This window comes from Hyaena hyaena, unplaced genomic scaffold, assembly GCF_003009895.1.
Source record: "Hyaena hyaena isolate Hyena2069 unplaced genomic scaffold, ASM300989v1 scaffold_1173, whole genome shotgun sequence".
Taxonomy (NCBI): domain Eukaryota; kingdom Metazoa; phylum Chordata; class Mammalia; order Carnivora; family Hyaenidae; genus Hyaena; species Hyaena hyaena.
In genome coordinates, this window is record NW_024081802.1 from 131,566 (window position 1) to 275,744 (window position 144,179).

Sequence of the window (144,179 nt, forward strand, 5' to 3'; positions counted from 1 at the left end):
GGTCAGGTAGATATGAATAGTCTTAAGATGTCCCTTGAAAACAGAACTGATTTCATTTGAGTAAATTTTTTTAATTTTTTTAAATATTTATTTATTTTGAGGGAGAGAGAGACAGTGAGCGGGGCGGGGTGGGGTGGGGGCAGAGAGAGAGGGAGGCACAGAATCTGAGGCAGGCTCCAGGCTCTGAGCTGTCAGCACAGAGCCCAATATGGGACTCCAGCTCACAAATCATGAGACCGTGACATGTGCTGAAGTCAGATGCTTAACCAGCTGAGCCATCCAGGCATCTCATTTGAGTGATTTTTTTTAATTTAAATTTAATTTTTAAAAGTGATTCAAATTCACAGAATGTGAAAACACCACCAATTTAAAGGGTTTTATCTAATAATCAGATTATACATAATTAATGATTTAATATGCAATATGAGCACTCTGTCATCTTTGCATTAGAGACCAGCAATCTGTCTTTTAAAACCATATTGTTATAATCTATTGGCAAAGTGAATAGTTTCTAAAATCAAAAGATAACAGAGTCCTCAACACAAGGAAACACAAGGGATAAACAGAAAGATACAACCAGTGTTTTCTGTCACTTGAAAAAGACCATATGGTCAGATAATATCATCAAAGCCAACCTCCCAATGTTGCTGCTAAAGAGGAAACAAAATGATGCTCATTTACAAAATGGAATCAGACTTGGCTTGAAAACAAAACAGTCAGAATCAGTCAACAAGAATAAATGATCTTCCCTGCTTGGTTAGATTTATTACTGGAGCCAAGAAAGGTGACTCAAAATACAAGACACAAAAGAAATACATTTTGGAAACAATCTGTTTAGTTATAGTGGGCAGATCTGGCTGGGAATCTTGACAGTCCTTATACCAATTTAAAAAAATCAGAGGAAAAGTATATTTTTATTTGCAAAGTTCTACAGGGGAATTTATACTTCAAAAAAACTTAGATCTATGAAGGAATGAAAAGAAATGGAACTATGGGCACCTGAGTGGCTCAGTCGGTTAAACAGCTGACTCTTGGTTTAGAGTCATGTCATGATCTCATGGTTTCATGAGATCGAGCTCCGCATCAGGCTCCATGCTGACAGCACTGACACTGCTTGGAATTCTTTCTTGCTCTTTCTATGCCACTTCCTTGTTCGTTCTCTCTCAAAATAAATAAATAAACTTAATTAAAGCAATTAGAAAGCAATGGAATGAGTAAACATATATTCTTTCAATATTAATGTTTATTTTTAAAGGATAGTTCATAGAGGAAAAACAATTCAAAGTGAATTTATAAGCTATTTAAGCAAAATATGACAACACTTACACCAAGAATGGGTAGGGGTAAAAGAAATTATATTTGTTATATAATATGTAAAGTGATATTGTATAATGTGAAGGACAACTTTGAGAAGATTATGGATACATATTGTAATATCTAGAGCTACCACTGTTCATAGCTTCAAAACTCTAGAGATTCAAAAGGAAATCTCAGAAGTATTCAAATTAATCCTATGGAAAATGGGAAACCCAGAACAGCATCAAAAAGAAAATAAGAGAACAATAGAAAATGAATGACGACATGATAGACAAATATTTTTTTAAGATTATATCTGAATGCAGAACATCCTTTCTTTCTGCGAGTGAGATATGTCCTTGGCTTCGTGGTTGCAGGAAAATTCCAGTTTTTTTTCAATTTTGTTTTCTCATGGAAGAATGTATCAATCATTGTCTAAAAAAACTGTCCTTATTTTCTTTCTTTTATACTAGATTTTATTTTCTGACACCAGATTTATATTTTTAAATTAAAATTTGAGGTCAAAAATGATTTCTTTTGTAAATTTAAGAGACTTCATTATTTTCTAGTTTATAATTATACGTATATAAGACTAATGTTCACGTATTACTTCTTCTTTTGTAACCCAACCACTTTTTCTATCTGGATGATGTTACAATCATTTTTTTTAAATATTTAGGATTCTGATAATTTAGCAAAATGTATCTTTCTCTAGGTTAACTCGCTTTGAACTAGTTTGACACTCCCCTGACCTTTTCAAGTTGAAGACTAAGGACTGTGATTTGACTGAGAAAAATGTCTTCTATTACTTTGAATAATTTATTTCTTTGGTTATTTTTTCCTATTTTATAGCACTGGAAATTTTATTATGAATATGTGGAGCAAGTGAACAGATTTTTTTATGGTTATTTTCTCTAATATTACTTTTTTTTGTATATTTTGCTTCACATTGCAGACCTCCTCAGCCTCTTATACTAAACCACTATGTTTTAGCTAGGAAGGTGAATATGATTAGAAAAACCAAGGGAAGGGGCACCTGGGTGTCCTCAGGCACTTCAAGCCCAGCCTTCTGCTCTGCACTGGGTAGGAGGCACACTTAAAGAAAGAGAAAAACCAAGGGGGAACATTTTGGAATGACACTTCACTACTGAACAGTACGGTAAAGACCTAGAGAAAAAGTAGTGTTTATTAGCACCTTACATATTTGAAAGAAGCCAAAGTAAGAGATTTCTTTTACTTTCCCAATTATCCTTTTGTGATTTTCCTGAAGACAGATGCATTTTAAAGGATTACAGTGGATTATCGTAAACTGAATAGGGCCATGATTCCAGTTGCAACTGATGTTTCAGATATAGACTCTTTGATGGGACAAAGAGATAAATCAATACACTCTTGGTATCTATTTAATAACCGAAGACTTTGTAAATGCAAAAAAAAAAAAAAAAAGCCAAAAAAAACAAAACCAAAACCAAAACAAAACTTGAAAACAGAAGTGCTTTGCATTCCCATGACAAGGACAACAGAATGCTTTCATTCAAAGTTGTAACCATTTTGGGCGCCCCTGGGTGGCTCAGTTGGTTAAACACTGACTTCAGCTCAGATCATGGTCTCATAGCTTGTGGGCTCAAGCCCTGCATCAGGTCCTGTGCTGACAGCTCAGAGCCTGGAGCTTGTTTTGGATTCTGTGTCTCCCTCTCTGTCGTTGCCCTGATGATGCTCTGTCTCTCTCTGTCTCTCAAAAATAAATAAATGCTAAAAAAAAATTTTAAAGTTATAACAATTTTTTGCTCGGGGCTCAACACTCCCTTTCTGCTCATAATTAGTATTCATGGACCTTCATTACTTCGGCCCATATCACTCATGAAAATTTGAAGATCTCCTCTGGCTCCTGAGATGTCTGTGTTGCAAGGCTGGGGGCATGTTAGTATAGCTTCTTCAAAGTGAATAAGAAATAGCTTTGCCTTGAGATGTGAACTACTTAAAAAATAGTACAAATTGAGTCTCTTTGGGCTTTGGAGACAACATGCACCACATTTGAGTACACTTCTTCATTCATACAATGACCACTAACACTCTCAACAAAAAGAGGTCCTAAGCAAGGAAAGATTCTCCAGCTGTTCTAGAGTGCAGTGGAAACATATTTTTCATTCTGGTTCAGATCTATCTGTTCCTAAAGTATCTATCGCAGGTAAGTATGCTCCACGTATTCTATAGCAGACATTAATAGGAGGAACATGAAATAGACCCTGGTCATTTTGAAACAAAGCAATAACTCCTTAGAAAATCAGGTGGTAACTTCAGATAATTGAGAATAGGTCTTAGAAGTTAAGCCTAGGCCCATATTTCCAGCTATTCCAAAATTACCCCAATTTTAAGACTCCTAATGCTTACACATATCTTTGCCCACTTAAATTATCAATTTCTGTTATATGCTCTAAAATCCAAGCCAGTAAACCATATCTTTATGATGCAGCTCAGATTCTAAGTACTACACAGGGCACACTTAGAGTGTCTTAGCTGGAAATAATATTTCACGTTTCAGCTCTACCATAGTATTTAAATTTCAACTTTTAAAAATATTTATCACACTGTCCTTTTATGTGTTACCCTTTTTATTAAGATGATGACTACTATTCTTAATGGGATCTTGCCTACTATCATAATACTATTCAGTTCAACATACTTATTATCAAAAAACCTTCTAATTTCATTTATTTGAATTTCAATTTTAGTAAGTAATGTTAACAACGTTAATTAGATGATCATATATTGTTTAGGATGGAGAGAAAGAGGAATTCCAATATTCTCCTTCCAAATGCCTATTTCATCAATACAATTGGAAATGGTGAGCCAATTATTAATGCTAAGCATTATAAATTATATACTTCTTAATTAGTAAAGGTAAAGGGATGTGTAAACATTATATCATATATATATTTTCCCAGAAAGCCTTTACTGATGTTGAGATATGTTACTGAAGTGTGATCTACTCTGAAAAACTAACATGCTTAGCTAAATATTTTATGTTTGTCTGTGAGACATTTTTACCAGTAAATATTAGAAATAATGAAAGAGAATTTTGTGTGATACTCAATCCTGAATTTTTGAATATTCATCTTAACTCTATTTTTGTGGTGTACACACACTCATTGTAGAGAAAAAAGAGTGGAGCTGAGGACTACTGTGCCAGTTTTCTGAGTGAAGATGATAAAATGGAACATGGAAAGGCAAAAGGCTTAGACATTACAGTTGTGTTCCTTCATTTGCAACTCATTCTACTCAGGAATCACCTCTAATAAATTATGAAAATTTACTTCAGGGAAAATATGAATCCACCCTATAAGGATTTTTTTTTGTTCTGTTCTTGATCTGTCTTCTACTACCTCCCATTATTCTCTAAGCTTTAAACAGGTCCATCAACTTATTTATGGCAAGGATATATTATATCTTATTTTATTTCTTTTTTGGGAAAAATAAGAAATTCTAACATCAAATAAATCATTTATTCATATTAACTTCCACAAATAATTTTCAAAGGTTCATGGGGTATTGATGACATCCTTCTACTAAAAGGCTTTTGTGTTTCAAAGATTGGGATTTACTTGTCTTCAGTGTGAGGTACTAACTTCAATGATTGACCAATCAACTCATTTCCCATAAAGTTGGGTGAAAATGCCAATTCAAAATAGCAAAATAAAATTTTATGTTGTGAAAATTCAAGAGTATACATTCTGAGCTAATAACTGGTAGCATTTTGTGCACCATTGCCTAAAGGACACTATAAGAAACATTTTGTAAAGATGGGGTAAGCTAAAATAAACACTGGAAGATTTATGAGAACTGATGAGAGAAACATGTTCCTAGATTTCATAACAGAAATAATAGTTCCTATATCATCTTCCAATCACCATAGTGGTTTATAGGAAACTTAAAACCTACCACTGAAAAGCGTATAAAAAATGATTGTACTCATTCTGTGTATTAAACTCTCCTAGCTTCATTTGGTATCTGTACATACATTTTACCTTTGAAATTCTCTTTCATGTATTCATTATAAATAATTAGGTTTAATATATCTTTGGGAACTTCTTCTTCATGTTTTGGACTATCATACATTGATTTATATAGTTACCTAGTCAATAAATAGTAATTAGTGGTCACTACAGGGTATAAAGTTTGAAAATATGAAACTGGTCAAAAAAGTATGTCAATATCACATATATAAACTAATAGCACCTTTATTCAGGTACATAATGTATCTCTCATCTTGCGCCCTGGTGCTTTTCTGTTTCCCCTGTATTAAATGCTTTCTTGAAATAAATCAGACATTTTGACAGATATGTAAACCTGGAAGTAGAGAGGGTTAATATCCCATGTGGAGAACACATACCTTAAGCTTTTGCATAATTATAATTTATTTTAAATTAAATTAAAGCCAATTCATATCCCAAACTTTTGACTTATCCTTTTTTAATTATTTATTTTGAGAGAGAGAGTGCAGGATAGGGGCAGAAGAGAGGGAGAGAGAGAATGACAAGCAGACATCCTTAACTCATTCTTAAATTATCACATTTATTGTCATTGAAGTCATAGTAAATCTAATTTTCTTGTTATTGTATCTCCACCAGACCTTATATGGAAATAAACATAAAATGGCAAAAATTAGTCTTCTTTGTTAATTTTTACCTCTTTATTGCAGAGAAAGTCTTGTCATATAGAGTATTCAATAAAAACTTTGTTGCATTACTTAATCAATAGAATAATAGTGAAATAGAGAAGCAAGAGGAGCAAGTCTGTGAATGTGAGGAAGAATGAAGAAATATGTAAGATGAAAATAGAGTTTTATTTTTTTTTAATGTTTTATTTATTTCTGAGAGAGAGGGAAAGAGAGAGACAGCATGAGCAGGGGAGGGTCAGAGAGAGAGGGAGATACAGAAGCTGAAGCAGACTCCAGGCTCTGAGCTACCTGTCAGCAAAGAGCCTGACCCAGGGCTCAAACCCATGAACCATGAGATCATGACCTGAGCTGAAGTTGGACGCTTAACACACTAAGCCACCCAGGCACCCCAAAAAATTGAGTTTTAGACATGATATAAAATGTGAGTGGGCAGATGATTTTGGATATGAGCAGTCATATCTAAATCTGAACCACTGTTTAGGAGAAAACCAGCAGAGAAATGCCCATAACTTCTCTCTAGAGGAGAATAATGCTGTGTTATAAAACCTAATGTAAGAAGAAATTTTTAAACTGGATCAAAAGCTCATGCATCAATGCTATTTGTTAAGAAAAGTACAACTTCAAAAGTCATATATTTTGGAGAGCATTCTGGAGCTGAGATTTGTCTGGTATTTTTCTTAAGATTAGATGTGGCTTATGGGTTTGGGAGGAATACTACAGAGGTCAAGTATCACTATTATATCAAGAGTACCACTTGTCAACATGACTTATCACTGTTGATGTTAACCTCGGTCACCTAGCTGAAATAGTGTTTGTTAGGTTTCTTTACTGTGAAGTTATGCTTTTTGTTTCCTACTTCATAGTGTGGTCTTTGGAAGAAAGTCCCTCAGTGTAGCCTATACTGAAGTAGTGAGGAGTTATACATTATCTCCTCAAAGATAAAATATCCTCAAAAATTGTTTGGAATTCTTCACGAATGATATATATTCTGCTCCATGTATTTATTTTTTCTCATTTATTTATGTAAATATAGATGTATGAATACTTACTATATACTTTTGGTATAATCTAATATTCTGAATTTATTTTGTTTGCTCAAATTTTCTTAGCTTCTTCTATTGGTAAATTTTTTTCAATTAGCTTTTATATCCCTTTGACATAAACTCATTATTATGTATTGTTGTTTCTGAGCACATCCCTGTTTCCTGGCATGACAAGATGCTCCAGGTTCATGTTATATGTTTGCTTCCCCAGTCCTATAATCAGCCATGTGTCCAAGCTCCCACCCTCTGCCATTCATTTACTTAATTGTTCAGTTCTAGTATACACATGCAGTGTGTGTGTATGTTTCAGAGTTTTTAACCAAAATCCCATGGAAAACTATTTTATCATTAAAGTAAGGTTTTTATGTTCAGTTCTTTTTGACTTTATTCTTACAGAATCCACTTGTTTCCAAAGCTACTTCGGTCAGCATCTCTTCCATCACTACCTCATGTAATGATGTTATTTCAGATATTTGTAATACAGCTAGATTGCTGTATTGGATGCTTCATTCTGATACCTTCCAACCTCCTAAATAAATTTTTAAATCTGCATATAATAAGGTTCATTTTGTGTAGTATGGATCTAAATATATATCATTTATTCACAATACTGTAGCAAACAAAATATTTCCACCACAGTAACCAATCCTGTCCTTCACCTATTAGTCCTTTTAACCCTAAATAGCTTAATACTGATCTATCTACCATCTTCACAGTCTTTACGTTAAAAAAAAAACAAAAAACAAAAAACAATGTTTATTTATTTTTGAGAGAGAGAGAGAAAGAGAGACAGAGACAGGGCATGAGTGGGGGAAGGGCAGAGAGAGAGGGAAATAGTAGAGTCCGAAGCAGGCTCCAGGCTCTCAGCTGTCAGCACAGAGCCCAGCACGAGGCTTGAACTCACAAACTGTGAGATCATTATTTGAGCCAAGGTTGGAATGTAACCAACTGAGGCACCCAGGCGCCTCTCTATAGTCCCTACATTTTAAAAAATAAAATCATGTTTTCATATTTTTATCTTGTTATTCTTTAATAATACAAATAATATCAAAAATTGGCAAAACTAGTGGCCAAACTGTGATTTCTGAGAGATATTTGATAGAATATCCTTTGATGACGTGTTTTCCATAAACGTAATATATATTTAACACAAATCAAGCAATTTTGCAAATGAAAAATATCCAGCTTACTAAATCATGCACAGACCCTTTAATAGACCCCTAAACTGAAACTTACAAGTCACCAGGAATACAGGTTAAAACACTGAGAAAAACTAGGTATGAAATATACTTATAATATATCATAGTAAAAATTGAAAAAAAAATTTAAAGCTTGTACTAAGTGGAGTGTAATATTCTAAACAGAAGAATTGGGCTCCATGCAAGAGTCACAGAATATGATCCAAATACAAAATATGAAATACTCAAACACAGATATAAATTGGTATAAGCAAGGAAGAGTTTGAACAATAGAGGATCTTGGCACATTTGAAATGTGAGACCTCGGAAGCAAATTTGAATAATAAGCACAATCAAGAACATTATGTCTGGCAAATAAGGCTTGTGGATATGGCATAGTCTTTGTTAATGAAGGCACCACTCCTTAAGCAGGGCAATTATAGTGTTTGGAAGTAGAGAAAAGATGGAAGAATTAATAAAGCTTTGCAGGTGTTTCCTAGTGCTAAAGCATGATAATCCACTATCTTCTTTCCAGGTTCTTAATTGTTCTTAGGAGAAATCTCAAGATCCTTGAGTCAAATAGAATTCCCATGATGGTTCTCCAGACAATAAAAAAAAATCTTTGGTAGACATGGGGTGAAGAAGAGAGAGCTCCAGTCATGCATATACAAAAATTTATTGAGTGTCAAAACAGTGTCATAAATTCTGCAAGGCACAATGCAGAAGTAAAAAGACATATTTTCTGTCTTTTAGAAATCAGTAGCAATTGTTATTATAGAAAAGTAAACAAGCAGTTATAAAATAATATAATAAATGGTATACTAAAGTACTATGAGATTGCTTATCTCAGTCGGAAGATTTTCTAGTTAGGCCAGATACCTTTTTATCTAAATTTGATATGTTTCACATTACAGACTATCCATGGTTTAAATTTGTGTGATACATTGGGTTTACCAGTAAGCACCAAAGCTACCTCAGCCAGATTTCATGCTTCCAAAATTAAGTGAAGCTGTTAGGACATTTTCTGAGTAAAAATAAGATCAGGCTGTCTTATTATTGAATTAAGTGATAAGAATTGGTGATTAACCGTATGGCCAGTATGTAAGGGGTTAGAGAGAATGAAAGCATACGAATATTAATTAGCTCATAGTTATTCTGAGGATAAAATGAGGCAATTTATATGAAAGTAATTTGAAATATGATAAGAGAAAAGTTGACATTTATTGGGTTTCCCACAAAATTTCACAATCTAACACTTTAAGGGAGTGGACATAAGTCTAAGTAAATAATTAAAAATTACCAAAATTAATTGTGGTAACTCAAGTATTCTGCCTGGTATATTTTTACAACTTCTACTTCTTATGACCTACAGAGATATTAAAAATGTAATAAATTGTTTGTGTATACTCTCATTAACTGCAATAATTCTGGCCTAAAACAAAAGCAAACAAAACCCACCTTGTAAGGAACCTGCAAGGACATAAAAAATATCTCATGACCCACCTCACCTTGATTATCTCTACTATGAATATATCAGTTGAATAATTTAACAATGCTGGATTCCAACACTCATGTTGGCAGATGGCTAAATTGGACTGTTTTTACTAACTATATTCACAAATGGGCCATGCAATATTTCCACACATATTCTGATTTTGCTCCACATTCTACTGGGGATTCTTTTGTTGGCCTGTTCTATAAGGAGACCAAAAATAATATGGTAGCCCCAATTGCAAATGTATTAGTGACCTTGACAGTTATAAAATATCTCTGTGCTCTTGTGCCAAGTGCAAGCTCAGTTTTATACATTTAACACAACAAAAATAGCGCTCGAGTAAAATTGCAGAGAAAGGTGTAATTTGTTATACTCCTGGTGGACGTTAATGATGTGCTAGCAAATAATAGCACTTTTACTCATGGCAGTTGAAGATACCAGTCTAAGATTTCCAGTGGGAAGAAAGCATGATTAAAAAAAGTCTATTTCAAAAGAAAATATCCAGATTAGAAATCCTTTCAATGATATGTAAAGCTGGTGGTGTAACAGGAGATAATAGTTTTTTTTTTGTCTTTTTTCTTTTTCTTTTCCCCTTTTTCTCCTTAAAAGTTAGGAGACTCAATAACTGAAGGAGCGTTGATAAGATTTGGAAAGTTTTGAGGGTTGTTGACTTATCAGAGAACCACAGCTTATCATGTAAATGTAATGCATGCAAATCTGTAAAGATAAGTGGCAGGCACTTGGATAGTCTTACTGAAAGAGATACTTGCTAGGTAAGATGAGAGTACCTTGAAACTTGATTCTATTTATTGACTCACAGTGGTTATAAAGAATATAAATAAATTTCACTTGGAAATGAGCAAATAAATAGAAACTGAAGATTTTTCAATAGTGTAGGAAGGAAAAATCACTTCCGATATAAGGAAGGATATTCTAAAAGGTGTAGAAAAAGAGAAAAAATGAGAAACTAGATGTTATATGAGTTTAGGCCCTTTTCCATCAAGCACAAAATTTTATTTTTATTTTTTTATCATTAGCAATATATTTGTTTGTTTGTTTTTTACAAATAGTTTATTGTCAGGTTGGTTTCCACATAACACTCAGTGCTCATCCCCACAAGTGCCCCCCTCCATGCCCATCTCCCCTCTCCCCCCACCACACCCATCAGTCCTTAGTTTCTTCTCAGCATTCAAGAGTCTCTCATGGTTTGCCTCTCTCCCTCTTCCCCACTATTTCCCCCCTTTTTCTCCCCCATGGTCCTCTGTTAGGTTCCTCCTAATCCTCCTATATGTGGAAACATATGATATTAAGGACAAAATTTTAAATAAATTAGTCATGCAGAAGTTAAACTGTGGCCCTTACTGACTTTCTCAGTTTTGAATATTGCCCCTGCTAGGTATTCTTAAAACTGTTTTCTGAAATGAGCATCCTTTAATTCAGCAAACTTCATCTCCATTTCCACCACTGATTCTCCAGGATACAATCTAGACAGTGTTATCAATATAACTGTTTTACTACTAAAATGTAGACCCCAGTACTTCTCCGAACATATCCTTTGGATATCCTTGCATATCTCCATTTCACTATTTCTATTCTCATCTATTACTGTATTCTTCCAGTTCCTTAACTGTTTTTTCCTTTTCTTTCTGTCATATTTCTAATTTCCTCTATTCTTCCCTTTCTTTCCTACCTAGCCTGTATACTGTATACATTGGTACATCACTTTGACCAGGATCTTCAGTTCTGACAATCTAAACTTACCCTCTACTCTCTTTCTTCCCCCATCCCCTTAAATGTTTTTATTTGTTTTTGAGAGAGAGAGAGCACAGGGTAAAGGCAGAGAGAGAGAGGGAGACAGAGAATCGGAAGCCGGGTCCAGGCTCTGAGCTATCAGCAAAGAACTAGACGTGGGACTCAAACCCATAAGCAGTGAGATCATGACCTGAGCAGAAGTCAGACGCTTAACCAACTGAGCCCCCAGGTGCCCCTTCACTTCTCCATTTATAAGATATTCCAAATAGCATTCTTCTTTTACCACCAAACCTACTCTAAAAATTTACATTGGCAAAATAGAGATCATCTGTCATGAAACTAATCAATTACCTTTATTTCCAGTATTAAGTTGCTTTACATCTTTGTTCATCATTATCTCACTTTTTCCTTAGGCAGAAGGACTAATCTTAATTCCTTTCCAGAAACAACTTTCCAGACCTGTCTTGGATAGGCCTATATATCAAACTGCCTACTGGATATCTCGATTGGAAACTAAGAGACTTCTCAAAATTTCTATGTTCAACAATGCACTTCTGATTTTCCCCACACCCAAAACCCGCTCCACCCATAGGCTTTCCATTTTCATTCATGTCAACTCTATCTCTCCATCTGTTTAGAGCAAATACATTACAGTCATCCTTGACTCCTCTCTTTTTCTTATAAACAGTTTTAATAGGGAAGAAATCTTGTTGATTCCACCTCTAAAATATATGCAGATATAAAAATAGTACAGTATCAAAGTGAATTTCATAACTTTGATTATTCAACTCTGGTTAATGGAAATGTCTTGTTTTTAAAAAGAAGCATGGAAAATAAAAAGTTAAAAAATATATTATTCTAAAGGAAAAAGTATGTATGTCCAGAATCCACATTTTTCTCATTTCTATCCACTGCTACTCCCCATATGAGCCACCATCACCTTCACTTAGGCCTGAACAGCCTTCTCTCCAGTTTCCTTAGATCCTCCTTATTACTTCTCCATGGTTCCCACAACTTACTGTTAATAACTGCCATCATGTTCTTTCAAATTTATAATTTAGAGCATGACAATCCTCTGCAATAAACCACAATGGTTTCTCGTGTCACTCAGGGTAAAATCGAAAGTCTTAACATGACTTAAAATATCTGGAATATTTTCATCACTTATCATTTTTTAATCTCAGGTCTTTCTATCCCCTGCCTCCCTCAGTCCATGCCAGAGACGGGTAAGAGTGGGGAGTAGGGGAGGGGAGACTGTGCATAGAAGTGGGTCATTTGGTTAGCACATAGCTATGTAACATCTAAAAATCACTTTACATATCCTCATTCTAGTCACACTTTTGGAAAAGATACCTAAAACTGTTGGATAGGTGGATATTCAAGATTTATATGGCAAAATAAAGTGATATATACTTGGATACCTGTCTTTTCCAAATCATATATCCTTTATCACACTTTGGGGATTTTTAAATAATTGATCAAATCTGCTCTTAAGTTTTAAGCTCCTTAATGCCATGGACTAGGCAAGTACTGTACACTGCAAGGTTCATAATTTTAGCTTAGTCAATATCCCACTGATTTATATCAAGATTCTTTCTTGCCTAAACATCTTCAGATTAGTGAATACTTTGGAAACTCTTTGGATTTTGACTGTTCAAATATGTATGACTACACTGTTCAGTGCCTGTTTACTATAGCTTGAAGGCAAACACTAACCTCTTTTCCTTTACCTGAAATAATAGTACCATGCATGCTACAATCAAATTTAATTTACTTCTTCAGTCCTAAGTGATTTAGAAAAAAACGATTATAACCATTTGTTTGAGTTCTATATAAAAATATCCAACTGTATCAATATATATCTGGATGTATAAAATTAAAAATGGTGTGATAGGATGAGGGAGATGAGATAAAGATTTTTGAGCAATGTTTAGAATTTTGGATATTGTTTAAAAGAGAGAAGTTATGTAATGAGGTATTAGTTAGATTTCCCTTATTTTCCAAGAACGCTCTAAGTGCAATGCAGAAAACATATTTCTAGAAATCAAGTTTTCATGAGGAAGTTAAAATGCAATATTCACACAAGAAATGATTCTGGCCTGAGCCAGGCTGATGGGACAAGGAAGGAGATTAAATATATATGAGAGACTTTGTATATAGAGTTGAGAGATTGTCATGATTATTAGGCATTAAATGGAGGAAGAAGTCAGTGATACATTCCAGATTTCTACCTCTGTATATGTTCATGTTTAACCAATAAGTGAAGATAGAAAGAATAGCAGGGATATTTTTGGTTGAGTGATGATCTCAGTTTTTATTATTTTTAATATTAGGTTCCTGAAAGTGGTATCTAAAAGGCAATTGTAAAAATAGCTCTGAAGCTCAAAATATGTTCTATGTACAGTTTATTAGATTTTGAAGTTCCAACACACACATGGCAGCCAAAGAAGTGAGAATGAATGAGATGTCTTGGGGAAAAGTGTAAATTGCAGTTCACAAAGCCAAATACCGACCTGGCTGTTTGGATAACAAAAACAAGTAAAGCTTTCCAAATGTAAGAGTAGTAGAGAAGGTTTTGAGCTGGAGACCACACGCTTAAACTAATACAGCCAGTTGGTCTTCAACACAAGGGAATCGTCAGATCATCTAATTTGGAAGGGAAGCCAAATGTCTACATTTTGAATACACTGTCCTTTGTATAGTGTATTTGGCAAGCAAAGAAATGGTCTCTGAACGTCAGAAGTTAAAAGGTGCACCTTTTGTATGTTTATTTATTTACTTTGAGTGGGAGAGAGAGTACACCCATGAGCATGAGTTGGGGAGGGGCAGAGAGAGGGACAGAAAGAGAGCATAGCAAGCAGGCTCTAGGCCCAGCATGGAGCTCAACATGGGGATGGATCCATGTCTATGAGATCATGATCTGAGCTGAAATCAAGAATCAGCTGCCTAACTAACTGAGCCATCCAGGCTCCCCAATAGGTGCATTTTTATCATGATATTTATCTTCACATAACTGGTGGGATACTACAGAGTGTTTTAGGCTTACAAAGCAGGCAGGAATCAAGGAGTCTTAGTGAGCTTGGCATATGAGCAATCTGTCTAAAACATCTCCAACATAATAACCACCGAACATTAACTCAGATCCATTTCTACTTTTCTAACTCTAGCTTTAAAGCGTTGAAAGGGAATGTCTGAGGAGGAAATCCAAGGGCAAAAACCTCTTTGTCAATAGTAAGCGAGTACAAAGTGGATTCACCCACTTTACTTTCCTAGATAGTAAGGCCACTGAATTCTGTCATCACTAAATATTAGGGGATATTCCTCTAAGAGGGGTGGAGAATCCATGTGGGAGAGTTAAATAACTTCTCCACAAAAGTAATGAATGCTTTATTTAAAACACTATGTGCTGAACACAAATATCCAGCCCAATTTTGGCTCAAAAGCAACATTTTGCACCAGCATGTAAAGATCAAGCAAGCAAGCAAGGGAGACTGGTTTGGACTGATAGAGCAAGCAAGCAAGGGAGATTGGTTTGAACTAATAAGTACTAAATTTAAGGAATGACTATAGTGAACAGGTATCAGGTCAAACTAATATACCCTGGAAAGTTTCAAGAAAAATATCTGATGTCATTAAGACCAATGGTTTTTTTTAATTGGGCAGGATATATAGTAATACGCATAATGGTTTAGTGCCTCAGACTAAAATGCATCCTTTGGATTTTGTAACGTGGAGATTACGATCATAGTTCTGGAGTAGAAACCAGATTTTAGAAAGTGAACAATAACGATTTCATAAAGATGTTTAGACAATTATAGACAACTTGTTGAAAAATTTGGCTATGAAGTTAAAGAGTGAGGTAAGGCAAAAAACTATATAGGATCTCTCTGAAGACTTCAAAAGGGAGAGATTTGAACATGTTTTAATGATAGGGTGGCATATATAGAATAGGAGAGACTAATTATCTGGAAGTAAGTAGATAATCATTAAAATTGAAAGATAAACAGAGAAATGACCCCAAAATGTAGGTAGAAGGATTAGAGCTAGATAGAATCAGTGAACACCTCTTCCTGAGTAGTAAGTGAGGCTGAGGAGAATCCTGAAAAAAAGAGGTTTGTGAACTGATAGTGGGAGCTGAGAATGTTACTTTCAACTAATTGACAAACTGAAATGGAAGAAAATATGAGAATGGGGGATGATAATTAAATCTTGAGCTTTGAGGTGATTCAGGATGTTTTAAATAATGAAAGAATTGGGGAATTCTCTTTATTATTTAATTCAATTGTCCTAGTTGTCAACAAGACTTTGGAATCTTGTTCATGATCATAATTTTCTCCATCATTCTCCAATTTACATGCCTTTAGTTTCTAAATTCTGTCAATGCCGCCAGTCCAATATCTCCCAAATCTATCTCTTCTAAATCATAATATTATAACTTCACAGTGGCTTTTCATCTAGGCTTTTCCAATATTCAGCTAACTGAAACTTTTCCCATTCCTTTACTTTTGCAGTCACTTTTTCATAATGTTTTCAGTTATCTGCTGAAAAAAAATTTTAGCTGATCGTCTCATATGATAAAGCTGAAAGCTGTTACAAAGTCATGATAGTCTGTTGCTGAACTTGATTCTATTCTATATCTTCCCCACACTCAAACATTATGCACACATTTGATGTTATCAAAATTTCCCTAAAGTCAAGATGCTCATTTGTTTATTTTTATTTATTGAATTATTTATTTACTTGCTTATGTTTTATAATGTCCTCGTCTATCCTTCTTAAGGAATCTTTACCCTTTAAGGTCTTGATCAAATATCTTCTAGTAAATATAATGCTTTCTTAATTTCTTACATTTCCAAAGATTTCATACATGTGAATATAGTGCTTATTCTACTAAATGTTACTAAAAACATTAATGTCTATCATATCCACTCCAGTGTCTGCTACTTGAAGAGATGATGCCTTCTGAATGAGTATTCTACTTTTCAGTGAATATTCTGCCATTTTCTTTTATTTTATGAAATATGTAATGCCATTATTTTAATATTTATTTATTTATTTATAATTAGGAAGCAACATAACCTCAAACTTACTCTATCCATAGCCAAGATAAAAAAAATATTTTAGGGGCGCCTGGGTGGCTCAGTTGGTTAAGTGTCTGACCTCAGCTCAGGTCATGATCTCATGGTTTGTGGGTTCAAGCTCCATGTTGGGCTCTGGGCTGACAGGTCAGAGCCTAGAGCCTGCTTCTGATTCTGTGTCTCCCTTTCTCTCTGTCCCTCCCCGCTTCAAGCTTTATCTCTCTCTATCTCAAAAATAAATAAACATTTTAAAAAATATTTTAAATTGGTAATAATGTTCTTTTCTGAAAAGTTGATGCCAGGCTAGAAGAACCAAATCCACTGCAGGTCAGCATACAGTATATATAGTTTTCCTGCAAATGTTTTTGCCCAAAATATTTAGATATTTGAACAGCCTTAGGGTATATTTATTCTGGTGGAATAATTATTTCTAAAATTCCATTCAAAGAAATACTTACAGACTCTGAGAAACATGTAGAAAAGTGTCAGTGTCATCAGTGGGATTAGCTGTCAGGTACATTTTGAAAATACTTTAAATGGGGACTAAAGTTCTTGAGAACAGGAAAAAATAAATGCTTTCTTATTTGCTCTTATTAGAGTTAGTTCTCATGGGGTAAGTATTAGTTGAGAGAGCCTGAGAAATTTTTAAGTCACTGTGGATGAATGATAAATGGATTATTTTATACAGATAAATGGAAGTTATAAATCAATGTGTACTATTCATGGTTACCAAATGTTTCAGAACTTAAAAAAAATAGCAATTTATTGTTTAGCATGTTTTGCAAATAAGTTATAAAAATTATGTCTTTATTGAAGAGTTCAAAGATGGTAAATTACTGTGTATCTGCTATTAAGGCTCAGTTATAAGTAATCTTATCAGTATTAGAAATAATTTAAGGGTATAACTTAAATTAATATTCATTATTTACCCAAACTTACACTGCCTGAATAGAGCTATCGATTTGGCATGCAATAGCTAATTGATAAGTCCACATAGGTATGTCACAGTGCATTAAACAAATAATCACATGTGGTACCTTACCTTTACTTCAAGTGCCCCTATGAATTAGCTCTCAGATACTTGGTGTTGTGATCAAATCTAGGCCGAATCTAACAATGCTTTCAGCTCCTTTCGGTAATAAAAAGTCCTGTCATCTTTTTCAGTCACAAGAATATTTCCATGTAATCAATACATCGAGACCATGGTAATGACCAATTTCCAAGCTTTAAGTGAAATCTTCTCACCTGGTCTAGCTCAAGTCTGGTGCCAGGTTTTCTGGAAGGAGAAGTCACTGTGTGGCTTCATCTCTCTTTACCTGTCTAGTTCTATTTCCCTTTCTTCATTAACTAGACTGCCGCTGGTGACTCTGGAGTTGAAAAGATGGTAAAGCAGGAGAGGTAAGGGGCAAAAAGGTCCCCTTTTTCTGGCATTTGTGTGATTAGGCTTTGTTACCTCTGGTCTTAGCAGTCACCAAGCTGACACATTCTTGGCCTGGCAGATAATGAAAGCAAGCTGCTCTTTTGGAGGTTATTTGTGAGTTTTTTAGAAATACCCTCCAGGGATATTTGACTAGACTTCTTTGATGTGTACAATTTTTATTCCTGGTGATCACTAACATTTCTTCTCTCAACACTAAAAACTTTGCCATTTTGGCCACCTTATTTTTTTAAAGGGTAATGGAGAATCCTCTCTCTAAACAACCTTATGGGAATGATTTAAAATGCATACAGTCTCATTGTCTGCTATGTGGTGTATATTTGGTAGCCACACTTCTCCCCCCAGGAAAAGAAAAAGAAAAACAAACAAGAAAATGAAACAGTGAGAACATAAAAAAGACAATAAACAAAACTTATGCATCCTTTCCTCTGCAATCAGTGAAGATATAAGCCAGTAGGTGTCCACTATAACTCCTAATTTAAATGTGTAACCTTTGTTCCAAAAGAAGGACAAAAGTACTGTTGAAAAATAAAATTCAAAATAAATGTGAGGATCTAATTACCTTTACTAAGCAATTTATGAATTGGATAGTATCCTATCTAGCAAGCAGAAGGGAGCTCTGAGTTGTACAAAATGGCAGGTTTTATGAAAGGAAGTAGGATGGCAGAGGAAAGTTACAACAAAAGAAAAGAAAGAATTGTTTTAGGCAAGATCACCTTCCCTCACAGGAATAATAGAAGATCCTGTTAGGTGAATTACCTCATGGTCCTCTGGGGGATAGAAAGAGTTCATGTGACAGATTCCCTCATTCACGCTGACCAGAAAACTTCTGATTAGCCTTTTAAGATGATGTTTCTGTGGAAGGCTGAAATTTCAATTAAGTTAGGTTTTAAGTACTGGTTCCATGACTTGGTCTAGCATAAGTGACTCCATCTTGGGCCTACAGCTTTTCTTTGTAATAGTACTACCTAACTAATTAACTAAGTAACTAAATAACTAGAAAGATTGACAAATCTGCATCTATCTATCTATCTGTCTGCCTATCTATCTATCTATCACCTATCTATCTATCTATCTATCTATCTATCTACTATTTAAATTCTTTCTCCCACAGTCTTTCTATCCAGTCATCATAATATTTTTCAAGTCTCCAAGTCTCTCCCCTTCAAGTCTCCAGCTGAAGGTGCTGTGGTGCTGACAGCCCAGAGCAGAAGGTCCATGGCATACCTCACCCCAAAATGCCACAGGACATATGCAAAAAATCTTGTCCACCTTCATGACTGTGATCAGGTCCCCATTTGGGGAAGACAACAGTGGCAGAACACAGGGGTCTCTATGCCAGTATGACCTGGAGGCCACTCTAGGCAGAAGGTGGTAGTGGAAGCTGGGCAGGGTCAATCTTTGTACAGGGTCAATCACTTTTACAATCATTGTAAAAGTCTGTTTAGGTGGTTTGAACCTCATGTTACAATGAATTAAGAGCAGTTAGCATCTATTCTCTGGGGCTGCCCAATATTTTTAATCCTGTTTTAATTAGGATTAATTTTAATTAATTTAATTAAAATTAAAATTAATTAATTAGATTAATAAAATTACATTAATTAAAATTAATTAATTTGAATCCCAATATCCTGTTAAATGTGGACATGTGTGTACATATGAAGTAAATATAGATATGTGCAGAGTGTGTGTTAGGCTACCATAGGCTGAATTGTGCCCTTTAAACGGTAATCTCTTATGGATAAACCACTCAATTTTGCACACAGACTGTTGAAGATTGAAATAGTTATGATTAGGATATACTCAGAAAAACTAACGAACACACACCTTTGCCCAATGTGCTTCCAAATAATCAATTCAAATGACAAACATTTCAGTGTGTACATTTTATTCTGTTTATTGTGCCAGTGTCAGAAGTTATGAGATATTTGTTTAGCCTATTTTAAATGGAGTGGTTGAAATGGGTAAGAGATGAATCAATGGGTTTTACTCTTGAAGCCAAGACTACACTGTATGTTAACTAACTTGAATTTAGAATAAAAAATCAAAAAAAGAGGAAAATTAAAAATAAAAAATAATGTGAAGTGAGTTGTTTCAACTTATCTTGATTTCACAGATCAACATTTCAGAATTTTCATATATATTCAACTATTTTACTGTCTCACATATGCCTAGTCTACCTCCCTATATCTCACACTTTATTAAAATTTGTCTACTTTTAACAATTCAGCTTAAATTTCTTACTTTTCCTAAAATCTGTTTTCCTTTCTGTTCATTCCATAGTATTGTTTTCCATAAAATCTAAAGATCTCAATATTCAAACTGCTTAGTAATTATTTAAAAGTACATCATAAATCTTCTTGAGTTATTTTATTAATTTAATTTTATTCTTCAGAAAATGCACTGTAAAGATTTTTTTCTCATTACTGATCAGAATGTCTTTGATGATAAGTGTTATATGCAATTATATTGTGGAGGAAGGCAAATGAATCTAAGGAATGTAAATAATATAAAAAAAACGAATTGATAAATGACTAAGTAAATTATTTGAGAGGTTTTGCATGAGGTGTATTGATAATTTGGCATAAACTAAAGACTTCAGATTTAGTCTTCAAACTTCAGGATGTAGTTTGAAAGTAAGTAAAGTATATGCAAAGGCAATAAAATTTAGATATACTTTTATTTATTTATTTACTACTTTTCAAAAACTAGAAGGAGGAATACTAAAGGTATTTAATTACTTTAAATTTTTTTTCTTATTTTTAAGACTCTAAGCCTACAAGTTCAAAGTGGAGCAATGTTTAGGATTTATCTTTTTTTTTTTTCTGTGTTTGTTTAAGAAATGTATTTTTAGGTCTCTCCCTTTCTGGCTTGAAGATGGAACACTCGCAGCACAATTCTTACCCAAAGATAGATTAAAGCTACCAGAGGATTAAGAGATAAAATAATAAACCAAATATTATGTATGGGACAGGAGCTGTGACAAGTGCTCTTGACGCAAAGCAAATATAATATGCCATGCCCAAGGAATGTTGGGTCGAGGGGAATATCGATACAGTAAAGTAGGTTCTTGCAAAATAATAATGCATTGCAATCAATAAAGATAAAGAAGTTGCCAAGAATCTCTTTGTCTACTAGTGCCTGTATAACATATATATTTGACTATTGAATAAATAAATTCAGGGCTTCATACAATTCCTTTTAAGGTTGAGTAGATGATTTTCTATTTTACTACTTTAAATCTAGTGCTTCACATATATTAGGTGTTCAATAAATATGTGTTGATTAACTAGGTCAAAATTTTCCCAGATAATGAGATTTTGAATATATTAATCAAACTAAGTAGTAGTTTAGGTTTGTAATTAGAGATGACTTAATGCAATATATAATTTTTATTATGCATAATAGAACTCTAAGATAAAAATAAAGATCTACCCCATATTTGTGATTGCCTGAAAAGACCTCATGGAACATCTGTCTTTAATCTTCACATGAGGAGGACTTTAAATATTTAAGCAGCTATATCTAGCCACTTCTTATTTCAGAGATCTTTCCCTTTTGGAAGATGGTTTTTTTTTTTTTTTTTAATTTTATACAAATTGGTCACTTTTTCTCTATATATCATAAAGAAATAAAACTATAAAAATTCTTCTATTCTGGGGCAGAGATGAGAAAGTTTTCTAAATGGAGCTCATATAGCTCTAGAGATGCAATATAGATAAAAGTAATTCCCAGGGGGGAAAAATGGCAGCCATAGCAAATATACAGAACATACTGAAGGAGAGCACGTATCCTTGAAGATCAATGTTGTTCAAATTAAGCAGTATCTAGAAGGTCAAGAAATATAATTTAGTAAAACTCAACCCTTCATATTTGAATTAAAAAAAAAATGACCATAATTAGATTAAACAATCTTGACACCAGAAGAAATTATTGTTACATGTTGTTCAAAGCTGTATAAGATTATTTTAAAATTATATAAGAAAAACCACAGAGTCTGGACATACACATATAATTGAAAATGATAAAGGAAGATACATTTAGACAGGATTTGAGGCCAGTTTTAGAGAGAGAAGAGATAGTATTTCAAAATGATGAACATATTTGGGGCATCTGGGTGGCTCACTGGACTTCAGCCCAGGTCATGATTGTGCGCTCTGAGGATTCGGGCTCTGTGTTGACATCTCAGAGCCTGGAGCCGGCTTCAGATTCTGTGTCTCCCTCTATCTCTGCCCTCCCCTGCTTGTGCTCTCTCTCTCTCTCTCTCTCTCTCTTTCTGTCTGTCTGTATTTCTCTCTGTCAAACATAAATAAACATTCAAAAAATGTAAAAATGATGAAAATATTATACAGTATTTGTAAATTTAGATGCATACTTCAATTAAAATTATAACAGGAAAAGGATGGCACACTCAAAATGGGCAATGTGAGTAATACTTAATTACAATTTTAATGTTTATAAAAGTGTAATTTTAGGGAAACCACAGGGATACTGTAGTGACCTGAGGCTGGTAGCAGGAATCTATTACCATCCCTAATCCAAAGGGGAAAGAAGGGAGCAAATTTTATCAAAAGTCATACACAGTAGCCTATCAGAGATATATAGTAGGAGTCAGAAGTACAAAACATTGGATAGACTCAGTAGTACTTTTTTAATGTTTTTTTTTTTTCAATTTATTTTTGAGAGAGAGAGAGAGAAAGAGAGAAAGAGAGACAGCAGGCTCCAGGCTCTGAGCTGTCGGCACAGAGCCTGACGCGGGGCTTAAACTCCTGAGTTGTGAGATCATGACCTGAGATGAAGTCGGACACTTAACTGACTGAGCCATCCAAGTACCCCAAGGATCAGCAGTCTTAAGATCAATGTGATTTTGGTCAGGAATTGAAGTTAACACCTAAAGAAATTTCATAGGAAGCTTACCAAAGGAATAAATACTCTTATCTTCTTGCTCCCTGTGATCTCCTAATGAGGCTTCCCATTGTCCGTAAACAACTGAAATACAGAAGCAGGAGTCCTGTTGATGAAATAATGCAGGTGAACTTTCTGGGCCATAGGGACAGACAGAAGCAGATGATGAGAGACAGAGGAGAGAGAGCTGGAACAAGCACCCATGCTTCGATTGTTTAGTTACTCTTCACAAACTTCACTGCATTACATGTGCTTCATTATTCCTTTTACTTATATGACTTTAATAACTGAAGCATACTTAGAGACCACTGGAATACGTGATATTACTCTCTGAACAAGAACAGACTTGTATTGTTTGGATTTTTGAAATGGAAGTAAAAAGAGGCAAGGTGGTTTTTAGGTTCTCTTTCTGTATAAAACTATCCCCATAGCCTCTTTTGTTACCTAGCACTCCCTCCACATCCTTCACCCTACTCTCCACACACACACACACACACACACACACACACACTCACACACACACACACTCACACACACACACTCACACACACACAAACTGCCATTCCACAAATTTCCAATTTATTTTGCTACTATGAACTGAGAAGCCGGATAACAAATTGTAAATTGAAAGGAAAAATGACAGATTCTGTGCTTATGTATTTTGGGGGCTGGGGAAATGATGTTAGATCTTTTGGAATAAGGAGTGAGAACTGAAAAAAAAAAAAAAAAAAAAAAAACCAAAAAAACTGATTATGTCCGCAGGTTCTCTTGTTCTATCAGAGTGGGCAAGTGTTACTGCCAGGAGATGTGTCTAATGACACATGGAAAACACACTCAATATTTGAATTTCATAATTTCAGTTTTGGAAGATTAACAACTTTTTTTTTAACCTTTGTTCTTTCAAAGACGTTAGAATTGAAGTTTCCATTTATAAATCGGCATGTTAAATATATCTTTTGCAACATATTGAAGAATTTGCTCAATTTGGAAATTTTGGGAAAAAAAAGTCATGAAGAAAAATGGGCTGCCAGTGGGTGCTCTGGTACTCAGTGCTCTGCATCACAGGGTCCACCCCCTCAGCATGGCTGAGCTGTGGTCAGGGGAGCTCAAGTGTCCTACGCAGGCCAGGACTGCTGAGAAATTCCAGAGCACCTTTGCAGAAAGTGTGGATATTTCTCAAAGAGGCCCCATCTGAGCTTTAACCTTCTGAGGTTTCCTATGGGAGAATAAGTGTGAAAGTGAAAACAGACATTGTGGGAAAGAAATAGGTTTCTCTGCCCAAACTGGGAGATGGTTCTGACTCTGTTGGCTATTTAGAAACTCTACAAAATCTGTTGATATTTTAAAGAAAATAAGAGATGATTTATGATGATACCAACGTTGCCCAAGCAGATCATGGGAGAGGAAAACGGCTTCTACACAGAGCATATTGCAATAAAGCAACAGCAGGGCACTGGGGGGCACCATCAAGTGAAATGACTTCACTCATTAGCCTTAACTACTCCCCATCACCATCCCAACCAAAGGCCTTGGTACCTTCTAGGGCTTGGTGTAAAGGGATGCAGAAGGCCTGAGCCTTCTCTGTCTCCCACCTCCCTCCCACTCTGCCTCTTTCTGATGACTGTGATTGAATCTGGCCTTGGTTTTAGATTTCTGTTGGTTAAGGTGGGTGTGCAGGTATTGTACTGGTTGCTTGTGTGTGTGTGTCTGGATGTGTGTGGGGGTGTGCCACCTCTGTGTGTTTAAGTGGTGGCAATGGAGGAAATAGTGCAATGAGGGGAGGCAGTGAGTTTTTGGGAAACAAAAAATGTAATAGAGGTGAAGCAGGAGTGATCCTAATCTTATCTCCTCCTATGAATACACCTAGATGACACCCACATTAGTGTAAATAACCCAGAAAATGACTTGAAGACTTGCAGAACAGACTCTCCACAGTTAAATGTAGGAAAAAGGACACATTGAAGAAGATAAGAAGGGCAGAGATATAATTGGGAGCCAAACTGGCCCACGAGACTGTCAAAGGGAGGCAGGGATGCCACAAGCATGGAGTAGAGAGAAGAGCAGATCCCACACCAGGTACCTCATGCACGGGAGACCTGTACTGGGGAGATGAATCTCCATAACATTTGGCTTTGAAAACCAGAGAGGCTTAATTTCTCAAGTTCTTAAAGTCAGTGAGGCTTAACACCTGGTACTTTAAAAATCAGCAGGCTTAGGGGCACCTGGCTGGCTCAGTCGGTTAAGCGCTCGACTTCGGCTCAGGTCATGATCTCACAGTTCGTGGGTTCGAGCCACATGCCGGGCTCTGTGCTGACAGCCAGCTCAGAGCCTGGAGACTGCTTCAGATTCTGTGTCTTGTTCTCTCTCTGACCCTCCCCTGCTCACGCTGTCTCTCTCTCAGAAATAAATAAATAAAACATTAAAAAAATTAAAAAAAAATATCAGCAGGCTTGGCTCTGGTGAAGCCAGAGGACGACAGCATAACAAAAAACCAGCACTAAGATACAGCACAGAAATAGCAGTAAGAAAGATGCCTGGGGTGAATGGGAGGGACATTTGTTTGCTAACCTCAGGGTCTGTGTTACAGGGTCAGGGATCTTTGGGAGACTTCTCCAAGAATAAAGGACTTGGCAGGCGCCATTTCCCTATCCAGTCAGTCCCCCAGCCTGGATACACAGGTGCCTGAGGGAACCAATGATCAACATCAGTTACCATCAGGGAATGCAGATCAAAACTACATTGATACATCATCTCAAAACTTTCAGAAAGACTAAGATCAAAACCACTAGAAACAGCAAGTGTTGGTAAGGATATGGATTGAAAGGAACCCTCATGTTGGGCGCCTGGGTGGCTTAGTCGGTTAGGCGTCCGACTTTCGCTTAGGTCATGATCTCGCGGTTCGTGGGTTCGAGGCCCGCGTCGGGCTCTGTGCTGACTGCCAGCTCAGGGCCTGGAGCCTGTTTCAGAGTCTGTGTCTCCCTCTCTCTCTGACCCTTCCCTGTTCACGCTGTCTATCTCTCTCTCTCTCCTAGAAATAAATAAACAAATTAAAAAAAAAAAAAAAAAAGAAAGGAACCCTCATGCATCATTAGTGGGAATGCAAACTGGTGCAGCCACTGAGGAAACAGATTGGAGTTTCCTCAAAGAAAAATATAAATATAATTACTATAAGATCCAGAAAACTCCACTTTTGGGTATTTAGCCAAAGGATATGAAAACACTAATTTGAAAAGATATATATGCACCCCTATGATTACTGCAACATTATTTACAATATCCAAAGTATGAGAGCAAACCAAGTGTCCACTGATAGTTGAATGTATAAAAAAGTGATATATATATATATAAATCCATTTACAATAGAATATTACTTAACTATTAAAAACTGAAATCTTTCTATTTGCAACAGTATGGTTGGATCTAGAGGATATAATGGGAAATGAAACAAGGTGGTCAGAAAAAGACAAATACCATATGCTGAGGAGCCTGAAATTAAGTCCTCCATTAAGAGCAACCTCAGGCTGCAGGTAGCCTCAGTTCCAGGGAAAGCTTCAGCTGAAGTCACCCTCAGATCAGCCAATCAAAAGAAATGTGTAACATTCCTGTGGTCTGAGTCAGGGCTGGAAACTGCAGGTAGTTACTCTGTACAAACCAATCACTCACCGCTTGCCTAAACCCCACGTAGGCCCTTTGGGCTCACCTCATAATTGGTCGTTTTCAAAGGATTCTCAAAGGTCATGATTGGGTCCCACCAAAAGTAACAGACGCCTCACAGACACTGAATGGTCACAACTGTTACCATAGATACTGTACAATTATGACTGGTGCTTATGTGATGATGCTATACGTACAACATGTGCACTGTAACACCCCCGTCCCTTACCTCATAAAAACCCTGCTCACTATTGTTCGGGGCTTCACCCTGCTGCCGCTGAGCCGGTTAACAGGTGAGCCCCTGCTCTAGCTTGTAATAAAGACCCTTTTGTACTTGCATTGGTGCTGGCTCCTTGGAGGTCTCTGGGGACTCGCAATTTGGGCATAACAGTGCTTTCACTCATATGTCGAATTTAAGAAACAAAACAAAGAAAAAAAAAAGACAAATGAAAAAACATACTCTTAAATATGGAGAACTGGTGGTCACCGAAGGGAAGGTAGGTGAGGGTGCAGATGAGTTAAATAGATGAAGGGTTTAAGGGTACACTTATCATGATAAGCATTGAGTAATATATAGAATTGTTGAATCACTATATTGTACACCTAAAACTAATGTAACACTGTATGCTAATTATACTGGAAATATTTAAAACAGGTAAATACATAAATTAACTGAAATTCTGCTTGCTTGATAAGGCTACTGTAAATATTCCTTTTAAATAGTTTTATAGGCTCAGGTATGACACACACATAATATATGCACATAATCATACATATAGATTGGTGTGTGTGTGTACATTATCATTTAATATACATAAACATATGCATGTATTATGTATATGTATATTAGTGCTCCATATTATCTAAGATTTGGATAGTCTGCCTTATTCATTTAAAACTAAACTGTGCTATAGTTTTATTATAACTATAACAATTCTTTCCTTAAAAAGAAGACCACAGCCCAAGTATGGGGCCCCAAATTTTAATTATTCACATAGGATAGATTCTTGAAGGAGAACCACTTAGCCATAGGGTATATATTTTTGCTACTTGTTTTTCAGACAGCTTTATATCTATTCTATTGAGCAGAGGATGAGACTGACTATTTCATTGCAGCTTTCCAGCACTGAATATGTTTGGGGTTTTTTTCCTAATATTTGCCTATTTTATACACACAGGGAAGAAAGATATGTATCAATTTTAATTGCTCATATGTTATTTCTTGAACATTTGAACCTGGTTTTATTTATTAGCAATTTGTATTTCTTCATTTAAGTCCTTTGACTACTTTTCTATTAGTAAGATATATTAGATATTAGATATAAGATATTAGTAAGATATTACTACTCATCATTACTCTTCATGTAATAAGGACAATAATATATTAAGGCTATTCCACATATTTATTGCATGTATGTTTTTACAAATATTCTATGCTGTGAAACTTTATAAATAGTCACTAATAGTTTTTCTTATGGGTCAAAAAGCTTAAAACATCTGCTAACAGTCTTGAGAAGTGCTGTAGTGCTCTGTGACCTCCAGCAAGCAGTTCAGCAGTTAACTTATCATTCATATTCACTTGAACTCTGTATATTCTGAATCTACAGTTTCCAGGACCACTTCAGGAGCTTGTTCCAGGCCCACTTAATTTCCTACTGCATGGATCTGCCTACTTTCTTCTTTGAAAAGCCCGAAGGAAAGTCAGGGTCAGACCAATGAAACAAAATGTTGGACCTAGCAGAAGTTGGGAAGTTTGGTTTGTTGATGACAAAATAGATTGTTTCGTCCTTTAATGAATACAAGTAATGGCAAGAACTTTAATGAATCCACATCCTACCAGGAAAAGTCATGAAAGTTGCCTTAGGGAGGTCAATTATTTTTTATGTCTTTTTAGTGTACGTTTTATGGCTCTGTATGGCTGGATTAATTAGCACAAGGACTATATAGGAAAATGACATGAAAACAAGCTGTTTTACCTAATGTGAGTAAGCATGACAAAAAATAATTAAAATGTAGTCACTTCTTGAATGTTTTCAAATATTATTCTATTTTAAACAAAACTACAACTGCAAATTGCATGATATCATTAACATACATTATTGAACCTTTATATGTCCCATTTATTTCTCATGGCTCAGAATTAAACTTTCATTTGTCCTCTGTTTCCTGCCTATTTATGACTGTACAAGGATGTCTTATGATTTCTTTTATCTTTCATTGAGATTGTATATAATTAATCTCCCACTACTTGGTATGATTACAACCTCAGAACTATAGAATTATATATATGTATGTATATGCATATGCACATACACATATATTCATATTAAGTGGCATGTAATTTTTCTTAATGGCAACAATTATATGGCCAAATAAGACACATTTTTTATGGAACTTCTAATCACTTCTATGTGCATTTTGAGCATTCAAATCCACATACAGAGATTTTGAGGTGCTAGCACCAATAACCAAAATCCAGTAGGCATACATGATGTATCTCATAGAATCACAAGATATCTGACAGATATAAAGTGCAAAGTTAGGGCCATCTTGAACAGCCTTTTAAAAAATGAAAGGTTTCATATGTCCACTGAGTAAATCCTATGAACTATTTGCTCTTCTTTATAAGAAAACAATAATTAACATTCAGTGACCACTTTCTGCATCAGAGGGTTTTCTTATTTGTAAGCACTTTAAGCAGCTCTTGCTGGGGTAAGCAGAAAGGGAGTTTATTAAGAGATGTTAGGCATTTCACAGAATCATTAGGAAGGCTGGGAACTAGACCAGATGCTAAACAGAGGAAAAGTGCCCCAAACCTTATTTTAATGACCAGTGCTAACATACTGGTATATATTGCCTAACACCAGGCTTTCCCGTAATAATCCCCAAAGTGCTTTTGGTACGGGATCTGCTCCTTTGTTCCAGCTCTTCCCACCAACTCTTGAAAAACAGCTTTCCTTTTTTTTCTTTCAAGTTTTGACTGCCAGCAGCTCATAAGCCCTTGTTGGCATGATCCCGCCCATCACTGGAGCCCGAGTCACCAGTTGTATACTGTTTCCTATGGAGGCTTCAGAAGCAAGCAACTAGTTTTGTAAACTCCAATGGTGGGAGACAGTTTGCGGCCCATTAATAATCACAACATACAGAAGGCCCAAAACACAAAATGTAGGCCTGATTTGTCAAAAGCAATAAAGTCACACATCCATCAAAATGTCCATGTGTCAAGCACTGTGGTAAAAGCTTTGTGAAAAAGACCCAATTTTCTGTTCTATATGTGGGAAAATGGAGACAGAAACTACGTAATTTGTCCAGGGTCACAAGGCTAATAAATAGTACTATCAATACTCAAACCAAGACTTCCTAAAGCATTATAAAATCTTTACAAAGGATTAGAAAATCTTTCCTTAGCTATGTCCTTCAGAAACAAAGACATCATTAAGTGTCATGTAATTTTCCTTAATAGTAGCATTTATTATATGACAAAATTATTCATATTTTTATTGAACTTCTTCTAGTCACTCCCAAATGCATTTTGAGCATTTGAATATACATACAGAGATTGTGAAGGCAACATTTAATTCAAAGTGATTAAGTTCATGGTAAGAAATAATTTTTGTTTTTCTCTTAATGAGTCACGTGGATAGATTTATGATTTTTAAGAAATGAAGTATTTATTTTAGTTAAAGGTAAGAAAATTTATACTTGTAAAATAAATCATGTGTTTATAGAAGAAATGCCCTAAGTTAACTATGCTAAGTGATTCCCTTACTAATTACCATTGAACCCTAAAAGGAAGTTCATCAAATATTCATACACATTTGCCCCTTTTCCAAAATTGTAATAAAATCATAAGATATCTCAGAAACTATCATAACACTGTGATTAAATGCCCATTTTTATTTTAATGATAATGTATTAGATCTGCAAATAGAAAATAAAGGTTAAACATGATGCAATATTGACTTTTAATAAAATGTAGTGATTCTAATGGTAAACAAAGCATTGGTCTATATTTGATTGAAACCATTCTCTGTAACTACATAATCTCCCCTCCCCTTATTATGAGAAGCATTACAAGTGACTATGCAGGAGATGAAAAACGAAAATCTATGGTAAAGGTAATGATCTTTGAAAATTTTCTCTAATGAGTAATTTGTGGCTCAGTGGATTTCAAGAGATTATTGGTTTTGGAAATGGATTCTATCAACTAAGGAGATAATGAAAATCATTAGGGCTGAATAAAATCAAACAGCAAATTTGTAAAGCACACTAGCATTTTCCAAGTCTCTAGTTTGCACACAAGTTGAAAACCTTGTTTAAAAACACAATTACAAAAGTTATTTTACATAGGCCAGTATATTTATTGTTATATAGTGAGTTTACATTTATAGCGAGGAATAATATTACATCGAATGCTATCTTTGAACATACATTTTTTAAAACCAGAAATTTAGGACATTATTATATAACACTAAAGAGCATGTCATCTCCATGTACTTGATGCCAAGTAATTATAATTCATATATAGATTATATGAAAATAGATTGACTCAGGGAATTTATGTATCATAGATTCAATACAGAAATAGCTCCCGGTATCATTTCAGGATAATTTGCTTGACATTCTAGACCAAAAATTCTTAACCTTTATTTTTCCTCGCACACTCCTGTCTGTTCTACTTGTATCCTCAGGCCTTAGATCAGTGCCATGTACACAAGAGAAAGGCAACTGAAATGTGTTGAAGAATTATCTGAATGAAAAAATATATATATGTATACATACACATATACTTAAATTACAGAAGCTTGAATTGTATCAGATTTAAATTGTTACCATCACAAACTCCTTAAAATAAAAAAATGTATTTATATTAATGCATTACATAAAGAATGGATTATACTAAACAAGATAATAGTTTTAAAAGCTTAGTTTGATCATTTTTAACAATTAAGTGAAAACCGGTTAGTAATGAGATTCTTTGTATTTTAAAGTTTATTTATTTTGAGAGGGAGAGAGCACAGGAAGGGCAGAGAGAGGAGAATTCAGAAAGAGATCTGCACAGTGAGCACAGAGCCCGACACACGGCTGAAGCTCACAATCTGTGAGGTCATAACCTTGGCCCAAATCAGGAGTCTGGCACCCAACCAAACTGAGCCAGCAGGTGCCCCTTTTCCTTTCTTATTAATGTGTAATCAATATACAATGTTATATTAGTTTCTGGTATGCAACGTATTCATTCAACTGTTCTATACATTACTCAGTACTAACCATGATAAGTGCAATCACTATACAACATTATTACAATATTATTGACTCTATTCCCTATGTGGTACTTTTCATCTCTGTGACTTATTTTATAATTGGAAGTTTGTACCTCTTAGTCCCCTATACAGTTTTTCATAATCATTTATACTAGAGGATTCTTTTTTTTAAATGTCTATTTATTTTTAAGGCGGGGGCAGAGAGAGAGGGAGACACAGAATCCAAAGCAGGCTCCAGGCTCTGAGCTGTCAGCACAGAGCCTGACATAGGGCACGGACTCACAAACCGTGAGATCATGACCCGATCCGGAGCCAGACGGTCAACCAACTGAGCCACCCAGGTGCCCTATAATAGAAGAATCTTAAACAGGCCATCGTGAAAATGAAAAAACTGTGGGCACATGGGTGGCTCAGTCGGTTAAGCCTCCGACTTCTGCTCAGGTCACGATCTCACGGTGTGTAGGTTCAAGTCCCACATTGGGCTTGCGCTGACAGCTCAGAGCCTGGAGCCTGTTTCAGATTCTGTGTCTCCCTCTCTTTCTGACCCTCCCCTGCTCACGCTCTGTCTCTCTCTGTCTCTCAAAAGTAAACATAAATGTTGAAAAATTAAAAAAAAAAGAAAATGATAAAACTGTATGTGTGAATCATTATATGAAACAACTCTAGTCAAACCAGTGCTAAGAAACAATAAGATTTTAAGTGAAAGCAAGTTTTGAATATTCTAACTTTAAAAATAACACAAAGGGGTAAGACAAAGAAAAAATGTGATAGAATAAGAAAAGTACAAATTATGAGTATATGGATACATGTGGCAACTTACTGGTATATATTCTGTCATGAGTCCCATAATTATCTTTATAGATCTTCTTGCTGATTGATGGCCATCAAAAAAAGAAAGAAACCAAAACTGTTTCTTATTGTCTTTATTAAAAGAAAAATGTTCATTTAAAACAGTGGACCACCAGTGATTAGAAAAATACTACTACGGTTTTATAGAATTAGCCTTGAGATATTTTGATAGTAAGAATTAAAGAAAAAAGACATTATTTACTGACATTACATTAGAGAGTGTAATGTACTATGAAATATTATGTTTAATTTTGTAAACAAAGAAACCATAGCACAAAGTGCTTAACAAGGATGTCCAGATTCTCACAAGTCACAAATAGTGATGTAGGTTTTTTTTTTTAAGTTTATTTATAAGACCTAAGATGTATAAGACTTAAGAGAGGGAGACACGGAGAGCATGTGCAAGAGGGGCAGAGGGACGGAGAGAGAGAATCTCTGTCAGCACAGAGCCTGATGCAGGGCTACCATTGATGAACCATGAGAACATGACCTGAGCTGAAATCAAGGGTCAGACACATAACTGAGTCACCCAAGTGCCCAAAAAGAGTAGTTTTAACTCTAGATCTATATTCAAAGTCTGTTCCCCTAAAAAGAGAAATTCAAAGATCTAGCACAAATTTCAAGGGTGATTTATATTTATATTTATATATATATATTCTTGAAGTAGATTCAGAATTTTGTTTTGTTGTTGTTGTTGTTGTTGTGTGGGTGTGTCTGTGTTTATTGTTGCTGTTTTTATTCAACTACAGATTCAGTGATACTTTGAAAGAACATTTTAATCTAGGTCTAGTCTTAATTTGCAAATATGTGAAAGGTGTTCAAAATCTGAGCAGCATATACTAGGGAATAATGACCAAGTCCTAAAGACCTGATTTTCCTCCCATTTTAGCCTATTTAATTTTTATTCATTTTGTGCTATTTTTCATAATTCAGTCACTTCATATATCGATTCTCTCATTTAGGATCTATTTGCAAATATCTATTATTAACATGGATACTGTGTTAGACTCTGGGAATACAACAGTAAAAACAAAATGAAACAAAACAAAGCACTTTCGCCTGCAAGGACAAGCAAAATGGGAAAATAATAAAAGTAAATGGAAAACTATACTGTAGCCTGAGAATTGTAAAGATAGATTTATAAAGGGTGTGTCCGGAATCCATAGTAGGACTATCTTAGCTAGTTAGAAAGAGCAGGGAACTGTCTTTGAGAAAAGTAGTATCTGGCAGATGAGTCACATCTATCAAGACAAATTAAGCGGGAACAAGAGTTGGAAAGTGGGAGTAAGTTATAGGCTGAGGAATGATACATGCAAAAAGCCCTGGCTAGTGAAGAGAGGTGAAACTAACTATTTATCTAAATTTGAGATCACAGAAATCCTCAGGGCTTGATAGGAGATGAGATATGAATATAATCATAAAGGTAATTTTAAATTAAGCCAAATTTATAAATTTGGACTTTATCCTGAGGAAAAAAAAATAACTTTGGTCAGGCAAACTACTTGCAGATTGAAGTCAAGAATAACGAGATTATAGATAAGAAGGTTAGTTAGGAAATTCTTTACAGAAAACTGGATAAAAATCAATGGTAGCTTGAATTAAAGTAGCTAAAGATAGCAAATCCTTTTGTTCCCAATCAAGTTACCAACTTGTACCTATGTTTGTATTCCTTTTAAAAGTTCACTTCAAGGGCACCTGGGTGGCTCAGTTGGTTAAGTTTCTGACTTCAGCTCAGGTCATGATCTCATGGTTTGTGGGTTTGAGCCCTGCATCGGGCTCTGTGCTGAATGCTTGCTCAGAGCCTGGAGGCTGTTTTAGATTCTGTCTTCTCTCTCTGCTGCTCGCCTGCTCACGTTCTGTCTCACTTTGTCTCTCAAAAATCAGTAAATGTAAAAAAAAAAAAAAAAAGAATAAAAGTTCACTCAGACCTAATCTCTTATATAGAACATATTAGGACATATTTTTTTCTTTAGTTATGTTAATACAAAACATTTTACAATCCTTAAGAAGAACATGAAGGATATGATGGGTATTAATGATATAGCACATACCTTACACTATTAGCCCAGTGCTACTTAAAGTTTGAAGACTAGCACTAATTAGCATCAATTGAGATACTGTTAAAAATGTAAATTAATACATTTAATATGTACCCCAAAACTACCAAGAATTTCTAGAGGTGGGCCTATGATAAAGATAGGATAAAACAGGTAGAGAGGGAAAGATTAGGACCTGAGGTCTCTGGGTGGGGAAAAACACATATTTTGCACTAATGCTAGGAGAGTCTGATCATAACAAACATCCTCAGGTATAATCTTCTACTTAAGAATGTAACAGACATCACCTCTCAGCCTCAAGTTTCACTCAGGAATTTGACAAAAGATCTGACTAAAAATAAGCAGACCATAAAATGTTATGACCACAAGGAAAGGTATGGTGATAGACCACCCCTCATACAATGGAAATGAGCCAATCACGAATGGACAACCCAGCACATAAAGCTATCAAGCCAATAAGGGTAGAACCCAAGAAGGAACAAGGGGGAAGGGAAGGGGATGTATAACCAGAACCTTATCTAAAAAGGCCCTTGCCTCTAGTCCGCTGGCATTCACTTTTGAATGTCCCCTTTCTGTAAAGACAGCTTTCCTAGTATTCTTACTTTCTAATCTTATTCTCTAATAAACTTTTGCCTGCTATTAATTTTGTGTCCACCTCTTCATTTTTCAAAGCGGTGAGACAACAAATCCCAGGTATTGAGGTAAAAAATCCTGAAACAGACTCAAGTTCTCCATGTTATTGTAATGATTACTAACATATAGATTAACTAGTCAATGATGTAATATACTTAAAAACAATATTATTTATGGATAGAAGTAATGTATGTCCTTATGTTCAAAAACTAAACAGAAATAATAACAATGGTAAATGTCAAACATTCCAGCCTTACGTTGAGTACATACGATTATTGGTGTGTTTTTGTTTTATTGTTATAAAAATAGTTTTATATCTCAAATTGTAGAACAATCTTGTTAACCCATCTAAAATATGAAAATTTATTTTGTATAGTACAGGTACTCTGTTGTCTATGGTGACTTTATGTAGAAATAGGAGAGGTTAAAATACCAGATATAAGTATTTGATAAATTATCAAAGTTTCTAGAAGAAACGTTCTAGATTAAGTTTCTAAAACTGCTATAGGTTGACATAAAAGAGACTTCAGATGTTATAGAATTCATAGAAATTGAACATTTCCTCCCATATTATTTTTTTACTTGAAATTATTTTTGTCAGTGAAGAGTACCTATGACAACTTAGGAAGACATAAAGAAGACCAAAATAGTAATTGTGATATATTCATTACAAACTTATATGCAAAGATAAATCTTCATTAACTATCATAATTGTTTCCTGAATTTATAAATGTAAACATACATAAACCACTTTTTTGTTAATGGGCATAGTACTGCGTAGTCTCCAGGCTCTGAGCTGTGAGCACAGAGACTGATGAGGGGCTCAAACTCATGAACTGTGAGATCATGACCTGAGCTCAAGTCATATGCTTAACTGACTGAGCTACCAAGCTATCCCAGCAGCAGCTTCAAAAAGTTTGCAAATATATATAGACTTTAGGGGCCACAAACATAGACTCCACTAGCTACCAGAGATAGGTGATTGGAGGTGTCTCCTGGGCAGAAGTTACATAAATTAGGGCTCCAGATGAATGTATAAGCTCCTTTCTGGAAGATACTGTGAGCTGGAGAAAGGAGGGAGAGCTCCAAGATGATATCCAGTCTATGTTCCTTGAGAGCAGCTTGGTAGACCACTAAATGCATCCTAAACCTTGAGCTTTCCCCTCAGTTTGAATCTCTAGGATGAACAAAGTGGCCTCCTTCACAGAAAAAGTGGAGAGTGTGCCTCAGTCAGCTGTCCGTGCAGTGTTATGGGGGTTGTAGCCTTCCGAGAATCATCTTGGATCGCCAATGTCCTGTGGGAAGAGGAAAACAGGGAATCTTCCAGGATGTGTGTAAAGCACCCCTTCAGGAGAGACTGGTGCCCTGTAGCACAGCAGAAAGTGAGTGTGATGATAATACTCACTCTCCAAAGTCTCTGGAAAAGATTATAGTCACTGCCTCTGGCCAGTCATGATAATTAGCTGATAGACTTCTTTCACGGAAAAACAGAGTTCCTTTGTCCATTGTCTATTACTGTGGCCACTTACTCTGTTGGTTACAGTCCTGTGGGATCCACAAGCTTAAGCTCCACTGCCCACCACAGCCTAGCAATGCAGAGGTCACAAAAATTGGGGGTTCAGAGAGGGACAGGAACTCTTTTTTGGTGACACTGATTATTACAGTCCCATCACCAGGAGTGCAAGTTCCCCTGGCCTCCAGAGCCAGGCAATCAAGAGGCATCCCCTGTGCGGCAGCTGCAAAAGTCAAGCCAACAGAAGTTTTAAAGGTTCCCTTCTGGGAGATACTGGTGTTCTGAACCATGGCAAAGGGGGTCCACTGAAAACACTTTAAAATTATTAAAGCCTTGTAAAGATTGCTTATTAATATTAAAAGTTGATGGAAATAAAACCAAAGAAGAAGGAAAAAGGGAGTAAAAATTATAATAGTAGATTCAAAATACCAATTGCTCTATTTAAAAAATAAAACTGGGGTGCTTGTGTGGCTCGGTCAGTTAAGCATCTGACTTTGGCTCATGTCATGATCTTGAAGTCAGTGAGTTCAAGCCCTGCATCAGGCTCTGTGCTGACAGCTCAGAGCCTGGAGCCTGCTTCGGATTTTGTGTCTCCCTCTCTCTGACTCTCCCTTACTCATATTCTGTCTCTGTCTCTCTGTCTCTCAAAAAATAAACATTAAAAATAAAAATAAATAAGTAAAACTATTGAATGATTAAAGACAAAAGCCGCAGCATAGATGGTGTGTGGTACTGGTACTACTAAATATCTGATCAGGTTAAACAGATCATTATTTTTTAATGTTTTATTTATTTCTGAGAGAGAGAAAGAGAGAGACAGCATGAGCAGGGGAGGGTCAGAGAGAGCGGGGGATACAGAATCTGAAACAGGCTCCAGGCTCTGAGCTGGCTATCAGCACAGAGCCTGACATGGGGCTCGAATCCATAAACCATGAGATCATGACCTAGGCCGACTTAACCGACTGAGCCACCCAGGTGCCCCTAAACAGATAATTATAAAATCTTCATGTAAACATGTAAATCATAATTACAGCACTTGTGCTAACCTACCCTAAATGTATGTTAAAATATTTGGCTTAACATATTTATTAGTTATGAAGAATCTTTTGCTGGACAAATAAATAAAATTCCCAACTCTATAAAAACATCCCATTAAAAATCAGAAATTTATTCACTGGATGATAGTTACTGAATAAACTGCGTAATTAAAATTACATAATTATAAACTGTCACGCATCCCATGAGAAAGGAAATTTCTCAATGTGATAAAGTGCTTCCACGAAAAGCCTATAGTTGATGCTATACTGAATAGTGATATATTAATATTTTTTCTGTAAGATCAGAAAAAAAAGGATACCCAACCTCATCTGTTCTTGTCACCATTTTACTGGAAGTCCTAAAAATTGCAATAAAGAAAGCCAAAGAAAATAAAAAGTTTTAAGACTGCAAATTAAGATAAAGTTCAAGAATTAAATATTGCAAATTGAGACAGGAAACCATGAACAGAGAAACAAAAAGTAGATTGCAAAAATTAAAAATAAATATTGAAATAATACATCTAAATTCAGCCATAACAACAATTATAATTCACAATTTTTAAATATTGGAAAGAGTTTAAACAATTTAACATATCATTAAATAAATTATGATGTGTCCTTATACTAGTTCCACTCAGCTGTGTAGTGTTATATTGTCCACACACTTCACCATCTTATCTTTCAATGGCCACGTTGAACATTTTGGAAAATGGTAGAGAAAAAGCTCTGGGTGAGTCTTTAACGTTAATACCGAACATCCTAGAGGATTTTTCACCAACTAGTATAAACTGATTTTTAGGACGTTCATTATTCAAAAGAGTGTTATTTTCAAATGTGTTTACATCATAAAATTCATTGTTTATGTAGAATTGTTTTAATTCAGAATGTAATGAGATCATGTTTTCTTGGTATTGGCAATTTAATTTAAAAAACTAAAACAGGAAAAGAAATAAAATATCTGCTATTCTAATGTCTTTTTAAGAGATAGGATTTACTATTCCTTTTTTAAACAGGGGCCCCTTTCTAGTTTACAATTGCTAGTTTTTTCTAGTGAGATGACACACCCTCCATGAGTCTCCCTACTCTTAAAGAGAAAATAGAATTTACAAATATTACAATAACAGAGAAGCATTATATATTTTTTAAAAAAATGTTTATTTATTTTGAGTGGAAGGAAGAGCGAGTGTGCATGGGTAAAAGCAGAAGAGGGGCAAAGAGAGGAAGAGAATTCCAAACATGCTCCTTGCTGTCAGCACAGAGCCCTACATGGAGCTTGATCTCATAAACCGTGAGATCATGACCTGAGCTGAAATCAAGGGTCAGACGCTCAACAAACTGAGGCACCCAGGCACCCTACATTTTTTAAATGACCATATCATCTTAATTATTTCAGCAGAAAAAATTCCAAAACATTATAGTAGCTCTCAAATCAGATAACTATATATTTGGCAGGATTCCTACAAGATCTTCACATATTGTTCTAATTAAAATGTGCTCACTTGTATACCTTATATTATTATCTAGAAAGCCTAAAAGTAAGGATAAAGATTTGAGTTCTTTTCCATTCACAGCAGTTTAGAATAGTTCCCTATGTTATCTCAACTATCAGTAATTTGTGTTTTAAGATCTTACAGCACACATCAATATTTTGCCTTTTCATCATAACATCCTCTTCAATCTAATCTCTGACTTCAAATTGTGGAATTATGTTAATAAGTTCCTTTCTTGAGCCTTCCCAAAAAAGCAGAAATTTCCATATAATGGTAGAAAACCTTTGTTTAATAAAGGAGAAATTTTACATTTTGAGACTTTTTAATGTTTGTCCTTAGAATATACATTTCTCAGTAGATAAATGTATTTTGTATATTCTCTTTATTTAGGGAAATAGATTAAAGCCTCACATTTTTGTACATTTAGTGAGTTCTTTATGTCGATGTGGCATAAGCTGGATATTTTTATAACCTAAAATTGTTCAAATGAATACTGTGTTCATATGTAGACATTCACACCTTAGCCTGAAAAGATGCCTGTCTATTCTCACCCCTTCCCCCTTGTGATCACAGCATTTTAATTGTCACCAAAGAACCAAAAGAGTTCTGTGTGCAGAGACACTGACAGCCCCATAATGAAGATATGTGAATAGTAAAATGGCAAGACTTTTAGGGCCGTATCTATTATGAAAAGGTTAATGAGTATTGCTACCCACAGAGTATAATTTAGCTGACTTTGAAATTTTATTGATGAGAAAACTTTTGATTTTCTTTTCTGAGGACTATGTTCTTGATGATACTTATTAGCTTCACAAAAGAAAGTACACATTTATGCCTTGTTAATTGAAATGATTTTTAAGCTGTGGGAATATGGAATGCCATTTGGAAATATTTATGTTTCTGAGTGGCTAGCTTATTGCTTGTCGGATATACAAGTAGTACAGATGGCTGTTTTCCCTTTTATGTTTTTTTGTTGCCTCTCCCTAGATGTAGGATGAAAATAATTATTATAAAAATGTTAATAATTATAGCAATGACATTAGCTGTTCTTGAGTATAAGCAATAGAAAGTGATTCTGGCTGTTTTTTTTTTTTAAAATTTTAAAAAATTAATTAATTAATTAAATATTTTTTTAATAATTTTTTTTAATGTTTTATTTGTTTCTAGGAGAGAGAGAGAGACACTGTGAGCAGGGGAGGGTCAGAGAGAGAGGGAGTGACAGACTCTGAAACAGGCTCCAGGCTCTGAGCTGGCTGTCAGCACAGAGCCCGACGCGGGGCTCAAACCCATGAACCGTGAGATCATGACCTAAGTGAAAGTCGGATGCTTAACCAACTAAGCCACCCAGGCGCCCCAGTGTTTATTTATTTTTGAGACACAGAGAGAGCACAAGTAGTGTAGGGACAGAGAGAGAGAGGGAGACACAGAATCTGAAACAGGCTCCAGGATTTGAGCTGTCAGCACAGAACCCAATGCAAGGCTCAAACCAATGAACTGAAAGATCATGACCTGAACCAAAGTCAAATGCTTAACCAACTGAGCCACCCAGGCGCCCATTAAGTACTATACTGATCACAGGTTGTAGAACCTAGGCTAAGGAACTGTGCAAAAATTAGACAGTTAGAGCACTTGGCAACAGAAACATCTGGCTAGACATTTGCTGGTGGAAATTGTTCCACTGCCAGTGTAAGCAGTTTCAAATTTTCCTTTATTTTCCATCCGAATCTCTAGGTTCACACTTCCATATTTGAGAATCTGATTGGCTAAACTTCACTGTAGGCTTCTGATTCAGTAATTTAGTCACTGTCTCTCACAGAGTGAGATTGGCCCCACTGAAGAAGGGGCTAGTTGAATCTGAACAGCAAAAATGACACTAGTCACTATTTTTCACCATTTTGGTTACTGAAAGTCTAAAATTCTCTTTTGCCCATTTTCATATCTGTAAGTAAAATCATAAGGCACTAGTCCCTTAGTAGAGATTCACTCTCTTACCTGAAGGGAGAGAACCCCACATATTGTCAAGTACCGATCTAGCTCCATATAACAGGATCTTTGAATAAAATCCTTAATATTCACTTAAAAACACAATAGACTTACTTGTAAGCAGTTTTGTATTTACAGAACAATAAATGTTAAATACAGAGTTCCCATAAATATCCCCTCACTGCTCCCCTCTTCCTCCACTTTGTTTCTGTTATTAACATCTTGCATTAATGTGGTACATTTTGCTGCAATTCCTGAATATTGGTACATTATTATCAACTAAAGTGCACTGTTCACCTTTGAGTTAATTCTTTGTGGTGTACATTTTCTTGGTTCTAATGTGGTGTACATTATCTTGTTCAAGATACAAATATATCATGACATATATCCATATATATCCTTATATCATATGGAGTAGTTTCATGGTCTTAAAAAAATAAATATTCATACATCCATATTGGTATTTATTAACTCTCTTCTCCACTATCCGTTATTGCCTTTGACTTATACCTCAGACAGGTGTCTTTTCCCCAAGTCAAGAACCCTTTATTAGAGATTTTGTTTTTTAACTATTCTGCCTTTAGAAAGTCATGATTCATTTTTCATTGTGATTTTTAGAACTAAAAATGGAAAGATAAGAAAGAAAACAAGGAGTTCCTAGTTTTACCCACAGTTCATCCAGTCTCCAAAAAGTGACAAGAGCTTTATTTCTTAAAGATACACTGGATGTACTAACCAAGCCAAATTCTTGAAACCACTTTTTGCTTATTCTTCCTGGGATTCATCTACTCAACTTCATAACTGGCAGGAGCCCTCAAAATAACTTGGAAGCAGTCAGTTTTATTTTGGATCCACTGCTTTCGTTCTGGTAAAGCAGTCCTTTGTGTCATGAAACTGATTCCAGAAAACCAGGAGAGCCCAGAGCTCCAGTGCAGAAGACAAACTTTTGTTTAACAGATCATTCAATGGAACCATTAGGAATCCCTCTCATATACACACGTCCACAGTCCTCTATGGTGCCCAGAAACATATGTGCTGTTTGTTTCAGAGCTTGCACCAGCTCTTTGAAGATGTGTCCCAAATGGGAACCATAGAGAACAACAATAATGAATTTCCATGAGAAGAGTGATTGGCAAAAAAGTGTAGATTCCTGAGAAACATAACTTTTAATTGAACATTCCTCAGAGTTGTTCTAAAAATACCTACAACTATCTCACCAAGGTAGGCCTCCCTTCCCTCACTGGATCTTTTATAAATCAATCTACTCTGTCAAAATGTAATGTCAAAAATTTTCAAATTTTGTTGGAAAGCCACGTGTCTATAGCAAAACGTTAAGGTAGTTAGAAAACAAAAAGGCATCAATTTTAATGTTTGGGGTATATTGAGATATTCAATGGCAGATTTATTCTGTATTACAGAGAGAGAGAACTGGGGGGAAGTGAGAGAAAGATTGATACATATGGTTGGTGAGAGTGATAAAATCATTTTGCAATGTTTTCTTAACACAAACAGAAGAGATTAAAAAAATATATTGCTAAAGGCATTTATTTTCTTGATATTTTAGGATTAAAACATATTTTACCCACAGAATTTATTCATTCTATGGCCTCCCTTCATTTCAAGGATAAGCTTTAAATGCCTTAGGATAACAAAGAAAGGCTTTCATGATCCAGTCCCAGTACCCAGACAATAAATTTGTCTTAACTGAATTCTAGTTCCAACATTCAACCTACACCCCAACTGCCTTCAGGCTTTTCTTCAATCTAAGTAGTCTCGGCTCCAGAAACTTTAAAGCAATCATAGACCTTCGATTATCACATTTCCTTTCCCATCCCTGTCAGTGCCCTATCTTCCATCTAGAAAGCTCTTTGTTATACTCTCTTAATTCCTATTAAACAGATATTTATGCTTCAGAACATGTTTCAAATGTTACTTCCTCTATAAATTCCTCCTTAACTTTTCCTGGCAAAATTAATCATTTCCTCTATTGTATTCCAGGACATTTTGAACATACAATATTTGCTTTGAAAGTATGGATTTACCCATCCTCTGTACCTTCTAGATGGTGAGAGTAGAGATTATGTCATAGTTATCCTTATGACTATGTTATCAAATGATAAGAAAAATAGGTATTCATTGGTTAAGCGTTGAACATTTGAGATTTTCAGCCACTTTTGGAAGCAGTTATTTATATGAACAGTATCTCTAATAGAACTCTTACCCTGGAAATGAATGCATATTCAGTATGTTGGTTATTTTTTACAAATATTTATTCAGGAATTCAAAATATATCATCTGCTTAATTATATATATGTTTATATATATATATATGTATTTATATATATATATAAACATATATATATAAAGGCTAATCAAAACAGATTAATTTCAGCACTCAAAATATTAAAATATAAGTTAAGAAAGTTTTCTTTTTAAAATGTGAAGAAAAGGGCACCTGGGTGGCTCAGTTAGGCAAGTGTATGACTCTTAATTTCAGCTCAGGTCATGATCCCACAGTTGGTGAATTCAAGCACTGTGTTGGGCCCATTGTGTTGGGCTCTGCACTATAGGTGCAGAGCCTGCTTGGAATTCTCTCTCTCCCTCTCTCTGTACAACCCCACCCCCCAGAATAAATAAAACTAAAACTAAAAAAAAAAAAAATAAGTTGACAATAAGAAAGTAGAAATTTTAACATGAAATTTTGGGCATGGTTTTCAGAATTGTGATTTTGAAAATAACACGGACTTTACTAATTTGCTCAAAACAAAAACAAATTGTATTGATAAATAAATGAATGAATAAATAATTAAGATTGAACATATGGTCTCTGAGATAGCTAATATTATTAGAAACACTTAGAAAAGCTATGCAACTTATTATTATTGCTAACAACTAAATCTAGGCTTTACCTATAAGGCTTAGAACTAAAATTAATAAAAATTTTTAATGATATTTTAGAATTGACAGTATGGTGGCATGTGAGTATTTTGGACAGTTAAAATATATCCCAAATCTAAGAGAGTTAAAAATGAGCAGTCTCTGTTTTAACAATGCAATTTTGAAACTCTATTTCCAGTTAGCCCCAGGGAAACATGTTAAATACCTATAAAATGATGGCAAATGTAAAAATCTCTAATGCAACTAAATAGACAAATCTTCCCAAGTTAGGCCAAGACAATATAAAGCAGGTTTCAGTCAACACATCCTGATGTATGCCTAATGTGCTTTGTAACACCTGAAAGAAAAACTAGAAAATAAAACAAGACAACTTGCCGGCTTAAGAGATATTTACACCCCAGATCTCAAAAGACAGCAGCAACGATGAGTAACTAATATGTTGGAATAACAAGTTATTGAGAATTGTCATTGTGAGAAATCATTTACAAAATTTGTCTCATTTATTTTCTTAGACTGCTCAGGCTATCAGAGCAAAATACCATAGACCGAATGGCTTAAACAGCAGAAATTTATCTTCTTACAGTTCTGGAGCCTGGGAAAACCAAGATCCAGATTCCAGAAGAGTCTGTTCCTAGTAAGGGCCTCTCTCCTGGCTGTGTCCTCCCATGGTCGTTCCTCGGTATGTGTGTATAGAGACAGTGAGTAGGACCTATGATGTCTCTTCTTACAAGAACACAAATCCCATTATCACCCAGTCTTATGACTTCCTCCAAGGTCATTATTACCCAGTCTTATGACCTCCTCCAAGGTCCTCCCAACTGCCACATCTCCATATACCATTACATTAAAGATTAGCATTTTACCATATAAATTTTGAGGGGATACAAGTATTCAGTCCATAACATTTATTTTGTCCAGTTACCTATGGCCAATGGCAAAAACATCTATTATATATATTTAGAAAAAATAGCACTTGTTTAGGAAAACTTTTAAAAAAGATTGTGGTCATTGAAGAGAAATGAGAACCCAAAATACAATCCAAGGACTGCCATGAAGTTGTATGGTCTTTGTATTTGAATCTTGAAAATGAGAGAGAGAGAGAGACGATAACACTGTTGGTAGCAAATGGAACTTTAAGTAAACAGAAAACAGTTTCTCCCTGGCAAGCTTCTGTCTTTCATCATTGTTGTTAGGATGCTTAAAAGATGAAGTAATCAAGTTTCAGATTCATGAAGTAATTCAAATAAATTCATACAACAGAAAGTATCGAATTCAGTAACTTTTATTCAGAGCAGTTTGAAATTTAAAATCTATATTCATAACAACTGGGATATACAGTCCAAACAACCTCCCTGCACCTTTATATTGAAGACAGAATTAATAAAATACAAGTTGTAGAATAATTTGAAAACTAGTTTATTAAAACACCAATCACATAGTAATTGTTATGGACTGAATGATTGTGTCCCCTTTGAAATTCATATGTTAAGGGGGTGCCTGGGTGACTCAGTAGGTTAAGTGTCTGACTTTGGTTCATTTTACCATTTCTCCGTTTCATGAGTTAGAGCCTTTCACTGGGCTTACTGTTGTCAGCCCAGAGCCCACTTTGATCCTCTGTTCCCCTCTCGCTTTGCCCCTCTCTCGCTCACGAGTGCTCTCTCTCAAAAGTAAATAAACATTAAAAAATATTCATTTGTTAAAACTCTAGCCTCCAGTATGAGAGTACTATGAGGTGGAACTTTTGGGAGGTGACTAAATTATGAAGATAGAGTCCTTGTGAGTGGAATTAGTGCCTTATAAAGGAGACCCCTGAGAGCTCTCTCACTCTTTCTTCCTGGTGAAAACACAGTGAGGAGACAGCCATCTTCAAGTCAGGAAGAAGGCTGTCACCAGACACCAAATCTGCTGGTATCTTGATCTTGGTTCATAGTTTCCAGAACTATGAGAGATAAATCTTTGTTATTCAAACCACCCAATCTATGGTATTTTTGTTATAGCAGACTGAAAATACTAAGAGAGTAATTATAAAAATAGTTTAGTTTATTATTCTCATTTCGTTTTTGTAGAAACATTTCAAATATTTATAATTAAATAAAAATATTATTATTATTATTCTTTATTTTTTATTTGACTTAATGATCTCAGAACTCAGCATGAAATAGACAATCCAATTATACATTTCAAAACATATTTAAAAAAATAAAAATACACTATTATGTTATTATGTGGAGATAGGATTAAATCCTCAAAGTCATTGCTGTTCAGTGATTTATAATCATTTTTCATGTTGCTGCTTCATTTTTTTCAAATTAGCCAGGTACCATTGAACTAAAGAAAACTGACTTGTGTTTTTGGAAGTGTTCATTGGAACCTACTCAGTAATGATTTAGTTGGAAAAGTTTAGACTATTTACTTTGAACCTAGACAATTTTTGTCGCCCTTGTGCAAGGACAAAGGTAGTGGAGAAGTACTGGTCTCAAAGCGCCATACAAGCAGAAAAACATATGCTCTGTTCATCTCTCTTTTCCAGTTATAGCACTGAGTGGGCCTCCCTGGGGTTCCACACCAGTCTCACCCTTACTCATCATGGTAAAAACACCAAAAATAAAGCTGTTCCTCTCAGACATATCATGTTGCATTAGAAACAATGGTTTTTCACTCTTTACCTGTTAGTTTAATTTCTCATATCAAGTTATCATAAACTAGCCATTCTAGTTATTGGTGACCTAGCTGTCTTACTATCTTTTCTTCTAAGGACAATATTTACTAACTCGACTGTCTTTCCTCTACAGATAAAGTTTAACACATATATCTTTATATATAAAGACATATAACATGCATATATATACAAATATACACTGGCCATCATGACATAAACAACTAATAGTGTAAAAAATGTGTAAATCACCGTGTGTGTGTGTGTGTGTGTGTGTGTGTGTGGTGTTTTTTGTTTTTTGTTTTAGCTTTAGGTAACAACCTTCAAAATTCCTACTTAAGGAATAAAAATTTATGGATCAAAGTGTGTGATCATATCAGCTCTCCCTGTGGTGCACTACACCGTGAGCTTGCATCTAATCAGAGTGTGACAGTAACACTGAGTTGAGGAAATAGTTGTCAGTGATAGGGGCCGTTAAAGTGACTGGACTTTATGAAGCAGGTCACCAGAGAAGAGTCAGCTTGCCTAGGGGTGTGAAAAGCAATCTGAGTCTAAATTCTCTAAGTTACCTTAATATAGGACTGGGTAGAACACATCTACAAAATGTTAACCAGATAGCAGCTGCTACAGATTGAGAGCACGACAGATAACAGGTTAAATGGTGCTGGGGACCAGTTAGGGTCTGGTTCACCCAAGTGGTGAAAACTTGTTAATATCTTCCTGTCACCTCCATGCTGAAACTGAGACAAGGACTACAGCTCTGCCTGCTCCAGACCTACCCTAACAAAGCCTAAGCCAAATCCATGAGAAAAACTTATGGGTACACAATTTGGAAGGTGATAGTCTTACCAAGTTCTAGGAACTATGGTAATATCATGAGTTTTAAACAGATCTGTTTTAACGAAATACAAAACCAAGCCTAATAAAGTTCAAGTTGATCAGAAGTAGTTAATGCACTAGCTAGGAAAACAAAATCAATAATCTCTAGAGGAAGAATGGAGTACACCATCTCTCCAATTTATCCTCCACATGTCCAATATACAAGCAATAATCCCATTCATTTAAATAAATAAGAAAATGTGAATCAGAATTAAAAAAAAAAGCAGTCAATAAAAATCTGTCCCCAAGATGGCTGAGGAAGTTGCCTTTAGAAGACAAAAATGTTAAAAGTTACTATAAATATATTCAAAGAATTAAAGGAAATATGTCTTATTGCATGAATGTATATACTCTTAGCAAAGAGATAGAAAGAGAAAGTGATGGAAAAATAAGTGATCTAAAAAATGAATCAATAGATGTTATCCCATTGGAAGAGCAGAGGTAAAAACATATAGAAAAGACTGAAGAAAAATTAACAGAGGTTTAGGAAGTCTGGGCACACATGCAATAGTCTAACATACATGTAATAAGAGCCTCAGAAGAAGAAGAGAGAGAATATGGAAAAAGAAAGGAAGGAAGGAAGGAAGGAAGGAAAGAAAGAAGAAATTGTTGAAAAATGCCAAATTTGATCAAAACACCCAATTACAGATTTAATAAACTCAAGCAAATCAAATAAAGTAATTTGACACAGCATAATCAAACAAGTAAATATCAGGAGAAAATCTTCAAAACATGTACAGAAAAATGGCATAGTGCATACAGTATATCAAAGATAAGAGGGTAGAAACAATTATCAGAAAAAATTGAGGCCAGAAGATAATGAAGGAGATAATAGAATCACAGCTTTAAACAGCTAACCACAATGACAAAAAAAAAAAAAAAATCACCTTTCATGCAGTAATTCAGTATTCAGAAAGAATACCCTTTAAAACTTAAGATTAAAATAAATACATTTTTAGGTAACTGAAAGCTTAGGAAATTTGACACCAGACCAAAACTCTAAGAAATGTTAACATGTTCTTTAAGCTGAAGAACTAAATAAAATGTTGAATCTACAGAAGGAAAAAAATGAATACTGAAAATGATAAATAAATTAGTAAGTAATATAGTCCTAATATATTTCAGGAAAAGTAATTCAGGGGATATAGGTAAAAGAGAATAGTGTAATGGGTTTTTATGTTATAAACAATTGTTAAAGAATGTCTTACTGCTAAGAGACATTTCATTATAGATACAAAGAAAGTGGACGAGTCAGCCATGATGATGTCTAAGAGAGGAACTTTTTAGGTGAACAATAAATTAAAGATCCTGAGGAAAAGCTGTGTTTGGGGAATTCAAAGGTCAAGAAGGAATTCTGTGTAGCTGGTATGGATGGGAGGAGAAGGGTGTAAGTATTAGAAGATAAGGACCAGATCAAGTCCCAAGTCATGTTGAGTATTTGGCTTTGCTCTAAGTGTGACAGTGGGCTCCTGAGAGGTTTTGAATGAGGTGACATAGTAGGTCTTTAATTTTAAAAGGATCCTTCAGGTTGCTGCAATAAATAGAGATGTGGATTGCTGGAGATGCAGAGTGGGTGCAAAGCAACTGAAATCTAAATATATTCTCTGGGAGAAGCCAATAGGATTTAAGGATGGATTTAATATAGAGAGTAAGAGAGACAGAGAAAAAATAGGGATGTTTTTAAAAGTTATAGCCTTAACAATTGTTAAATACACTTGCTACTGAGAAGTTGATGTTATGACTTTTGGTGATGTTTCAGTAAGCATTCACCAAAAACAAAAACAAAAAACAAAAAACAGATGACATACTGAAATTGGGCAATTTGAAAAGAGTTTAATAAGGAAGAAACTATTTAAAAGGTTGGTCTGGGAAAATCCAGAAGGGCTTGTATGGTACTTTCGGGACTAATAACTGATGAGAGAGTGGTTGATATTATATTCCCTAAGTCTAAAGGAAGGAGCAGCTACCACAAAACATAGGGAAGACTTTCGGAAATGCAATTGTGTTAAGAAAGCTCTGTCCTTTAGTAAACTGTTGCAGACAGCATATGGTGATCTTAGTGAAAGGTATCCAGGGCCATAAATATCCCAATATTACTCTCTTCTTGCTCTCTAGACTTCATTCTGGGGTCTCTCATAATGAAAGCCAACTGGAAGTAAGAACATAGGAGAGATTCTTGATCCAGTTCATATGGTTTAACCTCAGCATGGTAGAAAGCAAAGTGGGAAAATATGAATCATGGAACCGAGGCAGTTATTTGAAGATACATAACACAGGTAGAATGCCAAGAATCAATCATTAGAAGGCAAAGAAGAAATGTCCAGTAGCCTGGAGTTCAAGGAAAAGATAAGCATTAAGTAATAAAACTTAGAGAATACCAGCATATATCTGATATATAAAAGCATTAGCTGGATGTATAGTTTCTAATAAAAAAGATGTAAAAAGTCTCATATCTAGGGATATCTAGAATTAGGCAGTAAATGAAAGAAATCAGCAAATCAGGCTGAGAAGGTTTGTCTGGTGAAGTAGTAGAACTATGAAAGAGTTCTGGATTACAGCCAAATGAAGACTGACTCAAGAAGAAGGGAGGCCAGAAAATTGTCAAAAATTGCTTATATGTCCTATAGGATAAGACCTAAGAAATGGTTACTATTTTTGGTGTTACAAAAGTGATTTTACTAAACAGTAGCCAGACCTACATCTCACAAAACACCGAAATATTTGTCTGTTCCGGGAGCCCCGAACTTCCTCTGGCCTTGGTGTTCACTCCACTTTGAGAGCCATTAAATCGACTTGACAATATCAAATTGTCAATAAGTAAATTAGACATCTTAAAGTCAAACTTCCCAAAGATTCTCTAGCACCAACTTAAATTTAGAAAGGTCTTTAAATCTCTATAATGATTGTTGTAAGGCCAACTGAATACATATATTGTAATTTATTAGATTGGCTTCATTTACACATTTATCCTCCTGCTAATGAGTGTTACCTTGTGGAAGGTACTAAACCATGCTCTATGATGACATATTACTCTATTGGTCCTCTGTCTCTCTCAGTAGGCTCCTGCATACAGGGTATGTAAATATATGGCATGACAAATGTCAGTGAATAGTCTTCTATGCATCTACCAACTTACCTCCCTGAAAAATATTATCTTTGTTCCTTAAAGGTAAAGAAGAATGGAAAGAAAATTTACTTTCTAGCAGGACCTAGCCCTAAGAAGCATATATGATATTATTTTGACCACTCAATTATATATTCACCTTCACTCTGATCTGGATATAATTTTGTGTTTCATGGTGTATGAAGGTCAGTTACCAATATTATACATGTCTCTGAACTACGATTATTTATAACAAGAGTTTCCATGAGTTTTTCAGTTCATCAGTTATTTTATATTTATGAATAACTACCATATATTCAGTTTACTCTTTATGACACTGAAAAATCATTTCAGGGACATTGGTGCCTTTCCTTCCTGCAAAATCTGCAAAGGCCTGAAATCTTTATTAAAAGTTTCAAGTCACTTTCACACAATCTGTATATGTTTAGCAAAGAAATGCAGTGTCCCTCCTGATATTGGATATTTGGTTTTAGGTCCTCATGAGAATTCTTAGTCATAAATTCAGTAACAATTTTCCTTGTAACTTCCAGAATTGGAAATCCTCCCTTAACATTCAGTGTTGTCTTTTCAAAAAACTTGAATTGCTGTTCTTGAACAACTACAGGAGAAGAATATTACTTCTCCTTGCCTTTCTCGTTCATATAATTGCTTTCCTATTGATTCATATTTGGATTTCTTTCCACTGTATTATGGATCCCATCAGAAAAAGAGCAAGGAAAACTTGTATGTTTGTTAACATTCATCACATGGCACATTTCAGTGTGTACCGCAAAGTAGCAATCTTTAAAAATAGGGTAAATGCATACATTAAACCCATCTAGTCAATCAGGATTTATTTATTCATTACATGAGACAGAAAGTATGTTTCTTCTTTACGTGTGTTTACATGTTATTAAACACATATCTGTTTCTTCTTTTTTGACTATGTAATAGTCAAATAGGTAGAGATCAGAATAATGTTTTATACTATGAATCCCTGGCTCTTGTCAGAACATCTGGTGCCGAGTAGACAATTGGCGCTAGATGAACTCAATTGAATTGCCATAAAATTGGGCTGAAATTCTATCTGATTGCCGTATCCTCCTATAATTCAGAAAAAAAGCAATGGGAGAAATATTTCTTATATGTCTCATAAATATTTAAGTACATGTTATATATAAAATGCTAATATAGTACTCAAAAGCTTCTACTTTTTTTTTTTAATGTTTATTTTTTAGAGAGAGAGAGATAGAGAGACAGAGTGTGAGCAGGGGAGGGGCAGATAGAGAGGGAGACACAGAATCCAAAGCAGGCTCCAGGCTCTGAGCTGTCAACACATATCCTGACGCGGGGTTTGAACTCACAAATTGTGAGATAATGACCTGAGCCAAAGTCAGACACTTAACCAAGTGAGCTACCATGGTGCCCCCCAAAGCTTCTACTCTTAAGTGGAAAAGGTTCAAAGGAATGACTAATATTTATTACCATAAAGATTAAAGGTTTCTTAAATCACCAATATTTTAGAGAATATGACAAAAATCTAAAGGTCATCTCCTTTGAATCACCCACATACCTTCATGCAAAGTTTGATTCTAAAGGGCTCACACACCGTAATTTTTAATATCCAAGAGCCATAGACAAAAGCACAGATTTATAGCAATCCATATGAAAACATCCCAATATATCATTTCAATCCATGACTGAGGAACCCATGTTTCAGTTATACATCTCCAATAATCTTAAAACATAATCATAATAATATTGATAAAATAGTGAAATAATATCTATAGTAGCACACAAAGGAAACAATAATGAGTTTGGGATTAGGTATCCTACATTCAGTTCTATAATACTGTTAAAAATTTTTATTCTTCTTTGACTCATAATATCAGCTTACATATTGCACATTGCCGAGCAACTATTGTAGGCACTCAGTATATATGTGTAATCTGAATATTAATTATTTTCCCATCTTCTGTCTGTGGTGGGTAAGCTGAAAACCCTGAGCTCTAATAATTTATCCCCTAATAATCTTCTATTAGTTCACTATGTGTAAACATTTTCTATTAGTTCACTATGTGAAATTTAATTTTAAATTCTTTTTAAAATGGGTTTTAATCTGATATTTAACCTTATATTTACTATATCCTTTAGTAAGATGCATAGCTGGTATTAATAATTTAAATAAACAATGTCAAGAAACACTTCTAGATATGTTTACTTCTCCCTCCCATTTTCTACTCTGGAAGCTAACCCTATAAAAAACATCAAGGTAGTACAATTTGAGGCACACGGTACTTGTTTTACTGTATAATTTCATTGACACTTACCATCATTATATTTTTTTCTTCTATCCTTATAGTAAGTAAACATTTCCAAGATGTATGAATTCACACATATTCTTAATTTTTAACTTTTTTCTTCTTCAAAATTGAAATTTAAACAATATTAAAATTTCAAGATACATCAGTATGATCTTGCATTTCTTTAATAAAGTAAAAAAAAAACTTCACATTTCTAAAAAAAGTAATTTATAACATTATTTTTTAATGAAAACCAATGACACTTATTTTAGACAGCAGGAAAATTTAGATCTTAACAGCCAAATTTCACATGTACTGTATTTCTAATCTTCATCTGAATGATGTTGACATGTTCATCCAATGAAATTTTAACCATGAACGATTATGACTCAACTGTAGCTGCACAAATTTTAAAAATATAATTTTAAGTTGTAAAAAATTAGTGAAATTTATATTAAGATCTGATTTATATTAAATTCAAATTACACACACTTTATATACATATACAATGAGGTGATCTATAAGATCTATAACATATACTACTCAAAATATCTGTGCTAAGATTGTGAACAATATTAGTAACACTCTCACACTGGCCTGTGTGAGTACACAGATGTTTATTGCATTATTCTTTATATTCCATTTTATGCATTAAGTATATTCTTTGGTGTGTAAGAAACATATCAGTAAAACAAAATAAAAATATGTAAAAGACTGAATTCCAAACTGAATGAAAATACATCAGACTTTAAAACCCTGTCTATATGCAAAGCAGTGTATTTCGAAATTCATCCTACTTTTTTCATAATTTTTTTTTAAAATTTTTTTTATGATTTATTTATTTCTGAGAGAGAGAGGCAGCATGAGCAGGGGAGGGTCAGAGAGAGAGGGAGATACAGCATCCGAAGCAGGCTCCAGGCTCTGAGCTGTCAGCACAGAGCCCGATGCGGGGCTCGAACCCACAAACCGTGAGCTCAAGTCGGACGCTTAACCGACTGAGCCACCCAGGCACCCCACTTTTTTCATAATTTTTAAAAGTATTTCTACATCTGTGAAACTAAATAAGATGAACAGTTTGGTAAACTTCCAAAAATGTTTTTGTGAATGACAGCTTTTAATCATTCAACTAATTGCCTCTTCAAAATTCCTGAAACCTCTAATTCATATCTTTGGCCAAAAACTTTCTCTACTCAGGAAATGGATATTTTCTCAATATTATTATCTTAGTTAAATATCTACCTACATGTTATTATAATTAAAAACACATTTTAATAGTTCATTTCTTTAAAGAGAAAGGTGTATAAAAACTATTATTGAATTTCAGAAAAGAAGGCTCTCTCTTTTTTAAATGTTATTTGTACAGGTAATTTGTATCATTTAAAATAGCCTTTAAAAGAGTTTGAAGACTACTTAAACATATTAACATATAAACATTTAAGACTACTTAAAGCTGTATTAATTTTATTTATTTATTTTTAAATATTTATTTATTTTTGAGACAGAGAGAAACAGAGCATGAGCACGGGAGGGGCAGAGAGAGAGGGAGACACAGGATCCGAAACAGGCTCTGAGCTGTCAGCACAGATGCCAATGCGGGGCTTGAACCCACGAACCGTGAGATCATGACCTGAGCCGAAGTCGGACGCCTAACCAACTGAGCCACCCAGGAGCCCCTAAAGCTGTATTAATTTTAAATTTTCTACAGTTAGAATAGATCCTTTTCATCTATGTGATTACATAGATGACTAGTTAGTTCTTTAACCACAATAAAATTGGAGAAAATCTTAACATATTTTAGAAAAGTATTTTTTGTTTTCTTTTCCCTTTAAAACATAATATCATATAGAGATTTTCTATGTTAATTTAAAATTTTGTTTGAGAACTAGTAATGTCTCACAAAATATGGTTTGTTTGAAGAGAACTTAGAGCTCTGTTAACTTTAAATTTACTACAACTTAAAAAATCCTTTCTATCTATGGAAGCACACAGTTGGTGAGTCTAGGTAAATGACAAGATTGTGCACAATATTTAACAATGCACCCTACTGCAAACAAAAAAGCAGGTTTTCAATCATGTAATCATCAAAATCTAATTAAAAAACAAAAGTCAGCATTTTGACAATTCTGTACGCATGTCATTCAAGAAGGTATGGCAGGTAGATTAAAAAAATTATCTCTCGAAAGACAAAATATTCAATATAAACTTCAAGTGACATAAAATGAACCAGTTCTGTTTGTCATTCATTCTTGTTTTTTTTCTCCTTTGGCTGCACAGTTTGCACACTAGTGCTTAATTCAAACCTTTTAGCATTGTCCTTAAAAGCCCACTTTGAGCCATTTTTGATAGCACGAAACTTGTTTTGTTGTGTACCTATGGGCTCAAAGCAAAATCTGATTCATGCTTACTCAATTTCCCTTTTCTCTGCCTCATTATTTTTCAGATACCCTCTATCCACCTCATAATTTTCTGAGCCTTTTCTAGCCTTTTCTAGCCGAATTCTTCTGCATTTAAAAAAAAATCACTTCTTCTATCATTTTACCTTGTATGTTCTTTATTAAATAATTATCTGTTTCATTCATCTTGCTCTTTCTCTTTGCTTACTCTTTCAGTCCAGGCAAAAACACAATGAAGACCCATCATGTCTACAGTATCTTGACATTTACATGTGTGCAAAATGTCATCTCTATGAAATTTTTCATCTCTTCCTGAGACCATTACAAGCTATTTTTTGTCCTTATTCTGGTGCTAAAATTGCTTTCTCAGGGTATTAACTTCTGCTAAAGTGTAAGAAATAAAAAAGAAAAGGGAGCATATATGGATGGTAAAATGGGGACCCAAGGTAATAAAAATATGTTTGTGTAATTAATGTATTAACAAAACATGGATTCAGAACTTGATATCTATGATTTCTTGCTGGGTAAATTTATACAAATTGTAAAACTAACCTAACCACAATTTTCTTTTTGGAAAAAAATAAATTAATGTTATCTTTGTTTTTTGCTGAATTGTTGTTAAATAAAATAATGTGTTAAGTTTTTATGCAAGGGACTGTCAATGATAAGCACAAGCCAAATATTGTGTGTGTGTTTCTAATATTCATAATAATCTTTTGGTATTATCTAACCAAAAACTCTTTTAGTATTACCTAACTAAGGAGAGAGTTAATTGAATTTGAAATGAAACCACAGCATTTGATGTCTATAGAATGAATAAACATATTTATAAGCATATCTTTTGATACTGATATGAAATCCATTATTTCCACTTATAAAGACTATTACTTATCATTGACAAAATCTATAATATCTATTTACATGACTATCTAATAAACTTAAATTATATCATATAATGGGATTCTAAGAATGGTAAATCCTGCAGATTAAATATAATTAAACTTCTTTCAAAATTGACTCATGCTATTATATTTTATTGAAAGCAGTTTTAGTAATAAAAAAGATAACTGAATAAATGACCATTTGTATTAAAATAAATAAGTAGATATAGGTTAATTTTCTAATTTTTAAAATACAGGTGATATACATATATTTTTTAATCATTAAGGAGAATATGTCTACATGACTAGAATTTTCCCCTCATATTAGATCACAGAAGTAAAAATACGTTTCTATACAAGTCAGTGGACTAATTTCAGATATTACCAAGATCACAACCTGGTATTTCTAACACAGGACTCAGAGTATAAAGTCTCAAGGAGTCCATCTTAGATTCAAGGTATCATATTTTCCAAGTTCTTAATATTATCAATTCCATAAGTATGTCATAATTTAGACATATAATTTCTAATATGATAGTGTGGAAGAATATGCAAATCAAATTCTATGAATCCATATAAATAACTTATTTAATCTGAGACTGTCATATGAGTCGAATGATTAATGTCTTGGTGCCATGCCTCTTAGCATTCATTCCAAAGAATTAACTATATCAGAAGAAACAAAGAAATTAAGAATTGATAAAATAATCTATTGAGTCTTTAAAATTTGGGGGCTTAAGAAATGGTGTATAATATGGGGCGCCTGGGTGGCTTAGTCGGTTAAGCGTCCGACTTTCGCTTAGGTCATGATCTCGCGGTTCGTGGGTTCGAGCCCCGCGTCGGACTCTGTGCTGACAGCCAGCTCGGAGCCTGGAGCCTGTTTCAGTCTGTGACTCCCTCTCTCTCTGACCCTCCCCTGCTCATGCTGTGTCTCTCTCTCTCTCTCCAAAAAAAAAAAAAAAACAAAAAAAAAAAAAAAAGAAATGGTGTATCGTAAAAGCTGTCAATAACTTTTGAATAAAAATACAGATATATACAAGGAAAAAAAAACTTTTCCAGAAGTCCTAGACCTGCCTTAGCAAAAGTAAAAAGAAAGAACACACACACACACACACACACACACACACACACCCCTCAATGAGATCAGCTTTAAAGATTCTCAGAGTCATATGCAACTTTCCCCATCTCTAGTCATATCAGCACAAACACTCAGGTTCCTGTTCATGAGTGTTGATCCATATCCATAGCTTTTTGATAAATTCTTCACTCTTCCTTCCCTTCCAGATGTGTACAGATCTCCAAACCACCAAAACAAGATATAAACAAGATCACTCTCCCCAAGGAGGTATGATCTTGTTGTTATTGTTTGCATAATATAAAATTAATATTCTGAGTACATATGGGCAGTAACAGTCTCTCAAAAGTCTTTGAAGACTGGCTGATTAATTTGTTAATTGATTGACCTCATTGGAAATACATTCAAGTGAACTCATTCTAAGAATTTTGCTTTACTAAATCCTATGTTACTAAGCCAAAGTTTAGTGTTTGTAATTGTTTTGATTGAGGAAATCTGATTTTCTGGTGCTCCCCATAGGCCTTGCTTGCATTGGTAATATTAGTTTTCATTTCTAAGGTCCTCAATTTGATGACCTGATGCCCCTCAATAAGATACAATCTAATTTGGGGGGAAGATTTTATAGATGAGGGTGGAAGCTCTTACTTCAAGTAGATGCAATATAAGAGAAGGTACTTTTGTTTAAATTAAAAATTTGAATTTCATTTTGTACTTCAGCAAAAACCAATCAATCTTCATGGGAAACAAAGAGTGTGAAGCGTATATGATGGAATCAGCATTTAAATGTGATGCAGTTTTATAGAGCACTTGTTATAAGAGCTCCGAAAGACTGAATTAACTAAAAGTGCTTTATGTTAATGTATTTTAGTTTCAGTAATTTTTACATGGGCTACAATTTAAGTATTATATGTGTTTAAGAAAGCAAATTTGCAAAGATATAAGAAACGACATTGTAGAATGCATATTTCTTTGTGATAGGATATAATGGGAGATATCAGAAATTATAACTTATTATTCCAAGGCAAAATGGAAATTTCAAAAAATCATTCCAAACTACAAAGTGGAAAAATTGATTTTTCCCTCTATAAAATATAGACAGTCTCAACTTATAATGGTTTGCTTACAATTTTTCAAATTTACAATGGCACAAAAACAATATGCATTCAGAAGAAACTGTACTTTGAATTTTAATCTTTTCTTGGGCAGTCATATGAAGTATCATACTCTACCATGATGCTAGGCAATGGTATTGAGCCACAACTCCCTGTCAGCCACACACAATCATGAGGGTAAGGAACCGATAAACTTACAACCATCCTGTACCTATACAATCCTTCTCTTTTTCATTTCAGTACAGTATTCAATAAATTATATGAGATAGTCAAAAGTTTATTACAAGGCCACCTCAGTGGTTGAGTCAGTTAAATGTCTGATTCTTAATTTCAGCTCAGATCATGATCTGATGGTTACTGGGATTGGGCCCTGCAGTGGGCTCTGTGCTGACAGCATGGAGCCTGCTTGGGACTATCTCTCTCCTCTTTCTCTGCCTGTCCCCCTGCTTGTCCATGCAAACTCTCTCTCTCCCTCTCCCTCTCTCTCTCCCCCCAAAAAAATAAATAAACTTAAAAGAATTATTATAAAGAGGCTTTGTGTTATAAAGAGGCTTTGATTTTGTCCAACTGTAACTAACATTAGTATTCTGAGCATGTTTAATGTTGGCTAGGATAAGCTATGATCTTCCACAGGTTAAGTATAAATGGACATGGCAAAAATGAAACCAAATTAGAGAAAGGTATTTCTAAAAGAGAAGTCCTATGTCGTGAAAGATCAATAAAGGAAAACTGTCACAACATGACAAATCATCCTAATTGGGATGATATGTTAATAGTAACTATTTTTAAAAATCTCTGGATGATATATTTCAGGTAGGTTTTTTTTTAATATTTATCAGTCTTTTCTAATTTATATATAGATTTATATAATTTATATAATTTACATATAGATCCCATGCTGACCAAAAATAATAAACAGAATCTTTGTGAATCACTGAAAAGAATAGGAAGCATGAAGCCTAACCAAAAGGATATATAAATCAACTTAAGCAAATAGAAATGAGAGAATGAAAATATGTGAGTACATATACAATTATATATAATAACATAACACTGTTAGGAGAAGTTAATACAGTGGGCATTAGAGTCTGCAGTTAGTAAAAAAAAAATTTTTTTGAAAAAATATGTTTCTGGGGCGCCTGGGTGGCTTAGTCGGTTAAGCGTCCGACTTTCGCTTTGGTCATGGTCTCGCGGTTCGTGGGTTCGAGCCCCGCATCGGGCTCTGTGCTGACTGCCAGCTCGGAGCCTGGAGCTTGTTTCAGTCTGTGACTCCCTCTCTCTCTGACCCTCCCCTGCTCACGCTGTCTCTCTCTCTCTCTCCTAGAAATAAATAAAACATTAAAAAAAAAAATATGTTTCTGAGAAAAAACAATTTCCAATGAAACAAACTTAGAAAAATACCCCTGGATAAATGCTCCCTTGGCTAAGTTTAATTCCTTCACTGCCACTGCAGATAGACTTCCTGCCATTTTTATCTTAGCAGCAATGGAGTCCAATGGCAGTTCAGTAATGGAGTGAGGGAGCGATAGAGGGGAAATATCTACCGAGGAGAAGAAAGAGCAGTTACTGAGAGCTGGAGAGAAAGGAGAGCCACCAACACTGGACTGGCACCAGTGACTAATGGAGTTGGTGAATGCTTAGGGTCAGTAAGGAACCAGAATACATGAGGACATGAGTAAGGCTGCATGGTAGCTACATATACCCTTGACTTCAAACCCTGTGTGGAAAGTGACTCTTTGCTTCTGGACAAAGTTCTTGGAAATGAATGCAGAGAGAGAAAATACAGTTTTGGTAGTAAAGTGAACTTTAACAGAAAATGTTCCCTACCGGTGGCAAGATTAAGCTTTTCTTCACCATTGTCAGGACTTGCTGTTGCTAAAGTTTCAATTAGTTATTGAAATCAAGGAGTTCTAGTGTCTTGACCAATAATAATTTGTGTAACAATGCAGTCACTAAAAGGTGTATATACCTACCATATAAGATTAAAATTATTTTCATTTTTAAAAATTTATTTGGAGGAACCAAGAGGGAAGAACAGCACATAATTTTTTTTTCTGTTTCGTGTACATGAACTACAGCCAGATCAACACTAAGCCATCCTGCACACCTAGAAAACTGATTGGAGGATTAATACAACAATCTACACAACCTGAACTAAAGGTACACAGTGCAGAGAGGTGAAGTGGGAGGGAGAGAAGCCATGGAAGGCATGGAGCTGTTTTTGTTTGTGGAGAGGGGATGGAGATGGGAGGGGGGGGATACGGGAGAAGCACCCCACATAAAAGAAGCTGGAGAGAAAGTGGAAAAGTGGAAACAGCTGCAGGAACTGAACTAAAAATGGAGAAAGCAGAAAGGAGAGGGTTTAAATTCCATTAAGACTATAAACAGAGAGAGCGTAGAATCTGAAACTCATAAGTTCAATACCTGGCCATGCTCTGGTAGGAAGGGCAAATTGCAAGGAGCAGGGTGGAGTCTGGGAGGAGCAGTTCCACTGCTGTAAGGACATTTGGTAGAAGCTGTGTGGCCACCTGGTCCCAGCAGACCCCAGAGAACAACTACATTTGTTGGTGCTGAAACAAGGTCATTACGGGTGAAATCTGGTGCCAGATGTGTGTTGTGATTTTCCATAATCCCTGAAATACTGCTGCCACACAATCATCTGAACATTTTCTGGAGCAAGCTGGCACCCAGCTACAGCCTCTGGGCATTGGCAGCACCAAAGTCCTGCAAACATTCCTAGGTGCAGCCGGCACCAGGCCATTGCTCAGTGAGACCCTCTCCAGAGGATCAGAACAGGTCAAAGCCTCAGTCTCTCTGAAGTAAGGGGTTGGGAAACAGCCACATCTGAGATAAAACTCATGAAGGAGGTACTGCCGGGCAACCTGATGGCTTGGTCATGAACAGTGTAAAAGTGGAGAGTGGATGGAAGCCAGAGACAAAGGATGGTGAGCAATTGTTGGTAGGGAAGAGCACAGATTTCCAATACTAGAGACTGGGTAGCTGGGTACACCATGTTGACCCTGCCTGTGCATGCACATACACACCTTCAGGCACCACACCAATCTATCCCAGTAAGCTAAGCAGTACCATCTAGTGGAGAATGGAACCGGTATACTAAGCTCCACCTAACTGGGCAAACCTTGCTCTTCAGGAACACCACAGATCTCTCCACTGGCTTACTGTATGGACTATAAAGTGTTTCATAGCTTGACTTCTGGGGAAAATGATGTGATATCAATCATATTTCAGACTGTTCATTGGCCCATCTATTCAATTTTCTTTTGTTTTCTTTCTTTTTCATTTATTTTTTTACTTGAATACAGAAAGAGAAAAAGTACTTTCAAAAATTTTATTAAAATATTTTTATTTTTTCTACTAATTTTTTCACTTTTTTTGTAATTTTTTTCAAATTCTATTGTACTTCCATCATTTCAGTTTATTCTATTTCTTTGTATTCATTTTCTCAAATTTTCAAACATTTTCCATTTTTATTTTCCTTTTTTTACCTTTTTCTCTAGTAAGAGAAAATAATAAAATAAAATAAAAGCAATAAGAGAATATTATGAGCAAATATACACCAATAAAATGGGCAGTCAGGAGGAAATGGACAAATTCCTAAAAAGGTATAAATTACCAAAACTGAAACAGGAAGAAATAGAAAATTTGAACAGACCCATAACCAGTAAAGAAACAGAATTAGTAATAAAAAATCTCCCCAAAATCAAGAGTTCAGTTGCAGATGACTTTCCAGGGGAATTCGACCAAACATTTAAGGAATAGTTAACACCTATTCTCTTGAAGCTGTATCAAAAAATATAAATGGAAGGAAAACTTCTCAATTCTTTCTATGAAGCCAGCATTACCTTGATTCCAAAACCAAAGACTCCACTAAAAAGGAGAACTCAATACCAATTTCCCTGATGAACATGGATGCAAGAATCCTCAACAAGATATTAGGCAACCAGATCCAACAATACATTAAAAAACATTATTATTCACCATTATTCATCATTATTCATCCCAGAATTTATACTTGAGATGCAGGACTAGTTCAATATCCACAAAACAATCAATGTGATCATCACATCAATTAAAGAAAGGATAAGAATCACATGGTATTCTCAATAGATGCAGAGAAAGCATTTGACAAATTACAGCACCACTTTTTGATAAAAATCCTGAAGTAGGGATAGAAGGATCATACCTCAAGATCATAAAAGACATGTACGAAAGACCCAACACTAATATCATCATCAATGGGTAAACGCTGAGAGATTTCCCCTAAGGTCAGGAACAAAACAGGGGTGTCCACTCTCTCCACTATTACTCAACATAGTATTGGAAGTCTTAGCCTTAGCATTCAGACAACACAAAGAAATAAAAGGTATCCAAACTGGCCAGGAGGAGGTCAAACTTTCACTCTTAGCAAATGATATGCTACTCTATATGGAAAACCCAAAAGATTTCACCAAAAATCTGCTAGAACTGATTCATGAATTCAGCAAAGTGGCAGGATATAAAGTCAATGCACAGAAATTGGTTGTATTCTTATACACCAATAATAAAGCAACAGAAAAAGAAATCAAGGAATCGATCCCACTTACAATTGCACCAAAACCATAAAATACCTAGGAATAATCCTAACCAAAGGGGTGAAAGATCTATACACTGAAAAGTATAGAATGCTTATGAAAGAAGTTGAAGAAAACAGAAAAAAAATGAAAAAAAAATTTCATACTCCTGGTAGGAAGAACAAATATTGTTAAAATATCAATAATACCCAAAGCAATCTACATATTCAACACAATCTCTGTCAAAATAACACCAGCATTCTTCACAGAGCTAAAACAAACAATCCTAAAATTTGTATGGAGCCAGAAAAGACCCCTAATAGCCAAAGCAATCTTGAAAAAAAAAAAAAAAACCCAGAGCAGGAGGCATCACAAACCTGGACTTCAAGCTGTTTTACAAAGCTCTAATCATCAAGACAGTATGGTACTGGCACAAAAACAGACACTTAGATCAATGGAACAGAATAGAGAACCAAGAAATGGACCCACAAACATATGGCCAACTAATCTTTGACAAAGCAGGAAAGAATATTCAATGAATAAAGACAGTGTCTTCAGCAAGTGGTGCTGTGAAAACTGGACAGTGACAAGCAGAAAAATGAACGTGGGCCACTTTCTTACGCCATATACAAAGATAATTCAAAATGGATGAAAGATCTAAATATAAGACAGGAAGCCATCAAAATCCTCTAGGAGAAAGCAGGCAAGAACTTCTTTTACCTTGGCCATAGCAACTTCTTACTCAACACGTCTCTGGAGGCAAGGGAAACAAAAGCAAAATTAACCATTGGGACCTCATCAAAATAAAAAGCTTCTGCACAGTGAGGAAACAATCAACAAATCTAAAATGGAACAGATGGAATGGGAGAAGATATTTGCAAAAGACATATCAGATTATTGGTTAGTATCCAAAATCTACAGAGAACTTTTCAAACTCAACACCTAAAAAACAAATAACCCAGTGAAGAAATGGGCTAAAGACACAAACTAATATTTCTCCAAAGAAGACATCCAGATAGTCAATAGATACATGAAATGATGCTTAACATGACCCATCATCAGGGGAATACAAATCAAAACCATATTGTGATACCACCTCACACCTGTCAGAATGGCTAACATTAACATCTCAGGCAACAACAGATGTTGGCGAGGATGTAGAGAAAGAGGACCTCTTTTGCACAGCTGGTGGAAATGCAAACTGGTGCAGCCACTATGGAAAAGAGTATGGAGGGGGCGCCTGGGTGGCTCAGTCAGCTGAGCGTCAGACTTTGGCTCAGGTCATGGTCTCACGGTTCGTGGGTTCGAGCCCCGCATCAGGCTCTGTGCTGACAGCTCAGAGCCTGGAGGCTGTTTCAGATTCTGTGCCTCCTTCTCTCTCTGATCCTCCCCTGCTCATGCTGTCTCTATCTCTCTCTCAAAAATAAATTAAAAAAAAAAAAAAGAGTATGGAGGTTCCTCAAAAAATTAAGAATAGAATTACCCTATGACCCAGCAATGCACTGCTAGGTATTTATCCAAGGGATTACAGGTATGCTGTTTCAAAGGGACACATGCACCCCAATGTTTATAGCAACAATATCAACAATAGTCAAAGCATGAGAAGAGCCCAAATGTCCATCGATGGATGAATGGATAAAGAAGATGTGGTATATATATACAATGGAGTATTACTCAGCAATCAAAAAGAATGAAATCTTGACTTTGCAACTATGTGGATGGAAGCAGAAGGAATTATGCTAAGCAAAATTAGTCAGAGAAAGACAAATATCATATGACTTCACTCATATGAGGACTTGAAGATACAAAACAGATGAACATAAGGGAAGGGAAGCAAAAATGATATAAAAACAGGAAGGGGGCAAAACATTAGACTCTTAACTATGGAGAACAAACAGAAGATTACTGGAGGGTTGTTGGAAGGGGGATAGGCCAAATGGGTAAGGGGCATTAAGGAGTATACTCTTGGAATCATTGTTGCACTATATGCTAACTAACTTGGATGTAAATTTAAAAAATAAATTAAATAAAAATTATTTGATCGAAGCAATCCATACACATTTTGAAGCTAATATTTACCATTAATTATTATTAAAGTTTAAAATAGCCGTTTTCTGACTTAAGTGCATGCCATATATGCTGAATTTTAAGCATGATGTTTGCAGAAAATAAGGCAGAATCAGACATTTGAAGATTTTTTCTTTATTTCTGATGACTACTTTTTAAAAATGGTTAGGGGAAAATTACATTCATCTGAGCTCACTGCTCACCACTACAATGGAATAATCCTAATAGTAATAATGTCAATAATTATACAATTTAAAAAAATAATGGAATGTTATGAGGTCTTCTGTAATCAGTATAACAAACTCTTCTTCAATTTGAGTAACTCTTCTTCTGTGAATCTTGGAGGAAGACAGGGGCCAACCTTCTACTAAAGAAGTCAGGGTGACCTGCTATATTTTCCACATTTCTACAATTTAGAGTATATGCACGTGCTTTAGGTTTGGCCCCCACAAGTTCACACTTAGGACTTGGAATACTGAGCAATGTCTCAAAGACAAATGAGCAGGTGAAAAACTTCTCACAGTGGCAAGGGTGGTAACAAGAAACTAGGGGAAGAGTGATGGGTGGTCTTCACAGCATAGCTGTGACAGTGCTATAAATAGCTCATGGGATGGCGATCCATTATTAATGTCTGTATATTCTGTGACTGGCAAAATACCTTGTCTATTCATCAGTTATCTGATATCCTTTAAAAAAATTCTTTTGCCAAAGATCTTGCAGTCAATTTCTGTTGTTTGCAACTAAGGACTATAATTCACACCAACTGGTATTCATGGTGTAAACACGAAGATGAAAAACATGAAACTCTGTAACACTTCAGCATAATGATTTCATGGAAAAGATATTTTTAGTTTAAACACGTTGAAACCTTTCTAACCTCTTGTTATCTTCAGCAGAGTGTCCCCCCTCCATTAATAAGGAACAATGTTTTAGTTTTCTATTGTCACCCTAACAAATTGCCACAGACTTGGTGGCTTAAAACAACACAGATTATTATTTTATATTTCTGAAGGTCAGAAATCCAAAATGGGTCTAAGTGGACGAAAACCAAAGTGTCAGCACAGCTGCATTCCTTTCTGGAGGGGTGAATCCATCTCCTTGTCCTTTACAATGTCTAGAAGTCACTCATTCCTTGGATCATTAACCTTCATCCACCTTCAAAATCAATTACAGAAGGTCAAGTTATTCTCACCTTACATCACCTTAACTTCCTCTTCTACTTCCCTTTCCACATTTAAGGACCTTTATGATTATATTCACCCCATCCCAATAATTCAGGATAAACTCATTTTAAATTGACTAACAATCTTAATTCTATCTGCTATTTTAACACGCTTTTACCATGTAACATAACACATTCACTGTTTCAGAGATTAGGATGTGGATACCTTTAGGGGGACATTTATTCACCTCCTGTAAAGAACATTCCAATAACTGATTTGTGCACATGTGATAAAAACTACATTAACAGATACAGAGATAATGAAGGATTTACGGTGGATTACACTATTAAGCATCTACTTAATCTGCATCAAATAATTTTAACCCATTCCAAATAGTTTATTCAACAGGAAAACCATTTTGAGTACAAGACATTTTTTTTAAAACTGATTTTTGATTTTGAAATCTGTAAAGTATTTCTGAAAGTAATCGAAAAGACAACAATTAACTTCATAGCTATTGTAACCAAAAGGAGTTGTAGAAAAGGTGGGTTCTTAGAAACTGTGTCTCTAGATAATTCTTTTATTTAATAACAACGACAATAGAAACAGAAATTTAGAAGGATAAGAAGGCATTTGCTACAAATTGACAACCAACGAAAAGCTGTCTTAGGGTCAAAAAAGTTGAAATCCATTGAAATACATGTATATGAGGTTAATGAAGATCTAACTATCAAATCTGTCTTCCATTGCAAACAGGAAGCATATTATGAAATATGGAAGAAAACACAAAATTGGAACCATGAAATAGATTTTGGGTTATCAAATAGGAGACTCTGAATATATTTAGGTAAAAATAAATCACAATAGAGAATCACTGAATCAAATATAATTTTGTAATGTCTTTTTAAGCAATTCATCTTAAGTCTTTCCTAATTACATTTCATGTTTTCCCTTCTGTCCTTAAAGTTTTGTCTAGGGTTCACAAGAAAATTACTATGCCTCTTTTGTCTGTTTTCCCTACATGAACTATATTTGAGTGTTACCAAATATAAATGATATGGGGAAGTAATTCTTTATTTCAAAAATTCCAGTTAACAAATGTAAATAATATAAGAGTAAAGTTAATATATGCATTCATGGGAATGGCAATGGCAGATGACATCTGAACCCACTGAGCAATTTTAGCATTTGTAAATCGAGGACAATCTTCCCTTATTTCTGTTTTGGAGCTAGGTTTTGATAATAATCAAAACTCTACCCATATCAAAGAGAAGGAAAAGAAAGTATATCTGGAGCAACACTAACCTATCTGATGTAGACCTGAAAGTAATAAGGTATTGTATGTCAATTATACTTCAATTTAAAAAAAAACTGAGCCAACATAATAATATATGGTATCAATATCTAAAGTATCTGAAAACTTGCCAGATATTCCTCACAATTGCCTAAGAAGCCTCCATCCTCCTCTTTTTAAAATGCTTTTGTCAGAGCGCCTGGGTGGCTCAGTTGGTTAAGCATTCGACTTTGGCTCAGGTCATGATCTCACGGTTTGTGGGTTTGAGCCCCACATTGGGCTCTGTGCTGACAGCTCAGAGCCTGAAGCCTGCTTTGGATTCTGTATCTCTTTCTCTGACCCTTCCCTGCTCAAGCAGTCTCTCTCTCTCTCTCTCTCAGAAATAAATAAAAACATTAAAAAATTTTTAAAATGCTCTCACGCAGCAATGGCAATAAATTGAAAATGTTATATTTACCTTGTTTTTTTGTATGACAGTTTCACTAATACCATTTCTAATATAATCATTGATTATTAATATATTATGGCTCCATTAGGATTCAAATGTACTCATGTAATTGGGCTAAGAACCTAATATTTTAACATTTAACTTTTTTAAGATCTTAAAATAACCATTCTTAACAGTATTTACTTTGGGATATTATCCATATATTGAAAATAACAACTATACCACTAACTATTGAAAAACAACTAATTTGTTACTTAGGAGTGATTATGGCTCTTGTGCTTCCCTTTTTTGCTCCATTTATGTTTTAAACATCTTAATATTTATAATCAACAATTTTCATATTATCATTATATAGCAATATTTCACAACTGGCCTGTTTCTTACATTTGAAAATACAAAATCCTATAGCAGTAAATGATATAAACAATATTATGTAATGAAAAAAATTACAGTTCAAATGAAATTAATCTCTTGGAAATTACAATAAAATGGAAGTCATAGGATGAGATTATGTGAATTGCAGGTTCAATTTTTATGAACACGTATACAGGTTTCACTGGAGGGTTTTTTCCTCTCTCCAGAGCTCTAGAGTCTGCACACCAGGTTAAATCAACTGACCTCCTCATCCTAGTTTCCTCTGGGCTATTTCATTTTCTACACTGTTCTATTTAACCCCTAATGTATTTTTCAGGAACTCTTTAACCTTCTCCAATAAATGCACAAGCCTTCAGGGATGTTTAGAGTTTGTGACTATTTGTTTTTAATTGATCAGAGTTTTCTTATAAAAACAAAATAAAATAAAATCAGCTGGTAGGGGCACTTTTACATAGTACATTCAGTGGCCAGTTAAAGTTAATTCTACAGTGTTTTATACTAACCAAATTATTTTAAGCTAAACTAACGAAATTTGTTGATAGAACTCAAAGTCCTATTATCAACTGAGAAGAAGAAATCAGAACATTAGACTGAAGTAATAATGAACCATAAGGGGGAGGAAGAACACAGAACTTTTGGTTGCAATTCTAAAGAGAGGATAAGAAGCATGAAGATGAGAGCATATACAGAATAGCTTGCTAAATGGGAGAAATAAATAGTTATTTTTTTCTTTGAAATACAAATGTCACAATTACTACCACTACCAATCTTTCCTTCTACTGTACCATAGGAAATATTCAAATAATTTTCAAATTTATGTGAAATGAGTTATCATAATCAGATAATCAGAACTCATTTTCAAGAGACCTAATGTTTAGGTCTAAGCCTTAGGTTTTATTTGTCTTTCAGTATTCTACCAAGAAAGAGAACATTATACCATCTGCCAGTTGCTGCCAAATAGGCAAATGTATAGTAGAATGCATTCCCTAAAGTAAATTCCATAAAGAGGAGTCTACATGAATAAGGAAATGACCACAATAAAATAACCCCAACCTATCTGCTGTTATTATTGTACAATTCACATAAATATTGCAGTCTTTAATAACAAGACTTAACTTTAAGAGACTATGATCAACATAAGAAAGCTCCTTGATCAAAGGAGCTATTGTTTAGTGAGTCTCATTATTTAGTGTGCCTGAGGTACAGTAGGATCAAAATAAATGTGCGCCAAATGAATTTACTGCACAACTGTTGTTGTCATAGCAGTGAAATGGAATAGCTTAATAATAAATATTTTTATTTTTATTTGACACTACCTGAGCTTGAGGTTTTGTTTTGTTTTGTTTCTGCTACAGTGCTTTGGAAGATAAAATATTTTTAAGAAACCAAGCATATTATAAAATTTCCATATTGTGTCACCATAACTAAAATTCATGTGTTAGAACAAATTATAGTTGGTTAAATATAGTCTTTTGATATACATATCCAATATATATCCAATAATATCCAATATACATATGATACATATAACCTAATTGGAATATTTCCTTATGTTATATTTAGAAAAAAAGTTGCTTTTCAAAATAGATCAGTCTCTTGGAAGTTACAGTAATATATATGTGTATAGTACATTTTAGAAAGTTAATATTTTCTAAAAGATAACATTTTTTCTGAATATTAAAATCCATGTTGATGAAATAATTCTACAATATCTATTAACTAGAAAATAAGTGATGTGTTTGGTCCTGACTAAATAATTTAATGCATTAAAAGTATGTTGAACTGTGCCTACCTTGTATAAAGTACACAATGATTTGTAGTTCTTTGCTCCACCTCATTAACTTTTTCAAATTTTGAGTTAAACTTAATAGGCTTAAATTTTCAAAGGAATTTACTATTTTATAAGGTTTATTTTTTTATTTTTATTTTTTAATGTTTTATTTATCTCTGAAAGAGAGAGAAAGGGAGAGAGAGAGAGAGGCAGCATGAGCAGGGGAGGGTCAGGGGGGGGGGGAGACACAGAATCTGAAGCAGCCTCCAGGCTCTGAGCTAGCTGTCAGCACAGAGCCCGACGTGGGGCTCGAACCCAAGAACCATGAGATCATGACCTGAGCCGAAGTCAGACACTTAACTGACTGAGCCAACCAGGCACCCCTTTTTTAAGTTTTTTTTGAATGTTTATTCATTTTTGAGATACAGAGACAGAGCGAGAGGGGTAGGGGCAGAGAGAGGGGGAGACACAGAATCTGAAGCGGCTCCAGGCTCTGAGCTGTCAGCACAGAGCCTGATGCGGGGCTTAAACCATGAACCATGAGATCATGACCTGAGCCGAAGTCAGACTTAACTGACTGAGCCACCCAAGTGCTCCAATTATAAGGTTTATTTTGAATAATAAATAAGGTGAAGCTTAAAAGATTAAATGAAATTGAATGCAATTCTGATAGTGCAACCTTATATACTGCTTAAAGTTGGGATAAATTGTAGTGTCAAATAAAAAATATGTTCTGTTAGTTAAGAGAATTTTTCAGAACATTTCTAAAATACAAAGCATAGACAAGTGTTCCAAATTGCTATCAACTTATTTCTAGGAAGAAAAGTTATGGAATTATCAGTATTGCCGTTAATGCCTAATACGAAATCACTTAAAATGCATATGATACTATAGTTTTTAAATAAAATTTTAGTTGCATTATTTTCATTAACATTCATGCCCTGACATGTGACAGAGGCTATATGACATAACTAGTGTCATTACTAATTCAGTTTTTATGCATTCAATGATAAAAATTATGTTACAAAATATATTTAAAACTGTAACTGAAAGTTTTTTTAGGATTAGAAATCATTGTGGAGGAGCAAGGAATGATGAAAGAGCATAGTAGTGATGTAGGGTGTCTCAGGTGTCAGAAATATTCTACTACTTGTACTAGACAGTGGTTGCTTGGCTATGTGATCTTTGTAAAAATTCACCAAACCACACACTTATGAATTCCTGTACATTTCTCTCCTTATACTGACATGGGAGTTTCTCAGGATCAGCTCTGCCAGACTACACTTGAGTGAAGCCAGCCATCAGCCCTCTGCATATTTATAACTTCCAATCAGCTTTCAGCTTCACTAACATGTGTATACAGACAAGGAGCTCAAAATATTTGAGAAAGTTCTATAATATGAAAAAGACCAAAGCAAAACAAATAAGCAGCAGGAAGACACTTTGAAACAATGACCAAACGAGAAAAGCTTCGAAAATACATATTAATATGTCCAGAAATAAAAGAAATCTAATAGCATCAAGGAACATAAAACAGGATCCTCTATGAAATAAGATTATTCAAAGAACACAAACATGGCGCTGATAATAAAAAACTCTAGGGGCACCTGGGTGGCTCAGTCGGTTAAGCATCCAACTTTGGCTCAGGTCATGATCTCATCGTTCGTGGGTTCGAGCCCCGTGTCAGGCTCTGTGCTGACAGCTCAAAGACTGGAACCTGCTTTGGATTCTGTGTCTCCCTCTCTCTCTGCCCCTCCCCTCTTGCTCTCTCAGAAATAAAGAAAGAAAGAAAAACTCTATAAAAAATTTGAAGATCCAAGTGAAGACATCTCCCTAAAAGGCAAGCAAAAGAGAAATATATGAAAAATAGGAATGAAAAGATAAGAAAATTGATGGAAATTGGTGCATCAGTCTAAGAGCTCCATTACCTAATAAGATTTCTATAAAGAAAGAACAAAGAAAATGAACTGGAGGAAATTAAGAAATAATGCAAAACAATTTTACAGAACTTAAGAACCTGAGTTTTTGGTAAAAAACTGGGTAGCTCAGTCACTTAAGCATCCTACTCTTGATTTCTGATTGAAATCAGAAATATAAGAAATGAATGAATGAAAACAGAAATATAAGAAACTGGGTAGAAAAGAACATCCTAAATATATTTAGGACCAAGGGTATAATGAGAAAGAGGGGGGGGGTTCATATAAAATATCAAAATATCAAGTGATCCTGGAAGTCAGCAGACAGAGCAGCAACATCTCACACATCAAGAAAAACTATTATCCATCATGAATTTCACATGCCATCAAAAGAGCACTTAAGTGTAAGGGTAAAATAAAGATAATTTCATATACTTAATGTCTCCAAGAATTTAACTCCAAGCACCCACTCTCAGAAAATTACTAGACAAAGTGTTCAACCACATTAGGGAATCAGGCAAGAGATGTGGGATCCAGTAAAAAGGACTTCAAACAAAAGAAATATGTGAGTGGAATTATTGAAATGATGGCAGTGGTAGCCTCTGGACCATAGATGTGTCACAGGGCTGGTGACAAAACAAGGTACTCTTGTAAGTTTGGAAGGCTTTTGGGACAGACTTGTTTGTAAGGGTGACACACACACACACACACGCACACAAGCACCACATGCAGGCACATGTGCGTGCATGCGTGTACACACACACACACAGATACATATATCTGAGAGCATTTGATGATAAATTAGGGATAAGTTAACAGAAGATTTGTTAACAGAAAACTTAACAAATGGGACAAAAAGATTATTTTCTTAAGAAAAAAATGTTTCTCAGAGGACAGTATATTTCATGTCCAATTGTCAATGTAGTGTGAGAAGGTATCAAGATAACGAATCTCACTTTTTCACAGTGAAGAGTCAATAATCTATTGGTAAGAGTACTGTCTATGTTCCTTCTTTAAAAAAATATAAGTACATTATTCCAAGATACAGAGACAAATACAGGAATAACTTAAAGAAAATGGAAATGATAACCTCTGAAGAAAGGCAAAAAGGGACTTCTGTTTACTGGTAAAAAAAAAAAAAAAGGTTTGTAGATTTTTTATACTCTTACATGCAGAAATTTGACAAATTTTAAAAATAATAATACCTAAACATACTAATATCCACGGAACTGCTCAGATCAGTTTCTTCACTTATCAGAGGAGAAAGATGATGCCAAAATAGCTCAATCTGGGTCAAAAATACAATGGCTAAGCTAAATTCATGATAGAAGCTTTTAGAAGCCCCTGGTACCTCAGTCACTTAAGCATCCTACTCTTGATTTCTGCTCAGGTCATTATCTCACAGCTCAGAGACAATGACAGCGCAGAGCCTTCTTGGAATTCTCTCTTCCTCTGCTCTTCCCCTGCTCACGCACATGTGTTCTCTCTCTCTCTCTCTCTCTCTCTCTCTCTCACTCTTTCACTCTTTCTCCCTCTCAAAATAAATAAATAAACATTTTAAAAAAACATTAAAAAGGCCTTTGGACTACCAGGCAGGTGGTCTTTTCCTAAAGAAAGTGTAAAGTGGTCCCTTTCTTAAGAAAACCACTCAGGGAGGCGGCTGGGGTAGCTCAGTCTGTTGGGCTTCCAACTTCAGCTCAGGTCTCATCTCACAGATCCCGAGGTCCAGCCCCACATTGGGCTCTGTGCTGCCAGCTCAGAGCCTGAAGCCTGCTTCAGATTCTGTGTCTCCCTCTCTCTGTCTCTCCTCCATTCACACTCTATCTCTGTCTTCTTTTAAAAATAAATAAACATTAAACAAATTGGGGGAAAAAAACCCAAAACCATTCAGGAATAAGTTTCCAGATATGTTTGTGATTACTAGACCTTTTCATTCCATTATGACATGAAATATGAGCCACTCAATATTACTACATGATATTTTCCAAATGTATTTTGCTTTAACCTTAAAAATAATAAGATAGGGGTGCCTGGGTGGCTTAGTCAGTTAGTTAAGCATCTGACTTTGGTTCAGGTCATGATCTCATGGTTTGTGGGTCTGAGCCCCCCATCGGGCTCTGTGCTGATAGCTGGGAGCCTGGAGTCTGCTTTGGACTCTGTGTCTCCCTCTCTCTCTGCCCATCTCATGCTCATATTGTTTCTCTCAAAAATAAACAAACATTAAAAAATGTAAAGAAATAAAGTAACAGCCACAAGGATAGGCCTATCTCATGTAGAAAACTGTCCCTTGTAGAATTAATGAGAATGAACTCATGAATTGGCTCAAGTTGGCTCTTTAACACAGGGTTTGTAAGTTTTCTAATTTTTAGTTAGTTATGCCAAGTGAGTAAGGAGCAAGTTCTGGAAAGATGCACATATGTACATGTACATAGAACTTCTATTACATTCTTCCTTAGAGTTTTATTCTCACCTTTACTCTGAGCTTGATGTTTCCAAGGTAGCATAATCTCTGCTTTCCTGGATAACAAAATCCTTCAGGGGATACAGCCTAATCTTATACTTGCAGTTCACTTTTACAGGGAATTCTCAACTGAGGACTGGCAAACCACAGACCTGTGGGTATGTCTGGATTCACTGAAAAATAAACACTAAAATTAAATATCGTTTCATTTGTACCTGCTTACTTTGAATATCATAACTCCCAATGTAATGAATGGAACAGATGCAATCATAATTTAACATTTTTGAGGCAGCTTTCTGGGCTAGCCCCAGGGATGTAGAGTTTTTTTGTTTTTTTGTTTTTTGTTTTGTTTTGTTTTTTTTTTAATTTGGCTTATATCAGCAATGAGAAGCTCCAATTTAGGAAAAAATAAAACTTGGAAACTGTAGCCTCCCATGCTTTCCTCAATATTAAATAAAAAAAATCAAAATCCCTTGCTTTGACATAGGACAAATTATCAATGATATACACAGGAAAGACAAGGGGAAAAGAGGGGGAAAGAGAAAGCTAAGAATACAGGTTTATTAAAAGAATCTATAATAAATCATCTAAACCATCTAAACAATTATTCAACCTGCTGATATTTTTTATTGCCTCTAGAAACAAGTTACAAATGATAGCCAGTAAAATGTTTAAATGAAATGGATACAAGGAGACATGGAACTTTATTTAGGGAAAAAATGGTAAGGAGAAAAAGTGTGCATATCTAAAGCATTATTAATTTGGAAAAATAAATAATTGTTTCCTTTAAATTTATTTACTTTGTTAATGATTTTCCATTTATAAAAATACACTTTTCAGGGCCCCTGGGGTGGCTCAGTTGGTTAAGCAACAAGCGATGGACTCTTGATTTCGGCTCAGGTCATGATCTCACGGTCATGAGATGGAACCCTACAGCAGGTGTGGAGCCTGCTTAAGACTTTCTCTCTGTCTCCCTCTGCCCCGCTCCAACTCACCTTCTCTAAGAAAAAATAAATCCACTATGTCATCCAGAAATAATTGCAGCATATTTTTTTTAAGTTTATTCATTTATGTTGAGAGAGATGAAGAGAGGGAGGGAGTAAGAGAATCACAAGCAGGTTCTATGCTGTCAGCACAGCACCCAAAGTGGGGCTTGGTCCTACAAACCGTGCGTTCATGACATGAGCCGAAATAAAAAGTCAGAGGCTTAGCCAACTGAGTCACCCAGGCATCCCAGACAGCAGCATTCCTTTGCCAGAATTTATCCTAGATAGTGTTTGTTTGTGTGCATGTTTTTTTATTTTTAATGTTTAGTTATTTTTGAGAGACAGAGAGACAGACCATGAGCAGGGGAGGGAGAGAGGGAGAGGGAGACACAGAATGCAAAGCAGGCTCCAGGCTCTGAGTTGTCAGCACAGAGCCTGATGCAGGGCTCCAACCCACAAATCTTGATATCATGACTTGAGCCAAAGTCAGACGCTTAACTGACTCAGCCACACAGGCACCTCAATAGTGTTTGTTTCAAATCTAGGAATTAATTGTATTTTGTGTGCCACCTAGAGCATAGAGGTCCACTTTACAGAAAATCACCTCATTAAATAAATAGGCTGCTATTATTTTGTCCTTAGGAAGATTTTTGGCTATGACCCTGCTAGCTAGAGGAATGTGTGCATTTCTAACAAACAATATTCTATTTCTTTCCTACAAATCATGACCCTCAAATGTCATAACCTGCCAGTGAGTAAAGAATTTGTCTCCATTACATACATGTTGTGATGGCAACAACAAGTTATAATATCTTTTCTTGAGAGTCACAGATATTAACATATTCACCAATTATGGCTCATAACAAAAAGAAAATTTCACTCTGGTACTTGAGACCAGGCTTCTTTATTAGTGTATGATCTACTCAGGATACACTAAAATAGGTTTTCCTCTAATGACTTCTATAGCCAATTCTTTAACAACTTAAAGCCTTCTGGGCACTATATTTCTTCCTAAATAAAAGCTCTATTCTCAGTAGGAACCCAGGCCAGTAAATATGTGGAAATCATTCAGAAAATAGACTGATTTTAAATAGATTTTTAAGCAGGTCACTTCAATGCTGATGATGTTTGAACTATCACTGTTTGTAAATTCAACATGTATTCCACCTTTTAGAATTTTAATTAACATTGGCATAGAAAGTCAAAAAGTAAGATTGTTCCTGCTTATATTGTTCTACTTATAAGGTCTAATCCCCTTTTTTATACTTGTTGGTCAAAGTCAAATACAATAATATGCATGTTACCGTGAAATAGGCATATTACTCATGTGCTAAACTTGCCTGTATCTGATAGATATTTTGGCGTAGAATTTGTTATAGTTGAATCTCTTTTGGTTTTAAGTAAAGAAACCCACTTGACTGTCTTTGAAAAACGAATAGAAGGTAATTAATCCACAGGAAAATATTACAGATCTTAGTTTTAGACAGAAGTTAGATTAAGTTATTGGATAAAACAACCAGAGATCTTTGCATATTTTGTGTCCTCTGTATATCGGCTTCATTTCCTTTTCTTTCTGTTGACACATTTCTGAGTAAAACCCTCAAGGCAGAATACAGATAGTTCAAATTTTCATAGTTTATATGTCAAAGTTTTTACATTTACAAACACACAGAACAAAAACAAAATAAAAAAACAAAATCAAAAATAAGTCCATGAATCACCTCACATTTTCAGGAAATAAATTCTGATTGGCTTAACTTATGTCAACTTGCTTTCATTACGAAGCCAACTGTAGTCATAGGATAAGTTTATATAATGAAACATGAGTCTTGGGGGTTCGGACCTTTGAGTAATAGTCATTTTCCAGGAGAAAAAAGATACATTATAAGCTAGGCAGACATTCTAATAGATTTGTAGCATTGTATTGTTTCCATGATTTTGATATTTCACCACCATAAATTATAGTATATATTACAATAATTGACCAAATACAGTATATAAATGAAGTATAAAATTTATTTAGCAGTTTGATATAGCAACATATTATCAAAAATCTGCAATTTGCCAAGAATTGGCTTTAATTAGGAGAATGTTTAGAGAACAAATATAATGTCTACTTTCATTTGGTGAATTCTTCTGGAGGCAAACAGATGGTCAAGACACATTTAAACTTTATGAATATCAGAAATAAATAGGGATCAAGCATGCATTCAGGAAGAGGTGAAAGGTGTATGATCCTTTTCATCCCAAATTCTAGTCACAGCCATATTTGGTAAAACATACCAAGGATGATCACTGAAGCAACATAAATATTAAAATAAAAAGTTTGAAATATGAATGGCAATTCTGACCTGCCTGGTAAAACCATTTAGAAATGTATAACTGAAAAAATTGTGTGCACTTTTATATACCAAAGACTAATACGCATTTGGATAAACTTTACTTACAAGCTTTATACAATTTATTTTTTTTAAATTCCATTTTGTTTTGCTCCTTTTGATACATAAAAAGGATAGTCTTAATGACCAGAGCATGATTCCATTTGGCGTAGACTATAGCAGAACTTAATTTGAGACAGATACTAACAAGCTGTTTACCCATTTAGTGTCCTTATTCTAGACACAAAGAAAGATTATCTTTCTCAGTCTTGCTTATAATTATGCTGGGGTCATGAACTGGATTCTGGTCAAATGTAAGGCTAGAAATGTTGTGTGTGAGTCCAAGCCTTTTTATAAAACAGTTTATAGAATCTCCCACAACTCTGTCTTTGAACACTAGCTGGAAGAATGGAAAAGCTCTAGAAGAAGACTCTTTGGGGTCCCTAGAAGAGGGTCGAGCAGCAAGATTTAAGAAGTCTCTTTTCCTCAGTTGTCACTGAAGAGATCTCTCCAGTGCAGTTATCCACTGTCATCTGCTTCTGACTTGAATAAGAAATAAAGATTTATTGCATTAAATCTCTAAGATTTTAATTTTAAGTTTTTTCCTTCCTTCCTTCCTTCCTTCCTTCCTTCCTTCCTTCCTTCCTTCCTTCCTTCCTTCTTTCTTTCTTTCAGCACTCTCTGTACCCAAGGTGAGAGTCTAACTCACAACCCTGAGATTAAGATTTTAAACTGTTTATATACCAGCTATCATTTATGGCCCTGGCTTAAATGATAGTGTAATTGTGATTTTTATTTATAAGAGAGCAACAATATCTTATAATTCTCCAACATTTTGAGGTCGGTGTTCACTCTTACTGCTTGTAGTTTGAAGTTTGTTAATGATTACCTTTTCTTGAAAGGAAACAAACAAAACAAAGCAAGAAACCAAATTGTTCCAAATTATTCCTAAAATCAAGTTGGAAGGCATCCTTTTAAAACAATTTTAGACTGACATGCTTCCACCACTGAAGAGTAAACACTATATGAAAGAAAAGAAGTGTATTGTCAGGAGAATTGAACTTTTAGAAGATATACTTTCATTTTTAGTTCTACCATCTACTAGCTGTAGGGCCTAAGGCAAGCAATTTTAAGTATCTGGGTTTCAATTTCCTCATATGTAACATGAAAGAGTTAGAGCAGACCCCCAAGGTCCCATCCAATTCCAAGATTTAATGATCTAGGAATAGCCATGACTTGGAAAGGAAGAAAAGTTGTAGAAATAATGGAAAGAAGAAGGATATGAAGGTTACAGATTGAAGAAAATAAATGTTAAAATAGAGGTGTGGCGCAGATTACAGAGAGAAAACAAAACTGTAGAATGATCACATTTACTACAGTTGTAGAAGTTCTATGTACAGAAATCTTGATGTACAGAAAGTCATTTTAAAGAGATTAGTCTGTGAAATCGAAACTGATTTCAAAGCCTGGGTCTGCAATATATACTCGGAAATGTATCTAAATCTATTTGCACTTGAGTTCTCCACTCCATAAATTAAATAATGATAACTTTTTCTTAAGTGAAAATTAATTAAGTTGAGTACTTGTAAAGAACATAAAGTGACATAAAATGTATGAAATGTATTCCAAAAATAGGATGAGTTTATTTAATAATTTATTATTTTAATCCTTCCATTCCCAAGTCAAATTAAGTTTTCACATTTCTGTATGAGTTATCAATTTCCCTCTAATTTACTGTGTAAACTTGTCAAATCACTTTCTGTCTCTGTGTCTCAATTTTCTAATCTATGAAAAAGACCATCAAACTGAAATATTTTGAATTCTCTTCAAATACTAACATTTTATTATATCAATTTCCTCTACATTGATAAAAAGCATCTAGAATTGGCAAAATACAGAAATTAGATAAAGAGTAGAAAATTATGACTATATTTTCCCTTTATAGACATTGCAAGCACCTGAGAAAACATCATAATCATAATCATAATCATAGCTTTTTAAAAAGTCAAACATCATAATTTTCTAAAAACTTTTTATATTACTTAAAGGATTTGAGTTAAACAATGAGATGAACAGTAATAGGCTTGAATAGTAATGGCACCAAAAATATTTGTGAATATTAAATAATTGAAATTTCATAAATTTCTTATTCTTTATACTATTAAAAGAGAGGCCCTAAGAGATAAAGCTACACATGCAAAAAATCCTAAGTAAATCCATAATTTTAAAATTAAACTCACTTTACATATTAACTATTTTGGTTGTTGATTTGATTTTCATGCACATAAAAGCAAAAGTAGTGGAATTACTTCCAAGTGGTAGTTATGTTAATACAAAAATTAAAAGAAAGTTTTTTTTCTAATGCTTATATTTTAACAGCTGTTATAACTGAATCACCATTTTCTCCTGACTTTATTATCGATGGATACATGCTGTTAGAGGGGAGCTTGAGTAGTTGTTATACTAACTTTTTTTGTACAAGTACTTCAAATCAAAAGTTTAAGCCTTGGGGTGACTGAGTGGCTCAGTCAGTTGAGTGGGTCTGACTACTGATTTTCGCTCAGGTCATGATCCCAGGTTCTTGGAATCAAGCTCCGTGATGAGCTTCGCACGTGGAACTTCCTTAAGATCTTCTCCTTCCGTCTCTTTCCCCCCCCCCCCACCCCACCCCCACTCACAGTCTATAAATAAATAAATGAATAAATGAATAAATGAATAAATAAATAAAGTTGAAGCCTTAATTCAATGTTTTAACTTTCTTCTTTGAGGATGACAGGAGTCATTTAGGATTTGACTTCAGATGTCTTGAATCTTAAAATGGCATCATACATGAAAAACAAAAGGAAATGCTGGTAGTCAACAGAATTCTGAGAAATGGAAACATATATAGGGGAAGAAATTTAGGAAACAACTCTAAAGTCTTTAGGGTTAATACCACCAAAATTTCATGTTAATTGGCCAAAAAAAGATAAATAATGTGAAATTTAACTCAATGTGTAGTCTGAAAAACTATGTTGGAAATTTTACAGTCCTCCACCTGTCCTTTAAATATAACTAATGAGATTTTTAAGATTCTGTTCTATATTTTATCTTCAATTTATTCTTTTTTTTTAATTTTTTAAATTTATTTCTAGGAGGGAGAGAGAGAGAGACAGCGTGAGCAGGGGAGGGTCAGAGAGAGAGGGAGTGACAGACTCAGACACAGTAAGCACAGAGCCTGAAGCGGGGCTCGAACCGACGAACCGCTAGATCATGACCCAAGCGAAAGTTGGATGCTTAACCGACTAAGCCACCCAGGCACCCATCTTCAATTTATTCTTGAACTATATCAAAAGTGTGTGAAAAATGAAAGGATTAAAATGTCAAAGGTCACATAGACCCCAACTTAAATATGCTTATCCAGAAAGTCTATTAGTCTGTTAATTTGCTTCCCTGTATAATTATGGGGGCTTTGATTTCCTGCAAAATGTTCAGGTAGTGAAACATGATTCGTCTGTATATCGGAACCAAGCACTACACATGGTGCTGAATCAATGAACAAGATGAACAAGGATTAAAGGAACAAGTTTTAAACACAAAACTAGTATGGAAATTAAAATGAACTATGAGCCAAGGAGCATAAATGTGTCTATACTACCTAAGAAATGTAAAACTAAGATGAATCTACTCATCTTGTATATTTTTATTACAAGTCTGTGGGCACCTTGTATATTTAGATTTCTTTCAGAGAATCATCAGCCTAAATCTATACACAGATATGGAGTGTCACAGTGATTTTCAATAATGAGAAAAAAAAATTCTCTAACAAATCCTTAATTATCTAAATAACTATCTAAATAAATGGGAGAAAGACAAATATTTATCATGCTGAACATTTTTAATGAAAATCCTGTCCCTTTAATTTGCTCTTTAATGATTTTGTATTTTAACCAGAGAAAAAAAGACGTTATATACTTCCTTATCATCTCTATTAGTTACTATCTTACGATACTTTCATAATTCTATCCAAACAAGATATTCTAAAAAATATGACATTTTTGAAATGAATACATTGTAATACCTTCACTAATTAAAGTGTCCATATATCCCAATACATCCTTTGATTCAAATATCAACATACAGGGTATAAAGCCTTATGACATAGTCTGTTTTTTTAAAAAAAATTTTAAATGTTTATTTACTATTGAGAGACAGAGAGAGACACAGCATGAGCAGGGGAGGGGCAGAGTGAGGGAGAGATACAGAATCTGAAGCAGGCTTCAGGCTCTGAGCTATCAGCACAGAGTCCCACACAGGGCTCAAACTCACAAACTGTGAGATGGTGAGCTGAGCTGAAGTCGGACGCTTAACCAACTGAGCCACACAGGTGCCCCGAATGTAGTCTGTTTTTAACACTTGTTAGTTCTACTGTTTTCAATATTTGCCCTTCCTAATATGTTTTGGGGAAAAAAAAATTGTCTCCTGTCCGTATCTGAGCCATCCACCTCATAACATACTCCTAGCTACAATTCCTAACACCACGGTGGATTACAACTCTCCACTCTGCTGTAATTTCCTGGTCGATGGACTTGTTTGGCAGAATGTGAATTTTCTTATGTTGTTTTTATAGGTATGAATATCCCTTTAGTGCCTCACTATTCTATTCCCCAGGACTCTATGTTTTATCAGATTGGATTGAAAAATTGGAGTAACTCAAAGAAATTACAGTGCAGGAGGCATGGAAGCTCTTCTTACATAACTTTCCTAGCAGTGCCAGGGAAAATGATCATCACTAATGCACTGTAGCTCCTAACTTCTTCTCTGTCCTCAGACCTGGACATCTCTTAGAGCAAATCGCCTATAAACTGCCACGCTAGAAATGTGTACTGCCAGAGGGCAATCCGCCTTCCACCTAGAGAGATTGTCCAGGCCTCAGAATATATTTTCCTTCCTTTCTCACATGTATTTTCACTCGAGCACAGGAATGCTGCCATTTCCCACAGTTCAACCTCAGCATCTGAGTCATTCAGACTAAAATATCAAAGGTAGAAGAATTGAGAAAGATGATGTATTTATAGAATAATCAGGGATCCACTTTGGATCGGGCATTACAAATCTGTCAAAGTTATCCAGAATGGGCTTGGTCTCAACAAGTTCAATTTCCTTTTAAGTTTCCTGGATATGGTGAAGTGAAGCAGATATGTGTCACCTTTTTATGTAGCTGAACCTTTAATCATAACTTGCAGACATTCACGGATTACCTGGGTGGCTCAGTCAGTTAAGCATCCGACTTTAGCTCAGGTCATGATCTCACAGTCTGTGAGTTCAAGCCCCTTATCGAGCTCTGTGCTGACAGCTCAGAGACTGGAGCCTAAGATTTTATGTTTCCCTCTCTCTCTGCCCCTCTCCCACTCATGCTCTCAAAAATGAATAAATGTTAAAAAATTTTAAAAATAATTTGTAGACATTCACTCATAAAACAATTATTTATTATGTCCCCACTTGTGTCTATATTTGCATGTGTTCTTTGTATCCTAAAGTTTAAGAAATTTTGATCTAACAATGAACAAAACTGTCAAGAATCAGACCCTTACGAAGCTTGCATATTTTTAAATGTTTATTAATTTATTTTGAGAGAGAAAGAGAGCACAAGCAGGGGGAAGGGAAGAGAGAGGAGAGAGAGAATCTCAAGCCGGCTCCACACTGTCAGTGCAGAGCTCGACGTAGGGCTTGATCCCACATATCTTAAGATCACGGCCTGAGATGAAATCAAGAGTCTGACACTTAACCTATTGAGTTGTACAGATGCCCCTGAAGCTTGCATTCTTTGGAGACAAGAGAGAAAACAAATAAGAAAAAATTTGTGTGATAGAAGATAATATGTACTAAGTGAAAAATCAAGAGAGGCAGTGTTGAGAATGGCTTGCATTTCTAAATAGGAGTCTGGGAAGCCTCACAGAGAATGGGACACTGTGAACAAAGGGCAAGAAAAAAGGGGGGGGATGTTTTAGATAGGGGCTAATAAAGGTACAAACACTAAGAATTCTTAGTGAATTCTTGAATTCCTGCAGAATTCTCATCGCACTTGAGGCAAATGAAGGAAAGCAGTGTGGCTAAATTAGACTACGGTAGCATAAGAATTTATCTCAGATGGTGGAGAACTTTTTAGAGCATGCTACATGCTTTGGCTTTTGTTGTGTATAAAAGGGAAAGTACTGGAAGATTTACAGCAGAGCAGTAATGTGATCTGACCTAGGTTTGGCATAATCATGCTGACTGGAGCACTCAGAAGAAATTGAAGAGGAGCAACGATGGAAAAAAAGTAGAGCACTTAGGAGGCTGCTGCAATAATCAGGGGCTTCTGCAATAACCAGGAGCTACAAGAATACAGTGATGAGAAGCTGTTGCAATAATTAGAGACCACTGCAGTAATCATGGGCTGCTCTAACAACCAAGAAGCTACTTTGATGAATGATCACTGCAGTGACAAGGAGGCTACTGCAATAATCAAGCTTGAGATGATAGTACCTGGGTGGGGTGTTACAATGAAGAGCTAGAGCAATGAACAGACCCGGGATTTATTTTGAAAACTGACCCTACAGGATTTCTGGACAGATGCCACATGTAGTGCGAGAGAAAGAGAAAGATTTGAAAAAAATAAGAATAATGCCAACATGTATGTTTGTTTGTTTACTTGCTTTTGCTAAGGAAGTAGAAGATGAAGTTGCCGCTGATTGAGATGGAAAAGATTGTGGGTGAAGCCGCTCTGGAGAAGTTGGATTGGAATTTCAATACTGGACATGGAAAATCTTGGGCAAGTTCTTTTCCAAAGCGTGTTCTGAAGGTTACTAGGTACATGAGATTCTTCAGAAAATGTCACATTTTTATTTTTAGAAATATCTCTATTTTTATATCTTAAAACATATAGAAGCTTTTTAAAAGTCCCACTGTCAATAAAATGCGTCATCTTTATTTCACCTTCTTCAAATTCATGGGTAGATATGAATGAACATGGGTTTTGGTTTGTTTTGAGATCTATATTTACTGTAAATATACAGTAGAAATATGGTTCTGTAGTACAAAAAATATGGCAGGCATATACAAAAGAATATTGTTCCAGAATCTTTGTTGAATAACTACTAAGTGCCAGGAAATGCACAAAGTTCTTTATAAATATCATTTTTCCTACTCCTTAAAAAGCATGCAAAAAGATCATTAATATTTCAAATTTTCAAATGATGAAGTTTGCTTGCATAAAGAGATTATCAGTAAGTGTATCCTTCCAACCCCTGTCCCCAGAAAGAGATTATACATTTTTAGAGTATGTATTCTACTTACTGAAAAGTAAAAGCCTCCTCTATGAAATGTCTCCTCAAATTGACCAAAATTGTTTTATGCTAATACCTAAGAGGCCCTGTTTTTTCCTATCTAGGTAACAGCATTTGTTGACTATTAAGGTGATGGCCGGAAGAAAAAAAACACACTTAGAAATGTGTACTCAAGTAAGAATTTCTCTAACTCTTGGATTTTAGAGACAAGCATACAATAAATACTTCTATGTAAACTTTGAAGGAAAGCATTTTGAAAATTGAGGATTAGTTTTATTAATATTCATAGTTATCATTCAATATTCTTTACATTCTAGCTAAATCATATTAGACCTTACTGAGAAAAATACAACATATATATTCAAAATTTTGTGATAAGAATATCCGATAAATATTAAAGTAGGAGAAGACAGTTGTCTGTAGTTTTAGTGTCCATTGTTCCTTTAAATACAATGCAAGTAACATCAAAAGAAGAAAAGATTAATACTTCATTTTTTTCTGGAAAAAATCATCACATAATTATTTAATTTGAAATTTTCATTTAATTAATTTATTTTTTTCACTTCATTTCATTTCAGTTTTTGTGTTTTATCCCAACAAGTTTAAGGTCAATGAACGATGAATTAGAGCGGGAGTTGCTTGCTACCACGGGTTGATTAAGTCAGACATAAATATTTGTAAGTATCTTCAAAAATAGAGTATGAAGTGTTGGGAACGCTGTGCTTTCAACCATTTCTACCACTTTGTTTAGACAAAAACAGGATTCTCACTGAGACAAATTCTGCTTTAGTGAGTGCTACGAAAGCTTATTCCATGGACCTGCTGCTTTTCTTGGTGATACAAAACAAATCCTGTGGTTATAAGAGTGTTAAGGAGAAATACGCAAGTTAGGAGACATTTCATGCAGTTTTATTCCCAAAGACATTAATAAATTGTCAAATGTGGTTTAAAAATAGATCTGCTCCATTTTCTTTCCTGTAGTTTAGATGCTTCTCTTTATAGTTGTATATATTTTCATTTTGCCTCTTATGCATTTATGTAGAATATAAACAGTTATAGCTGACATAAGTATGAGAGTTACACTTTTCTAGAATGTTTTACTCACTAAAAGACAGGGGTTACTCCTTTTCTTCTTGGTGTGAATTCTTTATAAGATTTTTCCACATTATTTATTATGACATTAAAGTTTATTAAACTTCTATTTAAGGACTTAGGGGAATTTTAAAAACTGAGACATAATTGGCAAATTCCATTGTGTAAATTTGAGGTGCACAACATGCTGATTTGATGCTTATATTCCTTACAATATGATTACCACCAAAGCATTAGCTAAAATCTCCATCATATCACATAATTATCACCACTTTTTTTGTGGTGAGAACTTTTTAGATCTAGTCTCTTAATAATTCTGAAGTTGACAGTGCATTATTGTTAACTATAAACACAATGGTGTGCATTAGCTCCACAGACTTATCCTCTTGTAACTGTTGGTTTGTACACTTGGCCAACATCTCCCCCATTTCCCTACCCTCCAATGCCCGGCAACCACCATTCTACTATTTGTTTCTGACTTTGGCTCTTTTAGATTTGCATAGTAGTAATATCATACAGTATTTCTTTCTCTGTTCAATTTATCTTACTTAGCTTAATGCCCTCAAGGTCCATCAATGTTGTCCCAAATAGCAAGAATTCTTTCTTTTTGTGGTTGAATAATATTCCATTGGATGTATATGCCCCATCTCCTTTATCCATTCCTCTGTTGAGAGACATTTAGTTTGTTTCCCATATCCTGGCTATCGTGAATAATGCTGCAATAAAAATGGGAATGAAGATATCTTTTCAAGATCTTTTTTTCATTTCCTTTGGATAAATAACCCAGAAGTGAGATTGCTGGATTATATGTGTTATAATCACCATGAAATTACAACAATATAGTTTTTCACACCAAAATAATTCAGCATCATATAATAGTCGTTTTCTGGCCAGAATAATTTCACAATTATTTGCTGTAGGAAAATAGAAGTGTAAATATTTCATAATTGAACAATCTCCCCAGTCTGAGTTCAGTAGTAATAAACCCCCTTCATTTTTGATGTTAGAAATTTGTCTTCTTTTGTTATTTTTCTTACTTAGCCAGCCTAGACATTCTTAATTTTATTGATCTTTCAAAAAACAAATGTAGGTTTTGTCGGTTTTTCTTTATTGATTTCTTGTTTTCAATTTCATTGATTTCTGCCCTAAGTTTTATTATTTTATTTTTGCTTCCTTAGGTTTATGTTGTTCATTTTTATCTATTCTCTTAAGGCAGAAGCCTAGATTATTGATGTTTGATCTTTTCATTTTTTAATGTATGCACTCAATGCTATAAATTTTTCCTAAGCATTTTTGCTACATTCAACATATTTTCATAATTGTATTTTCATTTAGTTTAAAATATCTTAAAACTTCTCTTGAGACATTTTCTATAACTCCTGTGGTAGAAGTGTGTTGATTATCCTCCAAATATTTCCAAATTTTCCTGTTATCTGCTATTGTAATCTACTTAATTTCTAAAGCAATTTTTCTCTATTCCTCATTATAAGAACCTTATGTTGCTCTTGTAGGTAAAACTCATGCAAGTGTGGCATTTTCCTTGGGATTGGGCCCACTAGAGTTTTTAGCTCTCTAGATAGTCTACACTCAGCCTCCTACAATCCAGCAATTATCATATAAGTGTTCCCACTTTCCAGTTATTGTCTCACACATCTTCTGATTCAGTCTGCTGATGTCAGCTGTGAATTTCTCTCTTTTCTCCTGACTCTTCAATTTGAACATGATGGCCTGCCCTGTGTCCTCATTTCTATGATGGGCCTAAATAAAGTTTTTGATTTTCAGTTCATTTCAACTATTCTCTTTATGTGAGTATGGGAGTAATTACCTCTAAGCTCCTTACAAACAGGAGCTTAAGCCAGAATCATCATTATTGTATTTTTAATTTTTCAACATTGTTTGCGAAGCATTTGGGTTTATTTTGTGAATAATATATCTTCTCTGTTGACATTAACTATAATTGTTGAAGTTGTTTTTTCCAATTGTTTTTTCTGTTGCCTTCATTTCTGTGAGTCACTGATTTTTTAGACAGTATTGCTATCTGCCTTTCATGTTAAAGTCTTTCTTTTAAAGTTAGTGACATGCAGCTGTTCATTCATAATTAAGTTGGGGGTACTTAAACATTATTAAGGGATATTACAATGTTAGTGGCAGAAGACTTGGAATTTCCTGCTCATAAACATTTAAATACATAGGTAGCCATTATTTCTATTTTAACATATAATTCTTTTTGGTATATAATTATAAATAATCCTTAGATCATTTTTTTTCAGATGTTTTAAAAGCCCTTGCAGGCCAAAGTAAGATTCTGCAAAAACTCCATCTCAAAATAGTGTTTTATGCCCAGAAGTCCTTGAAAAACAACAGATAATTTCTAGTAACTACTGAAGTCCTGGTTGGTTTTACGAAAAGTAAGAGAAGTTGGGGAGGGGGCCTTAGTACTACTGTCCCATGTATTGAGTCTCTCTGTCACTCTATACCCTTCATTTCCAACTCATGCATGTATTTTACCCAAAGAAAAAGTGGTGAATGGGCAAATATTACCCTGAAAATTGACAATCTTACGTAGGGCTTCAAGTGTGGGAAAGTTTACCAATGATTTCCCTTTCTTTATTCTTTATATACGATGCTTTACAAATAAATGAGTAATGGAAGATTATAATCAGCATTCTTTCTCACAAATTTACTTAGCAATGGAGGTAAACATCTTAATATATATGGTAGGGGACATTGTAGAAGCTACAATGACTGAGATTGTTAGTACAATTGTTTACATATTTAATGAAACCAATTTTCCTGATTAACTCTCTCTTCTTTATCTGTCCTTTCTTGCTACTCCATTATATGCAAGCTTAATGAGAGTACATGATTTTGTTGTTTTTATAAATGCCTGATGTGTTCACTGATTCTTCTAAAGCAAATAGAGAATAGTCCTTGCCTTACAGGAAGATAACAGTAATATTTGTGAATTAGAATTGTTTTTAATTCAAAATATATTATGCTGATGAATTAACAAACATTTAATTATTAGGCAAAAACATATAAGAAAATTATTTTTAAAGACTTTCACAGACAGGAACATAATTATATTTTATTATTTTACAAGTAGAAAACATTAAAATTTCTCTATTTTGTTATTTAAAATGAAAATAGAACATGTCATAATTTTAGTAGTAGTAGTAGTAGTAGTAGTAGTAGTAGTATATGATACTTATAACAGAAAACATAAAGTGGAAAGCAAAAATGAAAGCCAGCCATTCTCTTTTGCCTGGGGCCTTAGCTCTTTTTTACATTCTTTCCCCAAAAGGTAAACAAAGAATCTTAGCTAGATTGTCTTACAGAGTTTTCAAATAACAGTGAAAAACTATTGCAATTTAAAAGAAAATATCTTAAAACAAAGTCCCTCACCACAGCTGGGCTCCCCACTCCTTCCATCTTAACTTTTCAACATGCTCCCCAAATTGTTTCAAGTAATCTCCTTTCTTCTACACCCAATTCAATTTTTATAATCCCTGTTTTTAGAAATGAAAAATCTAAACATTAACACTTATTGAAAATATGGTAGGTTTCTTTTGTCTAATTTATTTTCTAGTCTGACTCTGAAACTTCCTCTCCCAAGCAACATATACTTTAGTATGTTTTAATTTCTTTTCTATTGCTGCATAACAAATTAACAGAAGAGTACATGTTTATTATATTACTTTTTTAATGTAATGGGGCCAATGGTCAGGAATCTGGACACAGTTCAGCGGATCCTCAGCTCAGGGTCTCAAAATGCTGCAATCAAGGTACAGGCTAAGCCTGAATTTGCATCTGGAGTCTTCATTGGGAAAGAATTTACTTCCAAACTCACTGAGGTTTTTGGCAGAATTCATTGACTTGTAACTGTTGGAATAAGATTCCAAGCTTCTTGCTGGCTGTCAGCTGGAGACTGCACTCAGCCTGTGGAATCCTCCTACAGTTCTTAGAAACTGCTCACAATTCCGGGAGGCTGCCTGCAATTCCTTATTTTGAGGGCTTTCCCAGTATGAACACTTACTTCATCAAACAGGCAGGAAAGTGTCTAGATCAAGACTGATTTGCAAATCAATCAACATATTATACCATATTAATGAAAGATAAGAACCATATGATCATTTCAAAAGATGCAGAAGAAGCATTTGACAAAGTACACGATCCATTCACGATAAAAGCCCTAACAGAGTAAGTTTAGAGAGAGCATATGTCAACAAAATAAAGGTCATATATGAAAAATCCACAGCTAATATCATCCTCAACAGGGAAAAACTGAGAGTTTTCCCTCCTACCATCAGAAACAAGACAGGGATATCCACTCTCACCAGTTATTTAATGTAGTAAAGGAAGTCTTAGCCTCATGCAATTAGACAACAAAAATAAATGAACGGCATCCCAATCAGCAAGGAAGAAGTCAAACTTTCACTATTTGCAGATGATATGAACTCACCAAAAAACTGCTACAACTAACGCATGATTCAGTAAAGCAGATGGAGGTAGAGATATTAACCTAAGCAAAATAAGTTAGTCGGAGAAAGACAAATACCATATGATTTCACCTTATATGGAATTTAAGAAACAAAACAAATGAACAAAGGGAAAAGAAGAGAGAGAATGGCAAAGCAAAAAACCAGACTTTTAACTATAGAGGACAAACTGATAGTAACCAGAGGGGAGGTGGGTGGCAGAATGGGTAAAATAAGTGATGGGGTGTACACCTGAAACTAATACTACACTACAAATAACTTGAATTTAAATAAAAACTTTAAAAATAAATAAATAAAATAAGTAATTTTTAAAATTTAGAAAAAGAAAAAAATGTAATGAAATAACTTAGCAAAAAAAGACTGATAAAAAGACAGAATTTTATATAACATAAGCTGGCATTCCCCATTTCCATGTTCTACTGGCTAGAAGTAAATTACAGATCATACCCACATTTGGACAGGTAACATACAAAGTACAAATACCAAAGTTAAAAAGCATGAGTGGTATCTGAGAACATGTCTGCCACAATAAGTTTCTACAAATAAAAAGCAATTCTGGTAAGGAACCCTGCTGCTCTTACAGACTGCATAAGTAGTGGTATTAAAACCATTTTCATTGGAAAACAATAGTAGTTGTTATTTGATAGGTATGTAACTGTTTTTAGTAGGACTCTATTCTTTTTTTTTTTTTTAATTTTAATGTTTATTTCCTTTTGAGACAGAGACAGAACATGAGTAGGGGAGGTGCAGCGAGAGAGGGAGACACAGAATCCTAAGCAGGCTCCAGCCTCTGAGCTGTCAGCAACCCACGAACTGTGAGATCATGACCTGAGCTGAAGTCAGACGCTCAACCGACTGAGCCAACCAGGTGCCCTGGAACTCAATTTTAAATAATGTTTTACAGCATTTTATTTCATTCAACTGTGTGTATATGCATGTGTCTCATACCAAAGATTATAAATACACTTTATGACTTTCAGGAGCTGCAAAGTGTTATCTTTTACCAATGTACATAATGTATTTAAACATTTCTTTGTTGATGGGCAAGTGTTTTGCTGCTCTTTTCTCACTCTTAGCTGCACTGATAAGCACCATTTTATATATTTCTTTGCAAAACTGTTAAATTATTTCATCATGCAACATATCTTGATATAGAGTTCCTGAGTCATCTAAAAGCATGCACATTTAAATTTTGATACTGAATGCCCCTTAGAAATTTGGACTTAACGTTCTCACTTAGAGAGTATGAATGAGGTTTGAATCCATGACCTGGACTCAAACTATGTAAACTATTAAAACACCTAAGCCTTTAATGCACAAACCAAAGTGCACAGACACAAAATTTCCTGAATTACTTGAAAGTAGATATTTTCTCTTACTTTTTGGAATATTCAAAATCAATGAAACCCAAAGTACTTGGAGACCTTTGAGCTATTTCCAACGTGCTCTTCATTATACTTGTAAGAATAACATGATGTAAAACTTTTACCATTAATGGCTTCTGGTCTATGAATTATTCATTAATATGTATGCATGTATTTGACATTATCACTGTCTCTTTATTTCAAGATAAAAAAATAAAATAGCCAGTGAATATAATTTCCCATGGATGAACTTTTAATGAAATGTAAATATAAATAAATTATTTAATATTAAAGCATATTATTCTTCTGAATTATAGTAATATACACTTAAAATTTTAAATGTTGAAGAGAACTTTTATGTTTGAGCTCATTGTTTTGATGATACAGATGATATGCTGAACATGCACTTATGCACATTAAGCAGGGTTTCAAAATTCACATAGGCAAACTGGTTTTGAACATTTGCTACTTTTAAAAAACTTCTCTGGCACTCATGATACAAATATAGATAAAATATAATACATGGAGAGTGAAATACTAAATATCCTTTTAAATTATATGTCACATACTCTATTAGAAGTAATAGAAAAACAGACAATGATTCTTTTTTTAAAAAGGGCGATATTCCAAATGGTACTTGAGAAGGATGGCTCCTGGCTAAAAACCCAAGTATCATTTTCAGGCCAAATTATGGACTACAATAAAGGCTTTTTACCTGGCAGGCCCCATGGGGGAAAGCTGGCTTACTCACATTGAGACCTGGTGCAAAGCCTATGCATTGCAGTCTCTGAAGGGAGCCAAGGACTCAGGTCTCCATCACTTTCAGCGTACATTTCCAATGTGAAGACATGACACATGACATTTTAATATCTGACTTGTGTTCAGTTATTCACTCCTTAGAAATACTTTGACTATCATATATGCTCTCTATATGCTTACATATAGCTGTACACTATAGCTATAAAATAACTTACAGTTCCCTAACCATACATTCTATTATGTATGACGTTCATTCTACCTAAAATGCTCTCTGTTCTCCTGCTTCTCAGTCTTCAAGATTTGGCTCACTTAACAATTTTTTTGTAATAATTCTGGCTGTTTTCTCCGTTAGGTTCTCATATTGCCCAATACACTCCAGTTATAGAACACATGACTTTATTTTCAATGTTGTTTTTAATTTGTTCTCTCTTTTCTGACCAAAAAGAAGCTTTCATTTTCATTATTTATTTATTTATTATTTAAAGAGAGAGAGAGAGGAGAGAGAGAGAGAGAGAGAGAGATGGAGGAGACATCGTGAGTGGGGGAGGGGCAAAGGGAGAGGGAAAGCGAATCCCAAGCAGGCTCCACACACAGAGCTCCACAAAGGGTTCAATCTCATGAGTGTGAGATCATGACCTGAGCAAAATCAAGAGTCAGACATATATATATCTCACAATTTCTTTATCCAGTTAGTCATCAATGAACACTTAGGTTGTTTCCACATCTTATAACTAATACTGCAATAATTACATGTATGCAGGTATATTTTCAAGTTAGTGCTTGCATTTTCTTAGGATAAATACCCAGAAGTGAAATTGCTGCATCATATCATATAATATCATACCATTTTAATTTTTTGAGGAACCATGATGCAGTTTTCTATAGTGGCTGCATTCATTTACATTTCCACAAACAGTGCACAAATGTTTGAGTACTCTTTTTTTTTTTTTTTTTTTTTTTTGGTGAATCTAACTAAAAGTTTGTTAATTAATTAGATTTAAGCTGGAAGACAACGGATAGAAAGGGGCATGTTTGGGGCTTCTTTCCTTCTTTTTTACTCTCTCATCCTGAGCTAGTTTCCCAAGGCTTTAGCACTCCAGGACAAGTTCATGGGGAAAGAGAAAGGTAAAGAGGCAGTAACCATTTGGTATGAACTGGCTTTTTACTTGTTTGCCTTGCAGATGATCAAGCTACTTCTTTTCTCTGGTGAGGCCCTTTGATGAACTCTATGAAGCTTCCCTGATGACTTCTCTCTCCTGCATTTCGCCTTGCCACCAAGATTCCAAAGGATGAATTTCTATTCCTGCAGATATCTAGCAACTTCATCATTATCCTCGAAGTGTCCAAATCTAACTTCTTTTTGGATCTTTTCCTTTCTTAATTAGACAAAATAAAAAATAAACCTGTGGTGTTTTTCTTTCAGTTTTCTTTCTGAATATCATCTCAAAAACAAAAAATATATACATATCCTTTCCTTTAACAAAATCTGGAAGTGCAAATAGATCTGAATATTCTCTAAGGAGAAATGCATCAAAGAATATTCTTGCCCCTTGATCAAACTCTGCCCTTATACTGGGACAAATCTCATCTGTGAAAGATACTAATTCACAATGATCTTTTTGGTTTCTTTGAGTTCCTGAAGATACATGACACCTAGATATATGAATTAATAAAGTTATAGATATTTTTAATGAACGAATATTGCTATATTGACCAGAAGACTAGTCTCTTAGGCAAGAGACTTTCAGCTATAGCATTTTAAAATCTCTAATTTTCAACACAGAAGAGTTAGTTAATAAACATAAAGTATTATTGAAAATGATAGATGCTTAGAAGTTCATACTGATATATTTAGTAGATTGATGAATTTATACATAATTAGTAAATAGTTCTTGATTTCATTGTATAATGTATAGTATGTTAAATAAGTTTATTCAGTGTGTATGGTGAGTTTATACATCTTTGAATCCTGGAATATATATCAGATTTCCTTATATGCTCCAAAAATCTGTAAATCCGTAACTTTTCTGTGTGTGTGTGTGTGTGTGTGTGTGTGTTTGCAGAAAGCTTTTCTTTTTAAAATAAAAAAGTCAAATTGAACCAAATTTTGGCATATTCCTGAAAGATGCATTTTGGTGAAAAATTCTTAGTAAACATGTAATATATTTTTATTGTCCATCAAATTCTGTGATGAACAAAATGGTGGTATTTGAAGACTAATGTTGAAATTTCCATCAAATTCTGTGATAGACAAAACAGTGGTACTTGAAGACTAATGTTGAAGTTTCCAGTAGATCAATGAAGAAGAAAAGATATGGGAGATGTTTGAAAAACAGAAGAAACCAATATGGACATTTTCTGAGGATACAAATCCATTTTCAAGCAAACTTTGCTTTACAGTTACACACGTATAAGTATGACACAGTTCCAAAGAACCCTATATCATTCTATTTCTTTCTAAAAAATTCATCAACCTACTACATTGCATTGAGTGCTTTTTAAAAAAAACATAATGTGTATTTATTTTTGAGACACAGAGAGAGACAAAGAAGGAGCATGGAGAGTCAGAGTGAGAAGGAGACACTGTATCTGAAGCAGGCTCCAGGCTCTGGGTTGTCAGCAAAGACCTGGCGTGGGGCTCAAAGTCACGAACCGTGAAATCATGACCTGAGCCAAAGTGAGACCCTTAACCTACTTAGCCACCCAGTCCCCCTCCCGGCCCCGCCAAGTGCTTTTTTTTTCAAATAGTAAAAGTGATTTAATTTCCTCTTTTATATTAAAAGTGTTCCATTCAAAATATTCTTCAATAGGAAAGGGAAAGTCACTGGGTCTTAATTGCTTGGGTTTTCTATGACTCGCACCTCCGCAAACAGGAGGCTTATTTATTTATTTATTTATTTATTTATTTATTTCTAGGAGAGAGAGAGAGCGTGAGCAGGGGAGCGTCAGAGAGAGAGGGAGTCACAGACTCTGAAACAGGCTCCAGGCTCTGGGCTGGCAGGCAGCACAGAGCCCGACGCAGGGCTCGAACCCACGAACCGCGAGATCATGACCTAAGTGAAAGTCAGACGCTTAACCGACTAAGCCACCCAGGCGTCCCAAACAGGAGGCTTTCTAATAATCACTCAGCTGTTTACTTCAAAAAATCCTTTAAACAAAGAGAAGATATTAAACTGAAAAGAAATATTTTGCAATGTGTAAATTCAGTTAGTGCATATAATTCGTGAAGATATACCGCTACCCTATACTGCATTGTTGCTTTTGACTTGTTATCACTGAAATTAAGGCCAGCCATGTTCAAAGACCACTGGGGACTCCAGTACAATCAAAGAAGATGATTCTTTTCACAAGCACCACATCTTAAGAAATAACTTAAATGCAAACTTACAGTACATTACATGTGTGGGCTAATTCTAATGAATGAGGGCATCTTTTGAACTTTCTAGTATCATTGCTATGTTTGGTATATTAGTTAATGACTTGTCTTTTATGTTTCTTGCTATGGCAATTGATACAAAGATATCAATCTAGAAAAAAAACAATTCTTTATTAAATACAAAATCAGATAGTTGCTTAATGAAGCTTTATTTTCTATTTGATAACTCATATTAAATATGTGATATGTCCAATGGTTCATTTGATAGATTTACAGAAAGTTAAATCTAACTTTGGTCTTACATTAGCAGTAAGACTTTGCGGGCTGGAGTGTTCTGCTTTTTTAATTATTTAGTAACTCAGTAGCAAGGCTGCCTCCACAAAGCCAACTGTTCACGTGTAGTAACAAATGAAACACCATAATCTTAACAAGATTATCATAATAAAGAGTCATCAGAGAAATTAGAATTATCTTCTTTAATTACGAGATTATAACCCCATTAACTCCTCTGCATGAAAAGTGGGAATTAGGGAATAAGAAAGGAGAATCCATAGTTGGCAATTAAAACCCCAGAGCAAATTAAAGGGAGGGTAGAGAAAAACATCCTACATGGATTTAGATATTTCAGGTAATTTATTTGGGAGCATATGTTTGTCGTAGATTGCAACTTCCAAACTATAACCACAGGAAGCATGCTATTTTGGTTTTGAATTTTGTTTTTTCAGATTGCCTAAATGAGCAGCACTGAAAGCAGCAAACTTAAAAGAAGACCCTTATTTAAATATGCCTAGAGCTGTGAATTAATTATGGCCTAAATAAGTTATTAGAACAATATTGTCACTGATGCATTATTTATGGATAGTTGTTGAAAAGTTTGTAATCGCAAAAGTACTGAAGTGACATTTCCAAAGACATTAACATGAAAATGAGGAGAATTTGAAGAGAAAAAATTATTCAATGTGCAACCTCTTACTAAGATAGTCTTCAATAATGTATACAGCAACTACATTTTTTTACTTCTAATATACACATGTAATATTCATAGGCCTGCTATAAAGCTTTTTCAAATTAAGTTTGCAAGTCTAAATGAAAAAATAGACACCCAGTGACAGTAAAATTTATATGATAACAAAATTATATCCAGTCATTGTTACCACAAGCACAATAAATACACTAAGAACAAAATATCCTTCAAAGTTGTTATAGACCATGCAAGTTTTAAAATAAATACTTATCCACTTTCTTACTATAATATTAATATTTATATTTTAGATATTCCAATATAATTATATTAAATTGTAGGTGATCTGTACCTTTTGGAGATTAAATAAAACAGAAAAACAAGTGAATGCATTGTATTCAGTGAAGCATGTTATTAAATTTCAGTATGGCAGCAATTTCAGTTGTTTATATTATAAAAAAAGGATAACATGTTATTGTGTAAAAAAGATTTTACTGAAATTAGCTCTGACAAAAGACTGTACAGAAATAATTCTTGAAACAATTCAGAAAAAGCAGAAGCGACTGCTACAGTCATTGAAAGACACACAGAGGTAAGATGCGCTCACAGGACATTTATTATGTATTCAATTTCAAATCTTAAATGGTCAAGCTACAGGCTTTGCATGATGCATTATGTATACTGTGTATATTAAGGAATAAAATCCAATCAGAGTTCTGCAGGGTCATGCATAGCTCAAGCACCTATGAAGAACAATTTTAGCTTTTGTTAACATACACGGTAGCATGGTTTATTTACTTCACAATTTTGTGTGCTTTCCCCTTACATCAGGGAATGGGCACACTAAAATCAAGAAAGCAGCAGGTTTTATTTCTATTTCATACTTTCAGAATCTTGGACTTCATTTGTTGATTAACATTTCCAGAAAGGCCACGTATGATTTTCTTTTATGGTGTTTGATTTCCTAGCTTTGGGAAATACCCCTGGGGAATCGGGAAGGTTTTTTTCTTTCTGGATTTAGTTTGAGTTGTTTCTTAGATTGTTCTTATCATATGATAATTTTGTTTCTAGTAACACAATAAACAGTTAAACAACATTGCTGCTTTGCCATTTATCTTCCATTCTGCTTTTCAAATTGGCTAAGGGAACCACAACTGTAGTCAGTCACCCTTTATGCCTGCACAGAATTCAGAAGCAAAGTGAATTCCTCCATTGCCACATCGGGAGTAACTCCTGATTCATCTGAGTCAGTATCTCATCGAATTCTTGTGATCAATGATCAGTTCAATGACTAGCTTTGCTCATGCACATGTGAAGTCAGGTATAGTGGCTCAGACCTAGGAACCATTTCTTTGGTCATAGGTGTTGGAGGTGATGCTACTGGAAGATATGATTTGCAACAAAGTGAATGCAGTAAGGTGGCCAAAAGAAAGCATGAAAAGATCTTGTATCCTTGAGGGCATTAGTGTACTACATTGATCCTTACCTGCAACTTCTTGTAATATAAGCTATCTATTCTCTAAGAAAATATGGGTCAGATCATTAGTATGGGTATAGTAATATTACAAATATTAATAAAATAATGCACTCCAATGGTAACTGCAACCTCTCAGAAACTAGATAGCTATCTAATAGTTTTGAATTATGCTATTTACAAAAAATCACTTCTTTTTTTAAAAAAAATTAATGTTTTATTTATTTTTGAGAGAGAGAGATAGAGACAGCATGAGCAGGGGAGGGTCAGAGAGAGAGGCAGACAGAGGATCTGAAACAGGCTCCAGGCTCTGAGTTAGCTGTCAGCACAGAGCCCAAAGCGGGGCTCGAACCCATGACCCGTGAGATCATGACCTGAGCCAAAGTCAGACACTTAAATGACTGAGCCACCCAGGAGCACCTAAAAAAAAGAAATGTTCTTAAAAGAAAATGATGACATTTTATTTTAGGTCTGTGACATTCTTTTGCCTTCTATTAGCTAGAACTATACAAAATTGATTATTTTTTAAATATTTTAGAAGATATTAATCCTCTTGGAGTTTATCATTTCTTTTATTCACTGTAACACTGTTGCTATTTTACCTTACCAAATACATCTGCAAGGGCAAAGACTGTCAAATGAGCTCCACCCCTGCGTTCACCATTATTGTTGGAGAATGACAATTATTCCTAGTGAAATAATTAATCCAAGTGGCAATTTTTTTAAGTGATCATTTAAGAAATAGACCTATAAATCTCTGAAGATGTATCTAGATAAGAGGAAGCATAGCAAATGGAAATTTAATATGCTTTATTTGAAAAGAACTAAAATAAATGTAACTTCATTTATAAAGAGATATATAAGAGCTTATTTGAATTTCTAATTATGTAAGAGTCTTTTTCCAGTTGTCACCCTAAAAAATGATTATCATTAATCTAAGCCTACATTTAAAGTGCTTAAAGAAGGTGCCATTCAATTCCTTTTCACTCAATCCACATAATTAGTTTTAACAGCAATAGTTTTAAATAGACATATAAGTAATTAACTTTTGAAGCTAAGATTTGGCCCCCAAATGTGAAAGGTCACTTTGAAGAGAATACTTATATGCTGTACTTCAATCTTGGATTGTGTAAGATTGATAATAAATTCACGGTAATTTCCTTAGTAACCATCCCGCGGGGGAGGGTGGGATCTCTTTCTAGTCTTGCTGCCCTTTACCTCTGTTACTAGCATCTGGACTCCAAGCAATTATTGATGTCAGTTATGTGTCAGACACTAGTTTAAAATCAAATGCCAAAAATTAAAAGACCCAGATGTTGTCTCTTCTAGTGGACACATTATCATTCTGTATGACTTTATAATATTTAAACATGGGACCAACACAAAAGCAAAAAGTAGCTTTAAGGAGTGACCAGAAAAGGTTTCATAGAGGAGGTAATTCTCAAGCTAGATGAGCTGATGATAATGATTTAAAAAGAGGTGCTGGGGCACCCGGATGGATCAGTTGGTTGAGTGTCTGATTCTTGATTTTGGCTTAGGTCATGATCCCACGGTCATTGGATCAAGCCCCAAGTTCAGCTCTGTGCTGTGGGTGGAGCTTGCTTGAGATTCTCTCTCTCTCTCTCTCTCTCTCTGTGCCCCTCTCTTGCCCACTCAGCCTCTCTGTCTCTCTCTCGAAAAAAAAGGAAAAAAAAAAAAGAAAAAGGAGGTGCTGAAATGAACATAGAGAAGGACCAATCCAAAATCCAAGTATAGAAAGTAACATGGTCGTACTTATAAATTATATTTCAAGGACTCCTGGCTGACTCAGTTGGAAAAGTAGGCAATTCTTAATCTTGGGCCTGTGGTTTGAGACTCACATTAGGTGCAGAGATTACTAAAAAAGTACATAAACTTTAAAAAATACACCTATTACATTAACATATTTTTTAAAAAAGAATATTTGATAAACCTTTGGAAGAACTATAAGCATAAAGCAAAATAAAGCCTTTAGCAACAGGCTAAATGAGTAAGATTCATTCTTGTCATATTACTATTTAAAAACATTTTAAAGGGAGTAGGTGAGTAGATTTCAAGCAATACTTTTCATATCTTCTAGCATACCAATAAACAAGGTCAATTTTTACCATTTTGAAATGAACACATGGTTTAGTGGATCACAAATATTTTCTTTCGATGTTGACCAATACACTATTTGAGGGAAAAATATATCAGACTAGGGAATAGAGTCAGAGCTACCACAAACAAGGAACTCATATATATTTATACTTTGTAAGCATAGCTTAGTGAACACAAAGGAATATAAGACTACATGAGAAATATTTTAGCTTCTTTCCTCATATTAATATTTTCTTTTTGCTTTGTTTCAGGCTTTTATCCATTTTGTAGTTTGGGATAAATACTCTTAAACTGCATTATCATATGTAGTAAATTGTGAGCTTCTTGCACAGAAGGATTACTTATATTTATGTCTTCTGCAGCAAGTTATCACACTACTTCATATATAATCTGTGTACAACAAACGTTTATCGAATTGAGCTTTTTGCTTTTCTAGTGTATTACATAGTCTGTTCTTTTGTCTATCCAGAAAACTGTTAAATCAATGTATATAACTATTATAAGATAATCTAAAGCTCTGAAATAAAATATAACAGCACTTTGATAAAAGATGAATTTAATAGCTTTATACTGTTGTGTGCATTAGAACATGGTGTGTATGTGTATATGTGTGTGTGCACACATAATATTTCTTTAAATTAAGAAAAGAAAACCTATTTCAGAGGTTAAAAGGGAAACAAGATCAAAAGCATTTATATTTTTATCAGTTAAATCCTACTATAATAATTAAAAATTAATTTTTCATTTTCTAATATTTGATATGTAATACTAACTGTAATTCACTGTAATTTTATATTTCATGCTTATATGTGCTAATATTACTTACGTAATTATGTTTGTACTTGGTTTATATGTCCACTTATATAGTCCTCTTTTCTGTCATTAAGATCAAACATCAATAGGGACATTATTTTAATTATTACCCCATATTTACCCTATATAGCTGGATAAAAGTCATTCATCTATCCCTGTTCCTAACCCATATAGTCTCAAAAAAGCAAACAGTTTAAATTTACTCTTACAATTAAAAATAAAATAAATCATTACATTACATTAAGTCAATTCCCTTTTCCCTTAGAAAATTCAAAGCCATCAAGGGGAAAAAAGAATTTAAAAATTTTTATTTAAATTCTAATTAGTTAACATTCAGTTAATATTAGTTTCAGGTGTACAAAACAGTGACTCAACACTTACATGTATCAGTCCACGCTCACCATTACTGTCTTCATTAGTTCCTGTCACCTACTGAACCCATCCGTACCATCCCCAACCCCCACCAACTCCTTTTTGGTAACCAGTGTGTTTTCTATAGTTAAGAGTCTGTTTCTTGGTTTTGCCTCTCTCTCTTTTTCCTTGGCTGAACTGCTGAATTCCACATATGAGTGAAATAATATGGTATTTGTCTTTATCTGACTGACTTATATCCATCCATGTCCTTGCAAATGCCAAGATTTCATTCTTTATGGAGAAAAAAATCTTTTTGTCTTACAAAAAATTTTTAAGTATCATGATATATTAGAATATATTTTCTCTCTCATACTTAATATTGCACTCTGCTTGGGCTTCAGTCTATGGTCAAATTCATTTGCCTGTGTAGAGCCAAATACTTTTATCTGCAGCTGAATCAGGATTATGTCTACATGAACAGGTAAAATTTTCTCATTTCCTCTGAGGTTAAAAAATATAAAATTCATTAAATACCCCACCTTTTCAAAATCCCAAGAAATTACCAAAACATATAAGGCCATTATAACACTATGCCAAGCAGAGCTAGAAAATACAAAGACACCTCATAACCAAATTAGACCTTTGCATAGAATTTTTATATGAAATATCATGCTCCCCAAATGTTACAATATTGATTCAGATTGTTGTAAAATCCATGAATTTCACCTAAAAATTGGTGTTGGCAAAAATGAGTGCATTCAGAACACTGAGAAGAATAACTTTCTTAAAATTCAGCTAATTCATGCCAATTGTTAAGACTACCACACATAAAATTAATTAGTCAGTAGAGCTAAAGCATCAGATAATAGTTTATTAAGCCAACATTCCCATATCATGTATAATATATACACACACACAAATATATATTGTATAAGAAATGGGAATAAGATGGGAAAAAATATATATGTATATATGTTCCATTCACTTTAATATTTATAAAAATCAAATTACATATAAAATATGAGCTATTTTCACCATGTCATTTTCTCTTTCACACATAGAAGTAAATTCATTCTCCAAAATAAATTAGTTCTTCTCATAAAACATTTTCCTTGAAGAGCATGATCAATAACAAATGTTTTTCTCATCCTTTCCAGATTACCATGACTTGATTTATTTAGGATATTAACATGAAAAGAAAAGCTGGTCTAAGAGTTTGAGGATCCTGACAACCTCTATTAGCCCATTGGAATTCAATCCTGTTTAAATAAGTATCTGCTGCCAGATCCTTTCTTATCGCAAGGACGGTGTATATATATATTTTTTCACCAAAATCCATGTATAAATCAAGCAGTTTATGGGGCAGCTAGGTGGCTCAGTTGGTTATACATCCATCTGACTTGGGCTTTGGTTGCAATCTCACCGCTCTTGGGTTGGAGCCCTGCTTCAGATTCTGTGTCCCCTTCTCTCTCTGCTCCTCCACTGCTTGTTCTCTCTCTCTGTCTCTCAACACACACAAACACATTAAAATTAAAAAAAATATATATATATAAAATATATATTTATATATATATAAAACAAGAACTTGCTCTCATATTTTAAGGTGCATGGTAAGACTATATCCCAAAATGGACAAATGCACAATTGGCTGCTAAGTTACAATGATTTTTTTTTTTTTTGTGATCCATTGCAGAGGTATAAAGATTTGGCCAAATCTCATCGCCCTTATCATACACTTCTGGTGGGATGTGGAAGTGAACGTATTAGTTAACACCAGTTTCAAGGAATTTCATATCCTAAGCTGAGACGGATTTCATGCATGTCAAGGAATCTAAAGTACACAACAGTGAAAATTTTCACCTGCAGCCATGATGCCAGAGAGTCCTCCTCTGAATCTCTTCTGATACAGGAAGGAAGGTAAGTGTGACTTCAGTGTGTCTGATATTAAATATGAAATGAGTGATAATTTCACTATAATGAGGAGACTAATGTGGGAACAAAACAATAGACCTTATGTCATAGAATGAAAGAACAAAGTTGGAAACAGTTTGTTGATAATTACTTCTCAAAGTTATATCTTTGTTTACCTGTATTTGTGATAAATTCATATCCCACATGTACATGGTTTAAATTAAAATTTTTCCTTTTATTTATCTTTATCTTTCACATCCATACTGGAAGGGATCATGCAGGATACCAGTAAGTGTTTGTAGAAGGAAGGAATCTAGGAAGTTAGAAAGAATGAAAAGATGGAAGGAAGGGAGAAAAGTAGGGAGGAAGGAAGGAAGGAAGGAGGAAGGAAGGAAGGGAGGCAGGCAAGCAGGGAAGAAAGGAAACAACATATACTGATTAAACTTATACAAAAAGTGAATATTTCTGAGGAAGAAAGAGAAATACTATAGTCACTAAAAAAAGTCACTCAGTACTTTGATATCAGATATTATCTAAACATGTAGTGAGAGTGGTTTGGATCTATGATTAGTAACAACTAATGTGTTCCTGCTCATATAAAATAGCCATGTGGAGGATGAAAACCTAACATTTCATGGGCAGAAATTTTAATGCAAAGATAATGCTCTAGTGAAACAAAAATTTTACTTACATTCCAGAAACAAACAAAACTTCAGTTTTTCCTAACTTCAATTCTGCCTATGTATTTTATTTCCAAATTTGCCACTGGAGTTCAGGGCATGGATGACACAGATAAACAAAAACTACAAGCACACATACCCTCCTTACATAGATATGAAATCAATTCAGAACACATTTCTGAATGTGACTGGATGTGTGCTTTGATCTATCTCTTGTATGCATTGTCTTTTATTTTCTCATCATTTTATTGAGATGCCTCATGATAGCTATGCTATGTTTCTTGCTCAAAGTAAACACAATATCCCATTGTCTTTGCTGTCTTTATCACACCTTTACTTTGTTTGTTTATTTATTTATTTATTTATTTATTTATTTATTTATATTTGCATTTATTCTTTTTCTTGAGAGATTATCTTACTAATTTATCTGCTGTATCATATATAAGTACCTATATTACTTTGCATTTCAATTGCCCTTTCCTTTTTATTCTCATAATGAAACTTCTTAATTTGGAAGAAACAGATTAAAATCTATCATTGCCACAAGGCAAGCTTTGGTTTGTGGGTCCTAAGTGGAAAGTAGTTCTCTTCACATTAAAGAAGCCTTAGCTACTACGTGAAGCAAGGATTAAGTAGACACATCAGAAAGACGCGTCTACAGATTCAAATTTCCGAGATTTTAAAAGCAGTAAAATAGGTTCATTCTCTCTGAGTTTCCCGGGGCTACAAGTATGTGGGAAGGGCTGCACTGGCATATGTACAAAATGAGTGCTTATATCAGTTTTTGCTTATTAGTAAAGAAATTTGGGACAAAATTTTAGCCCTAAATACACAAGGAAAAACAATTCTAAAATGCGTGTTGTAATAATCATGAAAAAGCTTTCTGCTTTTGTATTTCATGAAAAGGGTAATTTTAAAATGCAACCACTTCTAGCAACCAATCATACATATAAATAGGGACACTACTCCATGACATTTGAGGAGTGTAAGATAAATTTGAATGAGCTTTATATTATGTTTTACTTTACAATTGAAGCATTGCCTTTAAAGTTCGTAATAATGTTCATCAGAGGCCTTTATAATGTATTTGTTCATTTTAAATTATCTCTCCAGAGTTATTGTACACTGCTTATAAGTTAGATCCTCTGTTATAATTTGTAAATAAAGAGATGAAAATAATATCCCCTGTTATCAAAAAGGTCCCGTGGTCAGAAATAACAGAAAAATGTTATCTCAAAACACAAGCTGCTAAGTATATTTGAATATGATGTATTTAGCATACTGATGATTAGATTGCTTAATAAGTTAGTAGTGAAAATGGAGGCTGGCCAGAAGGGGTTGCGATAAAATAAACTAAGCGTATAAGATTTAGAACATAAAGTAAGAATCACATTAACGCATTATGTTTGGTTTTAGATTCAAAGAAAGTATAAAGTGAGAGAAACAATTACTGGAAAATGTACCCTTTATTTTCCAAGTACTTTCTTATTTTCACATTATGTCAAGACTATTATCATGTAAACCTTATGCAAAGCTAGACATAAAATGCAACGGGATATAGCATATGTGATGATTTTCAGTATAAGCAAATATTATGCATGACAGAAATAAGAATCAAAATAATGTAAATAATGAAATAGCAACTGTGTATATATATATATATACATATATGTGTACAACTTTGAAATATTTATTGAAATGACATGGTATGGTTTCAATTTTTATTGATTCCCAAATCAATCATTCTATAAACAATGAAAGTTAATAATATTCTATCTTAATAGTGTTGGCATAAATTTACCTCTTCCTACTGCATATAGGTTTAACATGACAAGATTTAAACTCAGTGTAAATGGCATTTTTCTCAAGTTTTACATATCAATATGTGGTAAACCCAAGAAGCCAGGCTAATTCAACACGAACAAAGTTAATTAGAGAAAAAACAAGAGAAAAAATATGCTAAAATTAAGCATCTGATGCCACTTTGCACAGTGCTCTATCCATTACAGAAAAATAAAATACACAAGAACCATCATTTTCTTAGTGTTCCAACAGGAAAAAGCTTGGCTCATTCACAGCAAGAACTTTTGGCTGCTTGCATCCACAGGCTTTGATAACAGGGAAGATGCACCACAACTCAGAACAAAATGTTAACGACTAGCGCATACTACCTCAGACTGTCAGTGCAACAGCTACTTGAAGATTAATAGCTTTTATAACTATAAAGAAATACTCAGACACTTGTGAACACTAGTCCTCTGCAGAAAACCCACCTACCTCTTAAGAAACAAAGGTTTAACAATTTTCTGTTTACAAATTAAATCAATACATGCCATGATTTCTGGAACCCAGGCCACATGTGCTCTTGCTGTGAAATGAATACCAAAAAACAAAAACAAAATCAAAAGCCAGACAAAAACAACAAAAGAACACTAAAAAGTCCTGTATTGAGATTCACTGTCTAGATAATGTTGTTTGGCATGCTCTGCCAGCATGAACATGTGCAGATGAGACGCAGAACAAATTACTCCCAAAATGGTATTATGATCTGAAAATACAGTCTGATTTCAAAAGGACCAGACAATTTCACGGATGGTTGATTCATAACTGACCACCCAAAGAAACTAGAAAAGTCTTATGCGCATAGTCAGCCTCTTGAGGCTAATGTCATAGAAAATATTAGTTGCCAAGATACAATCGTAGATTACAGAATTAGAGATTTACTGCCTATAAACCAGTGTTCTTTCTGAGAATGATACTTGAAATTAAATAAGCTCCAAATTGTGAAGTCTGTGAATGTGTGACTATTGTCTGCATAGCATTCTGGATGCAGCCTCATTGCATAAGAACATTACAAACACATAAGGAAACAAATCTGCCATGATCACAGAAATCCAATCTTAAGGTATATGTATACCTTAAGTTTTGTTGATGAGCATTTGCATAGTATAAAATAGTGATGTATTAAACAAAAACACACAGTTCCAAATGACTGTTTCTTCTTTATTTGGCTGCCTCTTTCCTTCTCTCTCCTCTCCTCTTTCTTTCTCTGTGTTACTAGCTGGAAAAAGTAAAAGTTAATGTGGCAAAGCCCAACATAACACCTTGCCTCCCTACCTGTTCTCTTCTTCAGTGTGAATCTGTGACATCAATAGATGGAGTATATTTTTGCATCCTCTTGAATTTAAATTGTTTATGTCTCTGCTTTGACAAATAGCATATGGTGAAAGTGATACTATGCCAGACCTAGATATGTCTTTTTGTGGGCTGGTAGCTTCAGCCTTCTTTCTACTTCTCAGAACATTCACTTTTAGTATCCTACCCTTTAGAAGCCAGTGGCTGTACTGTTAGAAACACCAGTCACATACAGGTGCTCCAGTCAATAACCCAGGATGAGTCCCATCCAGCTGCTAGCATCAACTGTCAACCTTGCCAATCAGCTGGCTTGGGCATCTAGCACTGCTATGCTTTCCCATCACTGGAGTCTCAGCAAGCATCTGCCTGCAACTACATGAGAGACTCAAGGAAGAATGGCTCTGCTGAATCCAGTCAACTCAAACAATTATGAGAGATAATAGTAGTTATTTTAATCCATTAAATTTTCACCTTAATGGATAGCGATAGTGAAATAGTAAGAAAAAAGTCATAGTACAGATAACTGAAGACAATCTAGAGATTAGAAAAGGTAAAAAATAAATGTTTTGATGATATAATCAACTAAGAGTGAAAATGATGGTTGTATCTGGAAGTCAAGAGAGAGTTTAAAAAAATTATGTGAAAGAAAAACAAGGAACACTGAAGGTGGGGTTTGGGGAAGAATCACACTGAGTCAATACACTTGCCAAGAAAGAGAACACAAACCAATATAATGATGACAAAAATCAGTACACTGCTTCATGAAAGGAGAAAATGCAGGGTAGAGGGTGCATATGTTCTTGAAAGACAGGAGAGTTTATACTAGTTATGCTACTTGGGACTTGAAAGTTTCCATGCAGGATAGGAGAGATTTAATATATATGATTATATCTGGTTTGTTAAAACAGGTGTCATTATTCACTGGCCAGGAAAGAGCTTCCTATGTTGGTCCATTACAAGTCTGACATTTCACAAATGCTCAAAGTTCTTAGTTCTTTTTCAGCTTTCAGTGATGGAGTGCTCAAAGTCCATGTATTTTTGTCATTGTTATTGTTTTTAATAGCTTGAGGTGATGAATACCAGTTGTGGAGAAACACTTTCAGTTGTGACATCTCCAAGCAAGGGGAAGTTTTCCTTTTACAAAGAACCAACATCATCAGGTTTTATAACTTTTGTTTTGCCCAACTGTATTTCTCTTCAGACCTTCAGAACAAAATCTAATATGTTTTAGATTATTTCAAGAAACATCAAATTTTTTGAGAACTTTTAAATCTATTGAACATATTTATGAAATTCAAGAATTAGGTCTGAACTCCAACACTTAGGAAACTACTATTTCAAATTGCACAATACAATCCTTTGAATCAAGAGTGTTACCTAAATTAAACTGTAACATAGTAATAGAGAACAGCTAATATAGAAAAAATATTCCTATCTCTTCTTTCAAAGTCTTCCACAAATTTCCAATAACTTGTTCCCCTCAATCCTTACACTGTCCATTGGTTACTCTATCTCAAAAAAAAAAAAAAAAAATCAGACAGTAAGTAACTGATTGGTCATGGACTGTCTCAAAACCTGAGGCCATTTAAGCAATTTTCTAGGTTCTGGTTCTCAAAAGTTTAATTTCATGATTAAACATAAAGATAATGTTTTTATTAAAAAGTACAATTTACCATTTTTAGATGATGAAAATAAGCTTTCTACTAAGTAAATAAAAGAGGTCTTGTACAAAGCTAATTGAAAGTAATCATCTTTTGGACTATGTGTTAAAATGTTGGGGAGTTTATATAACTCTTGAACAATGCTACCTTTTTGATACAAAAGAGGTAAAAAAAGAAATAATTTCTAACCAGATTTCTAAATAATGTAGATTTATAATCTATTCTGCAATATCTTTATAGTTTATTTATAGAAATAAATAAGCAAATAAAAATTAAACAAATGGAAAAATGTGTAGACTATGTAAAGGATCTGCTTTCCAGAATTTGAGTCATAGGCCATTAATTTAATGGTAAGCTTCCAAAATGTTTACCATTATCTATAATGCTGTAAGGATTCCAGATTTATGACATTACTAACAAAATGATATAGAATTTTATACATTAGTTATGCATACATATTGAGTTTGGTCCATATGGAATTACTATACTGAAATATATATATATATATACTATATATAAATTATTATTTATATATCATACATTTATATATAATAATATATTATTAATATATAATATATATTATATATTACATAATATTTATCAAATATATATTATTTAATAATATATAATTATATATAATATTATATATAATATAAAATAATATATTATTTATTTATTATATAAATATAATATAAATATAATATATTATNATAAAAGACACATTTATCTCATTTTTAATCTCTTTAAAAGATAATTATTTATCTGTTTATATTTATAATTACATGTATATAATATAATAATATACAAATTTATATTTATATAATATAATATATATTATATATATTATTACTATATTATTATATATATATATTTCCTATTCCAGACTCATATAAATAAAAACACATGATTTCTATTGTGTCTGGCTGTTGATCAGCAAATTTTAAAGATATAACTATGCTTTTTGTGTATCAAATGTTTGCCTCAGTTAGTCATATTTCATTATAAAATATATTCCAGAAAGAGTTTACTCATTCATCAGGTTGATAGATACTTGGCTTGTTTTCAGTGTGTGGCTATTATGAATAAAACTACTGAAAACATTCATGTACAACTGTTTGCATGGACATGTATTTTCATCACTCCTATATAAATATCTCAGAATGGAGTTGCTGGATTATCTCAAAAATGTATATATATAGGACTGTTAAACTGTCTTACAGAATGGTTCCACCACATGCTCTGAACAGTTACCAATATTTAATGTTTCAATATTTTTAATTTTAGAATTTCTAGGGTGTTTAGGTAGTGATAACTCATTGCAGTTCAAACTGCATGTCTATAATGATTAATTTGTTGAGTACTATGTACTTAATAGTCATTTCTATACTTTCCTTCATGAAGTATGTGACTCTTCCCCATACTTTATTTTGTAATTTGTAATTTCATTATTTATTTTAGGAACTCTTTATATACTATGGATATATATGTATGACAGAACCTAAAGGTTTACTATGAATTTAGAGGTCAAAGTACAAATTAATAATTATAATACAAGTTTTATACTCAAAATATTTGACAACTGATAAAGGAGACACTTACTGACTTGATGTCATTCATAACACTTAAAAAGTGTCTTTGGAGGCTTTTGCTGAGTCACATATTACTCTTAAGCCCAGGACTGAGGTCCTAGGAAACCAGCCACGTGGACAATACAGTAGGATCACATAAGAAAGTTAGAAGAAATGACTAAATAGCTATGGAGTGGGATTGTTTGAATATTTTAACAACCAGTATTACTGTTCTAGCATATCCTTACAAAAAAAAATCTACAAGCATCCTATCACATTGTATCAATTCTATGAAAAGTATTTTACGTTTCACATTTTACTATAGGATATAACAATAGTGCCTGTCTGATACCAATGTTTCTTTTCTTTTCTTTTTTTATTTTTTTAATGATTTATTTATTTCTGAGAGAGAGAGAGAGAGAGGCAGCATGAGCAGGGGAGGGTCAGAGACAGAGAGGGAGATACAGCATCTGAAACAGGCTCCAGGCTCTGAGCTGTCAGCACAGAGCCCAACGCGGGGCTTGAACCCACAAACTGTGAGATCATGACCTGAGCTCAAGTCAGACGCTTACAGACGCTTAACAGACTGAGCCACCCAGGCGCCCCTGATACCAATGTTTCTTAAAATTGTAGCCATGTAGTCCTCAAGATTTAGTTATCATTGTGCACTTCCAAGGTGGGCCAGACTTAGTCACATATTCATCACTACAAGTGAGTTATTTCATTTGGGTTAAATTACTAATTAAAATGTCTTTTAAAAATATTACAAGGCTATTCAGCAATGGAACTACATATGGGTGGGGCGCCTGGGTGGCTCAGTCGGTTAAGCATCTGACTTCAGCTCAGGTCATGATCTTGTGGTCAGTGAGTTTGAGCCCCACATCAGGCTCTGTGCTGACAGTTCATAGTCTGGAGCTTGCTTTGGATTCTGTGTCTCCCTCTCTCTCTGACCCTCCCCCCATTCATGCTTTCTCTCTCTGTCTCTCTGTCTCAAAAACATTTTAAGAAAACTACATATGGAGTTGTACAAAACCAGGAATGAGAGCAAAAAGTAAATTTTAATCATTAGAGGGATGACTACAACGTCACATTTTCTTGTAAAGTAAGAACCAAGTACTTTATGGAACCTACTAAAGGAAAGTTGCATCATAGACAAAGGTGACGATATTTTATTTTAAAATGATTACAAAAAGAGGCCTATCACCTACTAAACAATACTAGCAGATGCATGAGAAGTGCCATATACCTCAGAATGGAAGAAATAAGTTTCAAAGCAACCAAAAAGCGATGTTTCCACTTTGTGGATTGTGTGTTCAGATTGAGGCACTGTGCCCTAATTTAAATTGAAAACATTTTTTCTTATGTAGTAATTTTTGCTTAACAGCGCATCCTATAATCAATGAAATCTAAGAGTCAATAAAATACGGAATGTACATTAAATAACCAAACAGAATAAAAGACTGATTAGTAGAATGATTCAACTAGGAATCCTAGAGGTATGACAATAGGTATCATATTCTACGTTAACAGGTGTCAGCAAGACTTACATCCTAGTGTTCTAAACGAACAAATCATGAAACATTATTTGCTGTGACTCAGCCTCCTGGATATAATGAGGGAAAAAATATGTAGTTGTAAGCAGTTTGGAGCAAAGAAACAAAAACAAATAAACAAACAAACAAAAGATGAGAAATAATACCAAATCACATTTTCAAGAAATTTCAGATGACTGGGGCACCTGGGTGGCTCAGTCAGTTAAGCATCCGACTTCGGCTCAGGTCATGATCTCATGGTTTGTGGGTTCGAGCCCTGTGCTGGGTTCTGAGCCTGGAGCCTGCTTCAGAGTCTGTGTCTCCCTCTCTCTCTCTCTCTCTCTCTGGCCCTCCCCTGTTCATATTCTGTCTCTCTCTCTCTCTTTCAAAAATAAATATTAAAACATTTTAAAAAAGAAATTTCTCATGACAGTTGGAAAAAAAAACTTCAGACTGCTATAACAAAGAGAAATAGACATGACTTCAATAAGAGATTGAATAAATTCAGAGTTTTCTTATATTTATTTGCTATATGTCTTTTTTGCTTAATAAAAGGTACACTTAAGGAAAGCAGAAACATTATTCTTTTCCTGCTTTGGGTGCCTAGAAAAGTACATAGCATAAAATAGATATTAAATGTAAGGAATAGACAAAGACAGACTCTTATTTTTGTTTCTCTGGCAATTACATTTAAAAAGAAACATTACCCCCCCCACACACACCCTAAGTGGTTATTACAACGCATTATGATGTAACATTACAAACCTTTCACAAATATCACATGTGAAATGTCAAAAAAGAAAACTTATATTAAACAGTATCCTATAAATAATTATTGCAATTTTAGGAATAAACTAATAACAACAACAATAATAGCAGCAGCAACAACTTTCATTCACAGACTTTAATCTTGCTGAATTTCTTTATGTGTCTCGCATAACCCAGTTGGCTCCTGAGCATGGTAGCAGTTCAAAAACCAAGTTACTCTCGAGATCTCATTCATAAATTTGAAGAGATGTTTTTGAATGCTTGCTATTAGCCAGTAACCAGTGATGGTAAACCACCGAAGCTGTAAGGTACTGAACAAAGCAGATTAAGATCATATTTGAATGGATATCACTTTTAGGGAAAAAAGTGCAGAAAAGGAGTGAGACAGTGAAATCCAACTTATTCAGTTCTACAGCATTAGAAACATAAACATTAGTATACTTAATAGATTCAAAACTAGATGAGTTGGTTTAACTCATAGCTTTTTAATTTTTTTTTTAACTTCTGAGGAGTATGACATTAAATAACCCTTTGGCTTCTATTTCCTTATCTGTAAAAAATATTTAACAATAAGGATTTCCACAGCTTTTGTAACAATAAAAACATAAAGTATGCGAAGCCATCTTGTGCTCTTTAAAGCACTATAAAAATGAAAGTTATTGTTTCAATTATTCAAAACAGGAACCAGAAAGGTTATTCCTGCATGGCATTCTAGTGTGATAGTAAATGAGTAGATTCATGCAGGCATAAGTGGGACACAAATCCACTAACAGATTCTGCAAAAGCAAATATAAGCTTTCATAAATAGTTGGGGTCCAAGTATATGACACATGATCTTTAAAGAAGAAAGGAAGATGAAACAATTCCACTGTTATACATTTAATTATAATCATCAACAGCCATAAGTTTAGGAAGAATTTAATTTATCATAATCTATAAGGAAAATATATTCTCCAAGTTTTAATTCAAGTATTTTTAAAGTTTATTTATTTATTTTGAGAGAGAGAGAGAAAGAGTGCATGTGTGGGAGAGGAGGCAGAGAAAGACAGAGAGAGAGACAAAGGGAGAATCTCAAGCAGACTCCACACTGTCAAGACGGAGCTGTGGGGCTCCAGTTCAGGAACTGTGAAATCATGACTTGAGCAGAAATCAAGAGTCAGATGCTTAACTGACTAAGTCACCCAGGCACCTCTGAATTACTGAATTAAGAGAAATTTTTAATGATGATTCTTCCTCTATTTTCCAATTATTTTTTTAAACTTATTAAAGTGAGAAAATCAATACCTTAATGACTTCTCTCTAATTGCAGACATGTTCTTTCTCACATAAAACTGGAAAGATTGTTAAAAGGAAGACTTTTAAGTAATACTGAATGTAGTAATTGGGTATCTCAATGATGAGCTTAACTAGAGAATTTATTAGAAAGTAAACTATATGTTTCATAGTTAATTGATAATGGTTTATAAAACTGTAGAATTTATATATAAACTGTATATATTTTCTGGAATTCAGTGCCACAAAATTGCAATGGCATTACTAATGGAGGTTTGAAAAGAGAATCAATTATTTGATGAAGATATGTTTTACATTCAAATTTATGTTCAATAAAAAGTAAATTGTAATATAATTGCTACTATATTTGTTTACATATTTTTTAATTGTATGGAGATTTAGCCTTTATTGACTTCTTGTCTAAGGGGCAATATAAAATATTCTGGCTAATTTCAGTTGCTATACTACATTCTCTCAATTTCTTTCCTGCATCCGAGTTCAACAGAACTGCTCTTATGTTTACAAAAGATGATATTATATATATGATAGAACTTTGTGGAGTAAAACTATCTCATATCATTTTAGTGATGTGAATTAAGGAGTGCACTTGTGATGAGTACAGGGTGATGTATAGAAGTGCTGAATCGCTATATGGTACACCTTAAGCTAACATTACACTGTATGTTAACTAACTGGAATTTAAATTTTAAAAGGAAAGAAAAATAGACAGCTAAGTCTTCACCCAAAGAGACCATGAGAAAGAGAGTGTTATTACCTTGGAGTAGCGTTTGGATATAAGGCAGGTAGAAAGATTAATTGCTAATATGCTATCAGGTAAATAGCCCTGGATAGTTGGGAGCAAAATGCATTTTAAAAGGTTAAAACTGGAAAAAGATGTTGATTTTCATAATAAACATAGGTCATAACAAAAGATCAAGAAGGCAACGTTTCCATGGAAAGATGGTGTTAGAATTGCAAAGCATTGAGATATTAGATACATTATAAGCTCAATGAGTTGAATTACTGAGGACTGATTTTGAAGTCTTTCAGCTGGGCTTGTTTTCCATACATACAATTACAGTTTATAGACAGGGTGGATGAAAAAAATGTATTTTTCTCAATCCCATAATGTCTTGATTAGCTCTACATTGAAATCTGAAGGTAATAAAGAAAACATTTTTGAAACAATAGTAAGATGTCTTAATTTCGTATATACCCCTTCAAAATGAATCTTCTTTTTTTAAAAAATATTTTTAATGTTTTATTTATTTCTGAGAGAGAGAGGAGAGACAGTGTCAGCGGGGTGGGGGGGAGGTCAGAGAGAGAGGGAGATACAGAATCTGAAACAAGCTCCAGGCTCTGAGCTGTCAGCACAGAACATGACGCCGGGCTTGAACCTGTGAACCGTGAGATCATGACCTGAGCTGAAGTTGGATGCTTAACCGACTGAGCCACCCAGGCACCCCTAATATGTTCTTTTCAAGAGTTGTATGAAAAATAAGCTAAGTTCTCAAAAGATTCTCCCATGAACAGTTTTAAGTTTGTACTAAGATAAAAACTAAGCTCTCTACTCATCAGGAAATGTGGGAACTTCTCCAGGAAGTCAAGAAATCATCAATGCATTCACTAGTACAGAAAATTCTCAAGCAAATTCTTAACCGCGTTTTCAAGAAAATATCATTAAAAGAGGCTACTGTCTTTTCTACAGAACATATCTCTAAATAAGAATCTCTATTCCTAAACTTTTTTAAAATTCTAAATAAAATAGCATAGATATCAATGTATATTGGTAATACTATTGTGCTTATTCCTTCAGAACTAATAAACATGAGCTATTATGTTAAGATGTTATATATAATACAAGTTGGTCAGGGAGGTCCATCTGATGAGTTATTTTCTAAGAAATTAATAGGTTAAAAAGTGCTTTATTAAAAATAAGAGGTTATTAAATTATCTCTGTCTTCATTTATCCATTTAAATTAATAGATTAAATAATATTTTGATGCAAAAATTATTAGAAAAAAGGCGCTAATAAAAATTGTGGATATTTTTACATTAGTCAGTCAGTGCAAGGAATTGGAAAAATGTCCTGCAGATTTGTTTTTCAGTAAATTTTACAGGTCTGATTTTAAAGACATTAGGTTTAAATGATGATACGTTGTTGATAAAACATTTTTTCATTACATTTTATGAGTATATTTCATTTTCCAATTAAATATTAAGTCCAAATGTAAATTATGAAAAAATATAAAAGTCTCCCTACTCACATAAGGCACAGAGAATGATTTCTAACACATACTAAACATTAGTAGCTTAATAAGTATTTGATTAATGAATAAATGCATAAAGAAATAAAAAACAAAAATATTCTTAACTTTCCAGAAGTGCTATTAATTTGTCATGATATTAAAACATATTACCACATGATAGTATTCTGAGTTAAATAAAACGGTGAAAGACAATATTCAGAGAAGTGATTTGGTGATTGATGAAGAGAGCCTGCCGGCATCATGCATGCAGGATATGGTCTCCATGTTTGTATATTTTTGTTTATTTCTTAATCGACTTATGTGATCACTTAGAAAATACTTATTAAATGTCTGTATGGCACAATAGCTGCCAGGATGGCCACAAAGGGTTAAAATTTTAAGTTTTGTACTGTTCTCCATGTATCTAAATATATTGGAGAATAGAGACAAGGAGAAATGATCAGTCTCCAAGTAAGAATTCACAAAATTGCTCTATGATAGTGCTTTATAAACAAAAATGCTATATTATGTATTCTCAATTTACTGGTTGCCTACACAAGTCACTTCCTCACAGTGGTTAGTTCTGGTATAGAAACCAAACTAGATGAGAAATTGGCAATCATCTAATTCAAGCAAACAGTATATAATATATAATATAAATACAAATAATTACTAAATACCAACTATTCTTACAAACTATTTTTATAGATCAGCAATGTCAAATTAGTGCTCTCTCTCTTCTAAACCATGCAAGCCAATATCATATTTTACTAATTTTTACTAATTTTTAAACATATTGATCACCTACTATGAGCCACTCTGCTAGGTGAAGAGTAGCATAATGATAGAAAAGACAGACATGGCGTAGACTTCAATATTATCACTAAACTACTTAAGGATAATATATTTTTCTACTATTATAGCATTTGGCTTTGAACATAGTTGGTTAAAATATTAAACTACATATTTAATCTTAACACTATTTGGTTCTTTGTAGTTGTACAAGTGGTTCCCTCCCCTTCACTTCTTAATGTTGTATTTTAATTTCAAAGTGATAGGTTGAAAAATGTATATCTTGGGGCGCCTGGGTGGCTTAGTCGGTTAAGCGTCCGACTTTCGCTTAGGTCATGATCTCGCGGTTCGTGGGTTCGGGCCCCGCGTCGGGCTCTGTGCTGACTGCCAGCTCGGAGCCTGGAGCCTGTTTCAGTCTGTGACTCCCTCTCTCTCTGACCCTCCCCTGTTCACGCTGTCTGTCTCTCTCTCTCCTAGAAATAAATAAAACATATAAATAAAAAAAAGAAAGAAAAATGTATATCTTATCAGAAATATACACACAAGTATTTATTTGGTATTTTTATTCTAAAAAAGCTCTTGTCTGGGGTGCCTGAGTGGTTCAGTAGGTTAAGCATCAGACTTCAGCTCAGGTCATGATCTCGTGGTTCATAAGTTTGAGCCCTGTGTAGTGCTCTGTGCTCACAGGTTAGGGTTTGGAGCCTGATTCAGATTCTGTGTGTGTGTGTGTGTGTGTGTGTGTGTGTGTGTGTGTGTGTCTCATTTTCACACGGTCTCTCTCTCTCTCTCCCCCTCCCTTGCTCACAGTCTGTCCCTCTCTTTCAAAAATAAACATTTAACAAAATTGAAAACAAAACTCTTGTCTGATCTCATATTTTTTCCTTAGATGCATTATAGTAAAGAAATTTTCTTCTGTTATTTAATTACATAATAGAGACCACCGTGCTCTACAATCACTGTATACTGGTTGCAAGAATTTTATTCCTAGTTAAAAGACAGAGACTTTGATACAAATATGAAATTTTCTCCGATAAATTATATATTGAAATTACTGATACAAAAAATAATAATTTTGTTTCACTGTATTCAGAGAATGAAGGGCTTTTACCTGGGAATTTATGTATTTTTTTCTAAATATTCTTATAAATAATTTCATCTTAATTCTAAAAATTTTAGTAAAATACAATCAACTAAGTACTTGAGGCTTAGAGTTCTACTATTTGATTTATTTTTTTTTCATGATTTAACAAGGAAAATATTATTTGTTCGGTTCATTTTGTTTCTTCTGTTTTTTATTTTACTTATTCTTTATTTTTTAATGTTTATTTCTTATTTTTGAGAAAGAGAGAGACAGAGTTCAATCAGGGGAGAAAAAGAGAGAGACACAAAATCTGAAGCAAGCTCCAGCCTCTCAGCTGCAGCACAGAGTGTGAGGGAGGATCAAACTCATGAACTACAAGATCATGACCTGAGCTAAAGTCAAATATTTAAACAACTGAGCCACTCAAGCCTCCTAGTTCATTTTATTTCTTGATCAGGATTCTTATACATACATGGGTAAAGTCTTAAATAATTAATCATATTCACAGTGTCAAAGAAAAATGTCTTGGATATTTACACAATATTGGACCACACAAATCTGTAGATATGAATTAAATTATATTTAATGTCTTCTCTTATTATAAATTTTCATCTAGGGGTATCTGGGTGGCTCAGTCGGTTGAACACCTGACTCTTGATTTGCTTGGATCATGATCCCAGGGTTGTGGGATCAAGCCTCACGTGGGCTCCACTCAGAGCCTGCTTAACATTTTCTCATCTCCCCTCCCATGCACTCTCTCTCTCCCTAAAACAGAAAGTAAAATAAATAAATAAAAATAATAGTTGATATTAATAATGATGTGTTCAGACATATCCCTTCATCACTCTTAGGTAAAAGGTAAAGCAAGAATTTATTTCACAATTATCTTGTTTTTTTTTTTTTTGTTATATACACAAAATAATGTCCCTCAACTATTATTTTTAAATTAAATATAAAATACCATATACTCCAATAATTCCACTAGTATTTATCCAAAGTAAACAAAACACTAATTGAAAAATATACATGTACTCCTATGTTTATTGAAGCATAATTTACAACATCCAAGATATCCTAAGTATCCTAAACAACCTAAGTATCCATAGATAGATGAAATGATAAAGAAGATATGACATGTACATACATATATATACACATATACTAAGTAGTATGCAGCCATAAAAAGGATGAGATCTTGTCACTGGAAACAACATGGATGGACGCAGAGGGCATTATGCCAAGTGAAATAAGTCACACTAAGAAAGACAAAAAACATATGACTTCACTCATATATGGAATTTGAAAAAAAAACAAAACAAATGTATAAACTAACAAACAGCAGAATCAGACCTATAAAAACTGAGAACAAACTGTTGCCAGAAGGAAGGAAGTTGCAGAATGGGTAAAATGGATGAAAGCGAGGGAGGGTACAGGCTTTTACTTATGGAATAAATAAGTTATAAAGGTATAAAAGGTACAGAACAGGGAATATCAAGGATGATATTGTTAATGCACTGTACAGTGACTGATGGTGTCTGTATTTAGAGTGAGCAAAGCACAATGTGTAGAGATGCTGAATCACTATGTCATACACCTGAAACTAATGTAACATTGTGTGTCAACTATAGTAAAATTAAAAGAATTAAAAAACAATTGCTTTTTAAATTTCTCTTAGTGTTTCAAATTATTTTATACTGTGCTCCAAGACTTATTAAAATAATTTAATCCATCCTCTGTGCTCAAAATTCTTTCAATTTATCGCACGAAAATTACTTGGGTATGTTAAGTATCTAAATATTCTGACCTTCAACAGGTATGCTATCAACAGTATTCTTTCAGTGCTGGCAACCAAATTACACTCCAGAATGCCAGGGTGAGGGATATTCTCCTGCTCCTGACTTTGAGGAAAACTCCTCAGAAACTTCTGTATGTTGGATACAGAAATTTGTTCGGCCACTAATTTGCATATGTTAAATTCTCTATTAAATTGAATTCTAATTGAAAATGCCACAAGGTTCTTGGCCTTTGCTGTTAAGGATTCTAGTATTTTTAAATACTACATTGGGCAGTGTGAAGACTAAGAATCTCAATGTCATGATATACCTTTGTTTTCCTTGCTATACTATAGAATAGGTTAACATTTCTTAATTCTAAGGTAATGCTGTAATTTTCTCTTAACCATCGTTAGCGTATTATTATCAGTCGTACTTATTATTTGTTTAATAAGCAAACATTTAATAAGGGCCTATTATACTAGTATATCCCAGTCACTGTTTTATGTTTTATTAACAAAACTGTTCACATTTGTAAGGGAGAAATAATGTAATAATGCTCATAATCTTAATTTTAAGTACTTTGGACTATTTAATGTAACCAACAAGCACCATAAATACTTTACTCACACAAAAAATCTAGGTTGCCAGTGGTGCTGTTTATCTGATGAATTAGGTGACTGTCCTTCTTTATTTTAAAGTATTTTTAATGTTTATTTTTGAGAGAGAGAGAGAGAGAGAGAGACAGCGTTAGTAAGGGAGGGGCAGAGAGAGAGGGAGACACAGAATCTGAAGTAGGCTCCAGGCTCTGAGCTGTCAAAGGGCTCAAACCCATGAATCTTGAGATCATGACCTGAGCCAAAGTCTGAGGCTTAAGTGACTGAGCCACCTAGGCACTCCTATCTTTTTTTTTAAATGTTTCTTCATTTTGGGGAGAGAGAGAGAGAGACAGGGCATGAGTCAGGGAGGGGCAGAGAGAGAGGGAGACCCAGAATCTGAAGCAGGCTCCAGGCTCTGAACTGCCAGCACAGAGCCTGACATGGGGTTTGGAACCACAAAAGGTGAGATCATGACTTGAGCTGAAGTCAGACACTTAAGTGACTGCCCTCTACTGAACTAGACGATTATCTTAAATACGACCAGGTATGGAATAAAATCTATATGACTCAGAAATTTATTTTTATGTACACTGTATTTTGATATCACTTGCTCTGCCTACATCAAAGTACTTTTAAAAGTTTAAATTTCTACAAAATATGAGATAAACATAGGACATGCGTTGTAACACGAAATAGAATTGTTTTGTGGTTTTTTCAATGTTTATTTATTTTTGAGAGAAAGAGACAGAGTGTGAGTGGGACAGGGGCAGAGAGAGAGAGGGGTACACAAAATTGGAAGCAGGCTCCAGGCTCTGAGCTGTCATAACAAAGCCTGAGAGCTTTGTTTGAGCAGACTCGAACTCACAAGATGGTGACCTGAGCTGAAGTCAGTCACCCAACCTACTGACACACCCAGGTGCCCCTAGAATTGTTAATGGAATAGATTTTGTTAACTTTATTAGTATCTAAAGTTCTAGTCCATGAGGTCACACTTGAAAGATTATTCTGAGGGCAAACAAATTGGGAAAGTAAAGGTCTATCCCTCAGTGGGACAGCAATCCATCCTTATGTTGTTAATATATCTCAATTTATCTGACACATATTTCAGTTTTATGTTTTAATATTTTTCATAGTTCTTTAGGAAAAACGATTGTGTTCTACTAAAAATAATTAAAAACCATTGATCTAAAATGATTATAATTGACCAATATTAATATCAGTTTTCTATTGCTATGGAATAATTCTAGATTATACACTAAAATAATGTTGGGTTGGTTTATTAGTACCATTGTAGATTTTGTTAATCAGAAATTAGTCAGCAAGTGTATAAGAAAATGAGACACAATATAACTATAAGATATTGCCATAATCACAGCAATAAGGTGGTATGCACCATATGTACAATTAGTCAACAATTTGAATTACATCATACATTCACATTTCCTAAAACATTGTTAAATAAAAACATCTCTTATCATGTATCTCTTTTATCTGTTAATTTATTTCACATGAATTGAGAAAATGTTCTATATCTTTCACTTGGCAATGTCACTGTTTTGGGTTTTTTGCCTTTTTATATCATAAGCAATAGAAGACCAGCCCAGAACAAGTTATTATCTGTTCATTGCAAACAAAGAAGTCCAGTCTTTAAGAGGTCAGTTAACTTTCCCACGGTCACACAACAAGAAAAAAAATTCTGGTTTCTTTCAGTAGATTTAAACATTTTCAGCAATACTTCCTGTACACTTAGCATGGTGCTTCAGAATAGTGTGGAGTCAATAAATCTTCTTGACTGACTAATCTCTAAGTGAAGCTGACTGTAGCAACTCTAACCTAGTAAGATTAGCATACCATTTCCCTAATTTTATTTTTCTAGTCATAATAAAACAGTGGAGGAAATATAGTGATTGAGTCACATATGAATGTTCTTGAAACTAATGGAAAGGAAGAGCAAAGAAGAAACTTCTTGCTCAGAAATTTTATAAAATACCTACTACCTTAGACACTTCTCCAAAGAGGACATCCAGATGGCCAACAGACACATGAAACGATGCTCAGCATCCCTCCTTATCAGGGAAATAAAAATCAAAACCACACTGAGATACCACCTCAAACAAGTCAGAGTGGCTAAAATGAGCAAATCAGAGAACTCTAGATGCTGGCGAGGATGTGGAGAAACAGGCACCCTCCTACACTGTATGTGGGAATGTAAACTGGTACAGCCCCTCTGGAAAACAGTGTGGAGGTTCCTCAAAAAATTACCAATAGAACTCCCCTATGACCGAGCAATAGCACTGCTAGGAATTTATCCAAGGGATACAGGAGTGCTGATGCATAGGAGCACATGTACCCCAATGTTCATAGCAGCACTCTCCACAATAGCCAAAACATGGAAAGAGCTTAAGTTTTCATCAACGGATGAATGCATCAAGAGGATGTGGTTTATCTATACAATGGAATACTACATGGCAATGAGAAAACGAAATCTGGCCATGTGTAGCAACATGGATGGACCTTGAGGGTGTTATGCTGAGCGAAATAAGTCAGGTAGAGAAGGACAGATACCATATGTTTGCACATATAGTGGATTAGGAGGAACTTAACAGAGGACCGTGGGGGAGGAGAAGGGGAGAAATAGTGGGGGAGAGGGAGAGAAGCCAATCATGAGAGACTCTTGAATGCTGAGAACAAACCGAGGGCTGATGGGGGAAGGGGATGGGGGGTGATGGGCATGGAGGAGGGCACTTGTGGGGATGAGCACTGGGTGTTATATGGAAACCAACTTGACAATAAACTATTTTAAAAAAAATCCCTACTACCTTGAATCTCACCTATAAGTGAAACTTAAGATATGTTAGGTCTTCCAGAGCTAACTTCTGGGTTCAGACCTTGGAGAACACTAAGTTGTATGTTCTGAAAGCTGAAACAAATACTACATTAAAAAAAAAAAAAACAAAAAAAAAAAAACAAAAAAAAAAACCTTTTTTATAGCATTCTAAATGTAGTTTGACAATAATTGCCCGGGAAGGCTGGGCAAAAAGTAGTAACTGATGCATTGTGTTTTCAAAGAGATTGATGTGCAAAGACAGGGAGAGTTTGAGTGTCAATCTACTCCACTACTATTAACCTTGTCTTTTGAAGGGAAATAAATGCTCAGTCACCATGAAGTATAGCATGTAGGCTTCTTGGGTGCAGGCCCTTCTTATTGCTAGTCCAGAACCTATAACACACAGATGTATATAAGGCTCTATGACAATGATATTTTCAAACAATGCATCTAAAGTATGTTTCTCAGTGTTGCTGCACCAGGCCTTTTTCCTCATGATATAGCAAATAAATAAAACTTCAGTCCCAAAATAACAGTAATTTGAAAGAAACTTTATATTAAAATGATCTTAAATATGTGAACAATTATTTAAAAATGGTACAAATGTAAGACAACTGAAATTAAGACACACAATTAAAAAATTTCATGGACTGTATGAAATAAAGAAATATAAGGCAACAAATTTCAAAGAAAGTATAATAGGAAAAGCATGATTTCATGAAAACTGAACTGGAACAGCTAGCAAAAAACATGGAGAAAAACAAACAATGAAAGAAAATAGGCTCTGCTGAAAATAAAGTCAGGAACCAGATTACTTGACATATGTAAGAAGAATATAACAAGAAAAAAAAAACATTTAAAGTGAGTAGGAAAAAATGGTAAATTGGAACAAAATTTTAAATTAAAAAATATATATTAGATGACTATTTAAAAAATAAAAGTACATTTTAAAAAATGTTTTTATTTATTTTTGAGAGAGAGATAGAGACAGCATGAGCAGGGGAGGTTCAGAGACTGAGGGAAACACAAAATCTGAAGACAGGCTCCAGGCTTTGAGCTGGCTGTCAGCACAGAGTCCGACGCGGGGCTCGAACCCACGAACCATGAGATCATGACCTAAGCCAAAGTCGGATGCTCAACCGACTGAGCCACCAAGGCACCCCAAAAATACATTTTTCTAAATTAAAGGAGTACCTATATTCATTCTTTGAATATTATATAGTGTCCTAAAGGGATAATAAGTATTATATGATAGCAGAAATATAGATGTATTTTTATGCACACCCACACATATATATAAAAAATATCAGCAAGGAAAATCCAATATTATATAAAGGGACAATGCTATAAGACTAATATAGTTATTCCAAAATTGAAAGACTAAATTAATATTAGGAAATATATAAATGCATCTTACCATATTAACTGGTAAAAGAAGCATCTAACCATTTCACTTGGTGTAGAAAAACATTTATAAAATTTAATATATATGCATTTTAAAATATCTTATTATCTTAGAATAACTTTCTTAACCTGATGAAGAGCATCAAAAAGCCTACAGAAAAAAACACAATATGGAGATTTGTTAGAAATATTTTTCTTTAAATCAAGGTTATAAGTTTGCTCTCTACCACTACTTCCAGTAAACAGTGCTTTGAAAATTATGGTCTGTGCAATAAAAAAATAAATAAAATAAATTCATAAGGATTAAAACATAGAAAATATTATTTGTAGAAGATATGATATCTCCAATGAATTCATCACTAATATTACAGAACTAAGAGATGATGAACTTAGAAGGTGGGTGGATATAAGTGAAATACAAAAGTTAACTGCATTTCTACACACCAAGCCAAAACATTAGAAAGAAAAAATTTAAAAGGAAGGTTATTTTGTACCTTTTGACCAACATCTGATCATTTCCTTTACCTCCATCCATGGTAACCACCAGGCTTATCTGTTCCTATGTATTTGATTATTTTTTTAGATTCCGCATATAAGTGAGGTCATGTAGTTTTTTTTTTTTTTTTTTTTTTTTTTTTCTTTCTGTGTCTGGCTTATTTCATTTAGCATAATGGTACAAAGTTGCAGTTATGTATGATGAATAAATCTATAGATCTAATGGACAGCGTAGTAACCATAGTTAATAACAACATAGGAAGGATATATTTTATTGACTACTTTTTCAGAGTTTAAAGTTTTTCTACTGCAACTGCTATGCAAATGTATTGAATAGGCAATATTCTTTCAGAGAAAATATATCTAATAATAACTAAAGAATAAATATGATAAAAAGGAAAAATGGAGGAACAAAAGAAAACAATAGTTTCCTTAAAATTGTCTGAATTATTTCCCAGCTCTTGCTCCTCAGAAAATAATTTTGTCTGATACTAGTCTGGTAATGCATATCTTAATTAAATTCAACATGTGCAGCACATACTGTCATTGGTTATTTTAAAGAGTGATTTTTCCCCCCTTAGTTTGTTAGTCTTGAACATGTATCTCGGGTAAAGGGAGAAAAACTATTGATCCTCAGAAGTCCATTTTTATGTATGATTCTATTTAATCCTAATGGCATCCCATCAACTAGCAACATAGTTAGGCTGGGAGTAGACCAAACACTCCAGATTTATATAAACCTGTTGTTCTCAAATTCCTAATGGTGGACTTGAACTCACATAGCCTCAGGAAATTCAGAAAAGAGAGAAGAAGGTGAATTTCCAAGAACCTATGGCATCAGTAAAAAGTTAAAAAGAGTTGTGCAACTGCATATATAGAGTTTATTTTGTTTTGCTCATTATTAAAATAAAAGAGATGAAGAAAAAGAGTAAAGACTTAGAATTTCTGGATTGTGTTGGTATACTGTTAGCTCATCAATTCCTTCTGAGAAAGAACCAATAGTTGGTATAGAGAGAACAATTAAAACAAATAGGCATATTTAGTTTGTAATGGAAAAAAAGGATAGTTTCTAATTTCAACCATTTTTCTCACAATAAACAGATAAATAAAAACATGTGCCTTGGTACAGAAATCTGTTACCAGATCGGAGGGAAGTTACTCTTCTGCATTCAAATATACCACAGATTATGTCTATTTTGTATTCTGTTGTAGTTTTCATTGTATTTTTAGTTGTTATACATACTTTAGGGAAAAGGTGATTCTAGGTACATAAATTCCCTTGGGATGTGATGTCATGCCTTATTTCAGAGCTGTAGTTGGGAAAGCAGCAGGAGTTGGTAAGAAAAGTAAAAGCATGTGAATAAGATAAAGACAGAAAACATTAAAAAAAATATTGCTCCCAGGTGTCATATGTCTGGCGAAGTTTAAATCAAAGCAATATTATAATTATTTTAGGCAAAACATGAGGGCTTGAAATAACTTGAGTTTTCACTCCTCCTTCCTGTTTCACTCAATTATTTGTTTGGGTCCTGGTATCCTTTGAGATTGGGATCTCTCAAAAAACAAAACAAACCAAAGGGGGGAAAAACCAGCTCCGAATGGTATTTATATTATAATAGTTGGCATGATGGCTTGATTATGGTAAGTGTTCACTATTAATTTCTAAGTACAAATTAAATTTGTAAAGCTTCTTGTTGCTTTGCCATCAATTAAGCATTTGAGCCATAAATTAAACATAAAAAATACTGCACAGTCTCTTCTAAGTCAATCAATAGTCCTTAATAAAATCTTAAACAATAGTTCTCATATATTTCTTTGGAAAAAATAAGGAAAGCAATTTATCTTGATTCAGAAATAAAACAACAACAAAGGATAAGAGGAATTCAGGGAAATTCCAAAAGAGATTATCCTCTCCTAAATAATTCAGTGTGGAAATGAATTGGGTTTAGTGTGATAATATCTCTGAGAGATCTCTAAAATGATAAAGTGTAATTTAAGGCATCTGAGGCCTACTGATTAAATTATTGATGACAAGTGAAAAAGAATTACTGATGGTTTTGAACCTAAAAACTTGTCTATATATGTATTTTTTAATCCCCCAAAAGTATGTGCAGGGCATTTGATTTTGTTGTTTGCTTTCTTTATATATCACAGACATGGCTCAATATGCATATTCATTACAAAAGCATCAATTAAGCAGAGTGAATTAAATGAAGTATGCTAATATGCAATGATTCTAAACTACCACAGGGTGGTAGGAGATTCACTTTCCACAACATTTATCTAATTGGCAGAACTAACAGCTTTGCTACACTTCTACCACATTCAAATCCCTTATTAGAAACTATATCATTGTTACTGTTCAATAAGTGTGAATGAAATCTCAGAGGCAAAATTATACTTTAGGATATGCTACACTTAAACAAAAGTCCAATTCAACTAGAAAGAATAAGTGTACATATATTAATTGGGTTCCTTTGCTTGTTTGTATGTTGTTGTTGTTGTTTTGCATAAAAGACAATTTATCTTTAATGACTAATGTAGGGGAAGTTCATAGGATAGTTATAACAAATTTATCATATTATTTGTTTGTTATGCCACATGAATTATTATTTTATAAAAATACTTCCCAATATGGAAAAATACCTGTATATAGTATTCAGAATTTTAGAGTTGGAAACATTAATAAATATGTGTGTTCCAAATTTTATTTTACAGATATATAAAATAAAACTAGAATATGTTACAAAATCACACAGTTTGTGAAACAACCCAATCAACTGAGTCTATGTCTTTAAGTTTTTTATTTAATTTCCAGTTAGTCCGTACAGTGTAATCTTAGTTTCAGGTGTACAATATAGTGATTCAACACTTCCATACTATATCCAGTGTTCATCACAGCAGATGCCCTCCTAAATCCCCATCACCTATTTCAACCATCCTCCAACCAACTTCCTCTCTGATAATCATCAGTTTGTTCTCTATACTTATGAGTCTGTTTTAAGGTTTGCCTCCTTCTTTTTTTTTTCCATTCATTTTGTTTCTTAAATTCCACATATGATTGAAATCATGTTGTATTTTTCTTTCTCTGACTTATTTCACTGAGCATAATACCTCCTAGCTTCATCCATGTCAATGCAAATGGCAAAGTTTCTTTATGGCTGAGTAATATTCCTCCATGTATATATCTGTATACATATCACAACTTCTTTATCCATTCATCACTTGATGGATATTTGGGCTTTCCCATAACTTGCTTATTGTTGATAACACTGCTATTTACATTGAGATGCATGTATCCCTTTGAATTAGAATTTTTGTATCCTTTGGGTAAATATCTAGTAGGTCCATTACTGAGTTGTAGGATAGTTCTATTTTTAACTTTTTGAGGGACCTCTGTACTTTTTTCCAGAGTGGCTTCCTCAGTTTGCATACCCACCAACAATGCAAAAGAGTTCCCCTCTCTCCACATCCTCACCAATGCCTATTGTTCTTGTGCTATTGATTTTAGTCATTCTGACTAGTGTGAGGTGATATTTCATTATAGTTTTGGCTTGCATATCCCTGATCATCAGTCATGTTCAGCAACTTTTCACATGTCTGTTGGCCATCTGCATGTCTTCTTTAGAAAAATATTTATGTCTTCTGCCTATTTTTTATTGGATTAATCATTTTTGGAGTATTGAGTTTTATAAGTTCTTTGTATGTTTTGGATACTAACCATTTATCAGACATTTGTCATTTGCAAATATCTTCTCCCATTCTTAGGTTGCCTTTTAGTTTTGTTGATTGTTTCCGTCATTGTGCAGAAGCTTTTTATTTTGATGAAGCTCCAATAGTTTATTTTTGCTGAGTTTATTTTTTATATAAACTATTCATCATATTGAATTAATATATGCATTGATTACTGTATCTATATGTAGTGATCAAGAGGTTTCTTTTAATCATTATACTTAAAGACATGTAGGCCAATTGGATTGATGACAAATGCATGTAGTGAGGAGTGATTTCACTGTCATTATTTTCGATGCATATTCATAATGGATTGGTAAAATTTTTGAATACTTTTACATTATCCAGGATTTTGGTAACATTTTTTTATAAGGCCAAAAGACATCTTGTACAGAATTCACTATCTACCAATATGACAAAAATAGATTTAAAAAAAGAGACCATCAGAACTAGGTTTTTTTTCATTAAATAACACCATTTAAATATCCATTGCCTTTTAAAAATATTTATTATATATACCCATTTTAAGGACATCTCAATCTCACCATGGGTTTTAAAAATATATTTTCTTTTCTCTTTAAATTGTGATTCAACTTGTCTAAACTAGAAACACTGTGTTACTTCTCAAATGCCTGATAGATATAGAAGTTCCACATCATTCAGTTTTATAAATGCAATATTCAAGACATGTTTATATCCTATTTTGGTTTACATATAAATATATATCAATACAAAATTCTAATTCCAACTGAAATTTGGAGACAAATCAGCAAAATTATTTTAAAAGTTTTACAGTTCTCAAACATCCTTAATGTATATGAAAATATATTTTTCTACCTTTTCCAAGAATTTATGATTATTCTTAGTCTATGTAATCCATAAAGAGAAAGTACTGTGTTGGGTTTTAATAACATATTGCATATAATTTATGTTTTACCTTAATAATTTTATATATTTACTGGAATATAAGAATCACAAATACTGGAACTTGTTCCATGACCCAAATCACTCTTCTATAATATCCACTTTAATACCACATACCAAAAAAAAAAAAAAAAAAGGCCTGAGAATTTTTAGGGAGGGAGTAAAATTGTGAAGTAGTGCTACTAAATTGTGCTAAAAAATAATTACCAGGGTGTATAAAGGAAGAAAATCTAAACACACAAGGGGCAATTAAGATGTGAATATAGTATTCCATAGTAAGTAAAAGAGCCTTCAGAAATTGGTAGGGACATAGAAAGGCAGGGAACAAGGTAAGAAATTTGTGGAAGGAAAGGTTACTTTCAGATGAAGAACAGTATGATAAAGAAATGTTATCATACAGGACCTGAAAAATTTAGCATGGAGCCATTAATAAAACCATAAAAATCCAAAGGAAAACCTATTTGATATCAGCATATAAGGAGATTAGTTGTAAATATATTGAATTTCATGGATTGATATTGCATTCTAAGATCATTATTAACTGATAGAGATTCAGAACTAGATCATATGGGAGTTGTTTTTTTTTTTACATGAATTTTGGAGCCAAGTATAAAGAAAAGATGTACGGATACACCAAAATGAATGAGAGAAAAGTACAAAGGTTGAAGACTTTTGAAGAAATATATGGAAATGCCAGAATGTAGAAGTCGGTGAAAAGAACCAAACTATGAGCTTCTAAAATGAAAACTAAAATAAAATACTGTGGGTCACCCAATCAGATATTGTCTCCTCTTCTAAGCCACCATGCATGTTATAGCTCCCTAACCAGATTGGAAATTCTTTCATCATCTTTTCCAAAGACAGAATTAACACTTTATTTCACTGAACCAAGTAACTGTTGCCTTCGTGGAAAAATCTCATATGGCATTCAATAATATCAAAAGGTTTTAGAACATTATGTTTGATGTTTTGGAAGTCATTAGTGAAGAGTAGGGATGAAGGAGTATAAATCATTCTGTCAAATAAAAAAAGACATTCAATTTTACAAAAAGGTTATTTTTCTATAGGATCATGTTCCTTGTTTTACTTATATATGGAAAAACTTTACTAATATGCCCAAACTTAGTATTTTACTGATAATATGCATTTATACATTTCCTAATCACTAAAACTATGTTTTTAACTCATTATTTTCATAATGAATAAATCTTTAAATCTAACTAATATCATATTATTACCTAGACATTTTATGAGCAGTTAAGAGTTTTTATATTAAAAAATGTTTATTTATTTTTTGAGAGAGACAGAGTGTGAGTTGGGGAGGGACAGAAAGAGAGGGACACACAGAATCTGAAGCAGGCTCCAGTCTCTGAGCCATCAGCACAGAGACTGACACAAGGCTCAAACTCACAAGCTGTGAGATCATGACCTGGCCAAAGTTGGACACTTAACTGAATGTGCCACCCAGGTGTCCCAAGAGTTTCTACATTTTAATCTCTTGCATGGTGGCCAAAATGTATTAGAGAGTAATATTTTAGAAGGTATATTTTTTTCTTGAACAGAGAAAATAAAGGATCCAAAATTTCTACCTATGTATGAATTTAAAATGTAAAAAAAAAAATCTGCAGACTTTTTATTTGCCCTTTATTAATCCATGACACTGGAGATGTCCAGTGAGAAAAGATAAATAACCAGAGTGTGTACAACAGCCACCTAAGCATTCGTCCTGGATGAAGTTTTCTGATAATAGTGCAGAAAGGAAACCCAAGCAGAACAAAGAGGAGTCACTTTATTGTAGAGTCAACATATTGAATTTTGGTGGGGAAAGAAGCTTGGGACAGAGTACCAGAGCAGGTGATTGTTATAGATCGCTGTGGAAAAGAAAAATATTACAAAGACCTATAAACTAATAATTCACAGAACTCACACAAGATTGGTAGATAAAACAATATTATTCATATTATTATCCACTTTGTTTTACAAATTCAATTCATATTAAGTTAAGATCCTCATATTGTTGTTGTTGTCGTTGTTGTTGTGGGATTTGGCAAGCTGAATCTAAAATGTATATGCAAATGCAAAGTAACTAAAATAAGCAAAATAATTTTGAAAGGGAGTAAAAAATAGAAAGTTATAAATTCCTAAGTTCAAATGAGAATATAAAGCTACATTTTCAAGAAAATTCAGGATTGGCTCTCAGACACACAGATAGATTAATTGACCAGAACAGAATCCAGAAATAAACCTATGACTATACATTTTTTTTCTTAATTTAAGAAATATACTGGTGTGATTAAATGTACAAAAGAAAAACTTTTCAATAAATGGTGCTGTAAAACTGGATATTTACAAGGAAAAAAATAATCCAGACCCTATCTCACATTATACATGATATTATATCAAAATAAATTATATAGTCAACCTTAAATACACAGAGGCATCTGGCTGGCTCAGTCAGTAGAGTATGAGACTCTTGATCTCAGGGCTATGACTTCAAGCCCCACACTGGGTGTAGAGCTTACTTTACAAAATATATATGGAACTGAAGAAAAACAATTTAGGAAAAATCTTCATAAGCTTGAGACTTCTCATACAGGACACAAAAGAAAATCATGCTTTATTAAAATTAATGTCTCTTGTCCTTTAAGTTTACATACGTGGAGTAAATATTTTATATATATATATATATACTATATAGAAACACATATAAACACATAATGTATAGATTTGACATTTTTCAGTATATGCAAAATTTCATACAACTCAAGAAAGACTACTAACAAAAATTTTAAAAGGGCAAAACTTTTGATTAGACCTCAAAAAAAAGTAAACAAATGACCAAATTAGCACAAAACATTCAAAATCATTTGTCATTGCCAAAAGATGATTATCATGTCTTAGCAAGAATGTGGACCAACTGGAAGTCTCATATGGTCTATAGCAGGCAAAAGTAAAGTGACAGAGAGCATATCAGAGGTAATCTGGAATTGTGTGTGAATAGAGGTATTGATTGTAAAAACACACAATTGAACTACTTGGTGGCATATAAATGTTGTATATCTTGTTTGGGGTAATAATTAGACATACACATTTCTCAACTTATCAAAGTGTACATTCATTTAAAGTGTGTGCATTTTACTGTCTGAAAAATACACCTCTATAAACTTGATTTAAGATGTAATAAATATTTAAAATGTCTAATTATAGGACTTTTGAACCAGTCTTAATGTATTCTTTATGTTTCATTAATTTTCATGTATATATATATTCTGCTTCAATTAAAATGAATATTCAATCAGCAAAACTACTAATTTGGGCCACATTTTTATTTTTTTAACTAAGATAAATATCATCTTATTGATGTAGACAGTTGCAGTACTCAAAAACTTAGATCCCGTGAAGAACTACATATGACTGATTTACACAATAAAGGTGAGAGTTTTTTGCTATACATTAATTCATTCAAATATATACAAACCAATATGGGAGGAAGAAAAAAGCACACTATTAATTAGGGCATGTTTGCAACAGTCTTGGGTTTTATTCTACATTTTTCAGTCCCCAGGTAAAACATTAAGGTCTGACCTACTCTATGTCCGTACAAGCATTGATTTGTAACACCAAGTAAGACAGCACAATCAAAGAGGAAAGTCAAAAAGAAACATCAGCTCCTTGCAGAAGATGAAAGCTTTGTTGTCAGTCATTCTATTGATGGCCTCACTAATGTAGTTAACAGCTAAACTTAGAAACTAAGCAGAAAGATTCATCCTCATCACATCTGCCCTCATGATTATATTTCTTTGAAAGGGAGGCTGCTAATTATCTGGCATATTTGTGCATTTAAGATGTCTTTCTTTCTTTTTTTTTCTTCCTTCCTATCTTTCTTCCAAATCTGTCTTTACAAAAATACATATCAGAGGTAAATAGCATAACCTTCTTCCACCATAACAAACCCAATAATGACACAGCATGTGTAGAATTTTAGGCAACCTTTTTCTATTTACTAATCAATCATCTACATTTTAAAACTACAACAGAGAGAAAGAGCACAGAAATATATTTCAGAAACAAATTTACATATGTAACTAATTCATTTAATGCCCAGAAAGGAACACGTGCACATATGCCAATGTCATTGTCAAAATCCTTTAAAAAGCATAAAGTGCTAAATTAACATAATAAATATTCATTGGTATTATCTATTATCAGAAGTAGCACAAAGCCCTTGTTTATCAAGTTTTAGAATGTTTCCATTGTTCAATTGTGAGATATTATGGAGATGGAATGAAAACATTCCCTGTATTCTCAAAGTGAAAATTACATTGGCTACTACAAAAAGTCAAAATAATTAAAAGATTTTGTGCAGAAAACCTTAAATTTTTCATTAATTTTAAAATTTGAAACAAATGCTGAACCGTTATTCTGGGTAAGCGCTGTCTTTCAAATGATAATTTCTATTTAATGGTGTTTAATAACTATTAGTAACATTAGAGTTCACGTAACTTCAAATCATCAAACACTATTATGGGGGAGGAAATTGGCATGTTAAGTAGATGAATCATTCCATTGTTGAACTACTCCAAATACCTCAGTTTTTTAGGGGTGCTGAGGTTAGAATTTTTTTAAGGATTTGTTTGTTTTCCCTCAGTGGAACTGCAAATGTCCATTACTCATACAAGTTCTTACTTCTAGGGTTAAGAAAAGTATACTTTACTTTCTGTAAAAATAGCCCTTTCAACTCTGAGGGTCACTCTAGTGTCTTGAACTTGTATCTTCTAGGCTGTCTAAAGGGAATAGTGGTTATGCCAGAACAAGGTTGGAATTGAATATTAAATTTTCAGGAATTTTGCTAATATTTAACATCAGATTGGTATCTTGAAATTGAGCATGGCATAGTACTTTACACCATGATAATTTAAAAACTGGCATACTCAGGTCTTCCCTCCTGCTGACCTTCAGCTGGTTATTAATCATTTATCAACATACCAGTAATGATATTCCATGTCAAGGTTTTTTTTTTTTTTTTTTTTTTTTTTCAGAAAAAGAGAGAAAAGAAAGGAAAAGGAGAAGAGGAGAGGGAAGGATGGAAGTGGGAGGCAGATAGACGGAAAGAAGGAAGGAAGGAAGGAAGGAAGGAGGAAGGGAAAGAGGGAAGGAGAGAAGAAGGAAATATGTAACCATTTAACTATTTAACCTACATTCCTACAATTCCTAAAAACAATCTTTTAGTTTTGTTTGATATAATTTGGAGACCCATATTAAAATGTAAGACTTCTAAAAAAACATCATTTGGAATATGAAGTTAGTTTTTCAGTCCATTTTCTTTATCTCCTAAATGATTATATTTTTTTAAATAAAACTCTGTAAACATTCCTTTACAGAGGAGAAACTTACATGCAAATGTATTTCAGAGAAAAAAAAATTTTCTATAAATAGTCATAAATATCTTCATCCATAAGATAATGTTGAGGTGAGCATTACATATTGTGAATAAAATCTAATTTAGAAAACTATAGTAAGTTTTCATTTATTAATAAACATTTATTTATTTAATAAATATTTACTTTCATGACCACTGTAGCAGTCTTCTAGTTCTGCTCTTTTTCTAGGAGTCCTCACTTAGAATAAATTCTTCAACTATTGCTTAAAGAGCTTTACTAAAAGGTTAAGTACTGTAATATTATTACATTAATTTTTTCTTCAATAGACTTCCATCATTGTAGGCTTGTAAATAATTCCTAGGACGTAATATATGGTCTTTATCTATCTAACCACTGTGTCCCTTTCATTCAGCATTTCTTTATACCAACATTAATAGTGAACAGCTATTATAATAACCATTGGACTTGTTCTGAGAGAGACATCAACAATATATAGAAGGAAAAGTAATGGTTCATGAATTAAGAAATTGATATTTTAGATAGGAAAACTGTCAAGAAAATAGATGATCATATAGCAGGATTCACAAATTAACTCACACTATAACTCAAAATCATAATAAAATAAAGGTCTCTAATTTTTGTTTATTTTATATTTACCAATTTCTCCTCAATTCTCTGTCAATAAGTCAGGAAATAAATATTATTACCTAAATATCCCATCAGATTACAACATGTGGGATACGGTAAACTCTCCCTGAGGATAGTACTCTCACTTTGCAAAAAGAAAACACACTTAGCTTTGCCTCTCTTCCTAAAATAAGGCCATTCATTCATTCATTCATTCAGGGTGAGGGCCATGCTTATGCATCCATATGGAAACAAGGGGTAGGGACAAACTGATTCTAGGTTGGCATTTGGAGATTTATTGTCCTCTGCCACACTATCTTTGGGAAAAATTCCCTTCCTCATATTGGCATGGCTTACCCTGCTGGAATCCCTAGTTAATTTTGACAACTAATACTACTGTATTGGGTCCTTTTCACTTACTCAGGGACAGGTAGTGCCTTCTGACTTGCTTTCACCTGGACTCAAGCTCTCCTCAGGCTCCCCAGTATTCCTTCCAGGTCCAGTCTTTAGTAGGTCAGGTACGCTGTTCTCTGTAGTTCCCGCTATACCTACTTCCACCCATTAATCTTTCCCTTTATGTCACAATCCCTACAGGCTTGGAAATGAGGCAAATTACTGTAGTTCCTCCATGCCATCTCCTTTACCACAGAGCATGCCGAATTCTCTTAATAGCAGCCAAATCTTTGCTCTAAACTATGCTATTCTGAATTAAGACTTAAATAAATTTGAAAAATTCTCTAAGACAAAAATATATTTGCAAACATGTTGTCTATTATACAATGTTGTTATTTAACATTACTGTCTACTTTTTCTCTATAAATTTCTCTTAAACAATAGAAGCTTTAGGTTAACTTCAGTAAAGTATTCACACACAGAAAAGTTGACCCAAAAAATCCACCATTAATAATTTAAACCTTGTACATAAAGTTTGGTAATTGCTGGTAATCCAAATTGAAAAATACGGGAACCGAAGATTTCTTATGAAACCTAAACCCTAAGATAAATCCTGTAGGCTTGTTAGTACTTATCCAACTAAAAAACAAGATGTTTGGAGCAAAAATGAAACATCAAAATGTAGCAAAGCAGGAAAGCAAGATAGTTATGGGAAAATACAAGTATTTCACTATGATGGACATGTAGAGTTTGAGGAATGGAAAGAAAAGAGTGAGGCAGGAGAAATAAGAAAGGCAAAATAAGGGTATGTCTGGGATACAACTCTATGAATGTATGTTGAAGTCTCTAACAAAAAATAAGTCTTTTGGGTAATAATATATTAAAGTTATATTTTAAAAGTATTTTTGAAAGAAAGAGAATGGATTTGGTCAAGAGCACAAATCTTGAGGCAAGAAGACAATAGTAAGTGAGAGCAGCAAGAGAGGGGCATGGGTTTGAAATACATGTTTAAACATATCTATTCCCCAAATATTTGATTCAGCCTTTTATTTTTTTTTTTAATGTTTTATTTATTTCTAGGAGAGAGAGAGAGACAGCGTGAGCAGGGGAGGATCAGAGAGTGAGGGAGTGACAGACTCTGAAACAGGCTCCAGGCTCTGAGCTGGCAGTCAGCACAGAGCCCGACACAGGGCTCGAACCCACGAACCGCGAGATCATGACCCAAGTGAAAGTCGGACGCTTAACCGACTAAGCCACCCAGGCGCCCCTGATTCAGCCTTTTAAAAAAAGAACACTTTGGGGCACTCAGGTGGCTCAATCAGTTAGGCAGTGGACTCTTTATTTTGGCTCAGGTCACAGATCTCACGGTTTGTGAGATGGAGCCCCATGTCAAGCTTCATGCTGATATCCCAGGGCCTGCTTGGATTCTCTCTCTCCCTCTCCTCTGCCCCTCTCCAGCTCATGTTCTCTCTCTCTCTCTCAACCCCAACTCTCTCTCAAAGTAAATAAATAAATAATCATTAAAATTAAAAATAGAATTAGAAGGATAAGGCAATGGGTGATTGTATATTTAATGAGAGGCTCAAGAAGAAAGACAGTAGTTTTGGCACAGGGTGTTAGAGAATATAAAATGCTGACATGATTACTTCTGTTATAAAGATAATAGGAAAGATTAATAATATTTCAAATATTCACGTAAGGGATAAAGAATACAGGACATTGGCCACATGATGTCAATATCCTCTCTAGTTTAGGTAAATATATGCTTTGTGTCTTGGTCATCCTAAAATTCAGTCCTGGCTAGTTTGTTTGCTGAGAAAGGCAATGTGCTTCCCTGGAAAGTTATTTCCACCTTCCATAGACTGTAACTCAAATATTTTATTTTGAGTTATTTTTACAGGTTTATTGTGGGGTAGTCACTATATGTTATAGAATCATATATATCTTATGCATTAGATCTCTAGACTTATTTATCCTATATAACTGTAACCTTGCAACTTTTGACCAACAACTACCCATTTTCCCTACCTTCCAGGCATTGGTAACCACCATTTTACTCTCTGCTTGTGTGTATTTAACATTTTTAGGTTCCACACGTAAGTGAAATCATGTGATACTTGTCTTTCTGTGTCTGGCTTATTTAACTTAGCCTAATGTCCCTCATTTTCATACTTTTGCTGTAAAGGTAGGTTTTCCTTCTTTTTTAACAGCTGAATAGTATTCCAGTGAGTGGTGTGTATGCGTGTGCACATGTGTATGCATCACATTTTCTTTATCTGTTTACTCATCAGTGGTCATTTAGGTTATTCCTATGTCTTGGCCTTTGTGAACAATGCTGCAATAAACATGGAAGCACACATATGTCTTAGAGTTATTCTTTCTGATGTTTCATAAATTAGATTATTTTCTTGATTTCCTTTTTCAACAGATCATTGTTGGAATAAAGAAATGCAACTGATTTCTGTATGTTGATTTTCACTTTTTCAATATAAAGTGTTCTGCTTAATTATACTTTAATATCAAGGGATGCCTGGGTGGCTCAGTTGGTTAAGCATCCTATTTTGGCTCAGATTATGATCTCAGAGTTTATGAGTTCGAGTCCTGCGTTGGGCTCTGTGCTGACAGTTCAGAGCCTGGAGCCTGCTTTGGAGTCTATATCTCTTTCTCTCTGTCCTTCCCCCCTCACACTCTGTCTCTCTCTCTCAAAAATAAATAAACATTAAAAAAAATTTTAATAAAAATTATATTATTATTGAACATCTAATTTTTTTAGGCATTAGGGACACCATGTACTTGATTTTTGTGATAGTGATGATTTTACATCTTATATCACATTGTTAAACTTCAATGGGACTTTTTAATTTAAAAACCCTATATTAAATTATGTTTTTTGTGTCTTTTTTTCTCTCCTGGACTTTAAATCTGAGTATAAACATTAGGTCATTTTTTACTTGAGTTCCTAAGAATGGGATGTTTTCTACCACATAATAGATGCCTAATGAACATGTAATTAATGGTGAAAACTCAGGCCACAAATTCTAATTATCCAATTTTTTTCTACATGTATCTCAAAAATGTCAACTACAGTTCATTCTGTTTTTACACAAAAGGACACTGAAATGGTAACTTAGAAAGCTAGCTGCTGATTTAAAACATATCCTAATGCAAAGGATAAGACTTGGCAACTCATATGACCATGGCTTTCTAATACTCGTTTCTACTTTTCTACATACTATCCAGACTAGGGGAGGGTTTTATATCCTAAATATATAATTAAAGAAAAATTTATTACAGTTTCATGAGTTTTTTGAATAACACCTTTTTAAACAGAGTTGAAAAGTACTGAAATCTTACTACTTTTACATCTATCTTTAATAGAGCACTTTTAAGTTAATTGTTAGATCTGTTTACTTCACTCAATCTCACTTTAAGGGTAGGGACCATATTAGAATCATGATTTATTTTTAAACATTTGTCCTAAAACAATCAGTTAATATAACCATGTCTCAGTTATCTTAACTGGAAAGCTTGGATACATCTTTGATTCTTTCGGTTTTCTGGCTCCTTACATACACAAGAGCCAAACAATAACATTTAAATGGAAGGAAAAATCTTATCATATTCAGGTATACTTTCACATGAGACTTCATTGTACCAAGAATTAACTTTTGGAATCTTAACCTACCATACAAGGTTCTCCACAATCAACTACAACTTATTTTACTTTTTATCATCTGCCATTCTTCCTGTGCACTCATTATAATCTGTATCTCTGCCATTCCCTGAACATGTGCTACTTCATACCTCCATGCTTTTATACATTCTGTTCTCTCATCCTTGAATGCACATTTCCCACATCTCTGCTAGGAGAATACAATCTTCTTGCTTATGGCACAAATTAAAGGTTGTAAAGAATATACCTTCTGGACCAGTCAGAATTAACACTTTATACTCTGTAAAATTGGCACTTTGCAATCACATAATCTAGTCTTTACTATACTAATTATAAATTCAATTGTTTACAAAGCCATGTTTACTCACTGAATGGTGTATTATGAATTGGAAAGAACAACTTCTGGACCATATTTTAGGATTATTCCTCATTTGGTAATTAAAGATCTTTGAACAGAATACTCAGTATATAATTATTATCTTAAATTTTATATATTCTATGATCTCTAACATAATTTGTGGATAGAGTGCACACTTAATATATTTTAATTTTAATGCTTCAACAAAATACCAATAAATAGTTAATTAGAAATTGTGGTTGACTATTAACATAAAAATTTCAGATTTGTTAAAGCTGTAAAGAAAGTTTAGAAAACCTAGCATTTAGCATTTAGAAGGGATTTACTGGTTCCATTGATGATACATTCACCTTTTACAACACTCCAAAATCTAAGTAAGGCTTATTTACATTTTCTTATTAAAATAATTTTTCTAGTTATCTTATCCTCTGATACCAGATCCCATTGTACAAAATATTGGATGAATCAAATGTCTGGGTTCATTTTTAAAACAAGAGTCATGTTCCTCCAATGATGAAATGTCAAGTTCTGTATTTCATACACTGTCAAATTTTCCATATTGCTTAAGAAAAGGTCTGAATAAATACATAAACCATGTCCTAAACTCTAAAATCTGAAAATTTATTAGACATCTAAAAGAGTGTGCCACTCACTGACAATATTTTGTCTTCACTCTGATATTCATAAAATGACTCAAAGAATACTTAAGTCATAAAAGTCTGACATAACAGAAAAAAAGAGTAGTTTAGTAAAAGACATGATAGAATTATGAGTGAGAGTAAGAATATATGTTAGTTACAGATATGTCACTAATTCATTATGGTTAATGATTTATCCCATTTTACCATTTCATAAGGACTTATGAGTGGATTGTCAGAAAACATTACTTATACTACAATCATGAATCATCATAGCAATATTTATTGAGCACTGAGCTGTGACCACTATGTTGTTAGAAACTTGTACATTTTCATTTTTCCTAGTACATTGCCAATTATGACAATCCAACCTTAACAGTGACTTGATTTCATCCTTTTTAAAAAAATTTTTAATGTTTATTTTTGAGAGAGAGAGAGAGAGAGAGACAGAGTTTGAGTGGTGAAGGGACAGAGAGAGAGGGAGACACAGAATCCAAAGCAGGGCTCAGGCTCTAAGCTGTCAGCAAAGAGCCCAACACGAGGCTTCAACTCACGGACTGCGAGATAATGACCTGAGCTGAAGTTGGACACGCAACCAACTTAGCCACCCAGACACCCCAACTTCATCTTTTCTTTATAGACTTCTTAGACTTTTATAGCCTTCCTGAAACCCTTACTTTCTGATTTTCTCCCACTGTATCCATTTTATGTGTGTCACATTTGCTTTGTCTAAGTACATCTCAAGTCATGCAGTCTTCTCAATAATCTTGAAAGCTCAATGTTTATCAAATCAACTTACATGCAGTTAATGCTTTCAACATATGTCCACCACAGTTTTTCTACTATTTGAAAATATTTAACTTTTTTATGTACTTTAGCCAGGTTTTGGGCAGTGGATCATTTTCTTCAAAGAAGATTGTGCACTGAATCCCAATGAAAACATTGGAGAGATGCTGGGTAAACAGAAATGATGTGAAGGATTTCTGCTTTTAGCAGATAGAGAAAAAGTAGCCAAATTACTCTTCTCCCTGAAACAACTGAAAAGCTGAAAAAACTGTATGAAACAATAATGTGCAGACAGTGATTCTTGAAAGATGGGAAGCAAACTCTGCACTGGATTGAATAGTGCCCCACCAAAATCCATACTCACCTCAAATCTGTGGATGTGACATCATATGAAAAGAAGGTTTTACAGATATCATCAAGCTAAGATAAGGTCATGACTCCTGTCCTTATAACAAGAGGGAAATTTGGATGCAGAAATAAATTGAGAGAGCACCATGTGATAAAGAATGCAGGGATAAGTAGTAAGCTACCACAGCCAAGAAATGTATTGCCAGCAATCCCCAGGATCTAGGAGATGCAAGGGAATGTGCTCCTAGGGTCTCAGACTCTGAGAGCATTACCCTCCTGCATCTTGATTTCTGATTTGTAGCCTCTATAAAGTGAGCTCATGAGTTTCTGTTGTTTTAAACCATCCAAATTTGTGGTCATTTGTTACAGCAACCTGAGGAAATTAATCTGAGCCTTGAGATTGCCGTACTTCAGTGGATGGAAAAATTCCATACTGCAGCTTGGTGAAAGAGAATCCAGTGGAACCTGATACAATCTCTCTAAATTATCAAGATTCCAGGAGGGTCAAATGTGATAAAGTACTAGAGACAAAAAGAGCTTCTTAGAAAAATTCCAGTAATCTATAGAGGATCTCCATGGGTGTTTACATGAGTATGGTCAGCATATTTGTGTGAGTAAAATACTCAAAATGCAGTAAATAATCATACAAAAAGAACAGAAGTATAAACCCCTGTACCTCTCACAATACCAGCACTAGTTCATGTTCTGATCTCCAGAGTGGAATATTTGATAATTCACAAAATATTATACAGAGTCATTATAAGCTGCTCAGGAGTGGAAGTCCTACAGAAATGTAAACTCTTTATCTAAACAACATAGCAAACCATGAGCTGACAAAAATCCTATCAGACCTGTGAAGAAAATCAACCAATCAATCAATCAATCAATCAAGCCCAAAATGAAGAGAAAAATAAATAAATTGAAACTGAACTAGAAATGATGTAAATTATAGAATTAGTAGGAAAGTATTTTTAAAAGCATTATTAGACTTCTGTTCTGACATATAAAAAAAGTTAGATATCATCACTCCTATCTTTACAAGAAAAAAAAAAAAAAAAAACTGACCAAACTGAAAATCATTGCTGCACCAGAGACCTGAGATCACTGTATAAACCATAATGTTAAAATCTACTGAGACAGAGGAATCCAGAGAATCACAGCCAAGATCTGCTTAGTAGCTGGAGCAGGAGCTTTTACAGCTAGAAATTGATAGGAAAAATTAAATGGTAATTATGATGAATTGCTGGAAACTGAGTACAGATTAGCATGCAAGTGAAAATCCCTAAGGGGAAGTTCCTAACTTTCCTAGATTTTACCTGTGGAGACACTGTGCGGTCATATGGAGAAAATCTGAGGAAGAAAAGTTCTTGCTTCTGGCAGAGTTAA

At 34.2% G+C, this 144,179-nt stretch overlaps 1 long non-coding RNA gene across 3 annotated transcripts; it reads left to right on the forward strand.

Annotated features, from left to right (window-relative positions):
- Positions 1–26,782: 26,782 nt before the first annotated feature.
- On the forward strand, positions 26,783–78,608 carry LOC120224407. 3 transcript variants are annotated; one of them, XR_005526558.1, is made up of 5 exons: positions 26,783–26,810; positions 30,033–30,116; positions 57,738–57,798; positions 59,531–59,657; positions 60,719–60,794. It is a non-coding gene; the product is annotated as an uncharacterized LOC120224407 (long non-coding RNA). The 3 variants fall into 3 exon arrangements; XR_005526559.1 differs by lacking the exons at positions 26,783–26,810; positions 59,531–59,657; positions 60,719–60,794 and adding exons at positions 28,444–28,498; positions 75,346–75,428; positions 78,471–78,608; XR_005526557.1 differs by lacking the exon at positions 26,783–26,810 and adding an exon at positions 28,444–28,498.
- Positions 78,609–144,179: the final 65,571 nt, after the last annotated feature.